Raw genomic sequence first — 144,179 nt, 5'->3', positions numbered from 1 at the left:
ATATTTTCATATTTTGTCATATAGAAATTTTACATCAAAACAAAAAAGGGTCAACAAATATCAAACTCTAGTTTGTGGTATGCATGTGGATTTACTTAAGAAAGACTGTACTTATACCTGCAAAATAATTTTAAATGCAAAAATAAGATAAATGAAGGGATGAATAGAGGGATAGATAAATAAATACATGATAAAGCAAGTACAGTAAAATGCAAATGGTAGTATCTAGGTGGTGGATATAGGAATGTTTGCTATAAAATTCTTTCAATTTTGCTCTGTTTTAAATTTTTAATTTTTTAAAATACTAGAAGAAAAAATTCTGACACTGCTATGACATGGATGAACCTTAAAAATACTATACAAAGAGAACTTAGCCAGTCACAAAAGAACAAATACCACGTGATTCTACTTATACACAGTACCTAAAGTAGTCACTTTATAAAGTGAATTCTCAAGCCTCTCCTTTCCAGCAGATTAAAACTCAGCCTTCACAAAAAGGGAAAGAGAGATGAATCTGAATGTAGAAAGTAAAATAGTGGTTGCCAGGGGATGACTGGGGTAGTAATGGTGAGATATTAAATGTTCCTCAATGGGAATGGAGTTTTAGTTTGACAAAATGAAAAAAGTTCTGTGGATGGATAGTGATAATGGCAAAACAACGATGTGAACATAATACCACTGACTAAATTACTCTTAAAAATTCTTAAAATGGTGAATTTTATGTTATGCATATTTTACCAAAATAACAAAAATAATTTTTTAAAATAAAAATAAAACTACTAGGAAAAAATGGGAGAATTCCTTGATAGACTTGGATAAGATTAGAGAAGGCCTTTATCTTTATAACTGTGACTCAGAATCCAGAGATGTTTATCACAGAATTGTTGATAATAAATAAAACTGGAAACAACTCCAAAATCCATCAATTTGAGAGTGAGAGATAAACTATACTATACACAAAAGAGCATCCATTAAAAACAATGATGTATAACTATGCTAAAAAAATGCTCATAAAATGTTACTGAGTAGAAAGCATTATATCATAAAATAGCAAGTATAAAATGATATCATTTATATAAAATGCGTGTGTATGTATACACTTAAAGAGATACTTGGAAGGATATTCAACAAAATGTTAACAGTGGTTATCTTGGGCTGTTTGTTAATGCTTTATTCTTTGCATTGTTCTACAGTGACATTTTTTCAACAAGCTTGTATTATGTTTATAAAAATAATAAAGCCATTTTCAACTCATACTAAAATACTAAAAGAAGTAGGTATCTACTACCATATATTTTCCTTGATCCCTCCTAGCTATAAAGATTCATTAATGCCATGTATGCCCAAATGACCAGCAAGGACTCTGTGTGTGTGTGTGTGTGTTCACACCAAGTTAACCCTCAGGAAAGATGGACTCCCTGACACTTGAGCTCCCAAGTCTCTCTTCATAAAGGCTACAAGTCAGACTTCATGAAAGGAGGAGGAGAGGTGAATCAGAAGGGCTAAAAGCTAAACCTCCATCAGTCTGTGCCTTATAAAAAGTTCCAGTGACAACATTACTCACAGATTCCAAAAGCGCTGTCATACAAACAGCAGAGTATGTTTAGCATGTCGTACAATCAGGTGAAGATGCTGTGCTCTGGAAAACTGTCAGATGCCTTTAGTGAAGACAATAACACTAGTGATAACAAAGCTTGTAAGAAGAGTAAATAAATGTGTTTGGGCACATAATGAACATGCAGGTATTTGTTAAGTTATTGAATAAATCAGATCTCAGAAAAACCAAAAGAAAAGTGTTTTATGAAATGTAAGAGTGGGGATAAGTGGGGATAAGGTACATATACACAATGGAATATTACTCAGCCATTAAAAAGAATTCATTTGAATCAGTTTTAATGAGATGGATGAAACTGGAGCCCATTATACAGAGTGAAGTAAGCCAGAAAGATAAAGACCAATACAGTATACTAACACATATATATGGAATTTTAAAAGATGGTAACGATAACCCTGTATGCAAAACAGAAAAAGAGACACAAATGTACAGAACAGACTTTGGGACTCTGTGGGAGAAGGCAAGGGTGGGATGCTCTGAGAGAATAGCACTGAAACATGTATACTATCAAGAGTGAAACAGATCACCAGCCCAGGTTGGATGCATGAGACAAGTGCTCAGGGCTGGTGCACTGGGAAGACCTAGAGGGATGGGATGGGGAGGGAGGTGGGAGGGGGGATCGGGATGGGGAACACATGTAAATCCATGGCTGATTCATGTCAATGTATGGCAAAAACCACTACAATATTGTAATTAGCCTCCAGCTAATAAAAATAAATGAAAAAAATAAAATTTTTTTTAAAAAGTAAAAAAATAAATAAATAAATGTAAGAGTTGGAAAAATGATATTCTAAACTAATGTATTTACTGCAACTTGAGATTTTGAGATAAGTGTAACAAAGTAACAAAATAAATATTAAATATTTTTTTCTAGTCCTTTCAAAGTTTGTATGTTCAAGTAAGCCATTTAAAAAAAATTTTTTTGAGGAACCTTCTCAAAGGGGAAAAAGAGGACTCACCTTGTACCGGGGGTCATTTCGTTTTGAGACAGCTTGAAAAGTGATGTGGGGTGTAGGCAGTGATCTGGGCTCCTAATAATCTGACACTCTCATCCTCTCCCTGCTTCCTGACCCAGGAGAGACCAAATCTCAGGACATAATATAGTGAAAGGCTGGATGCTGGAGAGGGCTGGGCATAGAACACAAGCCTCCTTTCCTCCTCCCCGGGGAGCCCACAATTAGTATGGCTGTGGAAAAAGTGACAGGGCGGAAAAAGCAGAAACTCTTACTGACTGGCTTACTGACTAGTCATTGCCAAGATCACAGAGTGAATGAAAATCCCTTCAGCTGCTTTTCCCCCAAAGTGGGCAGGGTCTGGTTCTCAGGGAAATGACCTGAAAATTCTGAAAAGCCTGGGCAGCTGGCCATGGGCAGAGCCTCCCTCTGCCCGCCCCCCAGCGCACAGAGGGCCCGGATGCTGTGTGGGATGCCCTCTCACCCCTGCAGCCTTCAGACATGACAAGACCTGATGTCCCTGCCACTGGAGTCTTGGAGATGGTCAGGGCACTGAGGGCTGATGGGCGCTGATAAGTAGAGAGGAATCTGGGCTGAGAGGACAGGACATATTGAGTATCTTTGATCTGAGATCACAGGACCCTCCAAGAACCCTTCTCCTGTCCTCCCTTCCTCCTTCTGGGATAGAGAGGCTCAGAGTGTGCTTGGGAATGACCTAGATATTTATTCAGGGGCAGGGGTGAGAATGGCCTCTGGGAAACGCCTGCCCTTAATGTGGGGTCTGGAAGGGAAAGAGACCTAGAGACATCCCCTGCCCTGCTCTACTATGAAACTCAAAATGTAACCTTGGAGGGATCTGGCCGAGTGGTTACTCTCTACAAAGAAGGAGACCATGGGCTTCCCTGGTGGCTCAAATGGTAAAGAATCTGCCTGCAATGCAGGAGACCCAGGTTCAATCCCTGGGTCAGAAAGATATGCTGGATAAGGGAATGGTTACCCACTCTAGTATTCTTGCCTGGAGAAGTCCATGGACAGAGGCACCTGGTGGGCTACAGCCCATTGGGTAGCAAAGAGTTGGATGCAACTGACATTCATTCACACTCAAGAAAGAGATCACAGCATGCATTAGAACAAAGTGACATTTTGATGCCCATTTTGACATAGCTGTTCTTGGCTGACGTGGCTGTTTCAATGTGGCCAGCTGTTTTGTTTTTTTTTTTAACATTTATTGTGAAGCAATATGCACAACTTAATCAGCTTACCTCATAATTTGTCTCCCACCCAAATCAGAGACCTAGGAGTAGGGTGTCCCTCGGGCAGGTATAGAGGACTGGATTCACCATATTCTTACTCCTTGTTCATGCAAGGGCAGAAGTTCCTTGGCATATCTTAAATATTACTGCAATCAATGAAAAATTACTCCCAATTACTTTTATGCTGATTTTAAGAGCCTTTAATATAATTAGACATGACATAATTGGAGCAGTTGGAAGAACAGGACAGGTGAAGAATGTAGGAATACAGGACTTCTTTGGTGGTCTAGTGGTTAAAAATCCACTTGCCAATGCAAGGGACAAGAGTTTGATTCCTGGTCCGGGAAGATTCCACATACTGCAGGGCAACTAGGCCTGTGTGCCGCAACTGCTGTGCCTGAAATGTAGAGCTCTCAAGCCACAACTACTGAAGTCTGCACACCTAGAGCCCATCCTCCCCAACAAGAGAAGCCATTGCAATAAGAAACCCAAGCACCAAACCAGAGAGTAGCCCCTGCTCAATGCAACTAGGGAAAAGTCCACACATAGCAATGCAGACCCAGAGCAGCCAAAAAAATATAAATAAATTAATTAAGCTATGGGGGGAAAAAAAAGAACAGAGGAATAAACTTTCTCAATAGGGTGTTAACTAGGCACTCAGAAAGCAGATGAAAAACATACAGACACACACACACAAACTACTGTCTAGATTGAACAATTTGAGTAAGTTACAGACAATATCACACCATAGATGACATGTGTGTGGGATCTTTGTCCTTAACCCCAGAAGTGGCGGTCTAAGGCCTCTAACATATGAGAGGACGGAGTTAGAGGCAAACAGTGGTAAAGGGATTATTAGCCCACCACAGTGGTATGACACTTACTTTAAACTGAAAACATTTGATCAACAGCAACAACAAGGAACACTTTCAAAACTTAAGCAGAGTGTCCAGAAAATACAGCTGCCATTGACAACCCCCTTCCCCCCAAGGGAGTTTCCAAACTGAGACAAGACTGACCCTTAGCACTAGGAAGTACAGTTTCAGCTGGCCATTAGCATGGAAAAGTTCAATAAAACCTTTCAGATTTTCTTTCCCACTGAAGCCCTAAACAGCCTCTCTTTTTGTCAAGTTGGTATATAAATCTTTACCTCTAGCTATTCAGCAGGTTACTCATTATTAAGTACTCCCTCGGGTGAATATAAATAAACCTTGTCTTTTCTCCTCTTAAGCTACTGTCAGTTAATTTGCAGGCTCCTGACTATAAATCTAAGTGGGTAGAAGAAATCTTTTCCTCCCAAAGGCGGTAACCTTATCAGGAGTCACAGAAGACGTAGATGGAAACCAAGTAGCAGGCAATAAAGTTCACCAAGACAGGGAATTCCCTGACGGTCCAGTGTTAGGAGTCAGTGCTTTCCCTTCCAGGGCCAGGGTTTGGTCCCTGATCAGGAACTGCAGCTGCTGCTAAGTCGCTTCAGTCGTGTCTGACTCTGTGTGACCCCGTAAGCAGCAGCCCACCAGGCTCCTCTGTCCCTAGGATTCTCCAGGCAAGGTTACTGGGGTGGGTTGCCATTTGCTTCTCCAATGCATGCATGCACGCTAAGTCACTTCAGTCGTGTCCAACTCTGTGCGACCCTATGGACAGCAGCCCACCAGGCTCCTCTGTCCACGGGATTCTCTAGGTAAGAATACTGGAGTGGGTTGCCATTTCCTTCTCCAACTAATATCCCACAAGTCACCAGGCATAGCCAAAAACAAACAAACAAATTCAGCAAGACAGTGTTTCAAGACCATCATCTGACAAATACTGGTTGTAGTCTGAAACCAATTCTTGCAGGATACACCTTTTCCAAATGTTAAAACAGCAGTACAAAAAAGGGGTGAGGAGATAACAACTGAAAATTGAAAAAGCCCCAACAATTTTAATACACAAATCATTAACCAAAAATTACCTTAATCAACAATGTCAAAGTCTTTCCCCACCCAAAGAAATTTCTCACAAAAGCTAGGAGCCTCAGACAACCTACTTCTGATGATTATACAATAGATGGGTAGTTGTGGAAGGTTTTTTTGTTTATCTGGTTATTGGTTTATTCTGAGATAACTTTTATTAAAAATGAATCAACCTGATCCTTACTTTCTACCAGTGAGTGGGGCCACAAAGTTCTAACAAACAAGCCTACAAAACACCATGCTTAATATAAGCCAGATCCTGCCTCAGGTTTTGATACCATATCTTCACAACAATATCATAAGAGAAGAGTTAGGAAACTAACATCATCCTCAGTTAGACAAATCTCAGAACCTCAGAGCCTTTAATGTAGATACGGGGAAACATCTAGCCTTACTGGCCTGACTCTGCACCCCAAGTCTAACTTTCCCCTTAAAATTTTTGGCTTTAAGTACCACCACAGTAATATCCGAGATGACTGTTTCTTCCTTAATCTGATAGCTCCCTCCCAGAACCAATGTACTTTCCTTGGTTTCCCTGAGCATAGCTCAGAGAATACAAAGCTTTCAAGGAATGTTACTAAATACTAGTAGACTGAAGGACTGGAAAATGGGAAATAAACCCACAGCACTTAAGTAATATAGAGAAACAGGTAAGAATTCCAGAACTCAACTGTTTAGATTTAAATTCTGTCATTTTCTAGCTGTGTGACTTGACCTCTCTGAGCCTTGATATCTTCATCTGTAAAATGATAACTAAATGACCCATCCCACCATCTCATAAAATAACAGCTGGTACACAGCACACAAGTATATATTCAGTTTAGTTTGTAAAGCAAAGGTTTTAGTTTACAGCACAGCTACTTTTCTCCCAGATTCACAAGTTCTGTGCTGTTCTACCCAATACCTGGAGAAACCCAATCTATTCCAAGCAAGAGCTACCCAGGTAAATGCAACTCATTTCATTTTTAAAGATGATAAAACCGAGCCTTATCTACAATTTCAACTATCTAAACTCACCACACTTCAAAGATTCAAGTTCTTTTTTTTAAGAGCAAAAGATAGAAATTGAATAACTTTGTGTAAGTATTCTTAGGTGATATAAAATTCAGAATGTCATCTTTAATTTGAAATTTTCTTTATGAAAGAAAGTGGAAGGAATGGAAAAAAAGCATCTCATTCAATCAAAAAGTTAAAGCTAATAGTATTCCCAGGATGTATTCATCAAATCCAGAACAGAAATTAATTCAATGCAAACTCCTAGAAGTTAGTTTTCAGGAATTATGCAATATACAAATCTACTGTCCATATCACCAAAAGTATGATGGAAAATATGTTAATATTCTTCCATAGGCATATATAGTTGTAATTTAACTGATATCACACACATATATGATCTAACATTGAATCATTTCATAAACAATCCATGTTTCATCCAATGTAACTGTGATAGACTATAAGATCATCTAAAAAAAATTTTGTATCCTACATGTTAGAAAATATTAAGCCTCCAGATGCTTCAATAATACCTTACACTTGTATAGTACTTAAGTTTACAAACCAATTTTTATCTCCATAGTTTCCTTTGAGCCTCATGGCATAGGAGATGGCACTACAACTCAATTTGCACTCATTTTAAAAGAGCAGATAGCATAGGTTTAGAAAATAAAGGTCTCCTGCTCTAGGGGGCAAAGCTTAGCAAGACCTACGTATCCTGACTCCAAATCTGGTACTCTTTCCACTAACACCACAAAAATTTCCTATAAATGGGAAAAACTAACATATTTTATAATGATAAATCCATGCAAGGGCAATGTGCATGTGTCTTCTTTTAATTTTTGTTTTAAAAAGCTGTTTGAGTGAAACAATAACAAATAAAAGCCATAAACTCACAATATTTTTTAAAAGAAAATTCTCAAGGGAATAAGGATACATATATCCTAACCTCTCATGAATCAAAGTGTGAGTCACTCCCTTGCTCCACTTTTTCTCTTTAGAGGAACTAATATTGCCCACTAAATCTAATGAGTTCTTCTTGAAAACCCAGTGGATAATAGCAATGAGCATCACAACCTTGCTTGGGATGAAAGTGAGGATTTATGTATGAGACCAAAAGACCAGCTGATGTATTTAGTAATCTTTCTAGTGTGGTTTTTTTAATTACATGTATCAACAAAGGACTTTTCCTCCCACTTACACAAAAACAGGACCTACCCTATGAAATGGACCTTTGAATATTTCAAACCCAAAACTGAAAAGTTTTACAACTCCCTTCAGTTTCAGCTGAAAAGTTTTAGAGATCTGGTTCAGGTATAGCACTCAGTACTTCTACATGCACTGTGTCTGGTTAGGTTTTCTAGCTATCTAGTGAAAAATGTATTATTATCATCTCTATGTCACAGATGATAAAACTGAGGCACAAGGAGAGTATCCTGCCCAAGATCACAACGAAAGCAGGAGATAGAGATTCAGACCCACCACCAACCCCAAATCTCATGTTCTCTCTTCACTTCTCTCCTTACCCTTAAAATATCCTTACCCAACCACACACCCAACGTCCCTTCAGCAGAGACAGGTTTCCTTTTTCACACATGGATAAGTCTTGGACAAGCAGGAATCTCCTGTCCTTTTCCCAGTTCCCCTGGGAGAAAGGTACACCTCCTTTATCCTTGTCTTTCCAAAACAACAAGGACAATGTCTCCCCGCGGTGCGGACGCCAGTGCAAAGATGGGGAAAGGGATCCTTAGGGGGTAAACTGCCTTGCCAGCTACTGTTTAAACGCCTGTGAAAGATGATCCTTCTGAAATAACTCCTTATTGAAATGAGTCAGAAATGAGTCTTAACTTGTGAAAGTTAATGGGCAATTTTTATGGGCAAGAGTTTCTGGGCAAGTTATGGGCAAGAGAACAAGAAAGCCGAAATCCTATTGAGGGACGGAGCTTTCACTTCTCCCTTTGAAGTTAAAGAGGGCCCCCTTAGGTCTCCACGGAGCGGCTCCCCGCTATCCTTACAGAAAGAAGGAAACTTACCCGCAGCGCTGGGGCTTCGAGACTGCTGGGACTGAGGCATACTCTCTTCACTGTTCAGCACCGGGGACAGCTCCGGACTCGCCAACTTCGCGCGCCCCTCCTGGCTGGGCGCTTCCCGCTGAGCCTCCCAGGCTGCGGGCCGAGTGGCCGCCTCTCCACGCCCTGGGCCAAGCCTCCGGGTCTGGTGGAGCGCGAAAGGGTCTCCGCGAGTAGCGGGGGCAGCCGGAGGCGCCTCGGGCTGGGGCGGCGGCGACGAGCCCAACTGCACCACGGCGTTGCGGGACCGGGACCGCGCCAGCGCTGAGGAGACGGAGCCCATCTCAGGGGGCCGGGCTGGGCCCAGGTGAGCGGCCAAGGCCCCCGATGGGTCCCACACCCCTTGCCTGTCAAAGGTTTACTGTCTTCTCGCGCCGGGGCACCTCCAGCCTCTGCTCCGCCTCTGACTCCGCGGGTGGCAGCCCCTCCTCGGCGCCGGGGAGAAGGAGGACGCTGCAGGGAGGGCTGCGTGCCCACCCCGGGTGGACTGAGGAGGACCCAGGCGGTTTCTGCGCCTGTCTGATGATCCAGGGTGGATGACGACACTTGGAGGGGTCCGTGTGCAGAGGTTGTCCCGAGACTTTACTGGGGATTGGAGGGGAGGAAGAGGAGTGGCATTAAAGGAGAGAGACTTTCTTCCTCTACTTTCTGTACTTTGTTCACCTGGGCCAAAGGACTGGCACCTTCTTCCCGCTCCTGCCGACACTCCTGGGCCGCCACTGTCCCTGGGGAGGATGAAAGGTTTAGCCAAGGCAGAGGAGGAGCCTACATTTGTTTTCTTCTCTTCTCTTCTTAGGGCTAATACCACTACTCTTCCAGGCTGTGCTTTCCTGCAAAGCCAGGCTTGGCTCCTGGCTGTCCCTGAGGAAGGCTTGGCAATCCCCTTCCCAGCATGACTCCTCCCCATGCCCTCATCCTGGAGTGGGGCTGAGGCCAGAGAGGGCAGCCATGGTGTAAGGGGAAGCAACTCTGCTGGTTCTCCTCAGGAAAGCAGGGAGGCAGGCACCAGGGTTTCCTTGAAGGGAACCCAGAGCAATCAGAGACCCTATTAATGGGCCTGCCCTGCTGCCCCCTCCCTTTTCTGACTGCAGTGCAAAGGCGGTGACACCTAACTTGGATCCAGAAGCAGGAAGAACAACCTGGGGTTGCTTCAAGAACTAAAATCCTGTTAATCCAGGAGACACAGGAGGCATGGATTCGATCCCTGGGTCAAGAAGATACCCTGCAGGAGGAAATAGCAACCCACTCCAGCATTCTTTTGGGAAAACCCCATGGACAGAGGAGCCTGGCAGATGACAGACCTTGGGGTTGCAAAGAGTCGGACACAGCTGAGCGTGCACACCCCTTACTTATTCTACTTAAAACCCTGTTTGTTGCTCAGAGAAATTTTAGGTCTTGCCCAAGGTCACAAATGGTTAGTTAGCAATGGAGCTGAATCTTGTGCCTGGGACTACCTTTCTAAACCTAGCCTCCTATCCTCACTGCTTCCCACCTGGAAGTTCTCAGGCATTGAATTGTGAAGCAAGAAAATTGTGAAATATACCAGGGGTCCCTAACCTCACAATCTAATGCTTGATGATCTGAGGTAGACCTCATGGAATAAAAATAGAAATAAAGTGCACAAAAAATGTAAGGCACTTGAATCATCCAGAAACTATCCCTCCTTCTGCAGTCCTTGGAAAAACCGGCTTCCAGGAAACCAGTCCCTGTTGCCAAAAAGGTTGGGGGCCGCTGAAATACACAGCATCTGTGCGAAGGGAGACTGACTTTATCAGGGATGCCTGGGAGCCCTCCTCCCTCAGTGCCCAGCACTGATAAGACTCTGGACACTGTCATCTGTGAAATGGCATACAAATAAGTATGTGAACAGTGGTATTATTATGAAGTTAGCCTCCAAATCAACAAGCTTCAAGATGGGAGGAGGTAAGGACAAGGGTTTTAGGATGCTCAACTGGCATTTAAGTCAGAGGATTAACTGAAATGGAACAGCTATGGCAGACAGGTTCTTTACTACTAGTGCCACCTGGGAAGCTTATTTACACTATTTATGGGTCCAAAACAGCAATCTGTCCTTGGCACTATTTCCTGTGAAGTGGGCAGAAGCTGAAGTCCGAGGTCCTGAGCTAACATCACATGTGGCATCCTCCACCTTTTAGACAAATACACACCATGATCCCCACACCATGCGAGGACCATGAGGAGTGTCTCTCACCTCTGCCAATATCAGGAATCCATCTTCTCAGAGCACACAAAAGGATGCAACTGTGTCTGTCAACCCATTTGGGTGTATGGCTATATTAAACTCTTGATTATTTTTAAGCACTTTTTATTCTTGCTCACTTGATGGACAAACATAAATCCTCTCTCTGGGCAAAGGACCTTTTAGAGAGGGAGCTCTCTGGGCAGATATTTCCTATTCTTGGACCTTGACTTGATTTTTTTCCTGCAAATATGACATAGGCATCATTAGCAATAATGTAACTGTGAGCATGGAAGAAGGTGAGATGTCCTGGGCTTACTTAAGAGTACATACTCCACTTTGGCTCTATCTATTGGGAAAATATATAAACATAAAGCCAGGCTGGATGAGTTACAAGCTGGAACCAAGATTGCCAGGAGAAATATCAACAACCTCAGATATGCAGATGATACCACACTAAAATGGCAGAAAGCAAAGAGGAACTAAAGAGCCTCTTGATGAGGGTGGAAGATGAGAATGAAAAAGCCAGCTTAAAACTCAACATTAAAGAAAAACTAATTAAAGTAAATAAATTAATTTTTAAAAAACTAAGATCATGGCATCTGGTCCCATCACTTCATGGAAAATACATGGGGAAAAGATGGAAACAGGGACAAATTTCCTCTTCGTGGGCTCTAAAATCACTGTGGATGATGACTACAGCTGTGAAATTAGAAGATGATTGCTTCTTGGCAGGAAAGCAAATTTGGACAGTGTGTTAAAAAGTAAAGACATCACTTTGCTGACAATGGTCTGTATAGTCAAGGCTATGGTCTTTCCAGTAGTCATGTACAGATGTGACAACTGGACCATAAAAAAGGCAGAATGCCAAAGAATTGATGCTTTCTAATTGTGGTGCTGGAGAAGACTCTTGAGAGTCCCCTGGACAATAAGCTGATCAATCCAGTCAATCCTAAAGGAGATGAACCCTGAATATTCACTGGAAGGACTGAGGCTGAAACTGAAGTTCCAATACTCTGGCCACCTGATACAAATAGCTGACTCACTGGAAAAGACCCTGAAGCTGGGAAAGACTGAAGGCCAGAAGGAGAAGAGGGTGACAGAGGATGTGACAGTTGGATGGCATCACCGATTCAATGGACATGAACTTGGGCAAAATCCGGGAGAGGATGAACAAGGAAGCCTGGCGTGCTGCACTCCATGGGGTCACAGAGAGTTAAACATGACTTGGCAATTGAACAACAGCAATACTTCTGAATGGAATGGTAAAGAGCTACCCTAAGTTCTCAGCCCCCTCCCAACCCCACCACCGCCTGCCATACTGGCTGACCCAAGCCTTTCCCCAGAACACACACACACCCTCTCCAAAAGGGAGACATAGCTCAACTAAGAGTTTGACTGTTGATGCTGCTGTTGATAATCACATTCTCCCCAGTTCTCCTCTAAGTGGGAAGTGGTAAGCCTGGAAAACTTAAAACAATCTTGTCTTTTTTCTCCTTTCATTTAAAAAAAGAAAAAAAGGACCACATATGGTGAGCTAGAGCTTGGTAAAAGAGGGAGTTGTTAGAGAATATGCCAGCTCTAGGTGATCTCATTCTCAAACCCTTGCCTTTCCTTTTTCAGGCCACTGACCTCTTCAATCAAGGTCAGGAGTACTCCCATCCAGCCAGACTTCCACCAGTGGATGCTCAGGAGAGTGTGCATTAAGGGCCTTGGAAAAATCTGACTCACCCCTCAGCATCCTTCGAGGATATCACAAATTGATTAACTTTGGATCCTGGGAGTTTCACCACTGACAGTGTTGAATATTACCTGAAACAGTAATGGTGGAGAAATCCCCCATCCTTTCATGTCCTGGAAAACAGCTTACAACCAAAAACATCACCCTTTCACAGATGACTTAACTAACACTCAAGAATGTCCCTTTGTTTACTTATGACAAGGGTAAACAGTGACCCTACAAATTCCCATTCTTTGCTTCATAAATGATTAGCTGAACTGTTTCATCTCCACTGATCAGTCAAACCAAATGCTTGTTAACCAAACTGTAGTTAAGCTTCTCTCCTTCTTCCAGGGCTCTGCACTTCGGCCCACTCTCAGCTGGGGCTGAACCAGCATACAGCCCCGCCTGAGAACTGAATTGGACACTCAAATTTGAATGTAATACAATTTTCACTTGTCACAAAATATTATTCTTGTATAAGAATATCAAAAAATATTCTTGACTTTTCCCCAACCATCAAAAAAATGTAAAAATCATTCTTAGTTCTAGGAATAAACAAAAACAGTAGCAGACTACATCTGATCAGTGAACTATCATTTGCCAACCCCTGCTCTGGAAATTCTGATGAAAAACTTTATTGCAGGGAGGAAGAAAATCTCCCTGGTGAAACTTGAGGATCTGTTTGATTGGGAAAGCAAAGTAAATTTACCATTGCTGAGATTTGTTTGGGGATAAGATATTAAATTTATTGAAATTTCAAATACCATTTTTAAAGGGCTTGAGACTTTTTTTTCCTTCAAAAGGAGCATGGGTTCCCATAGGTTACAAAACGCTCCTCACCACAATCACCAGGGTGGCCACTATCAAAAAAATACTCCAGTATCCTTGCCTGGAAAATCTCATGGACAGAGGAGCCTGGTGGGCTGCAGTCCATGAGACGCAAAGAGTCGGACACGACTGAGCGACTAACACAACAATATTGTATTTTATACTATATCTTTGTATTGGCATGGATATGAAAAAAATTGGAACTCTGTGCACTGTTGATAACAATATAAAATGGCCCAGCTGCTATGGAAAATACTGTAGTAGTTTCTCAAAAAGTTAAACATAGAATTATCATATGATGTCCAGCAATACCAATTCTGGGTATGTACCCAAAAGAATTGAAAGCAGAATCTCAAGAAGATTTCCCTGTGCCCAGCAGCATTATTCACAATAGCCAAAAGTCCAACCCAAATGTCCATCAAGAGATGAATGGATAAAGAAAATGTGCTAAACACATTCAGTGAGATATTATTCGGTCTTGAAAAAGAAGGAAATTCTGTCACATGCTATCATATGGATGAACCTTTAGGACATATGCTGAATGAAACAAGTCAGTCACAAAAGACAAATACTGTATGATTTCACTTTTATGAAGTACCTAGAGTTGTCAAGCTACCAGAAACAGAAAGTAGAATGGTAATTACCAGGAGCTGGGGGAGAAAGAGATGGGGAGTTCTTTAATGGGTATAGAGTTTCAGTTTTGCAAGAAGAAAAAGTTCTGGAGATTGGTTGTACAACAATGTGAATTTATGTAACACCACTGACTTGTACACTTATAAATGATTATGATGGTAAATTTCATGCTCTTTGTATTCAACCACAATTTTTTAATCCAATTATTTAAAAGATTCCCTAAAGCAACACAGAATGAACCTGAGCCTTCTTCTAGGTGATAAAATTATATCTGAAGATACCTATTGTGCTCCCACCAATCTTCTCTTTTCCAAGCCAACTGTTGGCTTCATCAGCTCATCCCCATATGACAGGCTGCTCTGGCCCTTTGTTCTCCTCCATTGTGCTGCTTTTAATACTCTCTAGTTGTTGTTTAAAGTTGAATTCCTTTAAAGTTGAATTCCAAGACAGAAGACCATGATCCAGGGGTGGTCTAATCAGGAAAGAATGAGTATCTTGGAACTGTTCCTCTCTATAATCCAGCAACCCCTGGCTTCCATCCATTTGCTTGGAGAACGTCATCTACCAAAATCCCAGAGCTGATCTGTGGACACTACTTTCCCCATATGTTTCTATGCTACTTAATTTCATGTTTTGCCTCAGCTGTTTTAAATTAAACTGAATCACTTCAAAGAAGCAAAGAATGAAAAAAAAAAAAATTAGATTTCTTGGTCTAAGTACAAAAAAAAAAGACCAAATTTGAAAGTCACATGAATCTCCCTTCCCAGTTTTTTCAGCTGTTCTTCTTATGATAAATTTCAACAACTAAGCGTTCTTAGATGAAGACTGAGACAAAAATATCACACACATGACAAATCAGTTTGGTTTAGTGTGCCTGCATTTGACTGGTAGTGGCTGCCTGCAGCACTGTTCTTAGCAGGAACCTGAAGCCATGTGAAGGCAGAGCAGGGAAGATGCAGGGATCTGCCCAAGACAGAAGTAGGAAAAGAGAAGCAAGTACGCCACTGATTTCCCAGCAAGGCCCCATGGGTTTTATTGTGGGTGAATTTCTGCCAAAAGTCCTGTGATTGAAATCTAAAGGCTATTAGCAAGAGTGCTTCAATTGCTCTTAACTGCCATTACCCTATAGTAGGAAATAAAGCTAGGAAAGGAAATCTAATATCTGTAATTCCCTCAGACTTTAAAGGACATCTGCACATATTGGGCTGATTATTCTGTTTTGTCCCCTCCCACCCAGTTTTGAGCAAGTGTCTGAAACAAAAACAACAAACATAATTCTATGATGTTTTTAATTATAGATAATATAAAACATATGTATGTAAAAATATTCTTTCAATTTTATATGAAATTTGTACGTGGGTTGTGTGTATCAATCTATGCTCACTAAGGTAGAAAGACATATACATTATCAGTTCAGTTGCTTAGTCATATCTGACTCTGCGACCCCATGGACTGTAGTACACCAGGTTTCCCTGTCCATCACTAATTCCTGGAGCTTGCTCAAACTCATGTCCATCGAATCGGTGATGCTATCCAACCATCTCATCCTCTGTCGTCCCCTTCTCCTCCCACCTTCAATCTTTTCCAGCACCAGGGTCTTTTCAAATGAGACACTTCTTCACATCAAGTGGCCAAAGTATTGGAGATTCAGCTTCAGCATCAGTCCTTCCAATGAACACTCAGGACTGATTTCCTTTAGGAAGGACTGGTTGGATCTCCTGGCAGTCCAAGGGACTCTCAAGAGTCTTCTCCAACACCACAGTTCAAAAGCATCAATTCTTCGGTGCTCAGCTTTCTTTATAGTCCACCTGTCACATCCACACATGAAAACTGGAAAAACCACATCCTTGACTAGACAGACCTTTGTTGGCAAAGTAATGTCTCTGCTTTTTAATATGCTGTCTAGGTTGGTCATAGCTTTTCTTCCAAGGAGCAAGCATCTTTTAATTTCATGGCTGTTGTCACCATCTATAGTGATTTTGGAGCCCCCCAAAATGTCTTTCACTGTTTCCCCATCTATTTGCCATGAAGTGATGGGGCAAGATGCCATGATCTTAGCTTTCTGAATGTTGAGTTTTAAGCCAACTTTTTCACTCTAGTCTTTCGCTTTCATCAAGAGGCTCTTTAGTTCTTCTTCACTTTCTGGCATAAGGGTGGTGTCACCTGGGTATCTGAGGTTATATTTCTCTGGGCTATCTTGATTCCAGCTTGTGCTTCATCCAACCTGGCATTTCACATGATGTACTCTGCATGTAAGTTAAATAAGCAGGGTGACAATATAGAGCCTTGAAGTACTCCTTTTTTTATTTGGAACCAGTCTGTTGTTGCATGTTCAGTTCCCACTGTTGCTTCTTGACCTGCATACAGGTTTCTCAGGAGAAAGGTCAGGTGGTCTGGTATTCCCATCTCTCAGAATTTTCCACACTTTGTTGTGATCCACACAGTTAACAGCTTTGGCGTAATCTATAAAACAGAAGTAGATGTTTTTCTGGAACTCTCTTGCTTTTTTGATGATTCAACGGAGGTTGGCAATTTGATCTCTGGTTTCTCTGCCTTTTCTAAAACCAGCTTGAACATCTGGAAGTTCATGGTTCATGTACTGCTGGAGTCTGGCTTGGAGAATTTTGAGCATTACTTTGCTAGCATGTGAGATGAGTGCAATTGTGCAGTAGTTTGAACATTCTTTGGCATTGCCTTTCTTTGGGATTGGAATGAAAACTGACCTTTTCCAGTCCTGTGGCAACTGCTGAGTTTTCCAAACTTGCTAGCATATTGAGTGCAGCACATTCATAGTATCATCTTTTAGGATTTGAAATAGCTTAGCTGGAATTCCATTACTTCCATTAGCTTTGTTCATAGTGATGCTTTGTAAGGCCCATTTGACTTCACATCCAGGATGTCTGGCTCTAGGTGACTGATCACACCATCATATACATTATACCATATACCATTTACAAGGACACATAAAATCACAGCAGAAATACATAGGAAAAGGAACAACTAATCGCAATATCTTCTGTATTGCCAGCTGTTATATTTAAACATACTTAGGGTGTTTTATGTTAAGAAGCAAACAATGGCCCCTGAGCCAAATCTGGTCTGTTGCCTGTTTTTATAGTCTTGAGCTAAGAATATTTTTCACAAAGACCCTTAGAGTTAGGAAATGGTTTTTACATTTGTCCTCCTGTCAAGACAATATTCTCAAAGCTTACCCAGCAAAATGATAAATTCATGAGATTTCTTTACTTACTCCTTTTGAAAATTTAAATTCTGCCATTTTTTTTAAAAATGAAATCTTTGGGTCACCGTTGCTTCCACTCTCACAAACCAGAAAATTGGAGGGGAAAAAAAAAAAGCCTTTATAAAAATTAGACTAAGCTAAGATGTACCAGCTTTCTAAAACCAGTCTGTTGATTTTTTGTTATTGTTGTTGATTTTTTTTAGAAACATATTCTTGAATACTGAATGACATCAGCCAATCAGAAATTGCCCTGCCCCCCTGTCCCAACCCCACTTTTCTACCTGGAGCCCTGCTTCTCCCTCCTCATTGTTCTCAGGGCTGCTCCCCTCCTCCGTCCTTCTGGGTCTCACAGATTCCACTGGGCTCACTGAGGTTTATCTATGGCATCCACGACTTTTACATCATTCTATAGGCCAGAGCAACTCGCACAGCCAAACCCAAGTCAAGAAGGCAGGGAATGGTCTTTAAATGCAGTATTCATATAAAGCAACAAACACTGGTGTTATGGGGGAAAAAGAAGGCAGGGAAGTAGGCCCAACCCGAAGGGAGGACTAAAGAACTGGGACCAAAGACAGTCTACCTCACAGCATCTGTCTCTGCCTCTGAACGCTGGTGTAAAAGCATAAGCAAGCTCATGTCACCTGTCCTGCAGCTCCAGCCTCGAGGCTCCTCAAACTCGTTAATAAAGTAGGGCATAGTAGCAAACTGAGTTTGAGAATAGACAGATTTGGGTTTGTTGTCTAGTTCTCGTCATGTGTACCACTGAAACCTTGGGCAAGTTACTTAACCTTTCTCTGACCCTCATTGGTTTCATCTATAAAAGAGAGATAACAATTGTCTTCTTTACATGTAAAACATGACATGTTTTATCAATTAGGGTATAACAGGAAGGAGGCAGCACCTCCAAACTGGACAATATAAGTGATAAACAAAGGGCCTCCTATGGCTGATTCATGTTGATGTTTGACAGAAAACAACAAAACTCTGTAAAGAAATTATCCTTCAATTAAAAAATAAATAATTTTTCTAAAAAATGGTCTCATCTACAAAGGTGTGGGCAGAGTATAGAAAAACCAAGAAGAGGGAATGGTTAGGCAGACCAGTGGTTAAGACTCTGCACTTCCACCACAGGAGGCACAGGTTCAATCCCCGGGAGGGGAACTAAGACCCTGCATGCTGTGTGATGAGGCCAAATAAAGAAAAACCAAAAAGGGAGAGCATAGTATCCCAGGATCAGCAAAGGTAGGAGAGACAGACCACTCAGAGGCCTGAGAGTCAGGCAAGGGAGCAGCTACCCAACCCCAGAGCTGTGGTCAATCTGGACTGAGTTTGAGGAGAATACCCCCACCTCCTCCTCTTCCTTCACCTTCCCTCCTACCAATGTCTCCCACTGATCAAACCCAATGGGAAGCCAGAAGACAAAAGCCTGTTGATGCAATGAAGACAGGACAGCCTCCTAAACTAGGCTTGGTCAGTTTAATAAAAATACAGGAGCCCAGATATATTTAAATTTCAAATAAACAGGAAATACCTTTCTAATATAAGTATGTCCCAAATATTACATAGGACATACTTATACTAAAAAACTGTTTACTAAACTTCAGATTCAAATTTAACTAGGCCTCCTGTATTTCATCACATCCCAGGGTACAGCACAGGATGAAGAAGAGTGATAGTACCAAGTCCAGCTGCTTTGGCCGCTGAGTGGGTTATTGCAGCCTTATCACTCACCTCGCCTGGTCCAAGGATGGGAACTTCATCATGTCCAGCTCTGGTGACTATGAGATCCTTCACTAGGGGCTGGAGGCTGACAAGGGATCACTATGAGAGCTGAGACCCGGAGAGGGCCACCTACACCTGCGTGCTGGGCTTCCATGGCTATGGCATGTGGCCAGATAGCTGGGATAGAACGGATGTCAACTTTATGAGCGACTTCCCCAACCAGCGTGGAGGCTGTGGACAACTGCTTCTGCAAAGTGCACCACTTCCAGTACCTTTGCGCATGCGCCAAGGCACCAAGCCTTGTGGTCCATAGTCATGGCAGCCACGTGACTAGCGTGCAGTTCACGCATGATGACTTGCACCTGGTCGCGCTGGGCGCACCTGGGAGGCAAGAACATCAGCAGCTTCCAGTGGGGGATGCTGAGCGCTAGGGGCCGGTGTCTGCCACACCCTCTCGAACCGCCTCGATGTCCCCAGCTTCCTCTCTGGAAGTCAGACCACTGCAGGGTGGCCCCGCCCCACCCAAATCCCTTAAGACCTGGCTGACCACATGCTTGCGTTTCCCTGGAGAGTGCAAACACACACATAGTGTGTGTGTTCCCTGTACACACATAGTACAGACCAATGGTTGGTCCAGGCAGCCCCAGCCTGGGCCCTGACTCTAGGTGCCTGCTGAGTGAGGATAAACCAAAATCAAAGTCAAAAAAATAAAAGTGGAGGTGGTTGGGTGAGGTGGGTGTGGACAGGGGCTCTAGAGTGCAAAATAAACAGTGCTCCTATGCCTTTTGTTACTGATCCTATTCTACCGGTTTCCTTTTCTTCTTGTTGGTTCTGAGTTTCTCAGGGTAGTGTTTGTTTTTATCAGTAGTAACTAGTGAAAAACACCAGGAATGGCCATGAAAAAGAAATGCCCTCCCACCTATTGATGAAAGAAACCTCCCCAAGACAGGCCTCTCTTCCAGCTGCAGAAAGGCAAGCAGGACTCTCACAAAGTTGCCCTTGTGGATGGCTTTTCTAACAAGTCTTCTAAGACACTCAGACTATGAAAATGAACTTTCACCTCTTAAAATCTGTAACTCTACTTTCACTTCTTGAAATATGATCTTTCTTAATAATGTATTGCTCGTGTAATGATATTTAAGTTGATATCTGTGTTTTTTAGAAGGTACAAATATTTGAAAATTTTCCTTAAGCCAGGAAAAGATTGATGGCACTTTCCATTTCTCCCACATGCACAAGTTAAAATCAAACCGATGCCTCTGGCTAGATTTTTCTACTTAAAGAGTTTTAATGTCTGTATTAAGATTAATAGTAATTATAGTCTCATTGTGAAAATTAAATGGGCTAATCTCTGAGAAGTAGTTAACAATTAATCATGATGAACTCACTCCAGACTAGCTATCAAAATCCCAAACTAAGATTTGTGTACCTGTCCATTAGAATAGAAACTCATAAAGTGGAACAAACAAACGTAAGAGGGAACTTACACGTGGCCAGTATGGGGCAGGCCCAGGGCCCAGCCCTGGGGGAGAGAAAAGTCAGACTGAGGAGCCTGGTCCCCAGTGCCTGTCTGGGAGGCTCCATCAAGGGCATGAAAAGCCCAGCAGGAAGGCAAAAATGGTGACCAAGAAGCTATAAGAAGCTGATATACACAAGGACAAGCCAGCAGACCACATCTGACAACAGGAAGTTGGGGATCTTCTCTTCTAAAATAATTTATACAATCATAAGTTATATTATAAACTAAAACCAATTTTTTAACATTCTTCAGTGTTTTTGCATCTGTTAGCTTGTATTATTATTTTACCTTCTTTGGAACATTTTAAGGAATTTTAAACAAAGTCATCTAATGATTCTTCAGTCAATGTGCTTTATAACGATAATAATCATAGAGAGTCCCCCTTAAGCACTTCCTATGAGCTGGGGGATTTGGTAAATGCAGCACTTAGCTGATTGTTCAGGGCAGGGCTTCTGATAATGTCCTAGATTTGAAGCCCAGCTCCACAATTAACAGCTGGGTGATGTTGGGAGATGATCTCACATCTCCATTTTTTTAGGTTCTTCTTCTGTGAAATGGGTGAAGATAGTAAGAAATTTGCCATTGAACTCTCTCTATAAAATGCTGGCCATAGTAAAATATCAACACCTGTTAGCATGTCACTTTATCGTCGTCATCATTGTAACACAGCAAGGGTCAAGCTTGGATTAATCCCATTTTATGGACAAGGAAACGGTTTAGGGGGATTAAGCTACCTGTCCAAGTTTATGAAGGTTCAAATCTAGGTCTCTCTGACTCAGACCCACGCATGTTCTTAACCACTGTGCTATGTCAGACTCCCACCATTTATCAAATCTGCAGCATTTTGAAAATGACAGAGGTGGTTTAGATCTGTGTGCGTTTGCTTTGTCTATTTTTTAACATTTGAAGAACTCTTTTGCCAGTTTGTCTAACAGGCTATTTATTCAGAATAGAAGTAGGGTCACAGCAGACGATGAAGCCATGGCCTGACGACCAAAGGACAAGTCACCAGCTCCATTGTTTGAGGAGGGGGCTGGGTCCCGACCCCCAGGGGGAGACCCAGGGGCAGCTTAACCATATCATGAGGTCAAAGCAGGAGAAACAGCAATGCCCACCTGAGACCAGGGCATTTCCACTTCCTCTGGTCCCCGCAGTAACAATTAAATATAGGTGTAATTACCCAGCAACATGGAAACTGTGAGATAGAAATGTTAAATGACTTACCCTTTAAGTAAACGCGGTAGCAGGACTTGTACTAGAGCTTAAGACGTGGGGCATGGAGGAAAAGAAAGAAGGGGCAGAGAGCACAACAGAGAAGACCTCAGAGGGGACTGGGATGGTTGCAGGTGGAGCACTGTGTCTACACTAGTGAGCTGTGGGGAGCTCCAGGAGTTTTGTCTAGGCTGAAGGGATCCCAGCCAAGCAGAACACACCCAAGTCCAACTGAGTTTGAGCTGCCTCTGGGCTCTCCCTCCAAGCGAGGGGCTGCTGCTCCAGTCAGCAAATGCCATTCTCCACAGGAGGCAGGAGCGTAGATGGAGGTGAAGGATGGAGAGAGAGCTCTGTGGGGACCAGACCCCAGCATGCTACCTGGCAACCAGAGCAAAGCCTAAACAACCCCAGATCACTATCTCAATTCTGCAGCTGCCTCAGGCTGCGACTTGGAAACTCCGACTCTGCACTCCAGGCGAGGACAGTGAAGCATCTGACTTCATCTAGCCTGTAAACAAAGTGGGGAAAAAACTTGGGTTCTGTGTCAGCTGCATGTATCAGGAAAACTGACTAACAACAGGGCTTGCTTAACCACAACCGTGTGGAACCAGGAGACTGGACACAAAAGCTTATCAGCGGGGGAGCTTTGCTTTCCAGACCCACGCCCAGCTCTCAGGCGAGTGGGCATCTGTCCTCCGGCCCTGTGTTTCCATGTGGCCCGAGTGAGTGAGCTTAGTGGGAGAGCGCTACACTGTCAGGACCCAACTAACCCTTCCAGTCCCTGCCTTGTCCATCCTCGGCCGGCCGCCTCAAGGCTTGATTGACTTCCCGGGAGTGGCCAGCATTGTGCTAGGTCCTGGCTACTGTGGACAAAGCAAGTTTCCTCCCCTCCTGAGGAAAAAAAAAAAAAAAAATCCCTTTCCAGCCGGTGCTTTCTTTTATTTGCAGCTCTGGGTTCCTGCTTCCTCCTGTAGCAAAGTTTCATCCAAGAACAGACTGTGTCAGTGGCTGCAACTGCCTCATCTCCCGTCACCTTTTAAGATTTTTTTTTAAATTTACAAATAATGGGGAAAAGTAAAACAAAAGAAAACCACACATGTATTTATTTATCTCACCTAAGAAAATTTCTGGAGATAGGTAGTTCCAAGGTTGTTCTGCTTTTCTGCGCTTGTGTTGGCCGTCTTCTCAGGGTCACAAGATGGCTGCCAAAGCTCCAAGCATTGCATCCTCACATAATAACGGTCCAAGCAGGAAGAAGGGGCTAGTGGGAAAGGGCTTTCTCTTAGTGCAGACCTCTCTTTTATTAGAGAAAAAACTTGTCCCTAGAAATCGCATAGCAAATGTCCCCTCCTATATCCCACTGGCCAGAACCAGGTCATATGCCCAGTTCCTTAAACCACTAGTGTAGAGAAGTGAGATCCCATGATTAGCTTAAGTCAATCCTGATTCCTCACCTGGGGCTGGGAAATTGTGTCCCAAACAACACTGGGCTTTTCTGTATGGCACAGGGAGCTCAGCTCGGCGCTCCGTGATGGCTAGTGGGGCGGGAGGGAGGGACGACAGGGAGGAGCATGTACACATTTCATTTGTTGTACAGCAGAAACTAACGCAACATTATAAAGCAACTATACCCCAACTGGCAAAAAGAAAAGAAAAAAAACAGGTTTCTTTTAACAAGATTAGGCAAGCAGCAGTGGCTCTATCTCCTACTCCCAATCTACCCGTTACCCTTCCCAAGAATTCGGTCCTTGATTAACCAAACCCAAGTTCTTCTTAATGAGTAGGGAGGCACTTTGTGTGAAAACCTGTGTCTGCTAATTATACCACAGAAGTTCTTCCCACGAACATTACTCATAGCACCCAGGCTCTGCTCTCCTCACATCCAAAGACTTGGCAATTGTGATACATCCTGCTGCTGCTGCTGCTGCTGCTAAGTCGCTTCAGTCGTGTCCGACTCTGTGCGACCCCATAGACAGCAGCCCACCAGGCTCCCCCGTCCCTGGGATTCTCCAGGCAAGAAGACTGGAGTGGGTTGCCATTTCCTTCTCCAATGCATGAAAGTGAAAAGTGAAAGTGAAGTCGCTCAGTTGTGTCCGACTCTTCGAGACCCCGTGGACTGCAGCCTACCAGGCTCCTCCGTCCATGGGAATTTCCAGGCAAGAGTATTGGAGTGGGTTGCCATTGCCTTCTCCGTTGATACATCCTAAAACAGACCAATTCCTCAGCAAATGGACTGGTCATAGATCTTTCACTAAACAGTCCTCAGAAGCAGACACACAGGAGTGGAGAACCTCAGTACACAGCCCTTCACACCAACAATTCTCCCTGGAAAAACCCCTCCAGACCTACTTCTGGTGTCTCACCACCTCCCATCTTTGCCCTTCCTTCACACATCCTCTGTAGAAATTACCCTAAGCAATCTCTTACCTCCAGCCTACTTTATCCACTCAGTCAAAGGCTCAATAGCCATTCTTGGGTTTGTAACCAAATAGTATTCCTCAAGCAAAGCATTTAAAATTATTCAGTATTATAGATGTTGATAAGTAGGATGAAAGGAGAGCAAGGGATAATGGGTGGAGAGTAAGCTGAGTAATTTCTGATTGGTAATATGGTAAGGAGAGTGTTGATTATTATATCTTCAGGCAACTGTTTGTTTTTTAGGTCACCTAAGAGTAGCTATCTTCTGTGATTAAAATTCCTGTCTTTGTAAGATAAAAAATATATACACCCCAAATAGCAAGTCAAAGTCAGTTCAAGTTGTCATACCTTATTTTTATTAACCCTAATTTCATGTTCAAACTTTTTCTATACAAGTGTGTGTGTGTGTTAAATATAAAGATTAGCCAAATGGACCCAGTTCCCCAAATCTCTCAAGACCTTGCTATGATGAAACCAATGTCACAGGCGTCTGTCTCACACAGACAGCCAATTACTGGAATCCCTGAAGAATCTCAGTGGTACCTGAGGGTTTGCCATGCTTCCTTTCCATCTGGTGAGATTCAGGCAGAACATGCAGGGGATAAAGTAAATGAGGTGTTCAAAGATCCATTGACTCTAGTCAGCTGAGAGCTGAGGCTGACAGCTCATGGAGGGGTGCACTTGCTACCTTACTGAAGATAGAAACCAAAGTTGAACCAAATCGCTGGGGCCATTCACTGAGTTTTCTTCTTCTTTGTTTTGGCTGCACCACATGACATGTGGGATCTTCCCCATAGGGATCCAGCCCCTGCCCCCTAATTTGGCAGCTTAGAGTCTTAACCACTGGACTGTCCTTTTTTAATTAAAAAAAAAAAAAAAAACTTTTTATTTCTAAGATGCCTTCCACTTTGTCCATATGGCAATTCAGAAAAAAAAAAAAAGTCAGAAGTCAATCTGGCTGAAATTAGAATCACTGATCTTTGTTTGGAGAGTGATTTGGTGAGTATGCATCTCAGCATGCTCCTTCACCTGAGATGTAGGATAAGGTCTATAAGATGGAGAAAGTTCCAATTTCATATTTAGAAAGTATAATAGGAACTGCAAAGAATTGATTTAATTCACTTCATTATCTGTCTAGTTCTATATCTTCAAGTGTTTTAAGGCAATAACTTTTTAATGCAGTGGTTTAGAACTTGAGAGTGTTTGTGGAAGTTCCATTTACTGGTAATTTTCCTTCTGCTCTTATTTTTGACTGTCAATTTCTAGAATTTATGTTGCCCTTAAAAATTTCACGGCAGTGCCTTTTGGAGGTGTAGTGTGGGTTTAAGGTATTTCATGAACAGTTCCATTTAAAACATTGTAAGAGAGTCGTGTTGGTTTTCTGTGTTTTCTGTTGGAGTACAGTTGCTTTACAATACTATGTCAGTTTCTGCCGTACAGCCAGGGAATCAGCTATAGGTAAACACAATTGGATTTCCTTCCCATTTATGTCACCACAGAGCACCAAGTAGTTCCCCGTGCCATATAGTAGGTCCTCATTAGTTATCTATTTTATACATAGTCTTGTACATATGTCAATCCCAACCTCCCAGTTCATCCCATCCCCCACCCCCTGAGAATTTCTCAAACAGTGAATCTGGTTGCCCTCTAGGCAAGCTGCTCTCATCCAACAATTGTGTAACTGTGAGTGGTGATGGGGCTTCCCTTGCAATGCAATGGACATTTCCACTGTTGACCATTCTGAGTAGAGGAGCCCTCAAAGGAGACAGAAGAAGAATATTCAGAGAAGGAGTAGGATCAGGAGAGACCAGGACAGGCAACCAGAAGAAGGCAGATGTTGGTCAACAGTGCAACCACCGGGGAGAGGTCCAGCAAGAATATGATTCAGTACACCCATATGTTCTAGAAACTGCCCTTTGTGGCGTGTGTCAGTGGAAAGATGGAAGCAGAAATCATATTATCTGGCTATAAAATGAAATGGGGATATAGAATTTTAAAGATTGGTTGTGGTTTTATCTTTTGAAGGAATAAAGTTCTATTATGGAAATAGAAAGGGGAGAAGCGTGAGAAGACATTGTGTAGTATAGGCTGTCATCTCCCGGAGAAAATCAGCTCTGTTGTCATGTAGGAAGAGCCCTGGATTTGGAGGGCTCTAAAAACTTAGATTCAAATCTTGGTTACCAGATTGGGGGCTTGTTTTCCAATCTCTTTAGACCTTAGTAAAATGGGGATAGTAATACCTCAAAATAACACTCAATGACATAATCTTTATTTAAAAAAAAAAATAGTACAAAGCCTACCATATACTATCTGCCTAATGTGTGTTATCTTCAGCCTCAGAGAGAGAGCAGCTACTACCCTAGGTAATCAGGTCAATGATCTTGACAAATTCCCATTGCATTCCTTGGGGTTTCTATTTCATTTTGTTTTTATTAATGTATGCTGGCTGAGTGGGGTTTTAGAAGCAAAAAGTAAGAGCACACCGTCCAAATGCTTCAAACTCTTTGTTAGTAAGAATCTGTTTCAGGATCCGCGTCTAAAGAAGGACCTGGGAGATGATCCTGCTCTGCTTTGTTTTGATTTACCTTACTGAACAGCAAGGCCCAAAAAGGAGATCGCAGAGCAGACTCTAGACACCAGGACCCCTGAAATTGGTCCACTGCCCTTTCCACCTCATAAAATAGACCCTGTGTGAACAGCTTCCTTGTATCGCCAAGGAAACAAAGCAGCAAAGAACCAAAGTAGTTTGCAGTAGAATTGATGCAAATCCCGTGCCTCCGGTGCCTCCTAAACTAACCTGCCTCCTACCACCCTCCCCCCAACCCCCCAACTTCCACCTAGCACCCAAAGGAAGAATTAACTACTTGGAATAGACCACTTTAGGTTTCTTTTCTGTACTAAAGAGGGGAAAACGACTGCACTTTCTCTCCTCTAGACAGCATCCTAATTTGTCTCCACTTAGCCATAGAGCTCAGGACAAGAACCTTTGAAATTAATGATGCTTTTCTGAGAGTAATTGCTTCTGCTGTAATCACATGCTAGTTCTTGCTGCCCACGGGGCTCAGCATTAAGACTGCCTAAAGGAATCAGCAAATTGCCCGAAATGCACTGCTCTCAAGCTTCCAGATTGCTTAATACATGAGGATGAGTCACCCTAAGCCAGGCAGTCACCTCACTCACATCCCTTATAATGTGGGCTTGCAGGTCAATATGCTCCCTGGGGCGGGGACATATGTATACCTATGGCTGATTCATGTTGATGTTTGGCAGAAACCAACAAAATTCTGTAAAGCCATTATCCTTCACTTAAAAAATAATTAAATTTTTAAAAATATGCTCCCTGGGAGGCAAATTAAAATATGGGGCTGAGAAAACTAGGGACTTGGATTTTAAAAAAACAAAACAAAACTGTCCTGTATTTCTTTTACTGGTAGTAGAATTCACAAAACTTATAATTAGCCATTTTAAAGTATACAGTTCAGTAGCGTTTTATTTACAAAATTGTGCAAACACCAATTCTCTCTAGTTTCAAAACATTTCATCACCCCATAAAAAAAACACCCTGTACCCATAAAGCAGTCACTCCCCATTCTCCCCTACCTCCATCTCTGGTAACCCATAATCTGCTTTCTGTCTCTATAGGTTTTCCCAAATCTATGGATCTGTCTATTCTGGATACATCATATAAAAGAAATCATGCCTTACATGCCTGGTATCGTTTCATGTTTTGAAAACATGTAATGTTTTCAAGGTACATCCATGCTATAGCAGGTATCAGCACTTCATTCCTTTTCGTGACTGAATAATATTCCATTGTACAGATAATTTTCTGTTCATCTATTGCTGGACATGTGGGTTGTTTCTACCTTTTGGTTATCATGGCTAATGTTGCTCTGAACATTTTTGTTTAATCTCTGTGGATCCCAACAGTTTTTGATACACCTCTTAGCCCCTTCAGCTCATTGAGATCACTTGACTAGAACAACTTTACCAGAAACCCCCAGTAAGAAGAAATAAAATATTCTTAAGAAGAAAGGGATGTTCTTTTTGTCATTTTATTTTCGCTTGCTACATGATTTTACTGCAAATGCCTAGCATGGTATTAGAAGAACTTCATATTCCAAACAGACTCAATAGTGTCACTATTTCTGGATATTGTTGGCATGTAATATCATATGAACACCTGTAAATTGATTAACATAATGTAACTTTGGTTTCAATTATTTTTTCATGTTCATATTTTCCTAACTCCCTTGTTTAACTAGATAAAGGTAGAGTCTCTGTGCATTCAACAGAGTCAGATGTGACCAGAAAATGTGATTAGTCTCACAGATTCTGGATCAGCGAGGAGCAAGAGATAGGGAAACAATGAGACCTGCTGTTCACAGACAATCTTTATCAACAGGGTTGGATTAAAACCCTCCAATCTCCTTAAAAATTTGGCCCCTGAATATGGCCAAATCCAGCCTAATTAATTCACAAATGTGTATAAAATACCTTAAAATACAAAAGTAATGTTAAGTAATGAAGGAGCAATAAATTTAAGCCAGGGAAAGACAATACAGATTGTTAAGTCATATATTCTGTCTGAGAATCATTTTTTTCCCAAGTTCATAATTTATAGTACAAATTGAGTATCACATGATGAGTTAACATTAGCTTCTCTAGGCATTGGAACTTAAATGAGGTACAATTTAAACCTGTTTATGTTGCTTTCATAGCTGGAGGTTTTTTAAACCTCAACTTGAAGGAAGATAAGACCATCAAAGCAACGAAATATTTTTTTAATATCCGTGAAATGGAACTGGGCATCAGTTTTTGGACCTGCCATGATTTCAACCTTGCAAAAGGTAGAAATTCCACAGGCTGTATCTTTCAACATAGGCAGCTCTCCCTCTCAAGGATCATTATTTTAAAACTAGTTCAGTGTATTCTTAAACTCTAAATATCTCAAAGCAAAATGTTTACCTCTAAATGAACTGGTTTTAGCCACACCAGCATGTCTGTATCTGAATGTCAAGATGTCTTCATAAACAGGTCAAAAACTACATTTCCATTTGTGCAAGGAAAGAAATCCAAATGCAGAACTCATATAATTCTCAAAAATAGTAACTATTACCCAGTTTTAATACATGATCCTTTTATCATGCTAAGTTAATTCTTTCTAGATATAAGTTGTACTGTAAAGCTTATCAGACTAAAATAAAGTCATTTGAAAACTTTTTTAAGGTACTGTATAGTATACCAGTTCTGCACACACACACACGCACACACACACACACACACACACAAACTTAAAGAAATTTGGTAGCTTCACTTTTAAACTCTTATTATACGAGTCTAAAACTCTTCCCCGATGGCCGGAGCAGTAAAGAATTCACCTGCAATGCAGGAGACACAGGAGATGCAGGTTCTACCCCTGGGTTGGGAAGATCCCCTGGAGAAGGAAATGGCAACCCACTCCGGTATTCTTGCCTGGAAAATCCCATGGACAGAGGATCCTGGTGGGCTACAGTCCATGGGGTTGCAAAAGAGTCAGACATGACTTAGCGACTAAACCAAAACTCTAAATGTGATTCAAATCTGTTTGATCCATATTTTTGATTTTCAACTCACAGAATTGAGATCAGGATGTATTTTCTTCCTTTTTAAAGATTTGGAGGAATGAAGGTTCCTAGGCTTTCTCCACTTAAGCAAATCCCCTCCTCTCTCTCTGACCTGAATTATTATTTAAGTTGAATGTACACTCAATCTGTATAAAATGTTCAATCCTCTCTTCAGCTGTGTAGGCAGTATGGGGTCTCACTTAGGAAAATGTGGTAAACTGCCAGTTTATGAATAACAAAATCCTCAGTGAGTTTTTCCCCACCATTGTTTTTACTTTGGGTTATTCTTGAACAATATCCTAATGAAACAATTAAGGTTCATTTATTAGTACTTTCTTCTTGACATTCTCCAATTATATTTTTTCAGATAAAATCTGATAGCTAAAACAATCATTTTCCTGAGAGACTTGATACTTCAGAATACCAAGAGCGATGCATATTTAACATGAAAGAACTAATCAGACACAGAAAGAAAGCAGAGGAGTAGTGTTTGTGCATTTGGAGATATTCATAACAAAGTCGTCTATTTCTTATATGAAACGGCAAAATAAAGTAACAGACTGCATATATTCTAATGGATTCTGATAGTCTTTATTTTAGGGGAAATTCACAAAATAAAATTAAAGAGGGAAAAATGAAGGGTAGAAGCTAAAAAATATAATGTAAAAGAATAATATGGAAGGACATATTAAAATGCATCTCAAAGAGCTAGGCAATTCTGTACATCTTCCAGTTTCAATTTGCAGCTCACTAAGACAGTCAGAATTTGCTCACCAATTTGATGATAAGTTTAAAGCAAGTAGCTCTATTGCTGTACATAACTTTGGAATTTTAAGATTTAGAACTTCAAGTAAGTGTGAGTAGTTATCATGTGCTTTAAGAAGTGGTGGTTTAAAAGTTATGATGTTTTCACAGTAGAGTTAAAGGCAATTCAGAAAACTGCATTTACTTATAATCACGTCACCACTGATTATTCTAATTCATGTGAGAAAAGAAATGAGTCATTGGCCATTTTTAGCTAAATAAAGTTTGGTTCAAATTAAGCAAAACAGTTAAACTGGTTTATTTGACCCTGAAAGTCAACATTCCAGGTATTTCATGATGCCCTAATGTTCATTCGAAATAAAGTCCTAATTATTCAAATGTTCATAATATTATTATTACATGTAAACTAGTATATGTACATGCCTCTTGAGAAAGTTGTATGCAGGTCAGGAAGCAACAGTTAGAACTGAACATGGAACAATAGACTGGCTCCAAATAGGGAAAGGAGTACATCAAGGCTGTATATTGTCACCCTGCTTATTTAACTTATATGCAGAGTACATCATGAGAAATGCTGGGCTGGAGAAAGCACAAGCTGGAATCAAGACTGCCGGGAGAAATGTCAATAACCTCAGATATGCAGACGATACCCCCTAACAGCAGAAAGCAAAGAGGAATTAAAGAGCCTCTTGAGCTGGAGAAGTAAATGGCAAACCTCTCCAGTACTCTTGCCTGGAGAATCCCCTGGACAGAGGAGTCTCATGGGCTACAGTCCATGGGGTCTCAGAGTTGGACACGATGGAGCAACTGACACACACACAAAATTGAGATACTTGACGGTGCAAGGGCACACTTTATCTACTCTCCAATCTCCTGAAGGAAGCAGGATGGGGCAGGCAGCACCTGGGAGACAGGGTGACTCCCCCCACCCCCATCCCTTCTGGAAGTCTTGGGGCCTCAGTGCCTGCAACAGCTGTCCTTGGGCAAATAAAAGACCAAATTGTTTACTGGCAGTAAATAAGTAAATAAAGAGCCTCTTGATGAAGGTGAAAGAGGAGAGTGAAGAAGTTGGCTTAAAACTCAACATTCAAAAAACTAAGATCATGGCATCTGGTCCCATCACGTCATGGCAAATAGATGGGGAAACAGTGGAAACAGTGGATGACTTTATTTTTCTGGGCTCCAAAATCACTGCAGATGGTGATTGCAGCCATGAAATTAAAAGACGCTTGCTCCTTGGAAGAAAAGCTATGACCAACGTAGACAGCATATTAAAAAGCAGAGACATTACTTTGCCAACAAAGGTCCGTCTAGTCAAGGCTATGGTTTTTCCAGTAGTCATGTATAGATGTGAGAGTTGGACCATAAAGAAAGCTGAGCACCGAAGAATTGATGCTTTTGAACTGTGGTGCTGGAGAAGACTCTTGATAGTCCCTTGGACCACAAGGAGATCCAACCAGTCCATCCTAAAGGAAATCAGTCCTGAATATTCATTGGAAGGACTGATGCTGAAGCTGAAGCTCCAATACTTTGGCCACCTGATGTGAAGAACTGACTCATTGGAAAAGACCCTGATGCTGGGAAAGATTGAAGGCAGGAGGAGAAGGGGACGACAGAGGATGAGATGGTTGGGTGGCATCACCGACTCAATGGACATGAGTTTGAGTAAACTCTGGGAGTTGGTGATGGACAGGGAGACCTGGTGTGCTGCAGTCCATGGGGTCACAAAGAGTCAGACATGACTGAATGACTGAACTGAACTGAAACTAGTATATAATGTGTTTTAATAGAAAGTTATCTTCAATAATCTCAGAAATATATGTAAAGTCTGAGTTATCACAAGGGGATTATGTTACATAAGGAAATTATATAATTATGTACAATTATATTATATGACGGTGGTCTCAAAGTACCATAAGAACAAAGGTAAAGGTTACTTGTCACAACAAGGCAAAATAATGCAGACATTTCTCATTCAAGACAATTCAATTAAAAACAAAACAAATATTCCTCTATCCCTATCCATCGTCTCCTAAAACCATAAAGAAGTGTTCCAAGGTTTATTTTTTTCTTTTTTGGCCATGCCACGTGCTTTGCGGGATCTTAGTTCCCCAGCCAGGGATTGAGTCACAGCAGTGAAAGTGCCGAGCCTTAAGCACTAGACTACCAGGGAATTCCCTGTTCCAAGGTTTAAAACAGAGATCTGATGCTTTAACATTCATCCTTTTTTTTTAAACTGAATTCCAAATCCAAAAAAAAATTTTTAATTCAAAGTATAACTAATAGTAACAACAACAACAAAAAAAAAACTACAACAGAAAAAGAAAATGATCTGCCAGTATATCAGTAAAGACCATAAAACCACTACTATGGGAACTTTTTGAGATGCCTTGAGCCCCTGTAATTTCCCCATATGTGTTACTTTGGCTGCTGATTAGCAGGAAAACTTTTACAACAAAAAAGACCTGTGGGGGGTTATTCTGTGTCCAGTCAAGACCCTCATCAGAAAACACCTCTTCTTGGAACTTCCCTGGTGGTGCAGTGGCTAAGACTCCAGGCTTCCAGAGGCTGTCGGTTTGATCCTGATCAGGGAACTAGATCCCACATGCCACAGCTAAGAGTTCACGTTTCAGCTAAAGGTCCTGCTTGCTGCAACGAAGACCTGGTGTGGCCAAATAAATTAAATTTAAGTATTAAAAAAAAAAGTGGCTTAGATTGTTTAAAAAAGAAGGAAAGTGTCTCTTCTTCCACAGAGAGTACAGCAGTAAAGCAGAGAAAGATTATTGAGGCTGAGAACAGGCACCAGACAAAGCGTCAGATGGAGAGAGCGCTTCTCAGAGAAGAAGAGGAGCCACTCCCAGAAAAGCAAAATCAGAATGACCTCAGCATTTTGTAAAACATATCAGAGAAAACAGCCCACAGTAGAAGTCCACTGATGAAAATCGTAGGAAATGTGAACTTCTTGCAAACAACTGCAAAAGTAGAGTCAGAGGCCTTGATATAAAGATAACATCTACTGGGATTAATCCCAATAGAATGAGAAAAACATGGGACAAATGGAAGACTGGTGACAGATTCAGGATTCAAAAAACTTGACCTGAGCAAGATTATTCCTGTGGTTCATTGGACCAGCGTTCTGAATTGATTAGCATCCTGCCAGCGGCAAAACAACAATAAACTAGTCAGGCCTCCCTTCTCTTGCTCCCGAATACTCCACACTGTCCCTCAGCTTTCAGATTTGACATATATATATGTGTGTATATATATACATATACATATACAAATACATATATGTGAGTGTGTGTTTTGACTGGGAGTGTTCTCAAGGACCAGTTGAAGTCCTTGATGCGGGGGCACCCCAGCCTGCTTACTGCCATGCACAGCCCCTCCCTCCCACAAACACATCGCCCATCTGCGGCCTCTGCAGCCTCAGACGACCAGGAAGATGGGGCAGGTATTAATGATGGGAGGGTGCTCAAGTCTGGCACCTCTGCCCCTCATGAGGACCCGGGGAGATCTGGGTATCTATCAACCTCAAGCTTCCAGAAGGAACCTGAATCTTTCCTTATTCTGGGAAGGATAAGGCTCAACACCTACTGAGCACCTACTACAGGCCAAGTTCTATACATGTATTGTCTCATGGTGATGCTCCAAACAGCTCTACGCTTTTCATGGTATCTCCCAATGTTATGTATTGAATACATATACATATACACATATATATGAAAACAGACCTGGAAAGTAACTTGCTCCATCTCAAATGAATAGGAATTGACACAGCCAAGACTCAAACCAAGCATTTGTTGTTATTGTTGTTGTTTAGTTGCTAAATTGTGACCAACTCTCTGTGTGACCCCATGGTCTGCAGCCCACCAGGTTCCTCTGTCCATGGGATTTCCCAGGCCAGAATATAGGAGTGGGTTGCCATATTCTCTAGGGGATCTTCCCAACCCAGGGACCAAATCCTCATCTCCTACATTGGCAGACAAGTTCTGCCACCAGGGAAGCCCCTTCAAACCAAGCGTGGTTAATTCCAAAACCTCACACCCTTTCCTCCTAACACATGATGAGAGGCCAGTGCCTCTTCACCTCAGCACATTTCCCTTAGGTCAAGACTCAAGTTCACATTCTTGGGAACTTCAGAAAGCCCCAGTCTTCCCAGAGACAAGGGTGAATAAACCAGATCATTTGCCAGGATATCTTCTTCTAATACAAACATAGTACCCAAACTGTGCCTATAGGTAAACCACTCCTTCACACATATCCACTTAACACAAAGCCTTCTGCTTGCTGGGCCAGCTATTTTGCTGCTTTGGGTTTATATGAGGAGGGATTGACGTAGGATAAGCCAGAGCAGAAGCCTACTCCTGTTACGTCCCTCCAGGGGAACACTTTCCAGGGCTTGGAATCAAAGGTATTCAGTACCCATTAAGAGGAGTGACTTTGCCTACAGGAGGAGCAAGCTTTAGAGTCCAGGTGACGTATGTGGCAGTGTTTTCCAGCCTGGGGAGTGTGTTGCAATAAATGAGTGGATAATTTTAGCAAGCACACCTGCAGATGATTTCCCCAAAGAGTCTCTGGAGAAGACGCCTCCTTCCCTCTCTGGGAAACATGAGCTGGAATTCTTCTTTCATCTCCTGAAAAACTGGATCCCACATAAAACACTTTGGTCCACTCAAGAAGCCCTTAGCAACAATCGCCTTGTTCTCATGTTTCACCCCTGGGCAATAATCCCATTGATTCTTAGGCATTTAATGAGTGTCTCCATTGCTCCTAGCCCTGAGAAAAACATCAAGGAAATGGGCAAGGTCTAGTTGCCTTCAAAGAACCTCCGGGGATGGAGTTGCATTTTTGTGACTATTAAGTGAGACAACAAAGAGGGAGATGCTAGCATTGTTTCTGAAACATGGAGGCACATGGTCAATGCTGTCGATTTTTGTTTTCCTGTCATAGTCTTCAAATACCTTTATGAGAATTGAGTTGATTTCTCAGAGCTTCCTTGAATCCAATTTGGAACGAGAGAGAATAAAAGCACATAAATAAGTACAGGAATCTTCTGAGAAGAAAGAGCAGGCAGGGACTTCCCTGTGGTCCAGGGGTTAAGATTCCACGCTTCCACCACGGGAGCGAGGGTTAGATCCCTGGTCAGGAAACGAAGATCCCACATGCCACACTGTCAACATGTTAAAATATATATATAGAAAAGAAAGAAAGAACGGGGCAGGCAGTATCAGTCTCATTTTTACTTGAGGAAATCACAACCAGCGAGGCCATGGAGCGGCACAATGGGGAAGGGCACAGTTGAGGAGCCCAGGTTGCAATTCTAACCCTGTCATATCAAAGCCCAGGCTTGGGGCATGAACTCTCTGCCTCAGTTTGCCCATGTGTAAAAGCAGGTGTGATGGTTAGTTGCGAGTGTCAACTTGACCAGACTGTAGTGCCTGGCTATTTTGTTAATATTTGTTTTTATTTATTTATTTGGCTGCACCAGATCTCAGTTGCAGCATGCAGGATCTTTAGTTGCAGAATGCAAACTCTTTTTTTTTTTTTAGTCCTACCACTTTATTGCTACCAGCCCTTCTCCCTCCACCCTCGTGCGCACATGCTCAGTCATGTGACCCCATGGACTGCAGCCCGCCAGGCTCCTCTGTCCATGGACTTTTCCAGGCAAGAATACTGGAGTGGGTTGCCATTTCCTTCTCCACAGCATGCAAACCCTTAACTTGCACAAGTGGGAATCCAGCTCCATGGCCAGGGTTAGAACCCAGGCCCCCTATGTTGGAAGTAAGGCAGAGCCTCAGCCACCGCACCACCAGGAAAAGCGCTCGGCTATTTAATCAAACTCTAATCTAGGTGTTGCTGTGAAAATATTGTGTAGATATGTTTAACAGCTACAATCCATTAACTTTAAATGAGGGCAATTACTCTCAATATTGTGAGTGGTGTTGTTCAGTTGCTCAGTCGTGTCCATCTCTTTGCGACCCCATGGACTGCCACACGCCAGGCTTCCCTGTCCTTCACCATCTCCCAAAGCTTGGTCAACCTTATGTCCATTGAGTTGGTGATGTCATCCAACCAGCTCATCCTCTGTCATCCCCTTCTCCTCCTGTCCTCAATCTTTCCCAGCACTGGGATCTTTTCTAATGAGTCAGCTCTTCAATCAGGTGGCCAAAGTAATGGAGCTTCCGCTTCAGCATCAGTCCTTCCAATGAATATTCAGGACTGATCTCCTTTAGGATGGACTGGTTTGATCTCCTTGCAGTCCAAGGGACTCTCAAGAGTCTTCTCCAACACTACACTTCAAAAGCATTGATTCTTTAGCACCCAGTCTTCTTTATGGCCCATCTCATCCAATAAGGTGAACAACTTTATGAACCAAAACTGAGGTTTCTCAGAGGAAGAAATTCTGCCTCTAGCAACATAGGCTCCCGCCCAAGCCTGTTGATCTGCCCTACAGACTTCAGATTGCCTGGTGCTCACAGCTGTGTAAGCCAGTTACTTGAGATAGATACATGATGGATAGATAATAGATCTGTAGAGATAGAGACAGAGAGGCAGAGATCTCATCTGGCTTAGTTTCTCTGGATAACCCTGACTGATTCAGGGGACAATAATACATCCCTTTTCATTGTGTCACTGCAAGGATTAGCATGCTTAGAACAGTGCCTGATGCAAAGGAAAAAACCACACCAAATTTACCTACTCAGATCACTTGACTGTGGCTGTGAGCTAGGGGCAGGAGGTGTTTATACCACACCCTCTATATGCTCTGCCAGTGCATAGATTTGTGCCCATCTGTCCTGCCCCAAAGAACCACTTGAATGAGAACATGAGCGTGTATTTCCCAAGTTCCTAGCCACCCACTCTCTCAGTCAATTCACAGAATGGCTGGGTCCCCCTGCTTGAGTGATGGAGACCCAACTAGAATCTGCATCTCATTCTTCCCTAAGAGCTTCAGGATTACTAATGGTGACTTAAAAAAACAGTCACAACCTAAAAGTTGAGAGGGTTATATTTTATTTGGTTGGAATTTTTAGGGCTTCAAGCCCTGGAGACAGCATCTCAACTAACCCTGAGAGAACTGCTCCAAGGAGGAGGGGGTAACCTCCAAGCACCAGCCACTAGCCTAGGCCACTAGGCTCCAAGGAGGAGGGGGTAATCTCCAAGCACCAGCCACTAGCCTAAGCCACTAGGCTCTAAGGAGGAGGGGGTAATCTCCAAGCACCAGCCTCCTGGCCAGCAGGAGGCCAGGCTTCACTGGGTGAGGTCCTCACCTCCCGATGGGCCATCATTTGCTTCCCCAGATAAAGCAAGTGTAGAATAGAAGTGTGAGGCTGCCAGGGTTAACACCATGATGGGCGGCCTGGACCTAAGTTTTAGCTTCCCCAGAAATGGTAAGATTCCCTACCCCCATCAGGTAACCTGGAGCCAGCCAATCAATATGCGCCCAGTAAGAACAAAGGGAGAGCTGAAAAGCCCCGCGAACGCCCAGGTTTGAAAAAAAAGCCCGCGAAAGTCTGTACCAATAGAATTGCTTTGCAAACATGTAACCAATCCGCTTAAGCCAGCTACTAACCGCTTTTGCATATCTTATAGATTTGTGTAACAAGCTTGAGCTCGGCGCTTTCTGACCCTGCACCACTGTGATGTTTGTGGCAGAAAGCCCTGGCTCGAGACAGTAATAAACTTCCCTTTTTTGCGAGTTGCATTGTCTTGGAAGCCTTCTCTCTCTTCCCGCTCGGGGATTCGGACATTGGGCATAACAGAAGAAACAAGGTGTCCATGGGGGACTCATTTATGGTTCCCATCATGATGGAAAATCCCTGAAGCTTCTGCAATCTCCACCTGCAGTGATGTGCACACCCAATCTGGATCTGGGAGGAAACCTAGACAAAATTGCCCCCCCTGAGCATTTCACTTCTTCCCCAGCCTCTTCTCACCCTCTGGAAGGCACAGCTAGCCTCTCCCCTGACTCAGTGTTCTCCACTAATTAAATGTCACACTTCCAGCTACAATCACTAAGAGATGCTCTCCAGGTACTTGAGCAGAGGGACAAACAAGGTCCCTCCTATTTCTTACTACCCCTGTGAGATGGTGATGGTGAGACTGGCTAAAACCAATGACAAATAACAGAGTTGCTATGAAGAAGTGTTAATGGGGCCCATGGCCCAAGAAGTTGCAATTAGGAGACAAAAAGAAATGCTCAAAAGGAAATAAATAGACTCCTTCCCAGGGATCAGGGGAAGCGAATGAGCCCACGACCCACGTATCTATGATTTACCACACCCCATGGTCATGATCTTCTACTCTAGTATATTTCTCTATTTTATAGAAAATATAATGATCAATTATTTTGTAGGCATTCTGGGAGATGCCACAGTTCTTTCTGGAAAGTGGTAAGGTATAGACTCAAAAAGCAACCAGGATCCTGTTTTAGCTCTTCCTGAATTATTTGACTCAAATCTCCTGAATTGTTTTGCAGATGTGAAAACCCCCCACCAAATGGAAAATGGCCCCAGGCCTCCCGCAGCCTAAGGACTAATAAAGTTAACTCCTGAGACAACGCCCTATTCCCTCATCTTCAGCTAATCAGAGAATTTTGTATGATCTGATCACTACTCTGCAACACTCGCCCCATTACCAAACTTTTAAAAATGCTTTGCTGAAAGTTCAGGACTTTTTAGGATATGAGCCACCTGTCTTCTTGCAGGGCCTTGCAATAAAACTTTCTTTGCTTAAAAAAAAAAAAGGGGGGGGGGTCAACCAGGATGTTATCAGTTGGTATCTAATGACAATGAATAAGGATCCAGAATCAACACTCATATCAATACAGAAAGTTGGCCAAGTTAAAGCATTTCCCATCTGTGAGCTCCCTGCATCTTCAGAATATCTGTGTAGGATGGGAAAGGCAAGAGGTCTTGCCCCAGTCTAAAAGACGAAGAAACCAAGACCCAAAGTGGATAAATGGCTTGCCTGAGTTCACTCAGTCAAGTAAATGATAGAGCTCCTACACCTGACTGTGATTCCTCTCCATGTGGTTTCCACTCTGACAGTTTTCAGGTTCATCTTCACTGAAAAAGAATAGAAAAGCAAGAGGCAGTGAGGAGAACAGGAAGCACAATAGCTTTAAAAGATTAGCCACAGTATCCAAAACCACTAGATTCCCAAGTCATGGGAGGGTGGAATGGGGTGGGAAAGGGGACGGAGGTTCAAGAGGGAGGGGATATATGTATACCTGTGGCTGATTCATGTTGATGTATGGCAGAACCCAACACAATATGGTAAAGCAGTTATCCTCGAAAAAAATTTTTTTTAAAAGAAGTCACGGGAAAATTCGAAGATGTGGGAACATGCCTCCAACTTCCAATGGCTACCAACACACAACAGATTCCAAACACACCACAGTTGGCGGTGATGGGGTGGCAGTTGTTAGGGGGGAAGAAGGAGCATGCTTGGGCTTTGCTGATGTTGTCACGGTACGCAAGCGGGTTGGAAAAGAATTTCCAGACATGAGGCAGAATAAAGTTTATTAGAGTAGGAGAGGCTGTTAGAACAGCAGACCAGCTCAAAAGAGAGTGGAACCCTTTTGCAGGCTAGTAGCCAGTTTGTATAGCCTCAAGAGAGAAAAATCCTATTCAAATGGTGGTGATTTCTGTAAGGCAGCAGTGAATGGTGGCATGAAATGAGATCTTAATTCCCTGCCCAGGAACTGAATCTGGGTAGCCTGGATGAAAACCAGGAATCCTAACTACCAAACCAGCAAAGGCTAGAGGCTAGAAGCTTATTTTCCCTGGATCCTTGTCCCCAGTGAAAAAATGCATTTATCACGGAGGCAGAAAACTGTAAATGCAGATACAAAGTTTATTATTACAGACATAGCACAACAAGTGGGAGAGCACATAGAGAAATGGTTTGTTTAGTTGAGATAGAAGCAAGGCAGAGATGCACACCCAGAGAGAAAGGGTGTGGGCGTCCCCTCTAGTGAGGGGGAACACGTAAAGAGGCAGTTAAGTCATTTATATAGGTTAGTTCTTCTGGATCTTTGTTTTCCTTCCAAGCCATTTATCTGGTTTCTTTTTCCAAACCTAACTTACCCTGGGACCCTCCCCTGGGGTACACACACACCGCTCGGCCAAGATGGACCTCAAAGTGATGGCTTCTGGGAGGAGCTAGACTCATTGTGGCCAGGAGTGTATCCTCAGGCTTTTGACTCTAAGAAGTCTTTCTGAGACCTCTGAAATCCCTCCCTTCAAACTGGCTTTGTATGTAGCACATCTCTTCCAAATCCATCAGATAAGCCTGAATGGGTCTAACCTACAACCTCCAAGAGATCCCCCATCCTCCTTGTAAACGAGAGAACACAAATAGATTCTTCAGAGAAGAGAATGCCTTAACTCTACCTTCCGATACTGCTAGGACTCCATTCGGAGCCAGATTCGATTTTCAGCAGCACCTGTATTCCAGCTTCCCACCCCCACCACAAGCAGAATTCAGTCTTCCCTCTCCATGTGCTCCAAAGCTAACCTATTCATCACACTGGATCATGGCTAGGGAGATCTGGCTCCCAGGCAGGCAGTGAGCTTCCAGAAGGCAGGCACAAAGTAGGTGTTGAATAAATGATTGCATTATTCAAGATACACAGGAACATTTTGAAATCTCTTTGTCTCTTTATTTTACTGCCTCTGCTAACCTTAAAGGTAATTGCTCTGTAAGTTCAGCCATTTTCCAAGTAGTAAAGCCCATTTTCTCAAACTTGTCTTAAAAGATAGTTTCTTACTCTATTGACATCAATTAATTCAACAAATTACATGAACACTTATGCCTAGGCACTTATCTTTGTGGTAGAAGAATACCAAGATGAAAAGGGCTCAATTCTTGAGGGCAATGTTGTGGAATAAGTGACAGCTTGAATTGTTGAAATGGAATTGCTGTGTCAGAAAACATAAAAATAAGTTGATCCAGAGTCTCTTTAAAAAGTAGTAATAACTACTACCATTTATTGAGCATTTACTATCTGATTGAAAACTATACTGGATGCATTATATACATTATTTTAGTTTTTACAACTCTAAGAGGTGGCTATCTGGTCCCATCACCTCATGGGAAATAGATGGGGAAACAGTGGAAACAGTGTCAGACTTTATTTTTGGGGGCTCCAAAATCACTGCAGATGGTGACTGCAACCATGAAATTAAAAGACACTTGTTCCTTGGAAGGAAAGTTATGACCAACCTAGATAGAATATTAAAAAGCAGAGACATTACTTTACCAACAAAGGTCCGTCTGGTCAAGGCTATGGTTTTTCCAGTAGTCATGTATGGATGTGAGCGTTGGACTATGAAGAAAGCTGAGCACCAAAAAATTGATGCTTTTGAACTGTGGTGTTGGAGAAGACTCTTGAGAGTCCCTTGGACTTCAAGGAGATCCAACCAATCCATCCTAAAGGAGATCAGTCCTGGGTGTTCATTGGAGGGACTGATGCTGAAGCTGAAACTCCAGTACTTTGGCCACCTTATGCGAAGAGTTGACTCATTGGAAAAGACCGTGATGCTGGGAGGGATTGGGGGCAGAAGGAGAAGGGGATGACTGAGGATGAGATGGCTGGATGGCATCACCAACTCAATGGGCATGAGTTTGAATAAACTCCGGGAGCTGGTAATGGACAGGGAGGCCTGGTGTGCTGCAATTCATGGGGTTGCAAAGAGTTGGACACGACTGACCGACTGAAGTGAACTGAACTGAACTGAAGAGGTGGCTATTTTTTCCCAGTGAAGAGAGGATTGAAATTAGAGACATTAAGTAGCCACCGAAACTCACACAACTAATAAATGATTAATTGGAACTACAGTTCAGGGTGAGTGATTCTAGAGCCTGTGTTTTCATCCACGTTACATACTTATTTTTTTTACACCATCTCATGGAGAAAAGATGAAGGAAAAGATTCCTCCTTTTCAAAAATAAGTGTAAAATACTATTGATTCAACCCTTTACCTGCCCTTGTGGTGTGATCCCAAAGTAAGTATAGCAGAATGGAAGACCAGGCCTGATTTGAAATGCAGAATCTGGAGGAAACGAAAAAGTTGCCTTGGCTTCAGCAACTAGTAGCCTGGTCCACAGTGCCCTCTGGTGGCCAGCTCATGTCATGATTTTTCTTCTAAGGTTCAGGAATGAAACGTTCAACAACCTAAGATTGTGGTTCAACCTTGGATAAAGCAGACACAATGTTTTCCAGCCATTCTTTGTTCCAGTCTCCTGTCAAATGACCTCACACTCCTGTGACTGGAGTAGGCACAGCATGGATTTGAGCACCAGGCTGACCGGAGATCAAGTGCCAGCTTCATCACTTAAGAGTTAGCAGTGAATGGTACTCAAGGGCACTGGGACCATGCTGGGGCTCCCCAAGCTTCCTTCTGTTACCAGCCAAAGCCCAAATTCATCACTGCTCCAAGGGTCAGTAGACCATCCAGCCAAACTCTTAAGATAGTCAATCACCTAATCACCATTAATCCTTGCTTTCTACATCTCACTGACTCACTCTTTAGGTATGGATTATTTTTTTGTAATATGTATAATTTTTATCTTCACAAAAGGAAAAACTCAATCTTGACAACACAACATCTCTGTAGAAATAATTTCAACTAAGGAAACAGATTATTCTGAGTCCCAAGCCCTGGATGCTGTCCAGGACTACCAATGTGACGGGTTTTGTGCCCATGATTGTGGTTGTTGTTTAGTCTCTAAGTGGTATCTGACTCTTTTTCTACCCCAAGGACTGTAGCCGGCCAGGTTCCTCTGTCCACAGAATTTCCCAGGAAAGAATACTGGAGTGGGTTGCGATTTCTTCCTCCAGGGGATCTTCTTGACCCAGGGATCAAACCCAGATCTCCCATATTGCAAGCAGATTCTTTACCATCTGAGCCACCAGGGAAGCCCCCCATACCCATGATTAGGTTATGCTAAATGGCACAGCCGACCTTAAGACTGGGAGGTTATGTCTGTGGCCTGACTTAATCACACAAGCTTTTTAAACTCAGAAAGTTTAAAGTCTCGTTGGTTGCAAATTTGAAACACAAGGATTTGTCATGTTTTTCTGGCTTGAAGATGGAGAAGTCACCTGTCAAGGAAAAGTAGGAAGCCTCCCAGAGCTCAGAGCCCTCAGCTGACAGCCAGCAAGGGTAGGGACCTCAAAAATGAATTTTGCCAACAAGCAGGGAGCTTGGAAGACCACCCCAGACTCCATCCAGATGAGGATGGTAGCCATGAAGACACCTTGATCTCAATCCAGTGAGACCCTAAGCAGAAAACCAAACAGATGGGGAAACAATGGAAAGAGTAAGAGACCTTATATTTGGGGGCTCCAAAACCACTACAGATGGTGACAACAGCCATGAAATTAAAAGACACTTGCTCCTTGGAAGAAAAGCTATGACCAACCTAGACAGCATATTAAAAAGCAGAGACGTTACTTTGCCAACAAAGGTCTGTCTAGTCAAAGCTATGGTTTTTCCAGTAGTCACATATAGATGTGAGAGTTGGACTATAAAAAAAAGCTGAGTGCTGAAGAATTGATGCTTTTGAATTCTGGTGCTGGAGAAGACTCTTGTGAGTCCCTTGGACTGCAATATCAAACCAGTCAATCCCAAAGAAAATCAGTCCTGAATATTCAGCTTCAGCTGAAGCTACAATATTGTGGCCACCTGATGTGAAGAATTGACTCATTGGAAAAGACCCTGATGCTGGGAAAGATTGACGCAGGAGGAGAAGGGGACGACAGAGGATGAGCTGGTTGGATGGCATCACCAACTCAATGGACATGAGTTTGGGTAAACTCCGGGAGTTGGTGATGGACAGGGAAGCCTGGTGTGCTGCAGTCCGTGGGGTTGCAAAGAGTTGGACATGACTGAGTGACTGAACTGAAGCAGAAAACCAGCCACTCTATGCCCAGACTTCCAACCTGCAGAAACAATGATGTAATATATAACATAGATGAATTAATAAATATATCATGTATATCAGTGGTCCCCAACTGTTTTGGCATCAGGGACCAGTTTTGTGGAAGACAATTTTTTTGGCAACAGAGCTGGTGGGGGTTAGGAGGATGGGATGGTTTCAGGATGATTCAAATGCATTATATTCATCATGCACTTTATTTCTTTATTATTACATTGTGATATATAATGAAATAATTATACAACTCACCACAGTGCAAAATCAGTGGAAGCTCTGAGCTTGTTTTCTTTCAACTAGGCGGTCCCATCTTGGTGTGATGGGAGACAGTGACACCCGAAGTGCATTGCTTCTGTCCTGACTACTCCATAACGTCTTTCTGGTTGCTGTTGTGCTCCAACTTGGAGGCATGTACTTCCTCATCCATGACTGCTACACCACCAGTCTTCACCACTGGCTTGTATTTGGGTTCCTTTCATTCATTCGTTTCTACTTTTGTATCAAATAATTAATTCATTGGTAGTAAATAGATCGTTTGTGGAAACTCAAGAACAATATTCTTGAATACCCCTAATATAACTGAAAGTGGGGTCTGGCTGCTCCTTGCTCAAAAGCCAATAAAGAGGCCAGGTTGATATAAAAGTTTGCTTTATTTTGTATGCCAGCAAGCAGGGGTGGTGTTGGGAGGGCAGACGCCTGTCCAAAGGCCAACTCTCCTCTCAACCCGGTGACAATCAGGAGGCAAGAGCTTTTATAGACAAGAGGGAGGGGGCTACATGCAGAAACAGCAGAGTCAGCTCTGACAGTCCTCTTGAAATTGGTCATAGGTGGTCTGACCAGCATGATCTTGATTGTTTTAAGTTCAGTTACTGTTCAGTTCCAGGGTTGGTTTGTTTTCATTTCCTGAGGCCAGTTCTTGGAATCTTGGCAGCTTTGACAGCTTGCGTCATGGCTACAATCTGTTCATCATGCAGTTAACTTCTCCCCCCGAGGGGTTTCAGTATCTCTAAGACAGTTTAGAGGATATGGCTCACAATATTATCTATAGCCCTTGAGAAAAACTGCACAGCACATAGGATCTTAATTCCCTGACCAGGGACCAAACCTGGCACCCTGCAGTAGAAGCATGGTGTCTTAACCACTGAACCACCAGGAAAGTCCCTAGATCTCACTGTTTTTAATTAATTACTCTAAAAAAATCTTTACTTAAGACTTAGAATCTTAAGGGGCCCCAGTGCATTTCCAAGGCAGAGACAGATGGGGATCTGGTTTTGCTAAATTTGGCTTAAATGGAGGGGGGGGGGGGATGTTGCTATATGGTCTCAGCAATCCCTTTGCAAATGATAGACTGAACTATTCAGCTCCCTAGAACAAGGTATTTTTTAGTAGAATTTTACATTAATATAGAATATTTTTTTAAATCCTAATAGGTTAAAACAAGTCAAACAACCATTCCACACAGATGAAACCTTCACAAAGGTCAACTGAGGTAATCCAGAGATAAAACTAAATTATGTAGATCTTCAATGAAGTCACTAGTCATGTAACATAAATTATTTACACACTTGCAAGCACTTTAAGAAATGTGCTCCAAGGAGCATTAACCTTTGCTTTTGTGTGTGTATGCCCTTTTGAAGACTTGCACATTTTATTTTGCAGGAAACTTAACTTTTCAAATAGTGTGTTCTCTACCAAATGGTCATGCTTTGGTACTATTCACATAGGATTGCTTATCCTAAGAATTGACATTTCCCAGGAGGAACTTTGATTCTGCTTTAGAAGTTTCATATAAATTAAAATCTTCATCAAATATCAATATGGAGGGAGGTGACACAGGATGAAACATATATAGTCAAGTTATCTCTGTATATTTAGAAACTGCTTCTTCAAGAGGTTCACACCAGAAGCTTAATCTGTGCTTAATATTCAGGAGTATGAGTTTGGATCATCAGAGCCTTGGCAAGACCTTACTATTTCAAAGTTATTAACAACTACCTCTAGGGCAAGTCCATATTTACTGAGTTATGACAAATTTATTGTAACGAAGGAAAACAAGTATAGCCAGCTATCTTTAAAAATGCCCCAATCACTGTTTCTCAATATAGAAAGACTAGAACTACTCATATATACATTTATCATACAACAAATCCCATCTCTGTCCCTTGAAATTCCTGTAATTTTATTTACTAGAAGATTAAAAAAAAAAAAGACTTAAAAGCACTTTACAGCAGCATTCATCTTTCCTATGAAATACTCAGGATCTTAAATATTATGTACACTTCTGTGTTTTTTCTTTTAGTAAGCTAGACCCTAGCTTCAGAGTTTGTGGACCTGGAGGAAAAATAACCCACTCAAAACTGTTCTAGAAATTGTCTTTTGCAGAATAGCAGGTAGCTGAGTTAAAAATAGGAGGGTCATTTCCCTTTGTTTGCCAAAATTTAAGTCTTTTTTTTTGTTCCCCTTCTACATAAGCCTCAGTCACCACTTCTGAGTGAAGATGGGCAGAGGCTCTGGCTTCTGCTCCTCGGGCTTCCCAACAGCTGCTTTCTTATTGCTGCGGCCAGGCCTGAATACATGGGTGTCGACGAGGACCTCCCCAAAACGGCCTTTAGAGGCAATGCCTCAGCGTATCTTCCGTCTTTTCCAGCTCATGTGTGCTAAGTCACTTCAGTCATGTCTGACTCCATGCAAACCTATGACTGTAGTCTACCAGGCTCCTCTGTCTATGGGATTCTTCAAGCAAGAATACGGGAGGGGGTTGCCATGCCCTCCTCCAGGGGATCTTCCCGAACCAGGGATCAAACCTGCGTCTCTTATGTCTCTTGGATTGGCAGGAAATAGGAAATCCTGAACCTCCTGTGTCTCCCTGAAAACCAGGAAATCAACCTCCCCTGTGAAAGGTGTCCTCCCCGCATCCAGAGGCAGAAGGACTCCCCTTTATCCTCAGATATGGGGATTCACAGCCAAGAAGTCTCTGGAAACACCTTATTCCTTCTTTAAATTTACCACTTTAGGCCTAATCTCTCCTTAGATTCTTAACTAATTAAGCACCTAAAATCTAAGTTTTATTCTGTGTACACCTCACAGATTTACTGTATCTGTCTCTAAAAAGTATAACAGCTGACTGCTTTGGACACCTCTTGGGTCCTATTCTTGCAGGACCTCCACATGCATGAATTAAATTTTGTTTCTACTTCTCCCATTAATCTGTGTCAATATTATTAGTTCAGCCCTCCAGAGGTGGAGAAGGGGGACCTTCCCCTCCACAACAATGCCTAAGTCAAGTTTGGGGAGTATAGGAAGGGTACAGGGCTCCCATGCCCTCACATCCTCTTCCCATCCCATCAGTATACAGACAAGTAGCCCATTTTTCCCTCACACGATTTCTCTCACCTATTATGAAAACAGTCAAAAATCTGGGGGGAAATGCATTAACCAGCTTGAAAGCTCTCCTAATCTCCTTGTTCAAGGTTTTGTTTAACTCAATCTCCAGCAAACCCTCTAATCTTGTTTAATCTTTCTGGTGATTGCCTCCACCCTGTAGTTAGCTAGATACCTCCCCTTGAGTCCCTCATTAGCATAAACTAGGGACTTCTCCAAAAGGGCTTGTTAGGAAAACAAAAGATTCTTTTCCATCACTCAGGAAAGCCCAAGTGTTTTAGGTTATCTGTGCCAGGAACAAGAGACAAAACCAAACGTATGTGTTTATTATGCTGCAGTATTTAATAAGCTCTTTTGGAATAAATGGGTATATGATGTTTCTACCGTAATTAAAACACACACACACACACAAACCAAGGGGTTCTCACATCCTCCACATCCACAACCTAGTAGGTAGATTATCTTTCTTCTAAGTGAGGAATCAAAGCAGAGGAGACATGCCCGAGGACACAAAGGCAGGAAGTGGCATAAGTGAACCTAAACCCAGTTCTCTGATTCTTTTTTGGTTGGATTTGTCCTCTCCTATTTTGCCTTTCCTCACTTTGAAATGGGAGAGAGAACGGACACTTTCTGAGTTCTCGTGACGTATCTGCCATCTCAACAGTAGCTATTTGACACAGTCTTTCCAAAGACAAAATTGAAGGGATTTAGGTAGTTTCCTAAGGACACAGGTGCTAAACAGTGCTTGCAGAATATGAATCGTGGTGAGTTCCAAATATTACGGGGCTTGAGTTAACTGTATAAATGTCATCCAAATAAATGTTCCAGCAAAGAGAACGTAGCCCAACCTAAACCTCAGAATTTCTCAATCTGACTTACCAATGTCAGTGAAAATCATGTTTCCAAACATTTGGACCAACAGTTTCACATAAGATCATAAAACATAACAAAGTTAATACAGAATGTTTCTTCTCAAAAGTGTCCTCAATTTGTTATGCCTTAAGAGATAATTCATAGTGTGGCTGTTCATTTTAAAGATATACTTCCTCTAAAAATGAAAGAAAATGTCTTTATTAAAAGTCTGTGAGTGGTGGTCTATTGTTGGTTGAGAAGAAATGACACTTTTTGTCTGAGGTTAACAATAATGGAAATAGATAATATAAGTAATCTGTGACCATGCATCTTGAAGCTTTCAGAGCTGAAACAAAAAAGACTTTATTTTTATTTTTTAAGACTTTCTTTTTAAAAAGTTTGTACTATAATGATTGCCATAATTATGCCCTAACTTTTAAGGTCATTATGCTTACCAAAAAATATTTAGGAAACAAGCTACTATATAGTTCTCAGTTCTCTAGAGAAAGCATAAGTTTTGATGTTTCTGATACAGTAAGTCACTAGAATTCATAGAAAAATATTTTTAGATATAGTTTCATGTGTTGAAAAACATAGGTTTAGTGAACTGTAGCACCTAAGTATACTTTGATTATGAAGACATTTTATATTTTGAAATAATGTAAGAGCAATCATATTCTTTTTTTTATTAGAAAAGAAAGCCAGTCATACCAGAATGCAGAAATTATGCTGACTTGATTTGGTTGTTAGAAAAGTTGTTTCCTTTTTCATGTTGTGGCGCTTTAAACAACACACTATCCTATCTATTATTAGTTGCTAAGTCATTTCTGACTCTTTGCCATTCCATGGACTGTAGCCCATCAGGCTCCTCTGTCTAACCGATTCTCCAGGCAATAATAATAGTAGGTTTACATTTCCTTCTCCAGGGGATCTTCCAGGGATGGAACCTGAGTATCCTGTGTTGGCAGGCAGATTCTTTACCACTGAGCCACCAAGGAAGCCCCTATTAGTTTGCTAGGGCTGCCGTATGAATAAAACAGATGAGGTGGGTTAAACAACAGTAATTTATTTCTCATAGTTCTGGTGTCTACAAGTCCAAGTTCAAGGAGTCAAGAAGTTTGGTTTCTTCTTGTGACCACCTTTCTTTTTGTACTTGTGTATATCTAGGTCCTTAATCTCATTTTCTTAGAAAGCCACCAGTTAAACTGGATTAGGCCAACCATGTGATCTCATTTTACCTTAATTTCCTCATTAAAAGCCCTAACTCCGGAAGGCAATGGCAAACCACTCCAGTACTCTTGCCTGGAAAATCCCATGGGCAGAGGAGCCTGGTGGGCTGCAGTCCATGGGGTCGCAAAGAGTCGGACACGACTGAGTGACTTCACTTTCACTTTCCACTTTCATGCACTGGAGAAGGAAATGGCAGCCCACTCCAGTGTTCTTGCCTGGAGAATCCCAGGGACAGCGGAGCCTGGTGGGCTGCCGTCTAAGGGGTCGCACAGAGTCGGACACGACTGATGCGACTTAGCAGCAGCAGCAGTCTTCACGCTGAGAGAGCACTACTTGAGAGAGCAATTGAAAAGTTTCCAAAATTTTGATTCTGTCTGAAGAAAGGACGCTGGAACTGTCTGTTCTTGGTGCCTCGCAGAGAGACTCGCAGCAACTCTCCCTTACAGCTTTCGTGGCTTGGATGTAGAACACATCCAAAGTGGCCACAGCTGTGGTAGAGCTTGGTAAAAGACTGAAGATACCCTGGTGCTTTGATGAAAAGGCCAGTTGGCTGGTCCTCCCTCGAAAAGCTTATTTAGCCCCCAAAGCCAACTCTGTAACATACTTAAAACTGCTATTTTCGCTTATTTCTGGAATGTAAAAAAAAAATGTATAAAATGAATTAGCGTATGCTTCCTGAATATAAAGGAGCCAAAGTTGAAAAACAAGAAAAGCCCTAACTCCAAATACAGTCACAGTCTGAAGTTCTGGAGGTTTGAATTTAACAGGATTTTCTTTTTTAATCCTTTTTTTTTTTTTCAGCCTGCTGCATGGCATGCAGGATCTTAGTTCCCCAAGCATGGACTGAACCCATGCCCTCTGAAGTGGAAACATGGAATCTTAACCATTGGACCACCAGGGAAGTCTCTAAGGAAGGATTTTTAAAGGACACACTTCAACCATAACACTCTCTTTGCAGCTTTGTACTTTTCAATTGATCTTTAAAATAGTGTAGCTCTATAACATTGCTACTTTAAGGTTTTGTTTAATAATTTATAGGCATATGCTTTTTTTTCTTTTTTGCAAAGTGCTCAAAATAGTTAGAATGAGTCCAGATAGTTCTTTGACCTCTAAAAAAGCAAACATTATAGCAACTCTATGTTTCAATCCATACATATAGTCCATTTTCCTTCATCCATTTCTCTTGCCCATAATGAAAACAGTAGAATCTAGAGGGGAAAAGGAAAGAGGAAAATTATATAGGGAAAGATGAAGTGTAAGAAATATTAAACTGCACAGGACCACTAACACATTATTTCTAAGGAGACTGGACCCTAACCTCCCACTAGAAAGGCCTTCTATTCAGAGGGGTTTCTGAAGGATTGTATGCCCTGCCCTCAGATCAAATAAGTCTTACATATAGTTCGCCATCTATTGACCAACATAAAGTTGTTATACTCAAACACAATGCCAGAGAGAACAATTTCAAACCTACAAACCTGCTTGGCTGGGTGAAAAACCACACGCTGTCTAAATAGCATACTGTCCATTCATGCATGTCGAACAGAACTGCCCAACAGGTATACCACTTGTGGAGGTATGCTGTGATGTTGCCTCCCCCACAAGGATGTATACAAAAATCATCATCCACGCCTCTCCTAACAACAACAAAAGTCTTCTGCGGAGATATAAATATCTGGTAGAGAGATTGGAGCAGTATGTTGGTTGCATGTTGTAAGTCCTGAAAAAGGGTGAAAATGCAGAGAGAGAAGGTGCAATAAGAGAGAGAAGGAGAAAACCTTAAGGCCATAACCTGGAGAATATGACCATGAAAGAGATAAATTTGGGGAAAGAGTCAGTAAAAGACTTTAAGAAGGGACAGCAGAGACAACCAGTTAGGCTGGTACCTGGGAGGTGAAGTTTAGTGATATGAACTGAAAAGTTTCCATGCCATTTAGCAGCAAGTGGCTCATTAGTGTCCCTGGTGAGGGTGGATGAGTGGGCACAATGGTAACAAAATCTCAATTTTCAGTGAGTGAAAGAATAGGAGGTGGAGAAGGCTGAGTGCTTACAATCCTCTATAGAGAAACTCAGCTGCAAAGGGAGAACGATGACTTGGGGACAATATAGACCAAAGGGAAGTGAGAGAATACTGCTTCTTTCATGACCTGAATCCTTACAACAGACAGCTAGTTACATGCTCAATTAAAATCTATCTCCACGTTTTGGTTTGTTTGTTTGTTTTTACAAAAAAAGGTACACTTTCTTTTCATTAATTTGTTCTCACAACAGTGCTGTTGAAGTCAGGGCATGATCTCTACTCCATAAATGAAGAAGCCACTTGCATATGTTAATAAGTGGTAAAAGGCAGACCAGTGCTTTGCCTCAGGGCTTCTGGCCCAAGGCTATGATGTTCCACAGAACTGTAGCTGCCTGAGGAGTATACGCAGTAATATTCATGCCAGTGATTTGTGAGAGGCTCCCCATGGACTCCCACCTCTCCGGTTTGACAATGGTGTGTTTGCTTTGGAGTATGACACCAGCACTTTCACAGCCATCCTGTCCTTTCAACTGGTAAACCACAGGGGGGCACTCACATTCACCACAAGCTTGTAATAACTTGTGCTTACTTCTGGTGGGCCATCACTCTTTCTTAATCAGAGCATCCCACTGTATTCCAAGTAGTAATATGCCCAACTCAAAGATAAGAGCTCCCAGACATCTTTTCAGCTGAGGGTAACCAAAGAGATATAATCTGAAGTTGGTTGTATATTCTAGTTGTTCCTTGAAAACCACATGAACACCTGAACAGAAGCTGCTGTGCACCCTTTGGGCTTCCCCCGCTCCCCATCCCTGTACCACTTCTCTTGTTTTCCACATGCCTTCTGTTTGGAACAGGTATTTGGATAACTGGGCAAGTTGAAGAAGGAAGCCAGTGCTAAGGATGTTGGGGAAATGATTGAACTAGATCAGGTCAGTTGTGAAACCAAGAAGCCACCAGACCAGCCCTCTAGCAGGTCACCTCTAGAGTTTTTGTTTTTGATTTTCCACAAAGAATACTGTTTCACCAACTGCAATTTCTGGCCAAACACAATTTCTATGCAGTAAGGCAGTCGTTCCAAACTTTCAGTGCTCCCTAGAAGTACTATTTCTGTCCCCTTCACTACTCTATCTTTTCTTTCTCTCATGTACAAAGAATACAGTAGGGCCAGCTTCCCCTTCTCACTGCCCACCCATCACCCCAGAGTTGACTGCCCACACCTCCCTGTCCCATCACTTCCCCCGACCGCTGGGGTCCTCATAGTCGGGGCCCCTTCCCCCGAGAATGGTCTCAGCAGCATGAAGCTCTTGCTCACCCCACCTATGGGAATCTTCCTCCTCTCAGGTCTGTCCTCGGTCCAGGTTGGCCTTCGTCTCCGCTTCTTCTGGGTAGGTTCCTCCTCCGTAAGTGTCAGCGGCTTTGGGCCCCAGAAAGGACGGAGACCAGGAGCTCAAACCAGCAGCCATGATCCATCTAACTCAACACACTCAGAGAAGGGACAGTCTGGGAGGCCGTGGGGGGCAAAAGGGCTCTGTCCTCTAGAAGAGCCAAGGTCAGGCCGCCCACACGCACAGGGAGGTGCAGAAGGGAGGACTGGGGTTCACCGGGAAGCAGGGTGCAGGGGACCGCTTTCCTGCACCAAGTCTCAGCACCCGCTTCCTCCAGCGTCATGGTGGAAGCTGCCCCACACGAGGGCTTGCGCAGGACGCAGGCGTGGACCGGCCGAGGGCGGGGCCGAGACGGGCGGGGCAGGGGCGGGACCTGCGTCAGACTCAGCACGCGAGGCCCACCTGGTATATAACGGTGAGAGCCCTCCCAGCCCGCAGCATCGGCGGCCTTGTAGGCAAGTTCGCAGCACTTCCGGCCGTGTGTGCCACCGCAGAGGCTCATAGAGGCAGACGTCGAGCTAGAGAAGGTAGGTGTCCTCAACCGGAAGGCAGGGTGTGGGAGGTCGCGGGGACAGACTGGCCTACAGGGAGGTGGGTGTTAGGAGACGCGGAGCCCGGGGCCTGGACTCCAGGACTGGGGAGGAGTTCAGGGCAGAGGCTGGCGGGAAGGCCCGAGAGGCTGCAGACAAGGGCGGCGCAGCCTGGGCCTAAGCCCCTTCTTACACTGCAGTTGCTGGGCGCGGTCCCTGGCGTCTGACACTGAGTCCTCCCATGCCTTCAAGGCTTCATCTCCCCAAGTTCCTGGGGAGCCACACTTGCTCAGCACAACGTGAGCCCAGGCCTCTGGGCACTGATTCCCTGGTCATAATATAGGGTAGCGCCTCGTGTCCCCATCCCAGGTGAAGGAAGAGAAGGTAAGAGACCTGCTATCCAGGCTACCAGTTCTGATGGGAGACAAGGATAGCTTTCTTCTTCAGAGCACTTTACAGGGCGGAGTGCAGCTGTCCTTTCCTAACTACAAATACCTGTTTTTCAGCCTGGAAAATGAACCCTTCTGGAAACAACGAAAATTTTGAGGGCAATACCTCCAGACCTTTCTTCTATGTGCTGCCCATGGCCCAGCAGCCTCGCCTGGGTCCCTGGTACCAGAATCCTGTCTATAATCCACTCTCCATTCCTGGGGCAGGTGAGGAATCTGAATCCCCAAGGAGGTTCAGTGAGATTAAGGACCCTCCCTGTAAACCAAGGCCTGAAGGTTTTCTAACACCTTTATCCATTACTTCCCTTCACCCTGTGTTCACACTAAGATTATGGCAGCCCATGGGGCAGTGTTTGTTGTTCAGGTTAAAAGAAAATATGCAAATTCTAGCTTTGTGCCAGTTATTCTGCTCAATAGTAGAAATGGGTTCTCTCATTTGACATCAACCCATGAGCTTGGTATTGTTGCTGCCCTTGCTCCCCAAATGAGGGAACCGAGGCTCCCGGTCAGAGACTGGCTCAGGCTCACAGAGTAATCCAACCAAAGTCTCCTTGGGTTGTGAGACCAGTCTGGCTGGAAGAGGTACCTTACAGCTCCTAGTCTCTATACTTCTTTGATGAGGCCTAAACATTCTAAGGGGGCTCAGAGGTAAAGAATCTGCCAATGCAGGATACTTGGATTCCATCCCTGGGTGGGGAAGATCCCCTGGAGAAGGAAATGGCAACCCACTCCAGTATTCTTGCCTGGGAAATCCTGGATAGAGGAGCATGAGAGGCATGGGAGATGGGTTAAGAAAGTCGTTAGCAGTTACTCATGTAAAAACTGGGGGAGGACTTTATGTCCTTTGCTTTGTTACCTTTACAGAAGAGGTAACAGAAGACTCAGTGGGAGCCCGTGGTGGGTGTGAGCAGCTGTGGCTGTGCAGTGAGTACTCGCTGAATGTTGTGACTGGCTGCAGGAGACAAAATGGCTAACTATCCCCTTCTCTTTCTAGGTTTCACAAGTGGAAGTCTGTATTTTCCATGTCCTGTGGCGCTCAGTGAGCATCCTACTTTCCTCATCCCTCAGTCCCTGTTACCCACTACTCTTGACCAAAGATCCATGGTCGCAATGTTTTATAACATGGCACAGTTCCAACAATATGGTGGCTGCTGGAAAGAAATGAAAACAAAAGACACACAAACAGAAGCTGAACCTCAGCAGGCTGAAAATTTGGACAAAAAGCAAGATGTGAACTCAGAAGGTAACAGCCATGACATGAGAATGGTGACCAGTATCCCTGAGAATGTGGCTGAAGAGGAAGAGGTGGAGAGCAATGGCCGCCCTGAGGGAGGTATTCCCTCACCTACCTGGTTGGCTCAGGTCAACAAAGTAGATGAGGGCATCCAGGGTGACGTGGGTCAGTGCCATGATGCACAGCCTGAGTCATCATCAGAAAGCAGTGGACCGTGGTGGGATTATCGGGACCTCTTTGAATCTGATGATGATGATTTTGATTCTGAGAGTTATGAGGAGTTCATTCCCCACCTCTCAATGTCCCCTGTCCCCCTGCCAAATGAGGTAGGTGAGGGCATACAGCTCAGGAAATATCCCCAGCAAACATCCTCCAGAGGTGACACTCACATCCTCCGTGAAGAATGTCATTATACCGCCCCTCATGCCACCCTGTACAGAGTGGATAAGGGTATCCAGGGGGAAATGAGAGAAGGAGCAAAGCAGATGGCGAATGGGTACCAGCATGAAGATGAATACGTAGATGAGTTACACAATAACTGTGAGCAGCACAGTTCCTCCCCTACCTGGTTGCCCCTGGTCAACAGAGTAAATGAGGCCATCCAGGGTGACATTGTTCAGTGCTGTGATAAACAGAACAAGCCATCATCAGAAAGCAGCGAAGGGCCACGGTGGGAGTATGAGGATCTCATTGAATTTGATGATGATGATTATTCTGGTGGTTATGAGGAGTGTTTTTATTCCCCTATACTGTTCCCTGCCTCCCTGAAAAATGAAGGAAGTGAGGACATACAATTGGAGACAGACCCCCAGCAAATGCCATCCAGAAGTGATGATCATATCCTCCATGAGGGATGTCGGTATTCCGCCCCTCCTCCTACTCTGCATAGAGTGGATGTGGGCATCCAGTGGGAAATGAGAGAGGCAGCAGAGCCAATGGAGAGTGGGTACCAGGATGAAGATGAGTATGAATATGAAAGTGAGGTAGAGAATAACTATGAGAGGTACGGTTCCTCCCCTTCGTGGTTGACCCAGTTCAACAAAGTGGATGAAAGCATCCAGTGTGATATGAGATATGTAGCAAAGCAGATTGAGTGTAGGAGCCAGGATAAACATGATTATGAAGGTGAGGAACAGAACAGTAGAAGGTGAGAACAGAGAACAGGGGCAGGGTTCCTCCCCTACCTGGTTGGCCCAGGTCAACAAAGTGGATGAGGGCATCCAGTGCAACGTGAGTTGCTATGAAGCCCAGGTAGAGAAATCTCCCCAGCAAATGCCCTCCAGGGGTGAAGAGACAGCATCAGACAGCAAAACCAAGGGATCATGGCAAAAAAAACAGTTACAAACAGGAAACTGAATGTGGATAAAGATGAAGTGACCTTAAATGATGAAACTGAGGAGGTATATAATGAGAACTTGAAAAGATGTGCAAAAGTTAAAAAGACCATGAAAGGCACGAAGCTGAAAGACATGAACAACTTCTCAAATGCTAAGACAGCCTATCTGTTGAAGAAAACTACTGCCTTGACTGTAGTGCTTCCTGAGGATTCAAGAAGACTCTGAGTTGGAAGAGGAAGGTGACATGGATGAGGTAGAATGCCTCCTTGAAGAAGTGAATCTACAGGGCCCTCTGACATCTTCCAAAGGAAGGTCTTATCATGAGGCTGGAAGGATAATCAGGATGCCACTAAGAGCTCTGTCCCTTCTCGACTTGTGGCCTGGCCCACCAGAAATAAGTGCAAGTTATTCCAAGTTTGTGGTGAATGTGAGTGTGTCCCTGCGGTTTACCAGTGGAAACGACGGGATGGCTGTGAAAGCACTGGTGTCAGGCTCCACAGCAGACCCACCATGGCCAAGCCGGAGGGACTGCAGTCCAGAAAGCCTCTCACAAATCACTGGAGTGTGAGTGACTAATGGGTTCATGTACTATTTAGTTGTCTGTGCTGGTTCCCTACCAGGTGAATCAGCAGCATTTCCTCATTTTGAAAGTGTGCTGTCACTTAAAGCATACTGTGCTGTGTGCCAAGTTGATTCAGTCGTGTCTACCTCTTTGCCACCATGTGTACTGTAGCCCACCAGGCTCCTCTGTCCACAGGATTCTCCAAGGCAAGCATGCTGGAGAGGGCTGCCATTCCGTTCTGCAGGGGATCTTCCCAACCCAGGGATCGAGCCTGCGTCTCTTATGTCTCCTCCATTAACAGGCAGATTCTTTAACACTAGTGCCACCTGGAAAGCCCTATTAACTATACTGCCCATATTCAAAGGATCTGCAAAAAGAATCTTAAGTTAGAATTCCTGCATTCAGGGAAAATGCAGTGTAATCTGAGACAAAGTGCTCTAGTAGATGATAGAGATCTGGGTGGTGGTGGTAAGGAGAGTTTGGCATAGTCAAGAGAACATCGATCTAGCAGGACTGCTGAGAATGGGCGGTCCATGTGGAGGCAGAGAATTGGAACAGACAGGATCTGTGGTTTGGAGGTGAGAGGAGAAAGTTTTGGAGTGGGAATGGAAACAGCAGCCTGAGCTCAAATGGACAGCCAGGGCAGAATTCTGTTTGAGAATCATCCTGCCAGAGGGGAGAATTGTGAGGAATTGGGAAAGAGGCTAAGAATAGGGTAAAGGAGTGTTTCTTCTCACTTAGAGTTTTATCCTGTAGGCAATAAGCGACTAATTCAGATTGAGTAGAGAAATGAAATGAATGTGCTCTAGGAATTTCAACCAGCATATAAAGTATTTTATAGGAGAAATTAGAATGGAAAGTGCTTATATGGCTGAAAATCAGTTTTATTCAACAGAACAAAGTGGTGAGGGTTCTGATTCACACAGGAGTAAAAAATATGTGCAAGGACTAAAAACCTTTTTAAAAAGACTGGAGTTTGAAGTTGGGAAGAGTTGATTTGCTTTGCTGTGTGGGTTGTGGGTAGCAGGAGTGTAAAATGGTGAGATTGAGGGACTGGACCAGCAGACCACCCACACCTGGTTGAAGCTTGAGTTTGGAGCACCCTAGGACTGGCAGGGGCACAGCTGACAGGAGTGGGGAGGGAGCACCCTAAGGAGAACTTTGGGAGATGATTACATCTGGGGTGCAAAGAATGAAGCAAAGCAGGTAAGTGAAGAATAGGATACATAATGGTCCCAGGGAAGTTTAAGTTTCTGGCTTAGTCCTAAAACCTTGAGACTGAAGAAATATGTAAGCCTACCCCTTCTACCAAAGGCTGGGATATTGTCATAACTAAACTCCTAATCATTAACATGACTTTTTGATTCATCCTTAGTGATTTGGAAGAGATTTTTAAAAACAGGATGAGTTTATGAGCCAATTTTTTGCTTTTGGTATGTTTGGTCCTTTTTTAGTCCAGAGATAAGCTTCAAAATAACTATCTTAAAAGAGGTTGAGGGTGGTCCCGTTGAGGTGAGGCTCAATGAATGAAAGAGGCTGGGAACCACTACATTGTGTGCATGAAGGATCTTTATACAATGTCTTTAAGGCAGAAGTACCCCTTCTTAACAAACACCATCTTATGCTGGTACAGTGGATAGTGTGCACACAGCTCCACCTGGTCTGGACCCACCCTGTGTGGCCCACAGCTCCTCTCAAGTCACCTGTATAAAACCTTAACACCAATGAATATGAGGACCACCTGAGGTGAAACCCAAGGGACCACCCCCCAATGCATCCTTTGTCCCCCATGGCATTTCTACACGGAATATCCTGTTACAGGATTATTGAAGCATAGACTCTGCAAGCAGCTACAGTCCAGTGGAAGACCAATGCTCTTGCAGCCAGAAGCCCTGGAGTCAAGGCACTGCTCTGCCTCTTACCCCAGATAGTAACAATTGCAAGGCAGCTTCCTCATCTATCGCCTAGAGATCATGCCCTGACTTTAACAGCGTGGTGTGAGAATGAATTAAAAGTGAACTCATTTGTAAACAGTGGTCTGTAACTTGCGTGCATTGAGTCTGTTACTTGAAACCCTTCCACACTCACACTGCATGACTTTGACTTCTTTCCACAGTGGAATCCAAAGTCCTTGGTTGATACGTGGACCAGAAGTTCCCTGGCATGTTCATTGTCTGGGACATCTGGTATACAGTCTTCTGGCTTAGTCTCATCTTCCTGAGATGAGTGTGTAAGCTCTTTGGCAAAAAAAAAACCAAAAAACTGGAATTCACCTGTTTGAGAACACAGCATATCCTGGCTTTCTCATGGGCTGGAGATCCTAATGTCATCATAAGTGACCTTCTGAAGAGCTAGACAGACAACACAAAAGAGTGGAAATAACTATCCTAGAAGAGCTAGCTGTACATGAAAACAAAGTAGCTGTTCTTAAAGCAGTTACTAGTGTTTACACAGAGATGATCTGTGAGCTCCAAGTTCTGATTCTAGATCACAAAATCAGATTCTAAGATCACAAAGTTTTCTCCTAACTTAGACAAAGCATAAAATCAAAAGTTTCCTGATATAATAAAAATAACATGCTAAAATAGCCACTATCATGTTTATAATCTCATACATGCCATTTCAATCAGTAGAAAACTACAATGAACCAAAATAAAAAGGGTCTTTTTAGTAAAAGCTAAAAAATTTGTTTTTAGGTGACTCAGGGCTTCCCTTTTGGCTTAACTGGTAAAGAATCTGCCTGCAGTGTGGGAGACCTGGGTTTGATCCCCGGGTCGGAAGATCCCCTGGAGAAGGGAAAGGCTACCCACTCCGGTGTTCTGGCCTGGAGAATTGCATGGACAGAGGAGCCTGGTAGGCTATAGTATAGGATCGCAAAGAGTTGGATGTGACAGGAGCAACATTTTGTAACTAAAGGTTAATAAAATATGCCCAGTAGTCAGATTCTATATAAATATACTGATGCTGTATTTCTATACCACATCATGCTGGGATGTAGAACTTAAATTCACTGAAATAACAACTTGGTTTTTTATTTTTGGAAGAAGAGAAAGCAAAAGGTTGCAGGGAAAATTGGAGGGAAGAAGTTTTAACCTAATCATAGTTCCAACCTGTCATTACAGTTGTGTGTGATTTACCTACCATAACTTCCAAGTTCCACAACACTGAGAGGCTCATGGGGGTAGGATGTGAGTGATCTATTCTAACAAGGAAGGGGGTGATGCAGGAGGGAGGAAGCAAAGCCAGAGGGAAGGGCCTGTTGTAGGGGAAGGAGGTGGGAATGATCTGTCCCAGAGCCCCACCCCACCCCCCACCACAATCCACAGCTCTGGATTCAAGATCTCCCTACAGGCCAGGCCTGCCCTCCATGGGGGCTGTGGGGCTGCCATCTGCTGCTCAGCTCCCTGATCACCCACCGTGCCCTTTACTGACCTCTCAGGACTTGGGACGTGGGACTCCTGCTAGACAGGCAGCACCCAGTAAAGAACTACCGCTAGGACATCTAGTGGTTGAGTGGTTAAGAACCCATGTGCCAATGCAGGGGACATGGGTGGGCTCCCTGATCTGGGAGGATCCCACATGCTGCAGGGCGAATGTGCCCGCGCACTGCAACAGAGAACCTGAGCGTTGCAGCTAACACCCAGCACATTCAAATACATGTATTTTAAAAAGCTGCCAGAGAAACAGAAGACAGATTGTGAGCACACTTTCCTTCTGCCAACAGAGCCCTCAGACCCCAGGGTTTTAAGGATACAAATCACGCCTGTACTGCCATTTCTACTTCAGATTGCTCCGCTGGGACATCCAGAAATGGCTTCTGGATGCCAAATCTAGAAAAGCAGAACCAACAACTGCTCGTGTTTGTTTTTTTTCTAAATTAATGTAACAGTGTATTACTTTTAGGTGTGACAATGTTTAGTTTCAAGTACTGACACATTCCAGGCTATGCAACACATAGCGTGGGTGTCTCCTTTTAAATGTGAGACATAATGGATGCAACCCCCTTCTTAAAGTAGTTGGAAAAGGAGGCAGGACCACTGAGTATCTCAGGTCTTCAGTGTCTCTACAAAGAAATTTTACTGAGAGAGGGCATGGGCACTGTGACCAGTTTAAAATTCTGTCTTGACTTCAACAACTTGGAAATAGGCAAGTCCTCAAACTGCTATACACAGTGATTTCAGAGATGATTAATTTTCTGACCTTTTTTTCTCATTCCAGCTTAATTTTCTGAATTTTGTACAGTAGAAATGTCTCTCCTGGCATTAGGAAGCCATTAGTAAACACAAAAATGTTAAATCATTTAGCAGTCAAATACGTTGATTATCCCAAAATGAATATAGGAAGATCTCCAAAAGTTTTAAAAAACAAAAAGCAGTAGTATACAGGACAATGTGTTCCATATGCTTGTATTTGTGTGTACAGGAAAAAAGGGATTGTGTGTTTACACATTTATATAAACACAGACACGCATATACAGGAACTGAGTATCTCTGGAAGATTACCTGAGGGAGGGAGTTTTATTTTCACTTACATTTATTTATATGCAAATACATTACCTCAAACAATGTTCAATGTTTTTTAATTACAGAAGAAAAAAAAAAAACGAAGTTAATGCCACTTTCCTGACATCTATGTCCCAGGACAATATAACTCTAAGCCAAAAGTAACCTAGTACTTAGTATTTTGCACCCCTCACACACACTTTTTTCCTATTACGAGCTCATTTCTGCTAGAGTTATATAGATAGGCTGTATTTTTGTTTTAGAATTTCAATGTTACTTCTCTAATTGTTTCAGGAGTTGTTAAATTTTCACTCTACCTCTAACCAACTTGATATTTCCTCCTACCAAACAGGTACATTAAACTTTCAGGTGATATGGAATGTTCAATGTTCAACTTAAACTTACTCCCTGCAGAAGTAATCAGTCAACAATTATCACACCAGGCACAGTGTTAAGTAAGTACCAGAAGGGAGAACTGAGGGGATAAGGGTACTCTTAATGAAATCTAGAAAAGCCACAGTTAAAACTGCTCTTAGAAACCCCCATGTAACTCTTGATAAAGGTAACTTCATCTTGGGATCCACAAAATGGAGGCCTACTCAGTGACCCAGCTCACGTCACAAATGAAATCAAAACCTAAGTCGTCGTGCACTAACCGGAAATGCCTCGCTGTCGAGGAAACCTAGAATACCCCTGGCACGATCCTCCAACTTAGCCTAGTTTATCTTACCCTAGATAAGAGGACCTGCTAGCCTTAAATCCCTGACCTCCTCAGTCAGTGCAGTCACTCAGGCCTGTCTGACTCTTTGCGACCCCAAGGACCGCAGCAGCATGCTAGGCTCCCCTGTCCATCACCAACAAAGCATGGCCCCACCCACCAGAACAAGAGCCAGTTTCCCAATCAGTCTCTCCCATCAGGAAGCTTCCCTAAGCTTCTTATCCTTATCCATCTGAGGGCCAAGAGAATGAAAACCACAATCACAGAAAACTAATCAAACTGATCACCTGGACCACAGCCTTGTCTAACTCAGTGAAACTAGAAGCCATGCCATGTAGGGCCACCCAAGACTGATGGGTCATGGTGGAAAGTTCTGACAAAACATGGTCCATTGGAGAAGGAAATGGCAGTTCAGTATTCCTGCCTTGAGAACCCCATGAACAGTATGAACCTGACCTCCTGGCCAATCACATTGTTTCTGAGTTGCTGAAACCAAGTCACTATAAAACCAAGTTCCCCTTCTGAGTTTATGATTTATCTCTATATTCAAAACTTTATTCCCTTTCTTGTCCTGCCCCTGTTACCCTCAGGACTGAGGAGTATCAAAAGTGAGGATTCACTTCAGTTCAGTTCAGTCACTCAGTTGTGTCCAACTCTTTGCGACCCCATGAACAGCAGCACGCCAGGCCTCCCTGTCCATCACCAACTCCCGGAGTTTACCCAAACTCATGTCCATTGAGTCGGTGATGCCATCCAACCATCTCATCCTCTGTCGTCCCTTCTCCTCCTGCCTTCAGTCTTTCCCAGCATCAGGGTCTTTTCCAGTGAGTCAGCTCTTCACATCAGAACTGTGCATGACAGAGAACTTACCTGCCTTGAGCAGTTTTTTAAAAACACGATGGGCATGCAGGCTTCAGTAGTTGTGGCGCATGGGCATAGTTGCTCCGCCGCATGTGGGATCTTCCTGGACCAAGCATTGAATCCATGTATATCCCCTGCATTGGCAGAAGGATTCTTAACCACTGGACCACCAGGGAAGTCCCTGTCTTACAGTTTAAATGCAGCAAATACTATTCTCTCCACTAACATGTAAAAGATCTATATACCGAGTCTCATCTCTATAATCAAGTCTTTGCCTCAGTTGCATCTGCCTTAAAAAGCTACATCTAAGGCAGTGAGTCAGGCTTTGGTGAGGAACAGAACTACCTAGAGAACTTATGAACTTGGTAAAATGCAAAGATCAAAGGCCCTGTCCTATTTCAGTAAGCCTTGGCCTGTGTTCTGTAGTAGCTCTCCAAGTCATTCTGACTTGTCATACCAGTCTTGAAACCAAAGTCTGAGGCAAACTGACCTAACTCACCAACGCCAGCATAGCTTCAGCCTTTTCTGCTAAGGCCCCACCTTCACTACAGAGCCCAGCACATACAGCCCAGCCGCCACAGAAACAAACACACCTGTATAAAAACAGCCATTCACCAGCAGACTCCCAAAGTGAAAATCCTTTCACATCATTTCAGCTTAAAATCACCTCTTGTACTCTGCCAGAATCTTCAATCACATTTTCTCCCCAATTTTTACTCCTCTAGATCCAATATTCCTTGCCCATGCACTAAATTTTGAGGGATTTTAGAGCCCAATAAATAGAGCTCTTATTATGTATAACAGTGGTTCTCAACCAAAATAATAGCAAATGAAGGAACAGACAAAGGATTAATCTCAAAAATATACAAGCAACTCCTGCAGCTCAATTCCAGAAAAATAAATGACCCAATCAAAAAATGAGCCAAAGAACTAAACAGACATTTCTCCAAAGAAGACATACAGATGGCTAACAAACACATGAAAAGATGCTCAACATCACTCATTATTAGAGAAATGCAAATCAAAACCACAATGAGGTACCATTACACGCCAGTCAGGATGGCTGCTATCCAAAAGTCTACAAGCAATAAATGCTGGAGAGGGTGTGGAGAAAAGGGAACCTCTTACACTGTTGGTGGGAATGAAAACTAGTACAGCCGCTATGGAAAACAGTGTGGAGATTTCTTAAAAAACTGGAAATAGAACTGCCATATGACCCAGCAATCCCACTTCTGGGCATACACACTGAGGAAACCAGATCTGAAAGAGACACGTGCACCCCAATGTTCATCGCAGCACTGTTTATAATAGCCAGGACATGGAAGCAACCTAGATGCCCATCAGCAGATGAATGGATAAGGAAGCTGTGGTACATATACACCATGGAATATTACTCAGCCGTTAAAAAGAATTCATTTGAATCAGTCCTAATGAGATGGATGAAACTGGAGCCCATTATACAGAGTGAAGTAAGCCAGAAAGATAAAGAACATTACAGCATACTAACACATATATATGGAATTTAGAAAGATGGTAACGATAACCCTATATGCAAAACAGAAAAAGAGACACAGAAATACAGAACAGACTTTTGAACTCTGTGGGAGAATGTGAGGGTGGGATATTTCTAAAGAACAGCATGTATACTATCTATGGTGAAACAGATCACCAGCCCAGGTGGGATGCATGAGACAAGTGCTCGGGCCTGGTGCACTGGGAAGACCCAGAGGAATCGGGTGGAGAGGGAGGTGGGAGGGGGGATCGGGATGGGGAATACGTGTAAATCTATGGCTGATTCATATCAATGTATGACAAAACCCACTGAAATGTTGTGAGGTAATTAGCCTCCAACTAATAAAAAAAAAAAGAAAAAAAACAAAACAGTGGTTTCTCAACCACTGTGACTGTTTTGCCCTAAGGGGACACTTGGAGCCATTTCCCTGGGAGGAGCAGGGAAGGATACCACTGGCACCTAATTGATCCTACAATGCACGGACAGTGCATGCTTCTAAGAATTATCCAGACAAAAATGTCAGTAGCACCAAGGTTAAGAAACCCTTATTTACAATAGTATCCATTCTAAAAGAAATGCAATGTAAGACAAAAGTATAAGCAGATGGGAGTCAGACCATTATCGGTATTACTGCTAAAGACTAGATTAAGAGACATACTTTATCTGTAGGCAAGTGGACTTCCTGTCGCTGAACCCCAGAATTAAAACCAATCTGCTTGCCACAGACTAGATAACTGGAGGCCTCCCTTTGTGAGGTCACATTTCTGGAGAACTCACAGCATGTTGGAATTAAGCACATGTGCTCCCTGCAGGCTACTAACTCCCAGGAGGAAACAAGTGAGCATGACCAACCACCCAGCTCCTGCCCGATATCAAGTAAAAGAGGAGAAAGAGGATGGCATTACTTCACTTATGTTCCCTCCAAAGGGAAAAATAATAGGATGAAAGTATTGCCTCCTCTCCCTCCAACAGGGTCACAAGTAGTGGGATGGAATAACAGACTCCTAAGAACCTACTGTTAAATCTATGCAAAGTTTGCAAGCCAGCTATTAAACCCATGGCTGCTTGAAACCAGCCAAGCAGGAATGTTTACACCATGAAAGTAAAAACACACACAAATCAGTGCTTTGTTTTCTGGAAAGTAAAGTTAGGTCCTTTTACCATTTGGAAACACTGAAACTGAAGATGGATTCAAGACTGCAATGAAACGAAATATAATAAAGCACTAAAATATATATTATATAAAATCATATGGTTCTAATCATAGATAAAAACCATTATGGACAAGGCCAACACAAAAAAAATTATTCATAAAAAGTACCAACAAAAAAAAAAAAAAGTACCAACAAGCAAACTACAAATTGGGGAAGTTACTGTAAAATGCATGATTAAGAGTAACCTATTAAGAATTCTTACAGATTAGTAAGAAAGAACAGTATCTCAGTGGCAAAACCCTTATATAATTCATAAAATACAAATGAGTTCCAACATTAATTTTAAAAAATTAAACATACGAGATTTTGCCTATCACAATGGCAAAGAGGGGAAAAAATAGAACATAGCCAAGGTTGATAAGTATGTGATGGGTACTACGAAAAACTGGGCTTCCCAGGTGGCTCAGTGATAAAGAATCTGCCTGCCAATGCAGGAGACGCAGGGAGATGTAAGTTTGATCCCTGGGTCGGTAAGATCCCCTGGTGCAGGAAAGAGCAACCCACTCAAGTATTCTTGCCTGGAAAATCCCATGGATGGAGGAACCTGGTGGGCTGTAGCACATGGGGTTGCAGAGAGTCGGACACAACTGAGCACGTACACTAAGAAAAACTACGTTAGGCTGGCATAAACTTTTTGTTGGCAACTGACAGTATCTACCATTGACCTTACCATGTAAGGTAAATATGTACTAAATTGACCTTACAAATTCTTGAATTTATTCTAAGGAAAATAAAAATATATAAAGATTTAGTTAATACTACTGTGACCAGTAATAAAGAATAGGCTAAATAAGTTATGGTAAAACCATTTAATAAAATACCTTACCCACATTAATGCTGCTGAAATATTTGACACAGAAACTTTCTCACCATTTAAATTCAAAAAAGTCTTAAATGGAGGCAACAAAACAGTACATTTAGGAAAAGCAAGTTTTTTAAAAAATGTACTCAGAGTGTATTAACGTCTAAGAGCATATACAGCAAAGTGTGATTAATATTTTCCTTTTTACATTTCTACAATGTGCATATATTATCTGGGTATGTTGCTTGTTTGTTTTTAATAGGAGTTAATGATGGATGGCATCATCGACTTGATGGGCATGGGTTTGGGTAGACTCCGGGAGTTGGTAACAGACAGGGAGGCCTGGCGTGCTGCGATTTATGGGGTCGCAAAGAGTCGGACACGACTGAACTGAATGAACTTAAGTTCAGTTAAAAAAAAAAAAGCATCAGAATCTGCAATGAGTTTTGTAAACAATCATTTCTAGTCTTTTAAATGTACCTGTTCAAAATCAAGGCTCATCATTTTGTTTGGAACAATTTTTGTTTGAGAATCAAATGTCATGTAGATGAGGAAGCAAATAAGCATAAAATGACAGGAAAGTGAGTCAAAGTAGTTACAAGCTTTGTTTCACTGGCTATTGCAGTATAATAAATAAAATGGCAGTTAACAAAAACACATTTATTTTTGTCTTCAAAGAACAAACTGTTCTTTTCCCAATATAATCATGATTAACTTACAAAAATGGGCATTTACAATGCATCTTCAAAGCATTTCCCTTTAACGGGAAACTTGGCTTCACAGAATACAAACATTAAAAGGTTAAAAAAAAAAAAACTTCTATTCTGTTGTCATTATAAAATAAAACCTAGCGTAAGTCAAGGAAATCCTTTCATACTTCAGGTCCTTCTCCTCCAGGAACCAGCTGCAAAGGAGGAAAAAGTTTAATACTTAGTTTAGTACTACATGATCTAAAAACCCCTACTGAGAGCTCAATGACTGGTCACTGACCAGTCTTTGCCTCTCCCTCATATTCCCATTTTCCCCGTCACTTCTGTTTACAATCCCAACAGTATCAATTAATACTTAGTGATTTAGTGTCTCAACAATAATAAATGATTAAAATAAATGAGTAAAATAAATGATTAAAAAGGACAAGCAGGGACTTCACTGCTGGTGCAGTGACTAAGACTCCATGCTCCCAATGCAGCGGGCCCGGGTTCGATCCTTGGTCAGAGAACTGGATCCCACACATTGCAACTAAGTAAAGATCTTTCGAGATGCAACTAAGACCTAATGCAGCCAAATAAATAAATAAATATTTTAAAAAATACACAAAATAAAAGGCATAAGCAAACTAATCTTAGGCCTAATGTCATTGTCAACAGTTTGGCCACAGAACCCTGATCAACAGAGCATTCCCTTCACATCCTAAGCACCGCTGGGTCGAGAGCATTTAGTCAAGCAAGTTAGTTCTGTAATCCCTGCTCCACAAAGATGGCTTAACATCTAAATAAAAGACCTTCACTGTCTTACCATTGTTATATTATTTCCATTTAGCAAAATTTGATCTAGTTTAGTAATTCTTCTTCCTTCTGGTGTGATTTCACTAAACAAAAAGATTTTCAAAAAGTCAGGATAAAGAGTGATAGTCAAAGCCAACATTTTGATCTGCCAAAAGGTTAGTTATTATATATACATGAACTGTACAGACACTTTCTAGAGAGAAGGTTATTCCCCCAGTGATGTCAATTCTCCAAAGGCAACAGAGTGGACTTACTGGCCTAAGACCCATATCCCCTAGTGCACATCTTCATCTAAAAAACTGAAACTTGCCAAGGAGATCAAATAGGAAATAAAATGTTTACATATATATATATATATATATACACACACATAAGTTGTAATTAATTGAAAACATTAAATGCTTTTATTATCAGTTCCTTTATTTGAACGGAGCCCTAAGATCCCTGACTGCTTTTACCTTAAACCTTTGTCTCCACTAACTTCCTAGCAATTAGTGACAACTACATTAAGGTAATAATCCTCCAATCCAATTTTACTAACATCAGTAGGTAAACTCTCTCTCTTTAGAGTAATTCAAACAGGCAGTGTTCTCTCCTACATCCTTTTACTGACTCAACAGCACTAAAATTGCCTTAAATCAAACACACAGATTCCCCCTACCCATTCTTTAGTTTTAACACTACTCACAATTCAGTGACATCTTCCAATACCATATCTGAAATTTGGTGTTAAGAAAATAAACATACCAAATTAAAATTTACTCTCGCTTATGTCTTTGTTCAGTTTTAATTATAACACTGAATATAATGGCTCAAATGCAAGCTGCTTGCAATTGGTAGGAACTTCACCGTTCAGTACCACATCCCTTAAAACACTATCACAATTTCCATGAAGATAAGTTAATTTTTATTGTAATAATCGGTAAGTACTGATAGTCTATAGTTCTTTTTAAAAAATACTGAAGAACAAACCCATACAACCACCTTTAAAAAGGATACTGACAAAGTCATCAAATCCCAGAAGTGTGCCAACAATCTCCTTATCACTCTTCATCACAATGTGAATTCTTGATCCTATACACTTGTCCACAAGCTCTACGGATATATTTTTTAAGGGAAAAAAAAGGGGGGGGGGTGGCGAGAGAGAGAAAAGATTAATTTGCCCATTCATAACTTTAACAAATATTTGAGTGCCTACTAACACTTATTACGTGCATATGGTCAAAAGATAAGCCAGGAAAAGTATTCACTCAAAAACTTTAGACCTTATATTACATATTTCAGTCATTCTATTAACAGGAAAGTTTTCCCTGTTCTCCACTTATCCCTCTTTTGTAGCAATTTATCATGGTTGCGGTTTAATATTATTTTAATTATCTGATTAACATATGAGCGCCCCTCTTGACTCTAAGCTCCATGAGAACTGAGAGGTGGTTGTTTTTACTCATCAGTGTATCCCCAACGGACAGTGCCCGAAATGTACTGGTCATTCAGAAGAGTTTGTTAGAGGAAGGGAAAAAACTTTACAATCACTGCCACATCCACTAACTCGATAACCCTTCAAATATAAAACATTAAGAAGAAAAAGGCATAACTGTCTTCACCAGAGATTCCTTCTTGTCATAAGTCTACGTCTGCCCTGTATCCTGTCTCCTACACTGGTTTGTATGCTCTCTGAAGGTAATGGTCGTGATTGAAATTTGTTGAATAATGCCCAATCACAGTGTCTAGTGCACAGATGCGCGGTAATTGTTTGCTAAATAAATGAGTAACAAGAGCTCGTTTCCAGAGGCCTCTTTAAAGGCTCATTCCAGACCCGAGTGCCTCTCTCAAAAACCAGCCAGATAGGATCTAATCTGGGTACTTTAAATGCACGGTTGCGGAATGGGCATGCTACCCACTACTATAAAGGCGAGCGCACAACAAAGAAGGCCGACGACGCATTCACCAAGAGTGAACCTTTCCGGTGAAGGTTTGGGGAGTCAAAAATCCCTGCCTCAAGAAAACCCCAACACGCCCAAGAGAAGTGGGCGGCCTGAGGCCGCAGGGACTAGGAGCCTAGAGGAGAGCGGCGGAGAAAGCTACATTTTTCTAACACTCGGCCATGGGCTGCCTTGCTCTTCGGCCCCAACCCTAACTTTCAGCTACCCACCGCGGCTCCCCAAGACAAAGATTACCTAGAGGAAGCAGCTGTGACGGGTTAGTGGTAGCGTTAGCCGCCATGCCTACGCCGGAAGTGGCCTGCCTCTATCGACGTCGGAACGGCGAGTTTGAAAGAGCGCGCTTCCGCTTTTTTTCCTGCCCGGGCAGGCTCAACCAATCTGAGGCCGAGAGTGCGATCGAGGGGATCCAGCCACTTCTTTATCCTGCAGGGAGATTTAAAGTGTTTCTGTTCACTGAGCGTTCCACGTTCTCCACAGATGCTCTCCTCTCCAAACTTCCAAGGGACTTTAGAGATCTCCAGTCTTATAAGTAAGGTATTCCTCTAATCCGGAAGACTTTGCGAAACGAAAACGTTTGTGCTGTCTTATTTCCCCCATCAAGCTGTGTCTCATATCAACCCAGGATCTTTCTTCGACCAGTATCAATAAATTTGATTTTCCCGCCACCGATTCATTGTGTTGCAATTTTCCTTAAAAAAAAAAAAAAAAATCTACCGCTTCTTTTAAAAGTTTGATGATTTGAAAACCCACAACTAGCATTAAAAAAAAAACTTCTGGGCGAGGGGGAAATTTTAAGTATGTTTTCTATTTTCTACTGTCGTTTTCTTTTCTTTTTTTCTATTCTACTTTTTATATTTTTTCCATTTCTACTGTTTTCTATCTTCTACTATCAGGAGTTGGTGATGGACAGGGAAGCCTGGTGTGCTGCAGTCCATGGGGTCGCAAAGAGTCGGACAAGACTGAGCGACTGAACTGAATTGTCCTTTTTAATCTTGTAATATCTAGGAGTCTACTATACACTTTTTGTATACACTATTTCTTCCAGAGTCCAACAGGCAACCACCAGATGTCACTCTATGTTAATAACATCACGTTTAGGAAGCCTTGGTGCTTTTACACATCTGTTTTGAAAAGAAAAAGCGAACAAATTTTTTGCGTTAGTCTATTTATTTTATGTTTATATCTGAGGAGCTTAAAGCTGAAGAGTTTAAGCAGGAGAGGCCAGGAAGAACATCATTCATTCACACAACAATGGCTGTAAAGCACCAATCATTCATTCATCGAACAAATACTTTAGTTGAACATTGGCATTTTGCTTAATATAAAATAGTGTAAAAAATAAAATAAAATACTGTAAAGAACAGAACTACAAAAAAAAAAAAAAAAAGAACAGAACTACAATGTCTTCTGCCCTTATAGGAGCTAAAGGACAAATGGGGGAGAAAGACAACTAGCAAGCATTATGTACAACGCACGTGAAAGATCTTTAGTCAATCGTCACATCATTCTCTGGCAAGACAAAGTAATGCCAAAATTTTTCTTTTTCCTATATCTATTCTTGTTTCATTTTCACCATACCATAATGTGAATAGGAACCAAATTCAAGGCATTGTTGCTACCTGATGGAGTTTAAAATTTAAGAAAATAAGCTTTAAGTCAGTATTTTGCTTTCCATTACAGAAATCAAATTAACATTAGCAATATTCAGCACTATTGATGAAGAATAAAGGAGGTCTTGTACTCTGAAAAAGGAGATACAATTTGTTTACACAGTAGTTAATGGGGATTGCAGGAAGAGGTGTTTTTATTCTATGAGTTCTTTCCTGAGGCAAGACACTCAAAGAAACAGGCCAATTCCAAATGAATTTGAAAACATATCATAGCTCTGTCTCCAGGGTTTTTCTCCTGGTTCTTACTTACAGAGCAGATATAAAATAGAACTTATAATTTATCATAACAGATATTATAACTAAAAGAAGCTCTTCTACTGTATATTCAGAAAGACATTTCTACTTTTTTCCCTGGAGATAAATTTCATCATAAAATATAAGCAAATTTTTCCTTTCAAAATAATGTTTAGGAAGTATTTCATTATCTCAAATCGCTATTTCCAATCTTGATCTTTCAAACACTTTTTTAAAATAAAGGAGAAATTCCTATTTTCCCTTAATATGTTCTTGTAGACAATATGTTGCTAATTAGTGTATTTTATATTAATAGAACTCATTAAAAACTAATGTAAAGTTGTTAAATTGTTAAATGGACCAGTCTGTATCATTAGAGATGGAAAAAATTTTAGAAATTCCCTTGCTTAGTTTCTCTCCCAGTTTTCCCTGTGACATATCTTCTTTGTTTACAGCATTATTTTAAATGACATATTTTTTAAGCATTTAAGCAAATAATGGTTGTGAAGAAATGATTTCATCTTAGTTGGAGACCCTAGCATGCAAAATATAACAGATTTGGGGGGTATGGCTAAGCTGGGCCTCATCTGTGGCACTTGAGATCTTTAGAGGTGCCATACAAACTCTTAACTGTGGCATGTGGGATCTAGTTCCCTGTGAAGTGAAGTGAAGTGAAGTCGCTCAGTTGTGTCCGACTCTTTCGACCCCATGAACTGTAGCCTACCAAGATCCTCAGTCCATGGGATTTTCCAGGCAAGAATACTGGAGTGGGCCCTGACCAGGGATCAAACCCGGGCCCTCTGCATTGAGTCACTGGGCCACCAGGAAAGTTCTGGTACAGATTTTATACTGCTATCACTGGGGTCGCCTTCACAACAAAGTAAAGAGTTGGCATTCACTACACAGAGTTCTAAGATGACCTGACCTTTCATCCTTTTAAAAAAAATGTTCAATTTCACTTCAATTTTAGCTAGGCTAATTGTGGAAAATGTCAAAGCAGATGGGAGAAAACAGTAACATATATATTCTGTATACAGGGAATGTTATAGTTTCACACACAGTTCTGAGTCAGTGCCAAAAATTTTGTAATACAGAAAAGAAATAGTAGCAACAACTTGAAGTTTTTCCACAGTATTATTAGCATTAAAACAATTCTACTGAATCACAGAAAGTATGTTCTATTAATAAGAAGAAAATGGAAGTGAAAGTCACTCAGTCCTGTCCAACTCTTTGGAGACCTCACCAACTTTAATTATCTTCAAGGCTTCTCTATCCATGGAATTCTCCAGACAAGAATACCAGAGTGGGTAGCCATTCCCTTCTCCAGTGTATGATCCCTACCCAGGGATTGAACCCAGGTCTTCTGCATTGCAGGCAGATTCTTTACCATCTGAGCCACCATTATAGTTTTTCCCAGCCATGCTTAGATTAGAATGCAGGTCCTTAAATTTTAAGGCCACAGTGGAAAACATCAACTATTAAGGTTGTCTAAACTAAGAGATGGGCAACTTGTAATGATAAACTTCACAACTAGTTATTGCAATAATTATGAATGCTATTTGAAGCAGGCACCTACCCTCAAACTGCCCTGGACAAGACTTGTTAAATCTGCTATTATTTCCACTATTCACTTTAAATTGACGTGAAATGAGATTCAGTTTCTTTTTTAATTCAACTAGTACAATCAGTAAGGAAATAAAAACCTCTGATGATAACTGACTCCATGTATTTTGTGCTGATCAGAGTACTAAACCCAGAAGATAGAATGAAAAAAAAAATTTTTTTTTTTAAAAAGCAGGACTAAATTAGCCTTTCCTGGTGGCTCAGACAGTTAAGAATCTGCCTGCAATGCAGGAGACCTGGGTTCAATCCCTGGGTCGGGAAGATCACCCAGAGAAGGGAATGGCTACCCACTCCAGTATTCTTGCCTGGATAATTTCATGAACAGAGGAGCCTGGCAGGCTACAGTCTGTGGGGTCGCAAAGAGTCTGACACGACTGAGCAACCAACACTTTCACAACAAAGTAAAAAATAAAATATTAAGACTAGAATAATCATTTTTACAGGTCTCCCTGTAAATTTAATTTATTTTCAAGGATATTCTGCATGAGGCCTTAAAACGCTTCCAAACTCCTATACATATATTTCAATAAGGAAAAAACACAGAACGAAGCAAAAGAGAAACTCTGGGTAAGCAAGTAACTTAAAGGTTGAATACACAGATGTAGAGCCGCACCAATATGTCTCCATGTTATCAAAATTTAAGAATAAAGGGCAGAGACTCCAGGTCAGAGAGGCGAAGGGAAGGAGGTGGAAGAACTGGATACACGGAAAATGAAGGGGGAAAAAGGTAGGAAAAAACTGACGGAAGAGATGGGTAGGGGCGAAGATTTTAAGGAGGAAGAGGCAAGGACAGAGGAGGAAGGGGGAGAAGGTCGCACAGAGAGTGGGTGAACTGGGGACAGGTGTGCCCAGCTGCCCCACCAGGCCCCGCCCTCGGCCCCGCCCACTCGGCGCCCCCGCCCCGCTCCCCAGGCCCCGCCCCGCCACCAGGCCCAGCCCCCTCAGGTCCCTCCCGATCCTGCCCGTCCCGCCTCGCCCGCGGCGGCCCCTGCATCAGGTGACAGCCCGGAAACAGCGGAAGCGGATGAGGGAAGCGCGGCCGCTGCCCGGGAGGGCGGTGCAGAGCTGCAGGATCCTCGGCCTCCTCCCGGCCCCCGCGCGGCTCTCATGCGGCTCCCTCGCTGACACCTGAAATCCACCTCTCGCTGTCCTCCTGGGGATCGCGGGGTCGCCGAGCTTGCCGCCCTTGGCGGTTGAAGTCATCGTTGTGCGGGCCCGCGGCGGTCGTCCATGGAGAAGATCAGGCGGGGCGGCGATGGCCCCCCACGGGGGCCCGTCCTGCACATCGTGGTGGTCGGCTTTCATCACAAGAAGGGCTGCCAGGTGAGAAAGGGGCCCGTGCCCGCCCCCTGCCGTTCTGGCGTTCGCGTGCCGCCGACACCCACGCGGTTTCGCTCGGCTCGGACCACCCTCCAGGCCCTCCGCCCCTGAACTTGACTCCTCTCTCCTGATCCTCGCACTCACCCTACCTGAAGCCCACCCCGCACGCTCCCTGTTTTCTCCTCCCCCTGAAAATTGTATCTTGAGCAGCGGAGGAGCTATGTGTCGGTATGTTGGGGTTGGCAGATATTTAGGTTCTTCCGTGGAGTCAGAGGAAGGAATCGATGGTCGGCCCACTCTCTACTCATCCATCTCTGTCTCCGTTGACTTTCTGGTAGTCTGCTTTTAGTGGGATTCCCTTAGAAAAAAAAATCAGCACTTGGGCAGCGTTTTCAAGGTAATGAGCTCTGGGCTTCCGCACGAGTACCTTAGGATGGTCGAAGCACTTGCGGCACCGTGGGAAAATCTACTTCCTTTGTTTATCTGTGAAAGCCCTGGAACCCCTGTTAGGCTGATGTATTGACTCCGCCCCCCTTCCCATTCGGCCTTCGAGTTCCTATTTAGTCTTGCCCAGATCTTGCCTTTTGGTGAGAGATAGACTCTCCAGCTCAGTTGCAGTGAGGGGAAGTGTTATTTACCGAGCAAAGAAACGTGCAAATATTAAGTCATTGTTAAGCTTCTTCACTGAAATGGTGAACGGGAACAATAGGACATCTGCAATCTATGTATCGAAGGCAGGGGAACAAAGGTAGAGGATTATTTAATGAGTGCAGACACTGGAAGGCAATGATGTCATAATGTGCTAGTGAACAGTAAATTGAAATGCTTAAAGTATTAAAAATGCTGATTGCTACCGCTAGGTAATGTAGCATTTCAAAGAAAATGTAATATTTTAGAAGACTGATTGGCAAAATTTCAGTTCATTAGAGGATAATGACAGAAAAGTGATGGAGTGAAAGTAGTTGTGTATGTATGTGTTTTAAAGACAGCTTCACTTAAAAATATATTCCTTGTCCCTCAAGTAAAAATAACACAGAAAGTTACCAAGAAGGAAGTGAGATTGTTCAGGGTAGTATTAGAAAATTCCAAGCAACAGCAATGGAATGTATACGTTTTTTAAATGTGGCCTTATATTTGGAGGTAAGAAAATAAGTATCTGAGATAATTGTACTATGGCATGTAAGTAGTGCCTTTGTGCTCAGTCGTGTCTTACTCTTTTCGACCCCGTGGACTGTAGCCCCGCCAGGCTTCTCTGTCCATGGGATGCTCTAGGCAAAAATAACTGGAGTGGGTTGCCATTTCCTACCCAAGGGATCTTCCCGACCCAGGGGTAGAATCCACGTCTCCTGCATGGCAGGCGAGTTCTTTACCACTGGGCTACCTAGGAAGCCTGTAAGCAGTGTTCATCATCCTTAGACTAAAATCTAAGGATGATGAACACCGCTTACCTCAGAGATGGGTGAAGCAACTGAAGCTTGGAGGAAGTAACTGATCTTGCCAAGGTTATGCTGGAATCAGAATTGCCTTGGCACCATGCGTGTTCATTCCGCTGAGCCACGTGGCGTGAAGGAGTCTTCTATGAAAAAGTAAGGAGTGGGTCCTGTTCACAACCAAACGAAATTTTTAATGACAAAAAAGAAGGAAAGGTAGGGAATAGAATAGAATAGAATAAAATCTTTTAATCATTGCTGTCATCTAAAGTCAAGATTAATTATTATGTGTTCTTCCTGTTTTGTTGGTAGGAGTAATATAATTTATGTTTCCAGTAAGGAAAAATGATTTATCATATGAAAAATATGTGCTGCTTAGGGATTAAAGAACACTAAACAACAGCTTGTAAGATGAAGCAGAACTCTGCGGCAACCTGGATGCCGTGATCTTTCTTTGGCTTTTGCTTTCAGCCCTGCGATTGATTGTTTTGTGTGTTTTGGTTTTTTTGGCCGCGCTGCTTGGCTTGCAGGATCTTAGTTCTCCAACCAGGATTGGAACCTAGGCCCCAGCAGTGAAAGCATCAGGTCCTAACCACTAGACCACCAGGGAATTCCCTAAAGTGAGAATTTATAGCCAAGGAGCAAAGTGGGGGCCAGTGGCTGGAAACTTACTGCATCAGGGGTAAGAAGGGGTTTCTAGCTAAAGCCACCTAACAGGATACTTGATAAAAGTAGGCAAGTCAGAGATGAACCTGGAAGCCCAAAGTCACAACCTCATTGAGAAAAGAGTTCAGAGGAGCCTGACCTAGTTTGGTTAAGGAGAGCCTCATTGTCAGCATTGACATTGAAGCCCAGATGTCCCTAGTCTTTATAACTGCATCTGTTTTAGTAGTACTTTAAGGTTGTAGGCTTTTCGTAGAATGGAAAAATACATGCTTTGTATATTACAAAAATATTTTGTTAATCTGCATGATGCCTCATGGAGACAAAAGCAATTATTTTTTAATATACACACTTGCTGAGTGTTTGCTTACCTGGGGTCCTGATAGAATTGAAGAGAATGCAAAGGGTTCTGCCACAATGCAGTGAAAGATGCATTTTTATTTTCTTATTGCTGACTGAAAACAGCTTTTTAAAAAGTATACTTAAATATAATGGTGGAAATCGAAGAGCTAAGAACCTGGTTTTGCAAATGAAACAATTTTTTATAGTTTGTCAAAGTCAAAATGCAGTGAGCAGAAAGAACTAGTGCATATTCTATAGTTTTTACTTATAATTTTAATAGAACTATTACTATTTCTCACAAAAGCTTTAACTCACTAGTAATCTGTTTCTTTTTTTCTATTGCTTCTCTAATGGAAGTTGGGTGGAGAAATGACACTATGATTTCTAGTCTCTAAAGAGAGTTAAAATTGTGTGAGTTAATAATCTGAAAAACTTCTAAAACCCTCTGTGGTGGTAGTCAGGTGGTGCCTGCTGCTGCTGCTAAGTCACTTCACTTCAGACTCTGTGCGACCCCATAGACAGCAGCCCACCAGGCTCCTCCGTCCCTGGGATTCTCCGGGCAAGAACACTGGAGTGGGTTGCCATTTCCTTCTCCAGTGCATGAAAGTGAAAAGTGAAAGGGAAGTCGCTCAGTTGTGTCCGACTCTTAGCGATCCCATGGACTGCAGCCTACCAGGCTCCTCCATCCATGGGATTTTCCAGGCAAGAGTACTGGAGTGGGGTGCCATTCCTTCTCCCAGGTGGTGCCTCGGGGCTGCTAAATAGCCACTCCGCTCAGACAGCAGAGCAAATGAATGAAAAGGCTCTCACCCTGAGTTGGTTGATAAAACTGACAGATCAATGCAGTTAAAAATAATTAAACTTTTGCTGGAGACATAACTTAGATAAATTTACGGAAGTTCATCCAGCTGGAATAGGATGTTCAGTTGATGTATAATAGTATAGGAAAAGATGGGAAAATAGTTTGTTCAACTATATTTCTAATTTTTGATTGCCCTACTTTCCTCCCTTTTTTGTCTTAGTTTTTATAAAATATCAAGAAAGTGTACTTAAAATCCCAATATAAATCATACTGGGTTTTCCAGGTGGCATAGTGGTAAAGAATCTGCCTGCCAATGCAGAAGACAAAAGAGATGAGGGTTCAATCCCTGGTTGGTTGGAAATAACAGCCCACACCAGTATTCTTGCCCGGGAAACTCCATAGACAAAGAAGCCTGATGGGCTACCGCCATGGGATCACAAAGAGTCAGACATGACTGAACACACAGGCAAAGCATATGTCGTATTAGTTCTTAAACGATGTTCTTCACTTTTGCAAATGATTCTAGAAGACCTACAACTCTGCTTTCTTAAAAAAATTTTTATTGCAGTATAATTGATTGACAATGTTGTGTTAGTTTCTGATGTAAAGCAAGTGAATCGGATACACATAAATGCCACTGTTTTTTTAGATTCTTTCCCGTATAGATCATTACAGAGTGCTGAGGAGAGTTCCCTGTGCTATAAATAGGTCCTCATTATCTATTTTTATATAGCAGTGTGTGTATGTCAGTCCCCATCTCCCAGTTTAGCCTTCCTCCCTTTCCCCCTACTGACCATAAGTTTGTTTTTTACATCCGTAACTCTATTTCTGTTTTGTAAATACATTTATTTGTACCATTTTTTTAGATTCCATGTACAAGTGATATCATATGATATCTTTCCTTCTCAGTCTGAGTTACTTCACTCAGTATGACAGTCTCTAGTTCTATCCATATTGCTGCAAATGGCATTATTTAGTTCTTTTTTATGGTTGAATAATATTCTATTAAATATGCACCGCATCTTTATCTTTTCCTCTGTCAACAGACATTCAGGTTGCTGCCATCTCCTGGCTATTTTAAATAGTGCTGCAGTGGACATTGGGGTGCATGTATCCAACTCTGCTTTCTTAATCTCTCAAAAATCCAAATATGTTTGATGTTCTGTAAAGTTACATGCATTAAGTCCTAGGCAGAAGGACTGTTTTAGAGACTGCTTTTCTTTGTTAATCGGTGTATCAGGTGTTTCAGACTTTTTCATTACGTAAGGTTTCCCTCAGGATGGATTAATCAGCTACCTTCTTTTAAGATTTTATTTCCTTGTGTAAAGGATGAAGAGTACACGGCTCATTGAACTGTGGCTGGCTTCGGATTGTTTTAGGTGGTTTGAGGGTGCTTTGTTAGACTGCTCTTCCAAGTACTGAAAATGCTGCAGGTCATGGTGAGCACCAGTGCATTCAATGCACTGAGGTCACCCATAGAGAAAATTCCCATACTTGGTTGTGATTTGTAATATTTAGATTAAAGTGAGCCGAAGTTAAACCTTCATTTAAAAAAAGTAACTCCTTGTAGCATTGTGCTGGGTTGAACACGGTGACTTTATCTAGAGGAATGTACTAAATCTTTGTAGACTCTTCTGCTATATTCTGCTATAAAGGTGCTCTGTAGTCCTGTGATGAAGAAGTCAGGTCCGTTCACATGGGCCAGAGGAACTAAGATCCCGAGTGGCACAGCCAAAAAAGAAAAAGAAAAAAAAAAACAAGAAAAATTGGAATTATTGCTTTAATTTTGGCCACTATTCTGGAAGAGTTCATGGTTTTATATACATAGCTAGCAGTTTTAATTCTTGAATAAACTGGTTTTACCAGATTGTACTTCTCTCAAAGGTATAATTGTGAAAGAACTAGAACTCATGTTTGCGCTAGTTACAGCAGTGAATAAAGCAACTAGATACAGTGAAGAGAACAGTGTATTTTCCTGTTGGACTGAGTGGGCTGATCATAGGAAAGTATCTGTGAGTGGCAGGATGTAGTATTGTAAATTCAAGGGTGGGTTGAGGAGATTTGGAGGGACATTTGGTTTATGTTAGGGTTATAGTGTCAAGCCCTGACCCATCAGGTTTTGGGGACAGAAGACTGGCTGACAAATACACAGGTTAGGCACCTGCTGTTGATGGAATCCTGCGGTGACAATGATGAAATATTGGGGAGATCTTGTTTATAATTCTTGTTGTAATTAAATAGGTCTTTGGGACAGTAAAAACAAATTTTGTGAGAATTAGAGATTAGGGAAGAATAAAATCTAAAGTTTATTTTTTTTGTTCTTCTTTTAGCTATGCAGAAAAACTCCTGAAATAATATTGCGTTTTCTGGCCCTCCATAGTGCTTTTATATATGGGTGGAAGTTTCTCCCTGATTTTAGCCATGCTTTTTCTTTGCTGAAATGATGAAACTTTCTCAGTTTGCAGGGCTGCAACATTAACACTTAGTACCCACTCCAGTGCTCTTGCCTGGAGAATCCCAGGGACGGGGGAACCTGGTGGGCTGCCGTCTATGGGGTCGCACAGAGTCAGACATGACTTGAAGCGACTTAGCAGCAGCAGCAGTGGAATAGATTTTTTTTAGGCCTTGGCATCACAGCTACGCAGGATAGGGGAGCAGGGGGTCAACCTTCAAGAAATCAGGAAGATTCTTTTGTCTTAAGATTCTCCACAGGTGGCTAGACAGTGCCTGAGAGCTAAGAGTATGTATAAATTTCTTTCTTTACCTTAAGTCTTTGATCCCAGTAACCCACAAGTTACCTAAGTAATATCATGGGTAGTCTTCTCCTTGTTACCAGTGTGACTGCAGATCCTTTGCTGAGCACAGCTTTTGCTAGATATGGGGAAACTGCAGGGATGGGCACTATAAGAGGAAGATGAAGACCTGTCTACCTGATAATTTTTAAAAAGATTGGTCCTATTATATTCTTTGGTTAAGATGCCATCGGATTAAAAACTTAGTTTTCGTCCTAGGGTATTTTTAGAGGCTGTTATTTAAGTTGATTTTTTGGACAGTTTTTAAAATAGTATTTCATCTGTTTTAGGAAATGACATTTCTTTTCAGAAGTAATATGTGTTCACTGTAGCAGAAAAGTGAGAATATAGAGAAAAAAGAAAGCTGGCACTTCAAATCCTTTATCCTAGAGAAGTCTGACTTGATAAATATTCCTCCATTTCTCCATTTTTTAATGAATATACATAGCTTTTTCCAGAAATGTATTAAACTATAAACAAGTTTTTTTGACCTGCCTTTTTAATGTAACTTTATACCATTAATATCTTCCATTTTGAGAACTATTGAATTTTAGCATCTTAAAATAGCTAAGTGGTATTTTATTGAAATCTTTATTTAACTGGTCTCCTTTTTAGACACTTAGGTGGCATTCCAGTGTTTTGCTATTTTAAATAGTGCAGCAAAGAACATCATTGTGACATTGCACCATTTTTCTAAGTGTGGAGACTATTTTAAGCCATCTTTTTTTTTTTTTTTTTAATGGAGAGCTTGTTAAAATAGACTTTGAAGCAGAATATCCTGAACACAGTTTAAATTACTCTGGGTGATTCTGTCTTCATCACAAATGTCACCCACTGTACTATGGCATTCTGGATTTATTTTAACATAGAGTGATTCGCACATGCTTCTGACTCAGTGGGGCTTTTGATAACCAGTCAGAGAGAAGGAGATGATGGAGCAGTTAGCAGTTACTTCTCAGTGTCGACCAGAAATGTGACCAGAAACATAACGCTGTAGTTTTCAGCTTACTCTCCCTTCTTTCTCATATGTTGCTGCTTTTCTTGTGTGGACTGGAAGGGCATATCTACTAAATGTGTACGAAATACAGTGACTTAGTCATGAATTTTGAAAGAAGACCTAAGGAATTCTCTTTATCCAGGAGTTCATGATAGCTAGTTAAGCTGATAGATGCTTTTCTCACTTGTTCCTGGTCGGCAGTGTTCTAGGTAATTAAATCGTCAGAAGCCCAACTTCAGGGCAAACTGTTTGGGTGTTCAGTTAGATTTGAAAACAGCCCTCTGCACTTGTATTTTCTTTATCCAACTTGTTGTTCACAAGGTTTGCAAGCTATGTGTTAAGGGGATCACTGCAGAGTTGTTAATGAAACCTGTTCTGCTCCCATAGCCTTCGCGGATGATATTAGTATTTTGTTAGGTTCTGTTTGGTGGGTATGATGCACACCAGAAATTGAAATCTTGTTTTGCCATGCAGAAGTTCAGTATTGAAATGTTAAAAATAAATATATGTATAACAGATTGCTAGGATAGAGCTTATTAAAATAAATTGATTTAATCATTTCTTAAGAAGTTTTCTTATTTTTTCCCTGTAAGAAAATATTTTTTGTCATCTTAGTATATATTCACAGTAGCCTAGAGATTAATGTTCCATTTATATCATCTTATCCAGAAGACCTGTCTTTGACATTGCACCAGATGTTTTTTTAAATAATTTCTCTTCCTATCCTCCATTGTTGTTGTTTAGTTACTAAGTCGTGTCTGACTCTTTGCGACCCCGTGGACTGTAGCCTGCCAGGTTCCTCTGTCCAGGAGATTTCCCAGGCAAGAGTACGGGAGTGGCTTGCCATTTCCTTCTCCAGGGGCCTTGTATATGGAATTCTTTATATCCCTTTGTAATTTCAGCTCTGCCAACTTTGTTAGAGAATAATGAGGAAGAGTGCCAGTTCTTTTCTAGCATCGAATCTTCCAGAAATTTGCAAGGGAAAGTATAACTTAGAGAAGACCTGTTTTCTATGTCCAGCATTTCATTTAAAGTGAAAATCATTCTGACAGAGCCTTGGTGCCTACAGTGTTTTGGCTGTTAGGAAAACAAATCCCTGAGATGCTTAGAAAGGAAGCAGAGAAATGGAGCTGCTGGTCCAGAATCTCATGAAGTCCTCTCCTTCCCTCAGTAAGCCTGTATCCTTATCGGTGGAGTCCAAGGATGTGTTTAGTTGGTGTGCCGTTTAGCATTGTGGCTTCAGTGGGTCTCGGACAGTGGAGTGGATGTTGCATTGTTAGATAGTGAACAAGGGTATTTTTGAAGTACTCAAAGTTCACATCAGGACACTATGTTATTCTGGTTTTGTAGTTTTTCGTTGGTGTTTTTCCAGCCTTTTGCTTCTGAAGACAAAGTAAATGGACTGTGACTAGAGGACCCCAATTTGACTAGAAAACTATTGGAAAGGGTGGTAATTTTTATTATTCCTGGAGCGTAAACATATGTCACTGTTTTTTATGTAGTTCATGAAAAATTGTCTTTTTATTCCTTGTGGTTAGAAAACTGTTAGTCAGTTTTCGGGCTTCCCTGGTGGCTCAGTAGTAAAAGAATCTGCCTGCCAATGCAGGAGATGTGCGTTTGATCCCTGGGTCAGGAAGATTCCCTGGAGAAGGAAATGGCAACCCACTCCAGTATTCTTGCCGGGGAAATCCCATGGACAAAGGAACCTGGGTATAGTCCATGGGGTTGCAAAAGAGTTGGATATAACTTAGTAACTTGTTCAGTCAATCAGTCGTGTCTGACTCTGCGGCTCCATGGACTGCAGCATGCCAGGCTTCCCTGTCCTTCACCATCTCCCAGAGTTTGCTCAAACTCACATCCATTGAGTCGGTGATCATCCAACCATCTTATCCTCTGTCATCCCCTTCTCCTCTTGCCTTCAGTCTTTCCCAGCATCAGGGTCTTTTCTAATGAGTCAGCTTCTCACATCAGGTGGCCAAAGTATTGGAGCTTCAGCATTAGTCCTGCCAACGAATATTCAGGGTTGATTTCCTTTAGGATTGACTGGTTTGATCTCCTTGCAGTCCAAGGGACTCTCAAGAGTCTTCTCCAACACCACAGTTGAAAAGCATCAATTCTTCGGTGCTCAGCTTTCTTTGTAGTCTAGGTTTGTCATAGCTTTTCTTCCAAGGAGAAAGTGTTTTTTAATTTCATGAATGCAGTAGCCATCTGCAGTGATTTTGGAGCCCAAAAAAATAAAGTCTGTCACTGTTACCATTGTTTCCTTGTGTATTTGCCAGGACTGAATGCATGATCTTAGTTTTTTGAAAGTTGAGTTTTAAGCCAGCTTTTTCAGTCTCGTCTTTCACCTTCATCAGGAGACTCTAATTCCTCTTTGCTTTCTGCTGTTAGGGTAGTGTCATCTACATATCTGAGGTTATTGATATTTTTCTTGGCAATCTTGATTCCAGTTTGTGCTTCATCCAGCCTGACATTTCACATGATGTACTCTGCATATAAGTTAAATAAGCAGGGTAATAATATAGCCTTGCTGTACTCCTTTCCCAGTTTTGAACCAGTGTGTTATTCCATGTCCGGTTCTGACTTTAGCAACTAAACAACAATTCAGTTTTCACTTGTTAGCAATCATCCTTTGTCTTCTTTTTCCCTCCTCTTATCTTTTGTAGTTATTTAAGTGTGAAAATTTTATTGCTGATTGAGATCAAAATAGATTTTGCCATATGAGTATTTGTTGACATAAAAAGATACTTGAAATGTGTGTGATTTAATATTTAATGTTATCCTTTAGGGGGTATATATTAATATCATATATATTAATATATATTGATTTAATATTTAATACATTTGTTACACATTGTCTGTGCTAATACCTTACCAGGTACCATGTTTGACCCCCAAATTTAACTTAGATTTTGGGCTGTGAACTTTCAGTATATAATAGTACTCTTACTGGATGACAGTCATTCTGAGTATTTCTCAGTCTCTGGAGATGTACTTGTTTTTTTGTCAGTGATTTTCACATATACTCAGGACTGCCATTACCGTGTTCAGACCCTCGACAGCACAGCTGCAGGGGAGAGCCCTTCAGGTAGACTGCCATTGTCGGTGGGTCCCCGTAGACTATACAGTGAGACTGCCTATATACCTGCCTTTACTTTCTGCTTAGCTTTATTGGCTTTATTGTTTAAATTGTGTTTTGATTTAACAGAGTATTATGTAAGAGTCTCAGGTAATCTCCAAGAGAATTCCTCTTAAGCCTTTGTGCCATGAATTGTATGTCTGTGTGGATTATTTTGGATATATTGAATGGGAGCATACAGAGTATTGAGTCAGCACTCAAAATATGTAGAATTTACACCTTAAGATTTATAAATCCCATTAAGTGCAAATAACAGATTCACTGTTGTTTTGTTTTTCCCCACATACCAATTGGGTATCTAACAACTGAGTCCTATTCTATACTAGCTACCTAGGGTTAGCCTCATACTCCACAGGCTTAGGGGCTCAGCCCCACAAGATGCCCTTACTTTAGACACCAGTCCCAGGTCCCCAGGCTACCTGCATTTCTGTCCAACTTTGCTACAAATTCAGGGGTTCCCATATTCCCCATTTAGATTCTGAGATTTCCTAGAGTAACTCACAAAACTCAGGAAAACACTGCTTACTTTTACTGAGTTATTTAAGGATACCTCTCTGGCAGAGCCCAATGGGAGAGATGCATAGGACAAAGTATGTGAGCTGAGACATGGAACTTGCAAGCCTTCTCTGGGAACAGCATCCTCCCAGCACCTCAGTGTCTTCATCAGCTGAGAAGCTTCCTGAACCCGATTGTTCAGGGATTTTATGGAGGTTTCATTACATAGGCATGATGGATTAAATCATTAGACATTGGTGATTGAACTCAATCTCCACTCCCTCTCCCCTCCCCGAGGTTGAGAGGTGGAGCTGAAACTTCCTAGCTTCAAATCAAGGCTTCCTCATTCTGGTGACCAGGCCCCGTTCCAGAGTCATTTTAGCCCCACCTAGAGTCACCTCATGCTGTTCATGGGCCTTAGAAAGCATCACTACGAACAAAGCTAGTGGAGGTGATGGAATTCAGTTGAGCTATTTCAAATCCTGAAAGATGGTGCTGTAAAAGTGCTGCACCAGTATACCAGCAAACTTGGAAAACTCAGCAGTGGCCATAGGACTGGAAAAGGTCAGTTTTCATTCCAATCCCTAAGAAAGGCAATGCCAAAGAATGCTCAAACTACCGCACAATTGCACTCATCTCACACACTAGTAAAGTAATGCTCAAAATTCTCCAAGCCAGGCTTCAGCAATATGTGAACCATGAACTTCCAGATGTTCAAGCTGGTTTTAGAAACGGCAGAGGAACCAGAGGTCAAATGGCCAACATCCGCTGGATCATCGAAAAAGCAACAGAGTTCCAGAAAAACATCTATTTCTGTTTTATTGACTATGCCAAAGTCTTTGACTGTGTGGATCACAACAAAGTGTGGAAAATTCTGAAAGAGATGGGAATACCAGACCGCCTGACCCACCTCTTGAGAAACCTATATGCAGGTCAGGAAGCAACAGTTAGAACTGGGCATGGAACAACAGACTGGTTCCAAATAGGAAAAGGAGTATGTCAAGGCTGTATATTGTCACCCTGCTTATTTAACTTATATGCAGAGTACATCATGAGAAACGCTGGGCTGGAAGAATCACAAGCTGGAATAAAGATTGCCGGGAGAAATATCAATAACCTCAGAAATGCAGATGACACCACCCTTATGGCAGAAAGTGAGGAGGAACTAAAAAGCCTCTTGATGAAAGTGAAAGAGGAGAGTGAAAAAGTTGGCTTAAAGCTCAACATTCAGAAAACTAAGATCATGGCATCTGGTCCCATCACTTCATGGCAAATAGATGGGGAAACAGTGGAAACAGTGTCAGACTTTATTTTTTTTGTGCTCCAAAATCACTGCAGATGGTGACTGCAGCCATGAAATTAAAAGATGCTTACTCCTTGGAAGGAAAGTTACGACCAACCTAGATAGCATAGTAAAAAGCAGAGGTATTACTTTGCCAACAAAGGTCTGTCTGGTCAAGGCTATGGTTTTTCCAGTGGTCATGTGAGAGTTGGACTGTGAAGAAAGCTGAGCGCCGAAAAATTGATGCTTTTGAATTGTGGTGTTGGAGAAGACTCTTGAGAGTCCCTTGGACTGCAAGGAGATCCAACCAGTCCATCCTAAAGGAGATCAGTCCTGGGTGTTCATTGGAGGGACTGATGCTGAAGCTGAAACTCCATTACTTTGGCGAAGTATGGAACAACTCATGCGACGAGTTGACTCATTGGAAAAGACCCTGATGCTGGGAGGGACTGGGGGCAGGAGGAGAAGGGGATGACAGAGGATGAGATGGCTGAATGGCATCACTGACTCGATGGACATGAGTTTGAGTAAACTCCGGGAGTTGGTGATGGACAGGGAGGCCTGGCGTGCTGTGATTCATGGGGTCACAAAGAGTCGGACACGACTGAGCGACTGAACTGAACTGGGAGTCACCTCATTAGCTTGTTGTTGTTCAGTTGCTCAGCCATATCTGATTCTTTGCAACCCCATGAACTACAGCACGCCAGGGCACTCTGTGCCTCATCATCTCCCAGAACTTGTTCAAACTCATGTCCATTGGGTCGGTGATACCATCCAACCATCTTGTTCTCTTTGCTCCCCTTCTCCCCCTGCCTTCAGACATTGGTGTGGTTGCAAAGCATCATCTTATGAATAACAAAAGATGTTTCTGTCACTTGGGACATTCCAAAGGGTTGTAGGAGCTTAGAGTCAGGACCAGGGACATAGGTCAAATATATATTTTTTATTACATCACATTTAACTGTCCTGTATAGCTAATAATAATGTTTAAAAAAAAGCTATAAAACGTATTCAACAGTAGAGAGTTGACTAAAGAATGAAACAAAACTATATTGAAATTGTTGTATATGTGTAGACACAAAGGAATTTGTGTGGAAGTGTTATAAACTTGATTAGCAAGTTTAGTAGTCTCCAAATGCAAGGATTTGTTGGTGGCAGGTAAACCAGTAGAATTCTAGAAAGTTGCCAACACAATATAGGCAATGTTCAATTTGTAAAAAGTTGTATCACAAAAGTTGGCTGTTTGAAATTCTGAATACATGTTTCCAAAGAAGCATTGTTATAAATATTCTGGGTGCAAGTCAGTCTAAAGCTGCCTTATTCTACTCATGGAATTCTTCAAGCACATTTACACTTAAATCAATTTTATGAGTTGACTATATTTTATATTCCAACTAGAGTCACTCAAAGCACATCTTCCTTCAGTAGAATCAGGATAATATAATGAACATAACATCAGATATTAATTAGACTCTGGCCATTGGTAACTTGTTAACTAAATGATCAGAAAAATAGATCTTTTCACCTCCCTTTGCTTCCAAAAAGATAGGATAGAGATAAGATTTCCTTCAGAAATTAGGAACTGCTTATGGTTATCTTTTGCTTTTTTTTCATTCTAAAAGCAATCATTTAAAAATAAATACTAGTTTACTTAAAAGTAAATGATAATATTTTCAACTTACTGTCAAGTGGTTTAGAAAATGTATCTGTATACACATGCAACACAAATAAAGCACATGTTGACAAAAATAAGCAGTTTGTGAATACAGATGAAAGTTATAAGATTGTTCAAATTTTCTATAACTTGGAAATTTTAAAAAACGATGAGAGAAAAAAAACAGGAATATTCCTTTATCTCCAACCTTCCTCACCTCTCCAGAGATAAAACCTCTTTATATTAAAGATTTTTTTCAGGGATGTTTTTTAATTCATTTACAAAGATGTGCTATGTAACTGTTTGCATAAATGGAATTACAATAGAAGTAGGATTATACTATATTTACTGATACTCTGCTTCCTCATTAAATTTAATAGTATGTATTAATTTTCTATTACTGTTACCACAAGCCACACACTTAAAACAGCACAAATTTATTAAGAGTTCTGGAGGTCAGAAATCTGAAATGGGTTTCACTAAGGCTAAAATTAAGGTGTTGGCAGCTCTGTGTTGCTTCAGGATAATCTGGGGGAAAATTCGTTTCCTTGCATTTTCCAGCTTCTAGAGGTCACCTGCATTCCTTCGCTCACGTGACTTCTGAAGGCTCAAGTGCCTTCCTCCATCTTCAAAGCATCTTGAAGCATATCATCTTCACTGTCTCTGACTGTGTCTTCTGCCTCTCATAAGAACCCTTGTGATTACATTGGGACCGCCTGGATAATCCCCATCTGGAGATAATCTTATCTGGAACATCCCTTTTGCATTGTAAAGAAAGGACAGATTCTGAGAATTAGGAGATGGACATGTCTGGAGGGCTTTTATTTTATGTACTTTTCAGTATATCATACCTGTCTTGCTTTATCTATATATATATAAATCTACCATTCTTTTTAACAGCATGAGAGAACTGATGTAAAATCTACCTGACCAATCCTCTGATGAATATTTAGGTTTCCAATTTTTATGCTACAGTAAGTCATATCACTGTGAACATTTTTGTACTTCTCCATGTGAATATCTGTGTGTATTCCTGGAATAAATTTCTAAAATAGAACTTAAGTCAGAGTAACTGTATTATTGATTTGATAATTCTGCCAAATAGCCACCCAAACTGCTGTACCAATTTATAGTTGCACAGCCAAGCCCCGTACTCTTGTCAACACAAAGTGTGAGTAATTTTTTTCATGTTTTTCAATAATGAGTAAAAATTTTGAAATTCCTTTCCTATGTTTAAATAAGAGATTGAGCACTGTTGTACTACTTTCTTTTGGAATTTTCATGATTAAACTTGTCGAATGAAAAAAAAGGCACAACATAAGACTTGTGAGTTAAATTTTATTTGGGGGCAAAATGAGGACTGTAGCCCTGGAGACAGCCTCTCAGAAACGTCTGAGGAACTGCTCTGAAGAGGTAGCTGGGGAGGTCAGTATATATATCAATACTGTGTGATTTTGGTGAAGGGGGGATACATGGAGTTAGGCACACATTTGGCAAAGGGTTACTGCTAGTCACAAGGAGCAGATATCCTTGTCAGTGATTTTAGTGCTTTTCTAGGTATAAGAAGGTGTAAGAATTTAGGCTCATAAATATTCTGAAAATATCTGACATCCTGCTCTGCCAGTTTTTCTGAGAGCACAGAGTGCCTCATTCCTGATCTCTGCCCTAAATTCCGTTCAGAGTATGTTGAAGGTCCATGACTGCAGTGGTTAGTGGTCTAATCCTTGTAGAGACAGGTTTCAAGTAATAATTTTTAGTTGGCAAAAACTTTTTGGATCATAAAGAGCAACATACTTCTTGATGTACTTGTGATAATTTGAATCCATGATGTTTATATTTATTTAAAGGCATGTTTATAAGTAAATACTATACATTAAAATTAGTGGTTTTTCAAATGAAATTTTTGTAATAATTACCAAGTCTTCTTATGTTAAGTGTTATATATTGGACTTTAGTGTTTACATAAAATACAATAATTTATTTCCTTGGTGTTTTGTGGCGGGGGGGGGGGGTTGTTGTTTTTCCTGTTAAACCAAGGATTCTGAGTTGTTAATTTTTTTTCTTTTTTAACTTTGTAACAACTACCAGATTCATAGCTTCAGCTTTGAACTTACATCCTTCTCTTTATGGCACATTTTGCCTTCCCTTACACTTTGAAGAATTGTCAGTATAAAGCTGGTATGATAGAGAAGACACAGAGATGTGAATGTAACTTGAGATTATTTTGCCTCCAGTTAACTGATATTAAATAACTGATCTTGGAGAGAAAGTTTGACTCCACAATCCAAACCTTTGAGAAATCCTTTCAAACTAAAATGTTGATTGCTTCTGGAGGTGGGGGGCAGGGAAGTTTAAACATTTCAGTATGGCACTAGATTACCTGTTAAAAATAATCATTTTTAAAGCCCTTTTATAATCAGCTCTCATGACTAGTGGCACCTTGATTACCTTAAATGTAGGAAAATCAGCCATCATGTCCTTCCACATTAAAGATGAGATCTAAAAGTGATTCTCATTCCTATGTTGCTCCAACTTTAGTGTATTTATTACTGACGGAATGGCAATGCAAATCCCTTTTAAGTGTACTTTGAAAGAAAATTAAATGTAAGTCAGTGTGATACAGTCCAGGTCTTCAGCATTGAATTTGTCAGCTCTCATTGAGATAACCAAAAGACAAAGAAGCAGAGGGGAAAATGCTGGTAAACCTGGGGAATGCCAGAAACTGGCGGCTTATGCTAAAAACTTTGTTATTTCTCTGAGACACAGTATTAGAGAGACTTCATTGATCAGTTCTCAATCTTGGGGCAAAAAATAACCTACAGTGGTAGTTCATGCCCACTTACCCGCTAACAGCCCACTGAAACCATAAGCTGCAGTGTTGGGAGCAAGGGAGTCAACTGATGGGAAGCAAAGCTAGATCTTGACTCCGCTTCTCAGGCTCCTCTGTTGGATCTCTCCTCCTCAGTCAGGAGAATGTTGGTTTTTCTCAGCGCTCCCTGTCTTCAGTTACCATCTATTTGATAACAACTCCCAAACTTACATCTCCAATTCAGTCACCACCACCACTGCACCCTACCCTTACACACATCAAAATTAAATTCCTTTAAATCAAAAAAGGGGAAAGACTTACTTTTTTTTTCCTTCCCCTTTTCCTCCTTTTTCTTCTTCTATACCTGTAGGTTTGTTGATATTGTCAAATGGCATCAACAAGCGTGGCTTATCCTTACTTCTGTCATTGAGAGTTTGAAAGCATTTTTGCCTGTCGAGGTATAACTTTCCCTTTGATCTTCACCCTGTTGGCTAACATTCCTTACCATTTTAGGTCGAGTTCTCTTACCCGCCCCTGATTCCAGGAGATGGACATGATAGTCACACCTTACCTGAAGAATGGAAATATTTGCCCTTCCTTGCCTTACCAGATGGCGCACACAACTACCAAGAAGGTAAGTAAACTCACAGTGGAGCAATCAATAGGTGCCTTTTTTTTTTTTTTTCTCCAATTTGCTCAGACATCTTAAGAGTCTGAGTACTTTGGTAATGAAAGACATTTGGCCTAGTGATTGTTGATAAAATATTTAAATGCTTATTTGAAGATGACTAGTTAGTTATTTATACTAGAGGATCTGAAGAGGAGTACCAGGCTTATGTTGGTAATGGTTGGTGAACTTGGCCACTCTTTTGCCAAGAGCTCTGGCCAAGGTAAGTGATTAGCCATATTAGGACATCTGCTGTTGGTAGCACTTTCTATATTTAAACCTCAGACTCCCCTCAGAGACAAACTCAGGAAGGTTACCTGCACCAGCTGCAGGCTGATTGAAGCTCTAGCTACAAGTTGACTAGCTTCATCTTCCAGTGCCCACCTGAAAACACTCAGGATTGTTTCTCCTCTCCTGAAGCATTGCCGTCACAGTCTGCTTAAAAGTTTTCATGCGTGGGGAGCGTGTTAACACCCTCAAAGAAAGCAGCGCTGTGAAGTTAGTATGGAATCTCCTATCACCCTATACATGAGTGCTTTGAATGGCTTAATGAAGAAATATGCTTTATCATGGTTTTATAGGCTCTTCCAAGACACCAGATTAAACTTGGGTTGGTTGCTTGTTTTTCTAAAATTTATTAATTTTTGTATGAAATAAGGCAAATCCTACTATGCAGTTTAACATAAAATTTAAATGCTGTATTTTTAACCTCACAAACCATTTTAACTTTCTATTTTGTATCAGAGTGTAGCCAATTCACAAATCTTTTTGTAAAAATATTTTTAGTATGAGAGCTTTTAAACATACAGAAAAGTTGGAAGAATAGTAAATATTTGGCAGATTTTCTTTATATATGTCTACGGTTTTGCCTATATTATACTTCCCTGGTGGCTCAGATGGTAAAGAATCGGCCGGCAATGCTGCAGACCCAGGTTCAATCCCTGGGTCAGGAAGATCCCCTGGAGAGGGGAATGGCTACCCACTCCAGTATTCTTGCCTGGAGAAGCCCATGGACAGAGGAGCCTGGCAGGCTATAGTCCATGGGGTTGCGAAGAGTCAGACATGGCTGAGCAACTAACACTTTTAACGGTTTTGCCTACACTATGTGAAAGTCAGTTGTAAACATCATGATGCTTTATCTGTAAATACTTCAGCCTGCATTTTCTAAAAATAAGATCATTCCTGGGATGACTTTGGATTTTGACCTTTACCACAGCTAAGAGATTTAACAGTCATTCCATAATACCACCTTATATCCAGCCTACATTCAGATTTCCTCAGTTGTCCTAAGAATTTCCTGGATCTGTTCAAAATTTCTGTGTTGCCTTTGGTTTGTATGATTCTTTACTTTCTTTTAATCTGGGATAATCCTGTATAATAAAGTATTTTCTGAGAAAGGCAACTGTAGTCTCAGCTCATCCCGTTACAATTCAGCCTGTAGCGCTCTTGAGTGATGAGTACACCCGGAAAGGCAGTGAGAGGGATCTGAGAACCCGGCGGTTTGATGCTGGAAAGAAATCCGACCTGGGCTCCTGTTACGTCGTTTTTGTTTCAATGACTGCACTGTACTAATGTCAGAGTTGATTATTAAATACAAGTAATCTACTTTGGTATTTACATTTTTCTGTATATCTCTTAGATACTGTGTTTTTTCACTTGCCACCCAGAAATGGAAATGGAGCCACTGTATATGGTATCTCTTGCTATCGACAAATTGAAGCCAAGGTAAGACAGTTAAAATGAAAACCAAAAAAACACTTGAAAACTGTTTGTACTGGCCACTTAAGATGTAGAATTTGGGGAAATACATAAGTCTTTATTTTTCATGTGGTACCTGTAATATTGTTTTAAATTTTTATAAACCGTGTAGCTGTTTTCTCTACTGTACCAGTTAATTCACGTGACTGTTTCTCTAAGTTGAGATTAGTGACTATATTTGTATCATAATGTTTGGTACATTGTTTTTAGATAGTGATACCTAAATTATCCATTTATCTTCAGAATACTGTATTTCAATTTCATGGTATCCTTGAGTTTTCTATTTCTAATGTTTGGTATGAAAACTAAAAAAAATACAGAACAGACTTTTAGACTCTGTGGGAGAAGGCGAGGGTGGGATGTTCTGAGAGAATAGCATTGAAACAAGTATACTATCAAGGGTGAAACAGACCACCAACCCAGGCTGGATGCATGAGACGGGTGCTCAGGGCTGGTGCACTGGGAAGACCCAGAGGGATGGGATGGAGAGGGAGGCAGGACGGGGGGATCGGGATGGGGAACACATGTAAATCCATGGCTGATTCATGTCAATGTATGGCAAAAACCACTACAATATTGTGAAGTAATTAGCCTCCAACTAATAAAAATAAATGAAAAAAAAAGAAAACTAAAAAAAAAGGAATGGTAATGAGTGTTTTTCTTTTTTTTAGAAGCTTTCTAGAAGTAGTGGAAAGTACTGACAGTAGCTGCAAACTACTCACAAGTTATCTTAATTACCTATAATTAAGATTTTGATCATTCTTAAACTTACCTGCCCTCCTAATGCCTAACTTACTATAATAGCTCTGATTAACAAATTCAAATAAACCAAGATGGTAGCTTCCCCTTTCCTGCTTTGTTTCTGAGCACCACATTCTTTTTGCAATGGGGATACACTTTCTGAGTAGATCGCTTTCCTTTGATGAAATCATTAATACTCTGAAGTAGTGGTACTGGTATGTGTCAGTCATGTCTGACTCTTGGTGACTGCACAGACTGTAACCCACCAGGCTCCTCTGTCCATGGAATTCTCCAGGCAAGAATACTGGAGTGGGACAATATTGTAAAGTAATTAGCCTCCAATTAAATAAATTAATTAAAAAAAAAGAATACTGGAGTGGGTTGCCATTTCCTTCTCCAAGGCATCTTCCTAACCCAGGGGTCAAACCCAGGTCTCCTGCATTGGCAGGCAGATTCTTTACCTCTCATACCACTTGGGAAGCTTGAAGTAGTTCTCAGCTGCACATTGTAATCACCTGGAGAGTTTTAAATAAGTAGGGATGACTGGTTCCCCACGCCAGAGATGCTGAGTTAATGTTCTGGCATCAGGAGTATTAAAAGCTCCCCAGGTGATTCTCATATGCAGGCCAGACGATGAACCACTGCTCTGAAACAATGGTTTTTAACCAAAACTACCTGGAGACTTCTTAATTATAAGCATAATTGCTGGGCCTTTCCTTCTACAGACCGAATTAGAATCTCTGATAATTGATCCTAGGCAATCACAAAGTTTTAAAAGCTTCCTCAGGTGGGTAATTAACTTAGTCATAAAAATTTTTCTTTTAATTTTTATAATGAACGTTTCAAACACAGATAAATTAAAAGAATGGTACAATAAATTCCTGTATACCCAACCATCTACATTCGGCTGTCGTTAATATTCTACCACATTTGCTTTGTGTGTGTGTTTCCCTGAACCATTTGAAAGTAATAAGTAAATTCCAGCATAAACAAGCTAGTTAACTACATGAAATAACCCTTCACGCACAGGACCTAGAACAGAGGACACACATTGTAAATATTTGTGGTTCAGGTGAATGCCGTGCTGTGCTTAATCGCTCAGTTGTGTCTGACTCTTTGCAATCCCATGGACATAGGCAGCCAGGCTCCTCTTGTCGATGGGATTCTCCAGGCAAGAATACTGGAGTGGGTTGCCATACCCGCCTCCAGGGGATCTTCCCAACCCAGGGATCGAACCCTGGTCTCCCACATTGCAGGTGAATTCTTTACGATCTGAGCTACCAGGAAAGCCCAAGACTCCTGGAGTGGGTAGCCTATCCCTTCTCCAGGGGAACTTCCTGACCCGGGAATCGAACCAGGGTCTCCTGCGTTGTAGACAGATTCTTTACCAGCTGAGCTACCTGGGAAGCCCTTCAAATGTATAACTGAATTTAGAGATAAAGAAATCTGAGAATTTGTATTTGACTTCTTCACATACTGTTACCCTTGCACATTGATATTACTAGATGAAATTAATTGAGCTGCTGCCTTTTCTTGGAAATCTGTTCCTTTCACTACCATTTACCCATGTACATTGTGTGTGTTAGTCGCTCAGTTGTATCCGACTCTTTACAACCCCACGGACTGTAGCTTCCAGGCTCCTCTGTCCATGGAATTCTCCCAGCAAGAATACTGGGATGGGTAGCTATTCCCTTCTCCAGTAAGTTGTATAATCACTAGTAAAATTTTTTCTCCAGTGCTGTTGTTATTAACAGCAGTTCTCATGACCTGCCTAGATCATGATCCTTAAAGTGGCACTCCACACTGCCTGTCTCCCTTACCTCCTGAGTCTGACCTACTTTAGTCTATCAGGGTTGCCCATTTCTCCAAGTTGTTTTCTCCTTATCTGATAACTAGACAGATAAACCAGATAGCAGAGGTCCTAGAGCCTAGGAGAATGCCTTTCATTCCCTTTGAACAAAGGTGAGACCTAATGGATGAATCCAATAAAGGTAAAGAGGTAGAAGCAGATTGAAGAAAGGCTCTACTCTCATTGTAATTTAACAGATCATCAGTTCTTAGGCAGCTGAAGACACAGATCCAAGGAGATGTCAGGCAGTACACGAGAAGGGGAAGAGTCGCTCTTACTGCCCTCACAGCCTTTCCTGGGGTTGATCAAGTCTTGTTTCCTAGCAGAGAACTGCAGAAATCTTATGTAGTCATCCTCAAAATCACCAAGACCTGAGTTATGGCTCAGAACTGGACTACAGTACGGTACAGGTGTGCCAGGACAGACTTTGAACAGTGGAGAATAACCAGCATAAAAAAACTGCTGATGATTCTTCCATCTCTTGAGAAATAAGCTCTTAAACTGTCCCTTTCTCACCAGAAACAAAAATCTCTGAAAGGGGTATCCATTTTAAAACTGGAACCAAGGATGACTGGTTTGCATTATGGTTGTGGCAATTTACGCATAAAGTATTCTCCAGCAGACTGTAAATTCCTTGAGAGCAGAGATGGTCTTTCACTGTTACATTCCCATTGCCTGCCAGAATCTAACACAGAGTGCTCTGGTTGACATTTATTCATTCAGTTAATATCTTCTGAGATTTTCAGTAAGTACTTTTAAATTTATTAAGTGCAAGTATTTTTTTTTCTGATTGCTATCTTATATTGAAACATAATGATTTTTTAAAATATTTCCTTGGAAAATTTCTAATAGTGACTATTTGTTTGTAATAGGCATTGAAAGTACGGCAAGCAGATATCACCAGAGAGACTGTTCAAAAAAGTGTCTGTGTTCTAAGCAAGCTGGTAAGAGACCAAATAACCTGTTAATATCAAACACTCATGGCAGCTTTTTATTTGAGAATAAAGCATTATTGGAATGAGGAGAGGGACTTCCCTGGCCGCCCAGTGGTTAAGACTCTGTGCTTCCACTGCAGGGGGTATGGGTTTGATCCCTGGTCTGCGAACTAGATCCCATAGGCCACAACTAAGACCCAGCACAGATAAATAGATAAATATTTTAAAAAATAATTTAATAATATGGACCTTACTGATAGGATCTGAAGGATCAGGGTATTTCTTCCAAGATAGTAATTTTACACATAGGTCAAGAATAGTCTCCTAGAAAAGAAATGATTATAAAAGATTTTAATATCAGAAAATTGGTGGATTGCTAATGTCATTCCTCTACACAGTTTCTCGAAGGGTAACCCGAAAAAATATATATCAGTGAATTTTTTTTTTTATACTGGACCAGATGACCAGTGTATAGGAGTGCCGGATGTTGGACAGATACACCATTTTGAAAGGCTTCCTGAACGATCATTCTTCAAAGAACAATAATAATCATAATGGTGCCATTTATCAAATGCCTGTATGTCAAATATTCTATAGCTGGCACTTTTTAGATAGAGTTGTCATTTTAAACCTCATAAGAAGAGAGATCTAAGTACTTACTGTTCTTGTTTCACAAATAAAGGTACATCTCAGACAAAAATGTCTCTCAGAGACATGTAACTGCTAATGATAAAGTTGCGGTAAAAATCCAGTTTTATTGGACAGAAAAAAACAGGCAGGGAGATGGAGAGAGCTGGCTCATGCAGAAACATCTGATGGTTCATAGTGCCTTTTAGCCTATATGTAAAAATATGTTTAGATAGTAATGATATATTAACCAGGATTTTTGTTGTTGCCTGCCAGAGTCTAGCATAGAGTGCTCTGATTGACATTTATTCATTCAATAAATATCTTCTGAGATTCTCAATCAGTACTTTTAATTTATTAAGTGCAAGATATTTTTTTTTCTGATTGCTATCTTATATTGAAACATAATGATTTTTAATGACTTTTGTTGTTGTTTTAACCGCTAAGTTGTGCAGCCTCAGGGACTGTAGCCCACCAGGCTCCTCTGTCCGTGGGATTTTCCAGGCAAGGATAATGGAGCGGGTTTCCATGTCCTCCTCCAGGGAATCTTCCTGACAGGGATTGAACCTGCATCTCCTGCGTTGGCAGGCGGGTTCTTTACTGCTGAGCCACCAGGAAAGCCCATTAACTGGGATACTGGGGATAAAACTATTCCAGTATTACTTGTTTTAACTAGTTAGAGAATATATACAACATTAGTTTCTGCATCCTGAAAAGGACATAGAAACCAGAAAACATCTAGAAAAGAACATTTTATTGTTGTTCAGCCACTAGGTCGTGTCCGACTCTTTGCGACCCCATGGACTGCAACCCACCAGGCCTCCCTGTCCTTCACTATCTCCTGGAGTTTGCCCAAATTCATGTCCACTGAGTCAGTGATGCTATCCAACCATCTCATCCCCTGCCGCCCTCTTCTCCTTTTGCCTTCAATCTTTCCCAGCATAAGAAAAGAACATAAAAGGATGGAAATGGTAGGAAGAGGGTTTTAAATAGGTAAGAATTAAGGAGTAACTTTGTGTTCAGATACACAAAAGAATATTATATAGAATATAATAAGGACACAGACCAGTAGTTTTTTTTAGATTCTAAGCCTCTATTGAAGACCAGAAAAGGCAAAATGAACTTAATCATGAGTGTCCAACTAGATATAAGAACTGAGTGCTGCAAGGATGATTAAATGTAACCACAAGCTAGCAGAACAGTGTGAAGAATTATGATGTTTTAAATTTTATGATACAAATGGCTATACTAACGCATATATATGGAATTTAGAAAGATGGTAACGATAACCCTATATGCAAGACAGAAAAAGAGACACAGATGTATAGAACAGACTTTTGGACTCTATGGGAGAAGGCGAGGGTGGGATGATCTGAGAGAACAGCTTCGAAACATGTATATTATCAAGTGTGAAACAGATCGCCAGCCCAGGTTGGATGCATGAGACAAGTGCTTGGGGCTGGTGCACTGGGAAGACCCAGAGGGATGGGATGGGGAGGGAGGTGGGAGGGGGGATCAGGATGGGGGACACATGTATAATCCATGGCTGATTCATGTCAATTTATGGTGAATACCACTACAATATTGTGAAGTAATTAGCCTCCAACTAATAAAAATAATTGGGAAAAAATAAATAAAAAATAAATAAATTTTATGATACTAATGGCTAACATTTAAGTGCTTTCTATAGCCAGATAGTCTAGTAAGTGCTTTTGAATGTGAAAGTGTTCGTCAGTCACTCGTGTCCAGCTCTGTGTGACCCCTTGGACTGTAGCCCGCCAGGCTCCTCTCTCCATGAGATTATCCTTCCATATGCACGTGTTTACATTAGGCAGCAGACATAGAGAGGTTAAGTGCCCAGAGTTATGTGACTGAGTGACCAGAGCAACACGCAGGAAGTCTGTGCCCACACTCCCAACCCAGTGCTCTGAGTGGTGGTTACTTTGTACCTGCACCCCAGAAACTAGAACATGTGACTTAACAACATTCAACTGTGAATAATAAGATACTAAAGTTATCAGTAACTTTTTCCTTTCTGGTCTTTTCAAGTTAAAAAGTTGTGGGGTGTTTGTTTTGTTTTGTTTTTACTATTATCAAACTAATGGTAATTTCTCTTTTTCTTTAAGCCTCTCTATGGCTTACTTCAAGCAAAACTTCAACTCATTACACATGCATATTTTGAAGAGAAGGATTTTTCCCAAATTTCCATTCTAAAGGTAACTTTTTATCCTCCATGGATGTGTTTGAAGACAGATTCATGAATCAAGTAGATCTTTAATATTGTGAGAGATAATTTATTAACTTAAGAAAGATATTCTTCTTTGAAAATAACATTGAAAATTGGCCAAAGATCTGCCCCAAATGTACAATTTCTACTTAGTAAATGGTGACTACAGTTGATTGTAACAAATATTTCTGTTAATGGATCGTAGCCCTTTTGCTATGGCATTGCTTCTCTACATTTGTTATCTCATTAATACCCTGCACAGTATGTTTATATATCAGGCTTCTGGATCCTAACTCCCACATCAAAAAGCACAGAAAAACTACATGACTATTTTACTGAAGAATAATGTTTTTCTCAAGGCTGCCATTATTGTATACAGCGTGGACCTCTCCTGGATTCTAGTGAGAGAGAGACAGTTATTTAGCAAGGACGTAGAGGGAATTTATCCTAGGAATCCATACCACCATGGGAATGGATCAAACTCTAAAATGTAGAGGTAAAGAAAGAAGGAGTGCTGGAAACTGGCAGAGTTTCAAAGAGACAAAACTGCTTCAGTTTGTCTGAAAACTGAAGCAGTTTTCCCCTGGTCATCCTGTTTCTGATTCAGTGTCTAAACTGATGGTAAAGTGTTCTAAACTGAATCTTATTTTATAGGAGCTCTATGAACATATGAATAGTTCCCTCGGAGGAACTTCGTTAGAAGGATCCCAGGTATATCTTGGTAAGTCGCTTTTTCTACAAGTCAGAAGAAATGCCCTTTGTTCTTTTTGTTTGGTATGTTGGTTGCATATAAAACTTCATGATCAGAGTTACATTTCTATATGGTATCTAAATTCTCCAACCAAAATTTAGGAGTATTATTGTATAAGGCATATTTCAGCTTTTCAGAATAATAATGGAAGTTTTTTCTTTTCCTTACATTAATGCTGATCAGGTCAGTTCCTTGTCATAGCACAGGGAGAGCAAGGGAGAGAGAGATCTGCTTATTAGTGTCTTTCTATTCTAAGATTTTTCAAGTTGGGGGTTTATGCTATTTTCACAACCAAGAACATCCATTGGTGTGTCAGGCACTCGGTAAAAGTCCTTTTCATGATTTTTTTTTTAAAAGTCTTGATCACATAGTAATTTATGCTCACTCACTTTGAATTTTAGCATAAAGTAGCCAAACTGTGCTAGGTTCACTTTTGCAGTTCTATGTGTAATGTGAGTTGGTTATAAAACTCCTTTTCAGAGGATATATTTTTCTCTGAATTAATTTATCTTGTCTTATGGCAGGCAATCAGAGAAGACTGTGATGCAGAAATAATACCTATGGGGTGTAGTGCCCAAAAACCTTGTTTAAATGATTGACTGCCACTGTGAAGTACAAGCTTCAGGATTTCTAAACTTGTGCAATTTGTAAGATGGCTTTAGAATGGGAAGAAGGTGTGAGAGTTGCACGGCCACAACATGAGCCTCTAGCCACAAGTAACTGTTTGCATTTAGATTAGAGTTAATAGAAATTAAATTTAAAAATCAGTTTGTCATTTGCCATATTTCAAGTACTCACTGGTCACTTATGTCTACTCTATTGGACAATGTAGATTTAGAATATTTCCATTATTGCAGGACATTCTATCTGATAGTATTGAAGTTCTGTTTGTATGTGTACATAATCAGATATTACATAAATATTTAAATTTTGCATAGTCCTACTTTTACCTAACTTTTTTGAGGAGATTAAAACTTCCCTTGAAAAAAAATAAATAAAACTTCCCTTGACAAAAACAGGTTGTAGTCACAGATTAGCTTTCCTTTTCTTTTTTTTAACATTATAGGTTTATCTCCTCGGGATCTTGTGCTTCATTTTCGACACAAGGTATGATACTTTATTTAAATTTATGATGTACTAAAATTATGTTCATTTAACTAGGCAGATTCCATGAGCTGCATGGTCTAATACAGATTATGGCATAACCATGTTTTAATTTTTGTGAGACAGCTGTCATAATGATAGAAAGTTAAAAGTGTTGGTAGTGCTTATATAATAGAAATTTCTAAAAGTACACAGTGTCTGTTTATTTCAGTGCAGGATAGGATACTTTCTTCTACAGTTGTTGATATTTTGGATATTATGAAATTAGAGTGGAAAGAAACCTGTTTTATTTTATTTTATTCTTCTTCACTATGGTTGATTACAGGATGTTGAGAATAGTTCCCTATGCTATACAGCAGGACCTTGTTGTTTATCCATTCTATATGTAGGAGTTTGCATCTATCACTCTCAAACTCCCAATTCACTCCTCTCCCACAACCCCCTACACGCACACACTTGGTAACCACAAATCTGTTCTGTAAGCCTGTGAATCTGTTTCATGGATAAGTTTATTTACATTGTATTTTAGATTCCACATGTAAGTGATATCATATGGCATTTGTCTTTCTCCCTCTGACTTACTTCATTTAGTATGATAATCTCCAGGTCCATCCGTATTGCTCCAAATGGCATTGTTTCTTTCTTATGGCTGAGTAGTAATCCATTGTGTGTATATGTGTGTGTGTGCATGTGTGTGTGTGTATACCACATCTGAAAGAAATATGTTTTCATTTATCTTGTAGACTATTTTGCATGTTGCCCTGAGAGTGAAACATTTTCCAGCAAAATCTCTATACTTAATGTCTTTTGACTGGGGCATACACACATTGATTATTCTCTTAACATGTATAGTGAGTATCTGTCTGCTCTGTGAGGTTTTTTTTTTTACATTTCATTTACAAACAGAAGTAAATGAATAGTACCTTCCCTTTAAGGGGCTTGCAGATATTTCAAGCAAAAAATGGCACAACTTCCTCCCAAAAGTCCAATTTGATAGTGATATAAGTGGTACTCACATTTTTTAGAGAACTCAAATACTTAATTTCTCAGTATAAGTTTGTAATTTTCGATTATTTTTAAAGCACTAGAATTATTTAATATTATTGGCTCAATGTTACATGGTTATATTTCAGGAGGGACAAAGGCAAATGAATAATAGGCTTGGATTTCTTATTTTAATACAATATTTTTTTTCTTTCTTCAGGTTCTAATCCTATTTAAGCTAATTCTTCTTGAAAAAAAGGTGAGATTTGATGGATGGAATATTTTACACTTATTGGCATTTCTTAAAACTAAAGTATAAATTAAGACTTTTTTGGCTATCAAATTGCAGTGAGCTAAAGTACATATTCTTTTTTACTACTATAGAAGTGTGAATTCGTGCAGTGTTTTCTGGGGGCAGTTTGATAGTATTCAGTTATCAAGGTGGTTTTGACTATGTCGGTGATAGAGAACTCTATGTATGTATGCGTATGTGGCTGTGCTGTGTTGACACGTGGAATCTTAGTGACCTGACCAGGAATGGAACCTGCACCCTCTGCAGTAGAAGTCCAGAGTCTTCCCCTGGACCACCAGGGAAGTCCCCAAAACTCAGTCTAAATTGACTTTAAAAATGTATTGCCTTGCTTCAGACTCGAGAGTATGTTGACTGAATGGTTTGATAATATAATTAAGTACCTAGATTTTTTTCATCTCTTTGCTCTACAGTCCACAGTGCTAGCTTTATCTTGAGCCTGATTTCCCTTGTAGTATAGGATTACTGCCAACAGTAGTTGAGCTATATGCTGCCTCAGCTATATGCTAGTGACAGAGATAATATCTTTTCCCTAATCACTTAATGAGAATTCTTCCCTTTAATTCATCTGGGCCTGTGAGACCATATGCCTACCCAGAACCAATAATTGTTGCTGAAGAAATGTCTGTATTGATTGGCTTAAGCCTGGGCTCCAGATGCACTCTCTGGTACAAAGGGATGGGATTGCCATGATTTTAGATAAAAAATTATAAGGGATTTTAGACCAGGATCTGCACACTTAAGCCCCAGGGCCAAATCTGGCCCACCACCTATTGTTGTAAGTAAAGTTTTATTGCAACACAGTTTCAGCCATTCTTCAGCGTATTGTTTATGGCTGCTTTTGAACTACAGTGGGAGAGTTAAGTAGTTGGAACTGAGACCAAATGGCCCACAAATGAAAAATGCTTACTATCTCACACTCTATAGAAAGTTTGCTGACCTTTGGTTTAGACGAGTCAGGAGCCATCCCTGGATCTGTGGTCAGTATTACTGTGCTCAATAGAGATGGAATGGATGTTGGAGGGTCAGCCATTCACAATGTCCAGTATAATTAATTATCATAAAAATGTTTACCATTTGGCCCAGTAATTGTCCTCTTAAGAGATTTGTTTTCCAGAATTTACCTGAGCTGACACAGAGCTCTAAGAGATTCTTTCACAGAATCGTTTTTAATAATAAATTATCAATGAATAACTTAAGTTTTATCTTGTATATCCAAACAACAAAAAAGATTCTGAGTGGTTTTATTGTCGTAAAGATGTTTCATAGCATGTTAAGTGAAAAATGATGATCCAACTACATATCAAGCCCAGGATTCTGATTTTATAAATAGATTGTATTTATTCATTGAAAAGAGATTGGAAGGAAAGACAGCAACAGTTTGGTGACCATGTATATTTTTTAAGAAGGAAATACTTTTCTGTATTCTGGTTTTCTGAATGAATATGTATTCTTTCTTCAAACAGGAAAGTAAATTTAAAAAAAAGAATGAAACATGTACTAGGGCAATATTTCAATCTTTAAAAAAAGCTTAGTTGTAAAATACACATAACGTATAATTAACCATCTTAACCATTTTTAAGTGTGCAGTTTCTTAGCATTAAGTATGTTCATGTTGTTGTGGTATTCTGTCCTCAGAACTCTCTTCATTGTGTAAAACCGAAACTCTACCCATTAACAATAACTCCACTTTCACCCCTTCTCCCACCACTGGCGATCACCCTTCTACTTTCTGTCTCTATAAATTGGACTGTTCTAGGTTTATCACAAGTGAAATCATATGTGTTTGGCTTTTTTCTTTTAGCACAGTGGCCTCAAGGTTCATCCATGTACAACCGATGTCAGAATTTCCTTCCTTTTTGAGGATGAATAATATTCCATTGTATGTACATATGACATTTTTTTATCCCTTCATTCATTGATGGACACTTGGATTGCTTCCACCTTTTGGCTCTCATGAATAACACTGCTGTGAACATGGGCCTGTGTAAATGTCTTCAAGACCTTGGTTTCAGTTTTTTGGAGTATATACCTAGAAGTGACATCTCTGAGTCACATGGTAGTTCTGTTTTTAATGTTTTGAGGAACTGATGTATTTTCCATAGTGGCAGCACCATTTTACATTCCTACCAACAGCGCACAAGGGCTCTAATTTATCCACATTCTATCCAGCATTTGTTATTTACTTGTTTTTTGATAGTAGCCATCCTAATAGGTATGCGGTAGTATCTCCTGGTTTTGATTTGCATTTTCCTAATAATTAGTTATTGTGAGCACCTTTTCATGTTTTTGTTGGCCACTTGTATGTCTTCCTTGGAGAAATGTCTTCCCTAATCCTATACCCATTTTTAATCAGGTTTGGTTTTTTGTTGTTGTAAGTTTCAAATTTTTATTGCAACTTATAATTTAAAAAAAAAATGTTTTTCAACACAGTGCACATGGTTATATATATCTGAAAAAAATTTCTGCAAAATAATACTTAGTCTAGCCACATGCAGTGGCATTTATGATCAACTAGGCTTTATTTAACATGGCAAATCATAGGTATACCCTTTTTATATTCACTTGATAAAGGTATCCTTTAATGCAAGTCTTGGTGTCTCTGTATTTACACACTACTCCCTAAATCATCAATGTTTAAGGAGAGGACAGGTGATTGTGGGCATCATGCTTTATTAGATATGACTTAGTGCTACTAAATGATTTAATTGTTAAACCAATTAAAAAACTCATCTCAGCAACTATATGCTTGTTTTTTCATCTAATTTAATTATCACTGGTGTTCCTCATAGCTCAGTTGATAAAGAACCTTCCTGCAATTCAGGAGACTTCAGTTCGATTCCTGGGTCAGGAAGATCCCCTGGAGAAGGAAATGGCAACCCACTCCAGTATTCTTGCCTGGAGAATCCCATGGATAGAGGAGCCTGGCGGGCTACAGTCCGTGGGGTCATAAGAGTTGGACACGACTGAGTGACTTTCACTACAGTGTTAGTTTTAGTTCCGTATCTAACTGAACCCTGTCCCTCAATTTTTATTCTGAAAACCCTACAAGAAAGTTGATAGAATAATTTTCTAATGGACACTTTACATCCTTCATCTGTATTTATGAGTTGTTAGCATTTTGCCACTTTTGCATTCCATTGTTTTATATATGTTCATTCTTCCCCCTGAATCGTCATAATTTTCAACTAATTTGTAGAACCACAGTACTTCATTCCTAAACATTTTCAGATATATTTCTTAAGAATAAAGGTATATTCCTGGGGCTTCCATGGTGGCTCAGTGGTAAAGAATCGACCTGCCAGTGTAGAAGACATGGATTCAATCCCTGATCCGGGAACGTCCCACATGTTGTGGAACAGCTAAGCCTGTGTGCCCTAGAGCCCATGCTCCACAAGAGACAGTGAGAAGCTGTCACACCACAACTGGAGAGTAGCTCCAGCTCTGCAACTAAAGAGAAAGCCCGCACAGCAATGAAGACCCAGCACAGCCAAAAATAAATAAATAAAATGTTTTAAAAAAGAATAGGGTATATTCCTACATAACAAGAGTATTTTCATATTCAAGAAATTTAACATTGAGATAATAAATGATATCTAATATACAGTGCCTTTTCAGATTTCCCCAGGTATCATAATAATGTGCTATAAACTGTTTGCTTTTCTTAATCTGGGGACCATGGATCATGTATTGCATTGTTAGCTCTCTTTAATCTCAAACAGTTTTACCACCTCGCTTCTTGTTTTGTTTCTCTGTTTTTATGACATGGATTTTTTTTTTAATAATCCAGATTAGTTCCATTTTAATATTAGATTCATATGATTATTTTCCTTTGGCTCATTTCAGATTAAACTTTTTTGGCAAGAATATTGTATAGGTAGTGATGTGTCTTTCTGGGGCATCATATTTGGAGGCCCATAAACTGCTTGTTTTCTTATTGGTGATATGAAGTTTGATCATTTGACTAAGGTGGTGATTGCCAGGTTTCTTCATATTAGTACTTGTTATTTTCCTTTGCAAATAATAGGTGAACTGTGGGATGATAAATTTGAAGCTAATGTGAATATGCTGTTGCCCAAGAGCCTTGCACAATAGTTTCAGCATCCGTTGGTAATTTTTACTTGAACCATGATTTTCTGATTCTGTCATAAATTCTGTATTTATTAGCTGTTATACTTCCATAAAGAAGAGTTTTCTTCTCTCCCTTCTTTGCTTCTTTGCTTTTTTCTTTTTTTTAAAGTGTCATTGTGGACTCGTGGATTTTCTAATTTAATTTTGATTGACTCCATTTCAGGTTCTCTTTTATATTTCTCCAGTGAATAAATTGGTGGGTGCCCTGATGACTGTGTTATCCCTTTTTCCAGGTAAGAGGGTAGCAGTTTCCACTCTCTTACTCTTACTGGACCTTTGAATGATAAAACTTTTCAAGGACAAAGTGGTTAGGGTTACTGCCTGTTTTAATAGGATATTTTCACTTTGGCAATAGATTTCTCTTTTGTCTGAGATTTTCTTGTTTTCAATTAAAATTTGAGCGAGCATAGCTCATTAAAATTTTTTATAGGAGTTCCACTATTTAAAGCAGAATACACAGCTCTTCGGAGAAGGCAATGGCAACCCACTCCAGTACTCTTGCCTAGAAAATCCCATGGATGGAGGAGCCTGGGGGGCTGCCGTCTGTGGGGTCGCACAGAGTCGGACACGACTGAAGCGACTTAGCAGCAGTAGCAGCAGCACACAGCTCTTATCTTCTAATATCTTATTCTAAGCCAAACTGTTCTCCAACATTGTATGTTTTAGGCATGATTGAACATGGACTCAGTGACAGTTCTCAGTACAGACCCCGAAAGAGTATGTCTGAAGATGCTGGGCTTCAGGAAAGTAATCCCCCTGCAGATGAATTTGTTTGTATGCCTGCTTCTGATATTTCAAATACCAACTTGGGAACTGTCAAGAAAATCCTGGGAAACCATGGAGGAGATGCAGCCATCAAGACTGAAGAACCTTTGTTCCAGGTAGAAGATGATAACAGTGAACAAGAAGCCAGTGATAGCAATCAATATCTGAAACCTCCTTCTCGCCCATCTCCAGAGTCTTCAGAAAGTGACTGGGAGACCTTAGATCCTAGTGTCTTAGAGGACTCCTCCTTGAAAGAACGAGAACAGGTGGGGTCAGAACAGACAAACTCATTTCCAAAGGACTCTTTGCCCTCAGATAGTCCTCCGATTACTGTTCAACCTCAAGCTAATACCGGCCAGGTGGTCCTGATACCAGGGCTGATTTCTGGCTTGGAGGAGGACCAGTATGGCATGCCCCTGGCCATCTTCACAAAGGTAAGAGTTAACGTCCTTTATTAATGCCCATAAGGATAGCACAAAATCCTTTCAGAATTTAACTCTCAGTGTTGAACACATTTAAGTCTGCAAATTCTCATTGAAAACTGTAAAATAACATAGCAGATGTGTAGTACTCTGACATCTGTGACCATGATGTAAGACTGCAGGGGATTTTGATTAGAGTTTGGAAACTGAGGTCAGCAATCACTGTGTTTGGTGTGTTTTTCATTAGTCAGGTTTACCTTTGGGGAAAAAAACAAACCAGCCTTGATTACATTTAATGAGTGTATATTAAAATACCATAATTCCAAAAGCTGCAGTTTTATAAGAAAGAATAAAAAGCTTAGATGGCTAACTTAAATATTAGTACCCTTCATAGATATAATACACTGTTTTGGTTAACTGGCCTTAAAACTTAATTTTTAATCTTTTTATGGAAAAACATACAAAACATATGTCTAATTTTTAAAAATAATTTAAACGCACCATAGTAAAATAAATTGCCTCTTTGATTCAGTATCTTATTTCTAGGATATCATTTCTTTATGTCAGTAATACTATATTAGGATTCTGGAAGCTACATTTGAGGGTTTTTTTTTTTTAATCCTAACATGAGAAGCTACTTTATTGTCATTCATGAATTATTTTTTTTTTTTATGAAAAAGATGAAAAGTCCCATTTCATTTTTCAGTCAAAGTATTTATTACCTTCCTACGTGCCAGGCCCTGTACTAGGTTCTAAATTCTTGTATCCATGGCTTTTCAGTTTAACCATGAAAGACAAATACATCTGTCCAGTAACTAGAGCAAAGTTGATGTTTTTCTCTAAATACCTTCCTTTATGCTGGAAGTAAAACTTGATATGGAAAAGAAAATGGATAGCATTGACTTGACATCAATTCTTCTCCACTATATGATAAATTCTTTCTGGGTTTATCCAGTTTTACAAATAAGTACTTGCCCCAAGTCAGTATTGCTGAATAGTTAGCAGAAAATGCTGTCTTTGTTCATTTTGTGGTCTGTTAGGGGAGGCTGAAATTATCTTAATTGGTTTCTTGATTGAACTAATGCATATTTGCTTAAAACTGGAGTTTAGGAGTCTGGGGAGAAAACTCTGGGCCCTCAGACTACTAAGTATACTCAACAGCCACAAATTGTGGGTTTTCTGAACTCACATGTGGGTGTCATGACTGCCTATACTTTTGGAGCCCTTATTTTTGCGGCTTCACCCACCCACTCTAATTTTTATCATTGTAGAGATACCAGGAGGGAGATTAACTGGGGTGGGGGATTTTGGTTTTGTCTGTGAAGTCGCTGAATTAAACAAAGCAATGTTAATGTGTTGTATGTGCTGTTAATAAACTGTTTGGCAGAATATTCTCTTTGTGTATGTTATACCAGTACTGAATATATGATGGGCTTACCACCATCATTATGGTAAGTTAAACATTTTCCTTTTAGGTTTTCTGTTTTATTATGTAATGATTCAAACCTAACTTTTTAAATCACAGTTTCAAATAAAATTGCTGATTCTTTGATGTCAGCAGCTTTGGAATATGAAGTATACTTAAAAATGAGTTGCCTTTAGGCTTTTCTTTTTTCCTTCTCTTGAAGATCTTAAAAATACTTGTAGAGAAGACCTCGATTAGCAAAGCATTCTGAAAAGTCATTTCAAATGTAGCCAAAGAGAAGCTTGGATGCCCTCAGTATTGCTGAAGTAAGATAGCAAGCTTTGAAGAGAATAATGAGTTGACTGGACCGCTGACTGTGTTAGCATATGAAAGTTATGCTTGGAGAGATTCCAAAACTCCATATTTCCAGTCTTCTCTCTGGGACCTGAAATTGATGGTGCATTTCTTCTCAGTCTTAGAGATGAGGCTTATTACATAAACACTGTAGATACCAGACTCTCAAATATGCTTGAACTTTTCCTGAGAGCTGAATTAGGGAGGTAAGGAAGAAACTAGGTTGCTGAGGGAGAGGAGATGGGACTAGTGGCAACTTTCGGATAGGATTCCGTGGGATGAGGGGAGGGCAATGAGGGAACCAAAGGAGAAAGATGAAAATTTAGAAAATGTACCCATGTATTCATAGATATCTATGGGTGATTTTAGGTATTCACTAAAAAAATTTTTTTTTCAAAGTGATGTTTTTAACTTTTAAAAGAAGATAAACACCTACTTCTTTTTTTTTTTTTTACATGCAAAACTTTATTTTATTTTATTTTTTTTAATTTTTTTTTTTTTTTTGTCATACATTGATATGAATCAGCCATAGATTTACACGTATTCCCCATCCCGATCCCCCCTCCCACCTCCCTCTCCACCCGATTCCTCTGGGTCTTCCCAGTGCACCAGGCCCGAGCACTTGTCTCATGCATCCCACCTGGGCTGGTGACTTCTTAGTTTTTTAAATTACATGTATCTGGTACTTTTTAAAATTTAGTAATAATTGCCTCCACCAGAAGATCACTTAATTTAGAATTCTCTTGTTTCAGTCTGTAACTGTTTTAGTAAAACAATAAACTTAAGAAAGAATTAATAGTAAATGTAGTTGGAAACCAAAATTTTTTCTGCTTCATGCATTAAACTTCTTTATATATTGCTTCTGAGTTTATATCTGGTTTGCTTGCTTACAGGGTGTCATATTCAAATTTAGGGAAGCTACAAATAACTTGACGACTAGCTAAAAAGTAGTAGATGCATGTTTTTGAGTTTTATTTAAGTGGTACCACAATTTTCCGCCCTCTTCTCTCAACATTATTTTTAGTCTCATCATAATTTTGCATGAAGTTGTGTTTTATTATTCCTCTGTAGTTTTCTGGTTTTGGCTATTCTGCAATATATAAATTCTGTGGATAGATATCTACATTGTTTCTAGTTTCTGGTTACTACAAATAACACTTCTATTAAATTCTTATTCAGTAATCTTGGCTGTATACGTGCAAGCATTTCTTTAGGAGTCAGTGCTTAGAAGTGGGAATACTGGATTATAAGGAATGGGTAGATTAGCTTTACTAGAGTAATTCCAAACTGTTTTCTAAAGTGGTTGTGACAATTTCTATTCCCACAGCAGTGTATTAGAGTTCCCTTTGATTCACATTCTCACCAATGGTTGTTATTGTCAAACCTCCTAATATTTAGCCAGTCTGATGGTATCTCGTGGCTCTTAATTTGTCCTTTTTTCAGTAGTCACTGTTGAGGCTGACCATCTTTTCATATCCTTGGTAACCTTTTGGATTTCCTTTTGTGTAGTAATTGTTCAAACCTTCTGGATTGTCTCCCTCGTTGTCATGCTTTGTGAGACTGCAGGCTTTGTAGTTTTGACTTCCACATTTTGGGTTTTGTCTGCCTGGAATTCACTTCTGTGATGTTGAGGAAGGGCGTCTGTCTCTGTGCTTCGTTGCTGCTTCATCCATGTATCTGTCTATCCTTGGGTCAGTCCCGCACTGTGTTAATGACCATTATGTCATGTCAGGCAGGGAAAAGGCTTCTCCTTGCTATTGTTCTTCAAGAGTTTCTTAGCCCTTTGCATTTCCACATCAATTTCAGGATCAACTTAGGTTCTTACTTATACTTAAGATTTAAATAGGGGTTACCTTTAAGTGCTAGATAGAGTTTGGAGAAAATTGACATCCCTACAGCAAGGAGGCTTGCGGTTCACAAACACGCTTATCATCTCAGACCTGAGAGATAAGAAAGTGGCAGTTGGTTCTAATGACATTGTAGCCCTTCCCAGGTCACAATGGAGAAGGCAGTATGCTTTTGAAGTGCTGTAACAGATCAGCTCACAACAGGTCTTCCAGATTTACCAAGCTGAGTTGTGTTTTTTGATGCCATCCATTTCTTAGTTTTAATCGTGATCAAAAAACAAATATAAGATTTATCTGCTTTACCATTTTTAAGTGCACAATTATGTGATTTTAGGTGTATTCTCATGGTTGTACTACAGATCTCTAGAACTTTCTCATCATGCAAAACTGAAAGTCTGTATTCTTTAAACCACAGTTTCCCATTCTCCCCTCACCCCAAACTTTGGCACCCATCATTGTTTCTATGAACTTAACTACTTTTAAATACTTACATAAGTGGAATCATACAGCATTTATCTTTTTGTGACTGGCCTATTTCACTTAACATAATATCCTCAAGGTTCATCCGTGTTGTAGCATATGACAGATTTCCTTCCTTCTTCAGGCTGAATCATATTCCATTGTATGCATATACCACATTTCCTTATCCGTTTATCCATCAGTGGGCATTTGGGTTGCTTCTGCATTCTGGCTATTGTGAGTAGTGCTGCTGTGAGCATAGGTGTGCAAATATCTCTTCAGTTTCTTTTTTTTGGCCATTATATACCTCAGCCCAAATGCAGCAGTTAAACACCCTGGGAAAGTGGAGAGTGGTGGTGTGTTTGGGTCTAGAGGCTGCTGTGTTTAATGTACTCAGACTCTTGCTGCCACTGGGCATTGGAGACCTTTAAAAGGTTTAGGCTAGATTGACCATTGGTAAAGGTGACGATGCTAAAATTTTAAGGTTATTTTGAACTACTGTTTAAAATAATTTTATAAATCTGCAATGCTTTCACATGGTTCAATATGCAGAAGATTCCAAAGCATCTATAATATTAAAAAATCTCTCTCATTCCATTCCCTGCTAGTCAGAGAATAGCAGGAAATTTGTTCCCCTCTCCATTGGCAACCAACCTTACCTAATCTATGTCTTTTTTTTTTAAACAAAATATTCCATGGAGATGAACTTCATCATGTACTGCAGGGTACTCCATCATATAGAAAAACATTTATTCATTGCCCTAGTCATGAATAGTTAGGATTCCTGTCTTTTGCAATGATAAGTAATGCTGCAATAAGTAACTTTTTACAAATCTCACACATGAACAGGTGTATCTGTAGGATAAATTGTAAGAAGTAAAATACTGGGTCAAAGAATATGGATATGTGTAATATTTTAAGGACTGTATTTCTTCATTTAAAAAAAACAAAACTTTGAACTATTGACTTTTAAAAAAAAAAACACATGCTTAGTTTTCATGCGACTTAGCCAAGAATTCCACTGCTGACAACAGACTTTTCTCCTTTAACAGAATCAGTTGTGAAATGCAATACTATGAGCAATTGAATCAGTCTTTGTAAATATAGGTAGTTCTGAAAGTGCCCTTATCAAGGATTCTCAGTCCTGGCTGGGGGAGGAGTATTCGGGGGAGTCCATATAAAGTTTGAAAGAGCATTCAGCATCGTGGTGTTTATGTTCAGAAACAAGTAACACGTTTTTAATACGAAGCACACAAGGTAAAGTGAGACCCATGAGTCTACCAGCTGTTTGAGTGATTTGGCGTGAGCAGCATGGATCCTTTCCACCTTTAGTCACAAGAGGGCGTGGGTTGAGAAACACTGTGTACTGAATATGTGTAAGGCATAGACATGGTTTATTTTTGCTGCTTCTACTAGTTCACATTTTATAGAGGAGAGGAAAACATTGTCAAGAAGGAGAATAAAACCAGTTTACCAGACATGTATTCCAACTTCTGCAAGTCTTCTCTCATGTCTTCTCCTAATAGCTGGCTGTATGGTACATCCTAGACATAGGGAAGGACATGAAGTAGCAGAAGTGGTGTCTCCTTCCCTCAGAGAAATTCTCATGATGGACACAAGACATTATCTGGATAACTGTGGTTCAGTGTTTTGTTTTGTTTTGTTTTGTTTTGTTTTGTTTTGTTTTAAGATGATTAAAATAACAAATAAAACTGTCATCGAACTTGATTGAAAACAAATTCAGGAGTTCAGCAAGTCCTCCCTCCTGGCTTTATACACAAATTATGCCACTTGTTGAGGTCTATCTTGATTTAGAATCTTTCAGCAAAAATTCCATTTCCTCCTTCAGTGCATCATTCCAGTGTTAGCATTCCTTTTTCTCAGGATATAGGCTTCTTTTGTACACTTAACTCCCTGCTGTGGTTTGGCAGTTAAAATAGAATTTTCAGGGCAATGGTATTTTCAAATGCAGTTCAACTGGAAATTTCAAATACACAACTATTGCCATGGTCATTTTTGCTTTGAACATTTAGTAGCAAGTATCTTGAAATACTGTATCATTTTAAATTATAGGACAGTAAAATAATTGCTATGCAGTGCTTTGCTATTCTCACAAGAGTACTTTGGTGGTTATGTGCAAATGCCTGTGTTTTAAAATTTTACTGGAAGAAGGAACAGCTTTCTACTAAACAGCATGTTTTTTAGTGGGCTTAATATTAGTACTTCATTCCTAAATGGAAAAAAAAAAAACAAAACCCTAGCTTGTTAGTTACAGTGGAAGCTTTTAAGTTGAACTGAAAGCCTAGTGGTCATTCATGACAACCTTGTTAGACCACCTTGCCAAGATTTGACCATTCATGGAGCAGGTTAGCAATTAACTGGCCTTAATACAGTCAGGACCTGTGGTTGTTGTTATTGGTATATTATTGTGTTGAGTCAAAGACCAGCTGTGTTAGGAATAGCATGGGGTTGGGTGAAGATTGGGAGTTTCCTTTCCTACTATTAGCTGTCTAGGCTTGACGAGGGGCTTCCCTGGTGGTTCAGTTGGTAAAGAACCCACCTGCAATACAGGAGACCCAGATTCCATCCCTGAGTGGGGGAAATCCCCTGGAAAAGGAAATGGCAACCTGTTCTAGTATTCTAGCCTGGAAAATCCCATGGACAGAGGAGCCTTGTGGGCTACCATCGCCCAGTCCATGGGGTCGCAAAGAGTTGGACACAGCTTAGTGACTAAACCACCAAAACACCAGCTGTTATGAGAGACATGGCTGTTCCATTACTTTTCTAACATTTTCTTCTCTTGTAATTCATAGGGATATCTGTGTTTGCCTTATATGGCACTGCAGCAGCATCATCTTCTCTCTGATGTCACCATTCGAGGATTTGTTGCTGGAGCTACTAACATCCTTTTTCGACAACAGAAACACCTCAGTGATGCCATTGTGGAAGTAAGTTGACGTCTGAGTGCAGGTCCTTGACTGCTGGTCCCTGTTTTTCTTTTTTAAATGGAATTTGGGGCATAGTAATAACACTGATAGTGGTCATAATTGCTTCCTTTGCCAGGCATCCTAAGCGCCTTAGGTATATGAACTTATCTAATTTTCATAACAACCTGTGAGATAGGCATTGTTACTGTCCGTATCACACCTGCGAAAGCTAAGGAACAGAGGGGATCAGACAGCTGCTAAGCGGATGAGCCAGGATTCCTACCGAGGCTATCTAGTCTTAATATAGTCTCACAATAAAAGTATGTTTATCATTTAAATAGTTTAATATGCCCCAATATCAAGCAGAAGAAGCTAGAGATAAACACTTGATATCTTATTAATATAGAAGAAGTATAAATAATTTCTTAACTTTTACAATTAAAATAATTTTTACAAATGGGTGGGGGGGATTTCAGCCACCCTAAGGTTTCTGTAGTTCCTAACAGAAAGTACCAGAATGTGCTTCCTGGGGAAATGTTTATAATACAATAAATTAAAAATCTGGGATTCAAAGCTATATGGATCCCAATATTGAGAGAGAAAAATACATATATTATACCTTCCAAGACAGAAGGATATAGATGAAAGGACCACAGAGTTTTCTTCAACATTGTTACATTCTAGTTCTGAAGTTGGTTGGCAAGCTGATGGGTATTTATTATTATACTTTAAAACTAACCTGTAAGTTACATATAGTTCTTTCTGTCAAGTATTACATAATAAATATATCCCAAAGTATCTGTGCAGGCAAAGCAAAAATTTTTAGTAATTGTATTTAATTAATTGTATTCATTTCTGTATGATAAAGGTGATTTTTACTGTATATTTCTATATTTTCCAAAATATTTGTCAACATGAATCACTTTTATAATTCAAAATTAAGTATTTATGCATGTAAGAACAAAAACTGAGCATTTTTTAAATAATGAAAAATAAGAAACAACTTCAGGATAAAAAAGTCTCTTTCTTAGGCTCATCTTTTGAGAAAGCTATTATTCATATTTTTTATTTCCAGCTCCAACTTCCCAGTAATTACTCTTTAAAGTATGGCATGGATGTCTGCATGAATGCCCAGACTCTGACTTGTACCTGGGTACCCTCTAGGTAGAAGAAGCTTTGATCCAGATCCATGATCCAGAACTCAGGAAGCTGCTCAACCCAACCACTGCAGACCTAAGGTTCGCAGATTACCTAGTGAGGCATGTGACTGAGAACCGGGACGACGTCTTCCTGGACGGCACGGGCTGGGAGGGAGGTGACGAGTGGATCCGAGCCCAGTTTGCAGTCTATATCCACGCACTGTTGGCTGCCACACTGCAGCTTGGTAAGGAGTTCACAGTCACGTTCTCATTTGGTAACTCTGGATGCTTTGAATTGCATAAGAAATAAAGTGATCAGAAAAATTACCTGTCACTCCACACGACTAAGCGACTTCACTTTCACTTTCACTCATTGGAGAAGGAAATGGCAACCCCCTCCAGTGTTCTTGCCTGGAGAATCCAGGAGATGGGGGAGCCTGGTGGGCTGACGTCTGTGGGGTCACACAGAGTTGGACATGACTGAAGTGACTTAGCAGCAGCAGCAGCACACATATAGAATTAACTACTCTTCACAATTTGAGTAATTCATATCCTTCTAGACCTTTTTCTCCAAAGGTCTAGAGAAAAAGAAGGAAATAGCAGCCCACTCCAGTACTCTTGCCTGGAGAATCCTATGGACAGGGGAGCCTGGTGGGCTACAGTCTATAGGGTTGCAAAGAGTCAGACACAACTGAGCGACTAACACACACAGACCTTTTTCTATGCATATGTTTTGGATTTTAGTTTTGTAGTGTTCATGGTAGTCCTTTTGCAAACATGGATCCCATTTTTCACGTTTTTTATAGCTTAGTTTTTCTTTATAATATAAACATGTATCAGGAGAGTAAATGCAGATCTTCATCACTTTTTACATGACTTAGTATTCCACCATATGGAAGGATATATCAGTAGTTGAGTGCTATTTATAATCACTGCTTACATGTTTTTAAGATATATGAGGGATGGAAAAAAAATATTTAAAAAAAATAGAAATCATTGGAGATCACATTCTGAGTGATTAAACCTTCAAATTTTTCCATTCTAATAGTATCCCTATTAAATAGTTAAAATGGATCAGGCAGACATGGAATCACTCCTGTGTTAAAATCCTCATTCCCCATAGAAACGAATATATTCAAAGAGAAAATGAAGCTCTGCAATGAGCTTTCACACCTGGGATACCTGCCACCCTGCACATTAGCAAATCAGTAGATTTGGTAGTGATGGTGGTGAGGTTGTTAAAAGCATATAGAGCTTCTGTTTTTCCTCCTCCTCAATGATCTCTCCAGCTGTTTCCAGGTTGCTTTTTTAAAAATTGTGGTGAAATCCATATAAAATTTACCATCTTAGCCATTTATTAGTGTCATTAAGTCCCTTCACGTTGTGGTATCAGTAGATGTTTAAATCAACCCCGCTGCTGCCACCTCCTAGATTAGTTCTTCTGATAGTATATGTAGAGTTTTAAATCCAGGCTTCAGGCATGTTCTTCATTCATTAAGAAATCTATGGAGTGACTCCTTATTTGTTAATGGGTTTTTTTTTTTTTAACGTCTGCCTCTTCTACAATTGTAGCAACTGAGATCCCCAGATTAAATCCTCTAACCCAGAATCACTCAGTTTATCTAGTAAGAAAACCCGAGTCTTCACCAGTCATGTATGTTCCTGAGTAATTAATTTACTTCTTAAAAATATTTTCCTGAGTACACAGTAGCTACGTACTTTCAGAGGGAACATTTAACATGTGTGGGGACCCACCCTTGGTTTTTTTTTTTTTTTTGAGCACTTAACATCTACTAACTCATTTCATCGTCCCAACAATCTTAGAGGTAGATACCATGTCATCCTCATTTTACAGACTTGAGAAAGTGAGGCACAGAGAGGTTAAATAACTTGCTCTTCCCCCTGGTAGGAGACTGAGCTGGACTTCAACCCAATTAGTCTGGTTCACACCCAAGCTTTTAAAGGAAATTTAGCCCAATGCGCTGATTGATGAATATGTTCTTAAAAGCACTTCCTTATGGTGCATATAGAACCATGAAAGTTCTTCTCTTCCTCTCCCAGCAATGAAAGTCATGTGTTTCACCTTCAAAGCAAGCAACTTGGAATTAATATATGAAGCAATAGCCATTTGAATCACTTCTCCCAACCTTTTCTGCTCTTCCAAGTAGAAGAAGCACTGTGGATTGAAGCTTCCTCTTGATAGAGATGAAGCCAGAAAGTTTTATGCATTAAATATATGAAAATCCCCTTATTAAGTATTTTGACCATGAAATGCTTGGACACTCAAGAGTGAGTTTCACCAAATAGTAAGATAAAGAAAAAAGAATGAAAAAAAAAAAAAGAAAAAAGAATGGCTAAAAAGAACCAATTATTCTAATTTCCTTTCTTAGAAAATAGTATTTGTGAAAAGATTTTTAAAAAATACCCTAATTGCCTACTCCATATATATATGTCAGTATGTTTAACCCACTCTAGTCTGTAGTTTTTAATAAATAGTACTATGCCTCCTTACCTTGGTGAGGAGAACATGGAAATATTTTGGAGATTTTAGGAACCTTAGAAAATATTTGGCTCAAGCCCCTTATTTTCTAGTAAGAAAAATGAAATTCCAAGTGATCAAGTGACTTAGCAAAGGCCACATAGCTTCTTACTAGGGTTTTGGAACTTGACCCAAGTTTCCTGACATCTGGTAGGCTTTCTCCCCAAGAAAGCAGCAGGGGACAGGGAGGCTAAAGCTATTTCTTTACTGTTATTGGTTATTAATCTTTATAACCCTGACTGGCTACAGTCCAGCCCAACTTTCAAATATTTACTTGACAGATAACGAAAAGATCTTATCGGACTATGGGACGACCTTTGTTACAGCCTGGAAGAACACTCACAACTACAGGGTCTGGAACAGCAACAAGCATCCAGCACTTGCAGAAATAAATCCGAAGTAAGCACATCCTCTACAGGGTGATAGAGGTGGTTGACTTACTAAGGGTTTCCGAATAAAGAAAATCATGTCTGAACTCTGATGATACTGTGAATATCTTCAAGAATCCCTTAAATAGATTTTTTATAAAAAAGGCTCCCAAGTACAGGGAAGCAGCTGAAAACTGCTTCCCTATTCACACTTCTTAATCACAAAGCACAAGGCATTTTGGAAGCACTAACCTTTCTCCCAGCTTCCAGTATAATTCGGAGATGAAAGTCCTAGCCTGTGGGGATGCTCGTATGTCATATCACCTCAGCAGAATGGTCAAGCGAGATAGAAGCCTTGAGGGAAATAGCACTGGTTAAAACTGAGAGGTTATTGTAAAATATGAAGTGTGAACAACTAAAGTCAATATTTGAATTCCTAGATAATTGGTAAAATCTGGTGCCATTTCCATATCAGATTCTAAGATCCAACAAAATTTAATACCTGTCATAATATTGACTGTTGACTGGGCAAAGACTTTATTCCACGTAAAAGGCATTTAAATGTGCTAGAGAATTGGGCCATTAAGAAAAAATACCATGTGAATGGGAGAGTGGAGTCTAAGGAGATCAGTTGATATAATGTGTACATATTGGGAACTTCTAAATTAAAGGATTTTAATGTCTTTATGATATAAGTATACATTGAACTTTTGTTTTCATTTGTGGTTTTTTGTGTTTGTGTTTTTTAATTAATTTTTATTGGAGTATCATTGCAGCACCATGTTTCACTTGTATTTTAAACTTCTTCATGAAAATATGACAAAAATCAACTTAGTACTGATTATCATATTATTTAGAAACTAGGGTAAACTTGACTTGGGAATGTGCTTTAGTGGGGCTACACACACAAAATCCAGGGATTTATGTCATTGTAACTTGCAGAAGCATCTGCAAGGAAGCAGGGCTTGGGAGAACATGTCTGCTAAACTTACCATCAAGAACCATGACTAGATTCAGGCAGTTTTGGTGACTTTAGTCCTCACACTGGGCTATGGCAGAAACCTAGATTGCCATTTGGATGTGGTAAAAACATAGAGAATTAAAAGGCAAATACACTGTAATGGAATTAAATGAAAGGACTAAGTTCAAAGTTTTCTCCCTCTCTAACCACAAGGTCTGTGTTCTAAAGAGTAATGAAGAGAAACAGATGTGAGCTCGCTTGCCCATGGCGCTGGTTGTAGTGGTGCTGGGGGAGTGACCGTTCACAGGTCTGGCTCCTCCCCTGGGGCTCTGTTAGCCTGGACAGATCTTTACTCAGCTGCTGCATCTGCTGTAGTGCCTTTAACTTGAAGCAGCGCTACAGATTTTAATGTAGGTCCTTATGAGGATTAGCTGGCATGTGTTTTAAAGGATTGTAAAAACAGTACTTTTAAAACTATGTAAATAATTGAGGTTATTTAGGTTGAGGAGAAAGAAAGCTGAAGCAAAAGACCAGAAAATTAGATAGGGAAATTATGCAGATATGATAGCCAGCAGATTTTCAGCATTTTCACCAAATTAAAAACAAGAAATGATAGGCTTCAGCTGTCATCAGGGGGTATAATTTAGAAACATTCAAAATTAAATGTAAGGTTTGAGATCTTTGAAACCCTTTCTTCCACTCCTAAAGATTAGAAAATTAAGTCCTCTCAATGCTTTCAACTGATGATTTGGAAATCCAGAAAAAAGAGAGGTTGTTATGTATGCTTAATGTGACCAATAAATAAATTTGTTATCATTTGAAAAGGCATTATAGCATTTTTTAATTTTAATTGGAGGCTAATTACTTTACAATATTGTGGTGGTTTTTGCCATACATTCACATGAAAGAGCCACATAATAGCATTTTGATGTTTTAATAAGTGGCTGCAAATTTTACCAGGGTCACTTTTTTTTGGGGGGGTCACTTTCTTTGTTAGACATTGACAGAAAGACCCCTGCCTTGTGTATGAGTTAAGAATCTGAATGTTTACTGATTCCTTGTTTTATAGTGTAATGTTGATCAGGTTACCTGATTTTTATATATACTGTTTCCCTAAGATCTGCACTTTGAGTTGCTTTTCTGATAACACAGATTAAATCGTCCTTTAACCAATAGCACCCGTTTATAAGATGGCCAGAATCAAGTCATGGCCAAAGTCAGGGATTCTAACCCTGACTGTCCCAGGAGCTTTTTTAAAATGTTGGTGCTTGGGCCCCACCTCAGACCAAAGAAGAACATTAGGGCGGCACTAACACAAACCAACCCCACCCAAGAAAAAAAACATGTATTTTACAAGCAGAGTACATAAGCTGAGAGAGACTCCCGTGACTGTGAGTGGAGAGCTATGATCAGAACCCTATTTCCGGTATCGCGTTTGGAGCACCGCCGCCCGCCTGAGTCACCCCAGTGCAGTTTCCTGATACTTCCTTGTGATAACTCTGTGGTGCAGCTTTGTTGGTGAGAGACCCATAGTCTAAACTCAAACTTTGTTTTACAGCCATCCTTTCCAAGGACAGTACTCAGTGTCAGACATGAAGTTAAGATTCTCACAGTGAGTATTTAGGGAAAATCCTAGGAACATTCTTCTGTCTGAATTCATGCCATGTGTTTCATCGCTAATTGGGAATTGTTTTTCTCCACTTCATAGACTTGTGCTTCAAATAGTAACCAAATATGTGCATAACGTTCTCTAGCTCAGCAGTGTGTATGTTTCAAAATGAAAACACTGCTGTTTCATGGAGAATGGTGTGAACTAATAGCAGGATTTGCCATTTTTATTCTGGTGAAGTAACTTTAGCAAATTATGACCATACGAATTATGTATAACCATACATCCTTATGTCCTTACACCACTTTCTGGCTCATCTGTATAGTCTTTTAAAATTTTCTGAAAATTTCTGTACTTAAAACATTAGTAAATTAATTGATGTATAACAAATAATGAATTATTTATCTTCGTTTCTCAGTTCTGATTTGGGGGATGATTATAGAGTGGTTAATGTATATGTTAGTAATTTTTTTTTTTAAACTGTACTTACTTAACATTTCTCTCCTTTACTCAGTTCTGTTCAAAACAGTGAACGTGGCAAAAAACTTGGAAACGTCATGGTTACAACAAGTCGGAATGTTGTACAAACAGGAAAAGCTGTTGGTAAGGATGTCTTAGGCAGGAACAGATTGGAATCATAAAACATCTCTTCTCTATCCTCAGTATGTCACTGATAAAAACATAAAGTTGTAGACATGTGTGTATCACATAATAGTGCAAGATGGTTGAATATACAGAGGTTTTTCTTTTTAATTTTGGTCTTATTCATTAAAACAATTCTTGTGACACTAGATAATGCCAAACCAAGTTTAGCAAATGTTGTCATATCTATTCTGTTATCAGGAGTCAAACTTCTCTGGATTTCTCCCTCTGTCCCCTGAGCTGCCCACAGTTCTTTATAAATAGTAGAGTATTATTTATATAATAATAAAGTAGGCATTAGGAGCAGCTGTCTTTTAAGGTAGTATCACACAGTAAAGAAGATCAGTGAAAACCAACAATTGTTTTTATGAAAAGATCACATTAATGATACTTCTACAGACTAGTAAAGAGAAAAAGAAGATACAAATGACCAGTATGGGGCATGAAAGAGGGGATACCACTACAGATCTTACAGAAATTAAAAGGCTAATAAGGGAATACTATGAATAATCTTGTGCCAGTTTTTCAACTCCTAAGATGAAATCTACAAAATCCTTGAAAGACTCAAATTGCCAAAATCAATGCAGTAAAAATATAGAAAATATGAATAGCCCTAAATATATTAAATAAATTGAGTTAAAGTTTAAAGGCTTGCTACAAGTTTTTAAATGTAATCTAAGCCCTGGTGGCTTCACTTACGAATTTTATCAAACAATTAAGGAATAATGCTAATTTTATACAAACTCTTTTAGAAAGTAATGGTTGAGGTAATACCTTCCAACTTGTTTTATGAGGGTGTATTACCCTGATACCAAAACCAGACGAATGGTTGTTAGGTATACCCTTCTATACCTAGCTTTTTTCACTTTGGCTGTTTTGAAGATTATTCCATCTCTTTTTCTAAAGAAATTTCTTGTTCCTTCTTTCCTATATTTTTAACTGTTTACTTTTATACTATTTCAAACTTAAAGAAATAATGCAACAGTGTCCAGGGAACTCCCAGTTATCTCAGGTGCCCAGTTATTTACACTCAGCTACTTTTGTCTTGTAATACCAGTATTAAAAATAGGGCCCATTTCATTCCTTAGCTTCTGAGAGCTAAGGGTTAGCTAAGGGTTAGCTGGCTAACCCTTGCTGAACAGAACTCTAAAGCCCCAGAACTAGGTGATCTCTGTGCCAGGGCCCTCCTAGCTGTAATGTCCTGTACATCAGGAGATGGGTAAGAGAACTGTTCTACAGACTTAAAGACAAACACGGGATACACAGTCCTATCACTCCTGTACAAGGGAATAGAATTAAATATATAAGCATTTATTTCCATACAATATTATACCTTTGACTTATTTTGAATTTTTGTTTTTGGTAGAAAAATTCTACTTCATCAAAGGTATATGATGTCAGTTAATTTTTATTGATGCTGCTGATATTTAAATTCTATGACCTGTTCCCTTCTTCCACACTCCCCTCTCCAAGAACAGTGAGTGTGTATGATTCAACTTAAATAATTTCATTATAACATCAGCTTTTGAGATAATGCTGTTACAAACAAAACAGACCGCAGGCAGATAGAGCTCTGTATGTTTTCATTTGGTGCACCATGGTTATTTATTTTATTTATTTGGGTGCTTCGGGCCTGGTGCAGGCTTTTCTCTGGTTGTGGCGCACAGGCTTAGTTGCCCCGAGGCAAGTGGGATGCCAGTTCCCCGACCAGGGATCAGACCAGGAATCAAACCTGTTTTCCCCCGCATTGTAAGGCGGATTTCCAACCACTGGACCACCAGGGAAGTCCTGTGATGCAACATGATTTTAGATGACAATAACAAATTTCCCTAAGCAGCCTAACAACTCTTTCTTGTAGGTGGTTTTCAGTTATAAACTTGGATTTGGGTTACAGAGAACACATAGAAGTTTGGTTTTGTTTTGTTGGGGTTTTTTTTGTTTGTTTTTTGTAGCTCTCCAAGTCGTTTAAGAACCACTGGCCTGGGAAGAGTTTCCCAAAGACTTTCAAAATACTTAGGAGAGCAGTGTCTTATACCCAGACACTAGTCAGTTTCCTCTTAGACATTCCTACAGTAAGGGATTATTTTGAAATTAGAAGTGTCAATTTTATTGTAGTACCTATTAACATATCAATGTGTTGCAGTTAAGTAGCATTGGTTTTTCAGTGTCTCTTAACAGAAGTGAAGACTGTTTTCCTTCTGTTTTTCCCCTCCTTTCCACTCAGGCCAGTCGGTTGGAGGAGCTTTTTCCAGCGCGAAGACAGCTATGTCTTCATGGCTTTCCACTTTCACCAGTTCCACTCCACAGAGTCTCACTGAGCTGCCTGACGGGAAACTCTGAGCCGAGCAAGCCACCCAGAAGCTGCTGTCGCTTTCTTAGGTTTTAAGCGTCCCCTGTCTGTCTACTGCTCCCAGACTGTTCCTCTTCATCGGCTGCAGGTCCACAGCAGGGGACCAATAGGTCGAACTGTTTACATGGACGGTTGCCCTCTGTCTAAATGAATGTCATGGGACACTGAAAAGATGAAAACCACAACCGCAGCCGGGATGGCTTCCCAGGTTGGGGTTTAAATTGACTACGTTTATTTCAGTCTGAGCCTGATTAAAACACACAGTGAACCTTCTAATGAATTTTGAGTTCTGACATTATACATTTGTTTACTTTAGAAAATTTTCTCCTTGATGTAAGTTTTGTTCTGTTGTTGCTGTTTGAATATCCAGATGGATATTTATACGTGCTAAGATTAAGTTATATTGCTATTTTAATTTCTCTAAAGCAAGCCCTAAAATGTTCTGATAGCGTGGAGGGGCCATACAGTCCAACCCTTTGCTGTTATTTTGCTGAGTTATATGAGGATTTTTTTGTTTGTTGGTTCTCTACCTACAAAACAAATTTGTCATTCACTTCCTCCTGGAAACCATAGAAGTCAGAGGTGGTAGTTCTGAGGATGGAGTGTTTTGTGATTTTAATTTATCCTTTTCCCATCCTACACACTTGCTTTGAAGTGTCAAGGAGTGTCACTGTGCTTTTTTCCTCTTCCTAATTGTTCAAGTGGATGTGCAAAGAATTAGCATGGTGATGGTTACAGCAGAGTTGAAACAGTTTAACTGTATTTAGGGCAAGACTTTTAAAGACCTAGGTGGGTTCTGTTGACTGTAGTAATGTTGCAATCTTTACATGCATTTTTTAACCCGAAGTTTGTGCCTTCTATTTCTTCTTTTGAACGGTTTTCCATTGGGTGTTTACAGATTTAACAGGTTTTTTCTCAGTCTTACTCTTCATGAAGCTTTTCAAGGCACTTGGCCTTCCTCCTTCCCTGATAGAAAATGCTCATGTAATCAATGTCTAACCCCTTCCAAAAGCATTTATAAAAGAAAAGCAAGATGATCTGTAAATATTAAATAGAATTCTCATCTTGGCTCACATTTAGAAAAGCAAGAGAAGAAAACTTCAGCCATGACATTAGTCATGTTTTGTGAAGGACATCTGGGTTCATGTTAGACACAGGTGTGCTCAGTACTGAAGGTTTTTACACAACTAGACCTCATGTAGCTGCCAGACTCCGCTCTCATTTGCTTTTCGAGAGGACTTCGATTGGGTGTTCTCAGGGAGTACTTACAGGAAACAGACTGCTTTTTCAATAACAAAAGATACTTGGGAAACACATTGTGAATATAACCTACATTAGATGTGATGAGTATTGAGAAAATTGGGGGCCTAATTAGGGAGGACTCAATTATATTTGATTTATCTTTTAAGAAATGTTTGTGTAAGAAGCACTACTGGGGCGTGTGAAATGAAGCATAGGGACATAATCTAAATATCCCTGAATTTTCCAATTTGTGTTTTAACACAAGTCCTATAAACCTAAAAGCATACTTCCCTTTGAGTATAATGATTTAAGAATTCATTGATGATAAAGGGCTTACTGTGGGAAACATTAATTTCACTTCTACTAGGAAAGCTTTCTCAGGAAAATACTGTTTGAAGAGAAGAAGGTAGTACCAAACAAAAGTTTTAAAAGGTACTTTAAAGTTGCACTGAGATGAACATCTCGTTGTTTCATGAGGGCACTTCATTGGATAGAGTATGATAGTGTACCAGATAGCGTTCATAGTGCTGTGAGGGGTCAGCCAGCACGCTGCTGGTTCATCCTTTAGTTTGTATGATTTGTACAATTGGGGTGAATTCTCATCTCTCATCATTCAAAGCAGCCCAATCCACGTTGGAATCCCACTGAAATGAAAATAGTTACATAAAATTTAACATTGCTTTGCTCTCACTCCCCATTTTAATGCACACCTTAATGGAACTTTCTCTTCACATTTCCAGTTAAGAGTTCCACCCTTACAGTGGTCATTTAACTGGCTTTCAACATAAAATGAGTATTTCAGAAGATAGAACTTCTGTCATAGAGACGGTCAAAAGACCATAACTATATTTATTCCTTCAGGTCCTGGGAGGTATGGGGGTCTTCAGGGAGTGCAGGCTGTCACATTGTTGGGACCCCGGGGCAGCCAGCACAGGTAGAGGCAGGAAGCCTGGCCCCTGGTCCTGGGGGCCTACGTGCTTCAGGTTTGGATTCTGGGCCCTGCCCAGCGGCAGCCTGGAAACAGTAGCTTCCTTCAGCCACTGGCTCTGTGAGCCACAGCAGCCAGCAGGGGTGTGGCCACCTGTGGACATCTCACTGGTAAAGATGTGTGCTTTGCTTGGCCACACAGTGCTTTCATCTGAGAACAAAGTGTGTTTAAGTAGGCCTGAGGGTGCTAGGATCAGCCAGGCTTTTTCAGAGTGCACCAGGCACACAGACTGCATCCACAGCTTGGTGGACACTTCTCTGCTATCCAGGTGACTTAAAGATTGTGTTTGGAAAAAGTCCCTGGCTGGCTTTAATTCCTACTAGGCACTGTAATGCCGATGACATAGGTAAGGGAAAGAGGGCTAAAGCTGGCCCAAGTGTCCCAGGCTAATGAATAGAAGTTGCCTGTCAAAGTATGTCTTGTGGTTATTTTGCATTTGCATTGGCTCATGTAACCGGGATGAATAGTCTATACCCAAATCCATTAGTGATTTGCCAGCCCTCAGACCCTAAAACAATTCTCTTCTACTTTTTGCTTTAAGAAACACAGCAGTAATATTCTTGGGCAGCAGACCAGAGCATATGACCTGATCTCCTCAACCTTACCTTGCTTTCTGAGTCCTGTATTAAGCATTGAAGTTTTTTTTAGGATAATTTACTTAGAAAGGCAAGGAGGAAACAAACTTTGAAGGGAGAGATGAGACATTTATTGTTGCAAAGCCAAGAGACAGGTTCTTAAAGTCTGCATGAAACTTTTTTGGGAGCAGTATTTAATATGCTAAAGGATATAAGAGTTCTTTAATAAAGAAGTTAGATTTTTCATCTGCTAGTTACAAGCTGTAAAATGAACCTTTGTCTCCCTGGCAGGCAAATTTTGGTTTGGTTTCGTGGAAGATCAAGCCAGTGGTCCTTTTCCTTGAGGCGTGGTGATGAGTTTAGGAACACCCAGCTCTGGGAGAGGCCAGTGGACTAATCCTGAACCCTTGAACTATTATCTGCTTCAGCAGTTTTGGAAAGTAGCCTGTTAGGATGGTAGCCGATGAATGTGGCCTGTTATTCTACTGGGGAGTTGGTTGGGACTCTGGAGATGGTATTGACACTGGCATGCTCTGCCTGTGTGGCCAGAGATGGCACGGTGTTCAGTCTGTGCACCCAGTTCTGTGGTATCCTCTAAACAAGATAGAGAACCCAGCCCTGGTTTCTAGAAGATTGTCATTCCACATAGTGCAGTGTGTCACTAGGAGCTTTTTCATTCCAAGTCTTTGGGCTTCGTAACATTGGAATTGTTTTTTCATAATTCCCAACATTCCATAAATATTTGTCAAGGACAAAGAAAAGGAATGTGTTTCTTTATTCTTTTCACATAAATAACTTTGTACACGTGACTTCCTGCTTTCATATGAAGGAGAAGAAACTAGCTCCCTTGTGTGGCAGCTCCAAAATTAAAAGATTGTTGCACGTATAAGGGGTTGAATATATTTTATAAAACTAATGCATTTGTATTTCTGTGCTGTTCTAAAGATTACCTTTTTACTTATATTAATTAAAGATATAGAAAGTATATATTTAAATCATGTAAATGTGACTCATTAGGGAGTTTCCTCAATCTTAATATCCATCAGCTTCTCACACTCATATAGTATGCTGCTCAAATTTTTTTGTGTGCAATATGAACATTTGAACATTTCAATCAGGTACTGAGCCAGAAAAGGTAATTGAAGTTTTTAGAAAACTTAACGTTGCTTAGGAAATATTTTTTCTTGAAATAGTAATAATTTATAGCTGGAAAGATAAGATCAAGACTTATTTCAGGCCACTTGGTCACTGGTTCCTAAATTTAGGAAGCACTTGATTAACAAGTTGGTGAAAGCATTTAGTGGGTACAGGAATAGTTTAAATACTTGAGAGTAAAGGCTTTCCTCCAATCCCTTTCTAAGAAGTTTTAGCTTAGAAATCTTAGAAAGTTTTCTAAGGAAGTATAGCTGTGGTACATGTTCCGATCAGAAAGGTAGTTCCTCTTTGCTCTATTAGTTTTATAATTTGTACTAGTTATTTGTTTCTGTTGTCATTTGTTTTTTTTTTTTTAATGTTAAAATTATAAATCACGTCTAATCATACTGAATTATAAAACTTCTACTGTATCTTTCTTTTAAGGAAAAATGAGAATAAATTATCCTGTTTGTCCTGCATACAGTGTACTTGGTCTGTCTTCTTAGAAGTATCCTTCATGTTGTCAGTGTGGTTTCTGGCCTGTTTCAGCAATGGACAGAAGGGCCAGCTTCGTTTGTTAGGAAACTAGCAGAAATAGAGGACTCGTTGCTCGTTTTTTCTCTCTCGTTTTGAAATTACTTATGGTGGTACTTCAGTCTGTGAGGTGGCTACCCTTACAGCAAGAATCTTCAGAACCTGGGGCTACTCAGCATACAGCCAGACAGAGCTTGGTCATGCAAGAACATCTTGTCACATGCTCACCGACAGAAATCCCCAGGGGACAGGGGCATTGTCATAAGCAGTTTATTTTTCCATCTGGACTGGTGAGCTTCAAAATAGCCTTGACATTGCCACTGAGGACTCCTAACACATTTTCATATGTATTTCCATGTACCATGGTTTCTTTCCTTACGGCTGTTTTGCAAAATAGTTTCAAAGAAGGAGACAAATTTCTTTGCCCTCCCAGGAATGGGCACTTCCTTGAGTGCAGGATTAAGTTTAAGGTACCAGTGTTCTTACAGCATGGACTGTTTTCTGCCTGGATCTGACAAGGTGACTCAGGCAGTGGAGCTCGACAGTGCTGGCATCTCCCCTTTCCCAAGGACCTGCCTTCCCAAGGACCGACACTTCAGGCTCTGCCGTGGTGAGAGGATGGTCCCCCTTCGTCTCCTGGATCAGCGTTGCCTGGCATTCATTCTCATAGGATGGGAGATGCAATCAACAAATCTGGCAACATCTGGAAGGAGCACGATTATAGAGTCAGTTTCTTTCAAGGAATCACCCATTGTGAAGGGCTTCCCTCCTTCTGGAGTAATCATAGGCTTGGGGAACTGCTCAGTAACAGAACTGATCTGTTCGTGTTTACAATCAACAAACCCCCAACCAGCCTTTGACTTTCACGTCAAATGACTGATCCAGTCCAGTCAAGACGGCTAAAGTCTAGTCATCAGCATAGGTAACATGCTTCGTATGACTATGGAGTCAGAGGCTGGGAGCCTCTGGCGTAGAACTGAATGGTCATACTCTTTGCTCTTGATCCCGTGTATATACCTATTTTTGGAACCACTGACTTTCCCACAGAACACAAAAACTAAGATTCAAGTATTTCTAAATGTAGGTTTTATCCTCCACTGGACCTAGCTTCACTCCTGGGGCTCAGAGCTGTAGACTGTGGGGAAAATGATGAAAGTCACTTGAGAAGATACTGATCATTGTTGAAGCCAGGTGATGAGTACACAGGAGTTTGTTAGACTATTCTGGTGTTGTATATGTTTGAGAATTTTCATAATGAAAAGTTTAAAACTTGCTGGTCAAACAACTCTACTGCTGCTGAAAAGACCCCATTGCCACCACTCCCCTTCCTCGGCAGTACTCTCAAGTAGTTGCAGAGAATTTTGAAGCCTTCAGTCAGGCTCTCAGCATCAAGTCAGTGTCTGCTAGTCCTCTTCTGACCTTATGTGGTTCAGGTCACTCATCCTTGTAAAGCAGAATCTCTCTCGTTAACTAGAAAGGAAGGGCGGGGAAGGACAGAAAATAAGTTTTTGAAAAAGTTGGTTCAATCACTAAGTTCTCACTGTTCCTCAGTTACTCATCTCTGTCCATCTCATTCTAACTTCACTTCCATTGTGCATGTGTGTGCTCAGTCACTTCAGTTGTGTCTGACTCTGCCACCCCATGGACTGTAGCCCGGCAGGCTCCTCTGTCCACGGGATTCTCCAGGCAAGAACACTGGAGCGGGTTACCATGCCCTCCTCCAAGGAATCTTCCCAATCCAGGCATTGAATTTATGTCCTTTGTCTCCTGAATTGTGGCAGATTTTTTACTGCTGAGCCACTGGAGAAGCCCTCACTTCCATCATTCCTGGTCCATTATGCCTGTACCTTACTGGTTTTCCTACTTCAGTCCACCCTACCCCTCATACCCAGATTCATCTCCCTAAGACTTTAGGGTATCTTTAATTGTCCCTTGCTACATGATAGTCCTCCAAGTCTACTTAACTGTCTACAGAATTAAATCCAGATTCCTAAATCAGGCGCTCAGTGTCTGCCACACAGTAATGTCCCGAGCTTCTCCAGTGACCCCCTGGCCTCCACAAGCCCCCGGCTAACTGACACCTTTGCTGCGGTGACACTTTCCTTCCCTCTAGCTGTTGGATGAGCATTATTGAGAGAAGCCGTGTAGACACTAACTGAACGTCAGCTTCAGCCCCTCTTGTTCTTCAGTCTCCCCTGGGGCTAACCTGAGTTCTTTCTCAAATACTTGGACTCAGCTTTTATCGTTGATGTTGTTCAGTTGCTAAGTCGTGTCTGGCTCTTGGCAGCCTCATGGACTACAGCACGCCAGGTTCCTCTGTCCTCCACCATCTCCTAGAGTTTGCTCAAATTCGTGTCCATCGAGTTGGTAATGCCTTCATTGAGTACCACACAAATAGGTGCTTCCCAGTTTTGGAGATTTTCGGCTAGCAAAACTTTAAGAAAGGGATGGCAAATTAAGTGTGAGATATACATCTGGAAAGAAACGTATACATTAACCAATCATACAACCGATGCCTGGGGAGAAAATAGAATATTGCCAGCACCTAAAACGCCCATCCTTTGTGTCTCTCCCAGAGCATAATTCTTCCTCCAGAGATATTTTGGTTCTCTGATTTTGGAGATAATTATTTCTTTATAGTTCTACCTCCTCCTTTCTATGTATATATACACAAAGCATTGTTTTGGTCTTTGAACTTGTATAAATGGAATCACCTCATTGGTATTGTCTTTTTCTGCCTAATTTTGGTTTTAGGAGATCATTCTCTTTCACTGCTTCCTAAGCTGTCTCACTGTACAACTGCACAGTTTATCCCCTCTACTGTGGGTAGGCGTTGGCTATTTCCGGTTTGAGGTTCTGGTGATGAGCAGTGCTGCTCTGACCCTTCTAGAGTATACCTCCAGTGCACCTAATGCACATTTTCTGTACGGTATAGATGCGGGAATGAAACTAGGGGCATGGAAATATGTATCCCTCTAAACTTTTTTGTTAATGTCAACTTGTTTTCAAAGAGATGGTACTATTTTACCCTCCCACCCTCTCTCAGCAGGGCATGAGAACAGTATTGTTCCACATCGTTCCCAATGCTTGGGTATCATCAGGAATTTAAATTTCTCCTGATTCGGTGAGTGTAAAATGGTATCTCATTGTGGGCTTTAATTTTCATTTCCCGGATGTACTAGTAAAATTAAGTACCTTTTTATTTATTGATTGATTGTTCACATTTCCACTTTGGGCAAATGCCTGTTTGTTTTTTACCCATTTTTCTATTAGTCTATCTGTTTCTTATTTGCTTGAGTGTGTATGTGTGTATATGTCTGTCTATAGGTACATATTGATAGAGATTTCCGGATACTGTTTCTTTGCTGTGTTGCAAATTTCTTGTTCTGTGGTTTACCTTCATTCTTTATGGTTTCTTGCTGAATCAAGTTCTTAATGTAGTCACACTTTTATCTTTCCTCTAAAGATTAGAGGAAATCATATCTTTTTGTGTTTCATTTAAGAAATTTTTTTTCCACCTCAAGGTCATAAGGATATTCTCTATAATCTTCTAGTGTTTCAGTTTTCCTTTTCATACTTAAAGAATTTCTCTACCTGAAATTTCTTTCCCAATCCCCACCCTCTCTTCTTTACCCAATATGACTAGAAAGTTTTGGCACTTCTTACTTTGCTGAGAAAGAACTCTTTTTATTTATTTATTTATTTTTGGTTTAAAAAAAAATCTTTACTGAAATATATTGATTTACAGTGTGTGTGCTAGTTTCAAGTGTACAGCAAAGTGATTCAGTGATATTTTTTAGATTCTTTTCCATTATAGGTTATTACAAGATATCAAGTAGAGCTCCTTGTGCTATACAGTAGGTCCTTGTTGGTTATCTATTTTATATACAGTAGTGTGTATATTTTAATCCCAAACTCCTAATGTGTCCCTCCCCCCTCCCCTTCCCCTTTGGTTACCATAGGTTTATTTTCTATGTCTCTGTGAATACTTCTATTTTATAAATAAATTATTTATATCATTTTTTTAAAGTTCCATATATAAGCAATGTCATATAATATTGGTCTTTCTCTTATCACTATCACTTCTTACCAAGACATTTTGATACCAAAACACGAGAAAAGCATAAGGTCAGAGTAAAGGAGAACGCTTTAAATCAAATAATTAACTGTTTGTGTTATACTTGTTTAATTTGTCCATATTTTTCTCATTTTGTTACAGGTCCTTTGCAGAACTTTGCCTAAGTATAAGTTAATGAAGATGGAGGAAGGAATCCTATTTTTGTTTTTTTTAATTTTGAAAGGCTGATGTTCTCCAAGTCTAACAACCACATAAATGTCCAGTGTGTCCATAACTGTCCAGAGCAGCCACTAGCAATAAGGACTTCTAATACTTTAGCAGAGGTGCATAACTGGCCTCCAGAGATCCAAGATGTATACATATTTGACTACTTGCCCTGGGAAGTCACTCTTAAAACTAATGCAAGTCCCTCACACTGCATTTTAAATACCACCTTCTTCCCATCAAGTATTTGAGTGCCTACTGTGTACACACACAGTACATGCCCCACACATAGCAGGGGGAGATGGACAATTACCATGGATGGTTACCATGGATGGTAAAGAGGCTGGGTCAAGGGTCAAAGCCCAGCCCAGTTTGATCACAGCATGGCAACCAGCTGCTTTTTTACAGATTGAATAGATGTTGGCTCAGCTGGTAAAGAACTTGCCTACTAATGCAGGAGACACAAAAGACTCTGGTTCAATCCCCAGGTTGGGAAGATCCCCTGGAGGAGGAGATGGCAACTCCTCCAGTATTCTTGCCTGGGAAATCCCATGGACAGAGGAACCTGGTGGGCTACAGTCCATGGGGTTGCAAAGAGTCAGACGCGACTGAGCACAGACGCACCTGTAAATGTTTCTTCCCCTGAAGACTGTGATGGTTTCAGGAGTGAGGTGGGTTTAGAGGAAGAAGCTGTAAGATACAAAGAGCTCCAGGGCCTTAGGAGAACAGCATAGGCAAAGACTGGGAAAAAGAAGATGTTCTTTGGTGTGGCTGGAATATAACTGGCAAGGAGAGATGAGGCTATAGGCTAAGGCCAGACCAGGAAAAAGAGATCCCTGTCAGCCTGGCAAAGGGGGGTGCACTTGCTCTAAAAGGCCAGTGGAAAACCTTAAAGTGCTTCCTAAGAGCAAGTGGAAGGATGCTGCATTTGAAAAAGTTCTTTCTGGCTTGGACACCACAGCATTTAGACTAGTGGGGCTTGTGAATGAAAAGCAACTCCAAAGTGATTGTAGGCAGTGCCAGGAGAGCACAGAGGACTCTTCAGCATCAGTTGTTACCTTTTTTGGCCATGGTTCTTAGTTCCCCGACCAGAGTTGGAACCCGCACCCTCTGTAGTGGAAGTGCCCAGTCTTAACCACTGAACCACCAGAGAAGTCCCCATTGAAGTTACTCCTTTTGGGCAAAGGGGACACCCAAGAGACACTTGCCACCGCTGCTGTGTGGATATATTTAAATCTGGGTGCAACTCTCTTTTTAGTTTACCAGCAGGAAGGGTATACTTCATGTATTCAAAAAGTCCATCTGTGGTTAACACCTGGACTTTGATTTATATTCAGTCTAATCCATGGAATTTTTATTCTGATCAACGTTACCAGATGAACCATGATTAGCCCAAAGTAGGACAGAAGAGAATCTGAGAAGTAGCCTTTCCACCTGTCCCTTGGCTCTGCCCTAGGAAACAGTCACCCAGCAGCACTTCCTGGAAACCACTGAGACAGAAGTTACATGGCACCGGCCTCGGCTGCAGAAATCCTGAATTGGTTCTTTGTACAAGATCGTCTCTTAGACACCAAAGCCTCAGTGCCCTCAAAAGATCATTCACTCCCTCTAAATGCCTTAGAAATGGAAATTCTCAGGTAAGATTTTAACAGATGAAGATAAATGAGTATTTTTGTGTGTGTCACTGACTTTATGGTCAAAAGTCCAAGGCCAGCTGGACTGAAATTTTAAAATCTTATATGTTACAACAATCACATTTTAAAGTGTGTTTTTCCATTGGTGATAGACTGTGCATTTTGAGACTCGAGGTGTAAAACATTTTTATTTTGTGTGCCATTTAATTCCACGCCTTTGAGCATCTGGACTTAAAGAATCCTTAGGATTTTTCCTCTCGGGTCTCCTTGGAAAACAAGGATGCTAGTTGCTACTTCTCTAGTTGGAAAACATGTTTTCTGTTTCCTTTTAAGTTATCAGGTTAAATTCAGTGACTATTCTCCCAGAATTCTGTTCTTACAGGCTATTCTGTAAGAGCAGATTATATTTCCAAAGTTTCTGATACAATTCTCAGGGAATGTGGAATGGGTTTCCTAATGGACAGTGTTGTTTACGGGAGCTGGGCCTCAGCTCATAAAAGCCTGTATGTCAGAGAACCAGAGTATGTACCAAATAAGTAGAAGGTGCCAGAGAACTGAAATGCTCCACACAACAGACAGAAAAATGTGATAGCTTACAACTTGACAGCTGAAAACATAGCTACCCTCTGCACAGCTCCAGTGGGAATAAGTTAAGATTCAGTCACAAAACCACTCAACTATGGGTGAGGTGCTGTTTAGGGGTCCAGGAGACAAGAGGAGATCTGCTCAAAAATTTGATATTAAGAAGAGTGATGGACCTCTTGAGAGGTCCAATAAAGTGCCATGACTGGAACAATCAGAGAAGGCTTCCTGGTAGAGGTGACATTCACACTACTCCTTGAGTGAAGATGTTAAGATTTTGAGTAGAGACAGTAAAGATCAGAGCAGACTTCTAGTCTAACCAGGGTCCTGTGAGCTGTGATGCAGGAGAAGGATCAGTGGCTGTCGGCCTATGAAGAGATACGGAGTGATGACAGAGGAGAAAGAAGTGAACAGTCCCTGGAGATGCCAAAGCCAGAAGGAACCTGAGAAGTAGAGAAACCACCTGAGATTAGCCTTGGTGAGAATACAAAGATTAAGGGAAAGAGAATGAGGAGGAGGGAAATCCCTGCCAATACAGGAAGGAAAAGAAGTAAGGGTTCATCTGTATGTTGAGAACCTCTGTTGGATGAGGTGGTCACCTTCCCAGAGTCAGGAGTATGAAATACTCCATCAAGTAAGCTGAAAAGTTTGGAAAGTGTCGTTAGCTTTATATCAACGTCACAAAACAAGGCATTTTGAAAAGAAACATCAAGTTGTTTTCTATGGGGACCAAAAGATGCTTTTTCCACTTTCAGGCTGTGACAGATTTCAAGTCCAAGCATAATGTTGATTAAAATCGACTATTTTCACTTGATCTGTGTGGTTATATGAGTGTGTGCTCAGTCGCTCAGTCATGTCTGACTCATTGCCACCCCATGGACTGTAGCCCCAGGCTGCTCTGTCCATGGGATTCTCCAGGCAAGAAACACTGGAGTGGGTAGCCATTCCCTTCTCCAGGGATCGAACCCGGGTCTCCTGCGTTGCAGGTGGATTCTTGACTGACTGAGCCACCAGGGTATACAGGATAACAAAATGAGCATTCCATCACCTGATTTAAGATGGTGTCTCTCCTCACATTCAGCTGGGGAAAAGATGGGACCGAGGGGAGAGGCCCCGGGGAGCACTCGGGCTGCTGCCCTCAGGGCCTCCTGCCTGTGTTCCAATTGCTACCTGAGTTTCCCTCGCTGGGAGAGGATTTCTGTTCTGAAAACCCCAGACGCTGAAGACAACACATCCTCGATTGTTATGTAACCTTGGGCACATTAAAAAAAAAGAAAAAAAAAACTCTGGGCCTGTGTTCTGAATAAAATAAAGGAGGAGGATTAGTGGTTTTCAGTCTTCTCTTAGGTGGGAAACTGCTCAAAGTCCTCCGGGTGGTGACTGAAGAAGACGCCTCCCCGGCACTTGACTGTTTATTCGTTCCTCATTTAGGTCTCCATGACTCAGTGCTTCCTGTACTGTATCGAGTTCCCACACTCCAGCAGAGTTCTTTTTTTGAGCGTGTCAGATTGTTAAGCTAACACTTATTTCATTGCTTTAAGCGAGATGGGCTTTTAAGGAGGATGGTCAAAAATGCAAGTGTGAACCTTTTTATGACCCTGTCCCTTCATCAGGAGAGCATCTAACTCAATATCAATGGACTTAATCCCCGCTAAGCCTGATTGGCATTCCATTCCTAACAGTTAATATCAAGGAGATAATCCAAAAGGAAAAAAAGAAGCCATGTGCATGAAGTTCTTTGTCATTGTATTTTTCTTTATAATGAAAAATGCAAAACTAGAAACAGCCAACAGGAGGAAGGACTGAGTTATGGTGTTCAGTGTCATACTAATAAGTTCACTGCTCACTGTCACATGAGACCGCTATGAGAACAGTCACTGTGGAAATGGGATAACAAGGAGAAGAGGAAAGTGCAGAATAGTGATGCATGTAAACGAGGTGGGAGTCCAGCTTGATTCCCCTGCATTTCTCTTTCCTCTTTCCTGTGTCTCTTCTCAGTTTCTCCCACGTTGCTATTGGAACATGGAGAAATGAGTTGATTTATGAGGTCAATAACCCTGTGGTGATTTTCTGCTTCTGAACTGTGTCTTGAAGGAAGCCTCAGAACCCAAGCTCTAAGAGAGGTAAAGAACTCATTGTTTAGTAGCTAAGTCACGTCAGACCCTTTTTCGACTATATGGACTATAGCCCCCCAGGCTCGAGTACTGGAGTGGGTTGCCATTTCCTTCTCCAGAGGAACTTCCCAACCCAGGCATAAAACCTGCGTCCCTGCATTGGCACATGGATTCTTTACCATTGTGCCATGAGGGAAGCCCCAAAGAACTCGTTGAATGGTAGGTAGAGCCTCTGGGCTTCCAGTGCCTTCCTGCCCCACTGGGACCTGAGTATATTTCCATCACCATCCTTACTGTTCTGGTTTTGTGGTGAACCACGAGGACAGGAGCAGGGCAGATAGCAGGCACTTGTGACATGAACAAAACTCTTCTTTCCTTCCTTTGTGGTGGTGACTTACCAAGAAGCACCGTGTAACTGATGCAGTGATATAGCCAGAGAAACTAAAAAAGCAAAAGAAAGCAGTGCTTTCAACTATTTTCTCTTACAAAGTATTTGGTGAAACTGTAAGAGAATATTTAGCACCACAAAAAGTAAGCCAAGGGTAAGAAAAACTCTCCATTCCCAAGAGACTTCAGCTGACCAAATTAAGTCTGATCCAGAATAAACAGTTCTCATCTGGAAGTCTAGCAGTTCCAGAAAGTACTGTCCAGGGAAAAAGGCCCATGATACTGATCTGCATAATTATGTAACCCTTCAGCAAAGTGGGAATAAGTACCACTGTAAAGGGGTGCACAGGAAAAATCAAACGTGAGCAAGTAACAGTTCTCAGACCTTAAGAAGAAGACTTTATTCCTGAAGAAAAACCAGGCCCTTTCCTATGAACTTGACCAAGGTCAGTTTTGCCCATGCTCATCCAGCATCCAAAGCCTAAAACAAGATTTCTATTATCAGATCCCTCCAGTGGGACTTGCCTAGTGGTCCAGTGGCTAAGACTCCACTCCCAGTGCAGGGGGCCTGGGTGAGATCCCTGGACAGGGAACTAGATCCCACATGGTGCAACTAAAGATCCTGCTTGCTGGGAAAGATTGAAGGAAGGAGGAGAAGGGGATCACGGAAGACATGGTTGGATGGCATCACCAACTCAATGGACAGGAGTTTCAGCAAACTCTGGGAGATGGTGAAGGACAGGGAAGACTGGCATGCTGTAGTCCATGGGGTTGCAAAGAGTCGTACACAACTGAGCAACTGAACAATAACAACAACCTAATAAATCATAAGGACGTTATCTTTCTGCAGCACCCGAAGTGAACCTATTCCAGTACTGTCTCATGCTGATAACGATCGTGGTTATGCAGGTCTATTTCCTTACCAACAAACTTCAGGAGACGATACTCCATTTTTAACCATCAAGTGGAAGTTAATCCTTATATTTTACTTATTCATCCAGTAGTCATATAGTTATTACTGGCACATATTGAACAACTGGATGTGCTAGACAACGTGCTAACAACTTTAACATGTGTAAAACAATGTTAATCCTATTTTTTAAATTTTGTTTGTTTATTTTTGGCTGTACTGGGTCTTCACTGCTGCTTGGGCTTTTCTCTAGTTGCAGAGAGTGAAGGCTACTCTCTAGTTGCAGAGCATGGACTCTAGGGCACGTGGGCTCAGTAATTGTGGTTCCCGGGCTCTAGACCACAGGCTTAATAGTTGTGGCACATGGGCTTAATTGCCCCTCAGCATGTGGATCTTCCTGGACCAGGGATTGAACCCATGTCTCCTGCATTGACGGGGATTCTTTACCACGGAGCCACAAGGGAAGCCCAGTAGGATTATTAGGTCCAGGAATTTCCCCTGGAGAAGGAAATGGCAACCAACCTACTCCAGTATTCTTGCCTGAGAAATCTCATGGACAGAGGAGTCTGGCAGGATACAGTCCATGGAGTCGCATACAACCTAATGACTGAACAGTAGCAAATAATCTTACTAGTAGAAATTATTTTCCCCAATTTTTGGAGGCAAAACTTGAACCAATGAAACTCAAATTTACATCATATATCATCCACTACACTCAAAAAGACCACTGAACTGTAAGAGACATAGGGGGGGTCTTCAAGTTCAATCCCCTTATTGTTGTTTACCTTCCTTTATTATGGAAATACTCAAATACACTGAAAAGTATAATAAACCACTCAGCTTCAGTAGTCATCAGTTTATAGTCAGTCTTATTTAATCTTTACCCTCACTTATTTTCCTCCATCTCATAGAATATTTTTGCCATAATATCTTTTTAGTCCTTATCTGGAAATAATTTCAAACCTACATACAAGTTGCTAAAATGAAAATATTTTAAAAACCCATTACCCTTTACCTCCATCTGTTATTAACATTTATTCATTTGCTCCATCAGTACGTTTTTTTCTCTCTCTTACCCCCCTCACACCCTACCCCTACACTTTTTGGTTGTTGTTGTTCAGTTGCTAAGACCGGATGGACTGCAGCACTCCAGGCTTCCCTGTCCTTCACTATCTCCCAGACATTTGAGGGGAAACCATTTGAGGGTAATTACATACGTCACAACGCTTTATCCCTGAATACTTCATTGTGTATTTCCTAAGAATAAGGATATTCTTTTATAGACCGTAGTATAATCAACTTCAGTAAAATGAACACTGATTCATGACTTTATATACCCTATTCTTATTCCAGTTTTTTCAGTTGTGTTCCTTAGAGCATTTCTTTCCCCTGCAGTACAATTTTGGGTGAGGTATTACATTTAGTTGTTAGTCTCTTTTGATCAGAAACATTTCCAGAGCTTTTGTCTTTCATGACATTGACATTTTGGGGCAATGAATCCCTTTCCCTTTCTTTCTTTTTTTTTTTGAGCCGTGCTGTGCAGTGTTCAGGATCTGAGTTCCCCAGCCAGGAATTGAACCTGTGTTCCCTGCAGTGGAAGCATAATCTTAATCACTGGACCTTCAGGGAAGTCCCTCTTTTCCTTTTTTTAACAAGACATTTCTCATTTGATGTTTGTCTGCTGTTTCCTTATGATTAGACTCAAGAAATGCATTCTTGGCCAGAACATTACCTAGATGAGGCTGTGACCTCAGAGCATCACATGGAAGCTATATGATATCCATCTCTCCTTACTGGTGGTGTTGATCTTCACCAGTCAAGGTTGTTGCCCAGCTTCATCACTGTACAATTACTATTTCCCCCCCCCCTCTTGTAAATAATAAACAGCCTGTGGGGAGATACTGTAAGATCACAGAAATGTTCTGCTTATCAAAATTTTCCCTACATTCAGCATTTGTGTTTAGTTACCTGTTGCTGCATAATAGGTTATGCCAAAATGTAGTAAATTAAGACAATAAATATTTATGATCTCACACAATTTTTGTGGGTCAGCATGTCAGCGCTGCCTTGGCTGGATGGTTCCTGGCTCAGGGTCCCCTTGTGAGGTTACATTCCAGCTGTTGGCCAGGAGCTGCTGGCACCTGAAGGCTTGACTGTGGCTGGAGAATCCACTTCCAGAATGGGTCGGTCATTCACTTGCCTGGGAAGTCAGTGGGGAACTGAGGAGGCTTCAGGTTCCCTGCCACATGGACCTCTCCAAAGGGTCACTTGTGTGTCCTCTTTGCATGGCACTGGCTTCCTTTAGAGCAAGTGATCCCTAAGAGAGAGAGGAGAGGGCAAAGCCTTGTGACCTAGACTTAGAAGCCACACACTGTCACTTCCACTTACAGTCAGCTCCTTAGAAGTGAGGAGCCAAGTCCAGCTTACATTCCAGAGAAGGGAAATTTAGCTCCAACTTTAAGTTCCAACTCTCTTTATGTTTTGGTGGCCTCATCGATTGGTTTGTGGGATTTTACTTTCCTGACCAGAGATTGAAGCCATGCCTTCTGCAGTAAAGCGCTGAGTCCTAACCACTCGACCTCCAGGGAATTCCCTAAAATTCCAACTCTTGAACAGAGAATATCAAAGAATTGGTGGACATCAGTTAGAGCCATTATAGCATCCTTTGATGATTCTTGTCTGGTTTAATCCTTACTCAAAATAATGATTTCCCAACTATCCTGTATTATTTTAAAAGCAATTTCATCTATAAATTTTGGGGAATGTATCTCTTTAAAAGGAGTATTTTTAATATTATAAAATTATAATGTTATATATTATAATATCAAACAGCAGATCCCCTCGAGGAGGAAATGGCAACCCACTCCAGTATTCATGCCCGGATAATCTCATGGACAGAGGAGCCTGGAGGGCTATAGTCCACAGGGTCACAAAGAGTGGACACAACTGAGCCACTGAGCAGTCTGGCAGTCAGTATTTAAATTTCCATGTGTCCCATGAATGCTGTATTTTTTAATGAGATACAATTCACAAGCCTCAAAATTCACTCTTTTAAAGTGTACAGTCCAGTGGTTTATAGTATTTTGAGTTGTACAATCATCACCACTCATTTATCACCTCAAGAAGAAACCCTGTATCATTAGCAGTTACTTCCCATTTCCAAGTCAGTTCCTGACAACCACTAATATGCTTTCTATGGATATGCTTTTTCTGGATATTTCATATAAAGGGAATAATTACAGTATGTGGCATTTTATGTCTGGTTTCTTTTGAAACCATGGATGTAATCCATGTCACCTGCCTTTACTAACGAAGGTTTTAAGACTTTCAGGTCCTCCCAAGCAGCACGTAGCCTAAACAACATGTTTACCCGAGTTGTTTTTCAGGAACTTAGAGTCAGCTGCATCTGCTTCAAGCTGAGCCAAAGTCAGCTGTGTCTGCTCTGAGCTGAGCTGCTTAGGACAGGATGGGACCACCAGCCCTTCACCTGGGCATGCACGAGCATCTGCTTATGCTGTATTGAACATGCAGAGGCCTGTAGCTTTGCTACGCCTGCAGGGAACAATTATCACACCTTTTCCCGATCATCTTTCCTCTCTCCCAGGCCTCAGACCACCCTGCTTCTTTGTACTTTATCCCATACCTGAGACTCTTGCCTTCAGGGAAGCAGGTTGAAGACTTGTTTTCCTGTCTCCTCCTTTTGCTACAAACCTCTGCATCTCACCGTTTTGACTTCCTGCTCATCTGGCAAAACAAACCTGATGGTAACACCTTCACTTAGTATAGTTTTTAAGGTTGATTTATGTTGTAGCATGACTAAGTACTTCAGTCCTTGCTGTGGCTGGATAGTATTCCATTGTATGGAGATACTACACTTTGTTTATCCATTTTTTCGCTATTTGCAAATATTACTCATGTACAAATGTTTGTGTGGAGCCATATTTAATTTGTTTCTTTGAATTGGTACTGAAATAAAGTCCACAT

The 144,179-nt window shown here is 40.9% G+C and overlaps 2 protein-coding genes, 1 long non-coding RNA gene and 1 pseudogene across 5 annotated transcripts; 1 reads left to right on the top strand and 3 right to left on the bottom strand.

Annotated features, from left to right (window-relative positions):
- Nucleotides 1-29,035: 29,035 nt before the first annotated feature.
- Nucleotides 29,036-29,162, bottom strand: LOC122438042 (annotated as a pseudogene).
- A 21,897-nt stretch (nt 29,163-51,059) lies between these two features.
- Nucleotides 51,060-60,404, bottom strand: LOC122438413. 3 transcript variants are annotated; one of them, XR_006268544.1, is made up of 4 exons: nt 56,299-59,895; nt 53,923-54,038; nt 53,448-53,549; nt 51,060-51,320 (listed from the first exon to the last, which is right to left on the bottom strand). It is a non-coding gene; the product is annotated as an uncharacterized LOC122438413 (long non-coding RNA). The 3 variants fall into 3 exon arrangements; XR_006268543.1 differs by lacking the exons at nt 53,923-54,038; nt 56,299-59,895 and adding an exon at nt 59,906-60,404; XR_006268545.1 differs by lacking the exon at nt 53,923-54,038.
- A 7,483-nt stretch (nt 60,405-67,887) lies between these two features.
- Nucleotides 67,888-71,075, bottom strand: LSM5 (LSM5 homolog, U6 small nuclear RNA and mRNA degradation associated). Its single transcript, XM_043463249.1, has 5 exons — nt 70,925-71,075; nt 69,747-69,842; nt 69,436-69,463; nt 68,758-68,830; nt 67,888-68,146 (listed from the first exon to the last, which is right to left on the bottom strand). The coding sequence occupies exons 1-5, from the start codon at nt 70,968-70,970 to the stop codon at nt 68,114-68,116; spliced, it is 276 nt and encodes a 91-aa protein (XP_043319184.1). The 5' UTR covers nt 70,971-71,075; the 3' UTR covers nt 67,888-68,113.
- Nucleotides 71,076-75,157: 4,082 nt separating this feature from the next.
- On the top strand, nt 75,158-130,231 carry AVL9 (AVL9 cell migration associated). The gene is made up of 16 exons (XM_043463247.1): nt 75,158-75,540; nt 92,456-92,576; nt 94,249-94,334; nt 97,830-97,901; nt 100,646-100,735; nt 101,401-101,467; nt 102,564-102,604; nt 103,806-103,844; nt 108,190-108,259; nt 108,693-109,225; nt 116,092-116,226; nt 117,370-117,589; nt 120,165-120,282; nt 122,771-122,824; nt 123,336-123,424; nt 125,688-130,231. Exons 1-16 carry the CDS (start codon nt 75,448-75,450, stop codon nt 125,801-125,803), a joined length of 1,944 nt encoding a protein of 647 aa, XP_043319182.1. The 5' UTR covers nt 75,158-75,447; the 3' UTR covers nt 125,804-130,231.
- Nucleotides 130,232-144,179: the final 13,948 nt, after the last annotated feature.

The sequence above is a fragment of the Cervus canadensis genome, chromosome 3, assembly GCF_019320065.1.
Source record: "Cervus canadensis isolate Bull #8, Minnesota chromosome 3, ASM1932006v1, whole genome shotgun sequence".
Classification (NCBI taxonomy): Eukaryota; Metazoa; Chordata; class Mammalia; order Artiodactyla; family Cervidae; genus Cervus; species Cervus canadensis.
Note: the sequence above shows the minus strand (reverse complement) of the source record. Positions and strands in the feature narration are given on the sequence as shown.

Coding starts and splice junctions, on each gene's coding strand:
- LSM5 (XM_043463249.1), bottom strand. CDS start 70,970: ATGGCGGCTAACGCTACCACTAACCCGTCACAGCTGCTTCCTCTAG. Junction 69,464..69,746: donor GGGATTTGATGACTTTGTCA/GTATCCTTTTTA, acceptor ACCAAATTTCAG/ATATGGTATTGGAAGATGTC. Junction 68,147..68,757: donor ATGGAAATAATATAACAATG/GTAAGACAGTGA, acceptor CCTCCTTTGCAG/CTGGTTCCTGGAGGAGAAGG.
- AVL9 (XM_043463247.1), top strand. CDS start 75,448: ATGGAGAAGATCAGGCGGGGCGGCGATGGCCCCCCACGGGGGCCCGTC. Junction 108,260..108,692: donor TGTGTTATCCCTTTTTCCAG/GTAAGAGGGTAG, acceptor TGTATGTTTTAG/GCATGATTGAACATGGACTC. Junction 123,425..125,687: donor ACAAACAGGAAAAGCTGTTG/GTAAGGATGTCT, acceptor CTTTCCACTCAG/GCCAGTCGGTTGGAGGAGCT.